The sequence below is a fragment of the Histomonas meleagridis genome, assembly GCF_020186115.1.
Source record: "Histomonas meleagridis strain 2922-C6/04-10x chromosome Unknown contig_78, whole genome shotgun sequence".
NCBI lineage: Eukaryota > Parabasalia > Tritrichomonadida > Dientamoebidae > Histomonas > Histomonas meleagridis.
This window is the reverse complement of record NW_027150916.1, coordinates 1-144,179: the sequence shown is the minus strand read 5'-3', so window position 1 is coordinate 144,179 and position 144,179 is coordinate 1. Positions and strand designations below refer to the sequence as shown.

At 28.9% G+C, this 144,179-nt stretch overlaps 38 protein-coding genes across 38 annotated transcripts in view; 21 read left to right on the top strand and 17 right to left on the bottom strand.

Annotated features, from left to right (window-relative positions):
* Positions 1–841, top strand: part of GO595_008873 (MatE family protein) — a gene marked incomplete at both ends in the record, with an annotated part of 1,503 nt that extends 662 nt beyond the window's left edge. Inside the window, one exon of the mRNA XM_067922495.1 lies at positions 1–841. This exon is cut by the window's left edge and continues 662 nt beyond it. Within this exon, the coding sequence (XP_067770955.1) occupies positions 1–841 (841 nt within the window).
* Positions 842–1,341: 500 nt separating this feature from the next.
* GO595_008872 (uncharacterized protein) lies at positions 1,342–4,978 on the top strand (the record flags this gene model as incomplete). The annotated part of the gene is made up of 2 exons (XM_067922494.1): positions 1,342–2,135; positions 3,037–4,978. The coding sequence occupies 2 exons, from the start codon at positions 1,342–1,344 to the stop codon at positions 4,976–4,978; spliced, it is 2,736 nt and encodes a 911-aa protein (XP_067770954.1).
* A 5,988-nt stretch (positions 4,979–10,966) lies between these two features.
* On the top strand, positions 10,967–11,941 carry GO595_008871 (phosphate translocator protein; the record flags this gene model as incomplete). Its single annotated transcript, XM_067922493.1, has 1 exon — positions 10,967–11,941. The coding sequence occupies one exon, from the start codon at positions 10,967–10,969 to the stop codon at positions 11,939–11,941; it is 975 nt and encodes a 324-aa protein (XP_067770953.1).
* A 431-nt stretch (positions 11,942–12,372) lies between these two features.
* GO595_008870 (Endonuclease/Exonuclease/phosphatase family protein) lies at positions 12,373–13,503 on the bottom strand (the record flags this gene model as incomplete). Its single annotated transcript, XM_067922492.1, has 1 exon — positions 12,373–13,503. The coding sequence occupies one exon, from the start codon at positions 13,501–13,503 to the stop codon at positions 12,373–12,375; it is 1,131 nt and encodes a 376-aa protein (XP_067770952.1).
* Positions 13,504–14,767: 1,264 nt separating this feature from the next.
* On the bottom strand, positions 14,768–16,123 carry GO595_008869 (AGC family protein kinase; the record flags this gene model as incomplete). The annotated part of the gene is made up of 1 exon (XM_067922491.1): positions 14,768–16,123. One exon carries the CDS (start codon positions 16,121–16,123, stop codon positions 14,768–14,770), a length of 1,356 nt encoding a protein of 451 aa, XP_067770951.1.
* A 3,365-nt stretch (positions 16,124–19,488) lies between these two features.
* On the top strand, positions 19,489–19,791 carry GO595_008868 (NifU family protein; the record flags this gene model as incomplete). The annotated part of the gene is made up of 1 exon (XM_067922490.1): positions 19,489–19,791. One exon carries the CDS (start codon positions 19,489–19,491, stop codon positions 19,789–19,791), a length of 303 nt encoding a protein of 100 aa, XP_067770950.1.
* A 1,696-nt stretch (positions 19,792–21,487) lies between these two features.
* GO595_008867 (sel1 repeat family protein) lies at positions 21,488–22,456 on the bottom strand (the record flags this gene model as incomplete). Its single annotated transcript, XM_067922488.1, has 1 exon — positions 21,488–22,456. One exon carries the CDS (start codon positions 22,454–22,456, stop codon positions 21,488–21,490), a length of 969 nt encoding a protein of 322 aa, XP_067770949.1.
* A 1,629-nt stretch (positions 22,457–24,085) lies between these two features.
* Positions 24,086–25,738, top strand: GO595_008866 (uncharacterized protein; the record flags this gene model as incomplete). The annotated part of the gene is made up of 1 exon (XM_067922487.1): positions 24,086–25,738. The coding sequence occupies one exon, from the start codon at positions 24,086–24,088 to the stop codon at positions 25,736–25,738; it is 1,653 nt and encodes a 550-aa protein (XP_067770948.1).
* An 873-nt stretch (positions 25,739–26,611) lies between these two features.
* GO595_008865 (Ig domain-containing protein) lies at positions 26,612–28,297 on the top strand (the record flags this gene model as incomplete). The annotated part of the gene is made up of 1 exon (XM_067922486.1): positions 26,612–28,297. The coding sequence occupies one exon, from the start codon at positions 26,612–26,614 to the stop codon at positions 28,295–28,297; it is 1,686 nt and encodes a 561-aa protein (XP_067770947.1).
* Positions 28,298–30,555: 2,258 nt separating this feature from the next.
* GO595_008864 (Clan SC, family S33, methylesterase-like serine peptidase) lies at positions 30,556–31,539 on the top strand (the record flags this gene model as incomplete). The annotated part of the gene is made up of 1 exon (XM_067922485.1): positions 30,556–31,539. The coding sequence occupies one exon, from the start codon at positions 30,556–30,558 to the stop codon at positions 31,537–31,539; it is 984 nt and encodes a 327-aa protein (XP_067770946.1).
* A 1,583-nt stretch (positions 31,540–33,122) lies between these two features.
* Positions 33,123–33,773, top strand: GO595_008863 (cysteine protease; the record flags this gene model as incomplete). Its single annotated transcript, XM_067922484.1, has 1 exon — positions 33,123–33,773. The coding sequence occupies one exon, from the start codon at positions 33,123–33,125 to the stop codon at positions 33,771–33,773; it is 651 nt and encodes a 216-aa protein (XP_067770945.1).
* A 2,486-nt stretch (positions 33,774–36,259) lies between these two features.
* GO595_008862 (von Willebrand factor type A domain containing protein) lies at positions 36,260–38,479 on the top strand (the record flags this gene model as incomplete). Its single annotated transcript, XM_067922483.1, has 1 exon — positions 36,260–38,479. The coding sequence occupies one exon, from the start codon at positions 36,260–36,262 to the stop codon at positions 38,477–38,479; it is 2,220 nt and encodes a 739-aa protein (XP_067770944.1).
* A 311-nt stretch (positions 38,480–38,790) lies between these two features.
* Positions 38,791–40,401, bottom strand: GO595_008861 (uncharacterized protein; the record flags this gene model as incomplete). Its single annotated transcript, XM_067922482.1, has 1 exon — positions 38,791–40,401. One exon carries the CDS (start codon positions 40,399–40,401, stop codon positions 38,791–38,793), a length of 1,611 nt encoding a protein of 536 aa, XP_067770943.1.
* Positions 40,402–49,930: 9,529 nt separating this feature from the next.
* Positions 49,931–51,016, bottom strand: GO595_008860 (GDP-L-fucose synthase; the record flags this gene model as incomplete). Its single annotated transcript, XM_067922481.1, has 1 exon — positions 49,931–51,016. One exon carries the CDS (start codon positions 51,014–51,016, stop codon positions 49,931–49,933), a length of 1,086 nt encoding a protein of 361 aa, XP_067770942.1.
* Positions 51,017–51,601: 585 nt separating this feature from the next.
* On the bottom strand, positions 51,602–52,207 carry GO595_008859 (small GTP-binding protein; the record flags this gene model as incomplete). The annotated part of the gene is made up of 1 exon (XM_067922480.1): positions 51,602–52,207. One exon carries the CDS (start codon positions 52,205–52,207, stop codon positions 51,602–51,604), a length of 606 nt encoding a protein of 201 aa, XP_067770941.1.
* A 12,571-nt stretch (positions 52,208–64,778) lies between these two features.
* On the top strand, positions 64,779–67,565 carry GO595_008858 (exportin-2; the record flags this gene model as incomplete). The annotated part of the gene is made up of 1 exon (XM_067922479.1): positions 64,779–67,565. The coding sequence occupies one exon, from the start codon at positions 64,779–64,781 to the stop codon at positions 67,563–67,565; it is 2,787 nt and encodes a 928-aa protein (XP_067770940.1).
* A 1,893-nt stretch (positions 67,566–69,458) lies between these two features.
* On the bottom strand, positions 69,459–72,780 carry GO595_008857 (uncharacterized protein; the record flags this gene model as incomplete). Its single annotated transcript, XM_067922477.1, has 2 exons — positions 69,459–69,513; positions 70,076–72,780. 2 exons carry the CDS (start codon positions 72,778–72,780, stop codon positions 69,459–69,461), a joined length of 2,760 nt encoding a protein of 919 aa, XP_067770939.1.
* A 196-nt stretch (positions 72,781–72,976) lies between these two features.
* Positions 72,977–73,915, bottom strand: GO595_008856 (signal peptide peptidase-like 3; the record flags this gene model as incomplete). Its single annotated transcript, XM_067922476.1, has 1 exon — positions 72,977–73,915. One exon carries the CDS (start codon positions 73,913–73,915, stop codon positions 72,977–72,979), a length of 939 nt encoding a protein of 312 aa, XP_067770938.1.
* Positions 73,916–74,553: 638 nt separating this feature from the next.
* Positions 74,554–75,699, top strand: GO595_008855 (serine/threonine-protein kinase 26; the record flags this gene model as incomplete). The annotated part of the gene is made up of 1 exon (XM_067922475.1): positions 74,554–75,699. One exon carries the CDS (start codon positions 74,554–74,556, stop codon positions 75,697–75,699), a length of 1,146 nt encoding a protein of 381 aa, XP_067770937.1.
* A 3,314-nt stretch (positions 75,700–79,013) lies between these two features.
* GO595_008854 (26S proteasome regulatory subunit, S6a family AAA ATpase) lies at positions 79,014–80,339 on the bottom strand (the record flags this gene model as incomplete). The annotated part of the gene is made up of 1 exon (XM_067922474.1): positions 79,014–80,339. One exon carries the CDS (start codon positions 80,337–80,339, stop codon positions 79,014–79,016), a length of 1,326 nt encoding a protein of 441 aa, XP_067770936.1.
* A 589-nt stretch (positions 80,340–80,928) lies between these two features.
* On the top strand, positions 80,929–81,654 carry GO595_008853 (uncharacterized protein; the record flags this gene model as incomplete). The annotated part of the gene is made up of 1 exon (XM_067922473.1): positions 80,929–81,654. The coding sequence occupies one exon, from the start codon at positions 80,929–80,931 to the stop codon at positions 81,652–81,654; it is 726 nt and encodes a 241-aa protein (XP_067770935.1).
* A 9,306-nt stretch (positions 81,655–90,960) lies between these two features.
* GO595_008852 (uncharacterized protein) lies at positions 90,961–91,494 on the top strand (the record flags this gene model as incomplete). The annotated part of the gene is made up of 1 exon (XM_067922472.1): positions 90,961–91,494. The coding sequence occupies one exon, from the start codon at positions 90,961–90,963 to the stop codon at positions 91,492–91,494; it is 534 nt and encodes a 177-aa protein (XP_067770934.1).
* A 534-nt stretch (positions 91,495–92,028) lies between these two features.
* Positions 92,029–97,128, top strand: GO595_008851 (uncharacterized protein; the record flags this gene model as incomplete). The annotated part of the gene is made up of 1 exon (XM_067922471.1): positions 92,029–97,128. The coding sequence occupies one exon, from the start codon at positions 92,029–92,031 to the stop codon at positions 97,126–97,128; it is 5,100 nt and encodes a 1,699-aa protein (XP_067770933.1).
* A 697-nt stretch (positions 97,129–97,825) lies between these two features.
* Positions 97,826–98,407, top strand: GO595_008850 (uncharacterized protein; the record flags this gene model as incomplete). The annotated part of the gene is made up of 1 exon (XM_067922470.1): positions 97,826–98,407. The coding sequence occupies one exon, from the start codon at positions 97,826–97,828 to the stop codon at positions 98,405–98,407; it is 582 nt and encodes a 193-aa protein (XP_067770932.1).
* A 944-nt stretch (positions 98,408–99,351) lies between these two features.
* GO595_008849 (Proteasome/cyclosome repeat family protein) lies at positions 99,352–101,928 on the bottom strand (the record flags this gene model as incomplete). The annotated part of the gene is made up of 1 exon (XM_067922469.1): positions 99,352–101,928. The coding sequence occupies one exon, from the start codon at positions 101,926–101,928 to the stop codon at positions 99,352–99,354; it is 2,577 nt and encodes an 858-aa protein (XP_067770931.1).
* Positions 101,929–102,483: 555 nt separating this feature from the next.
* Positions 102,484–102,957, bottom strand: GO595_008848 (centrin-1; the record flags this gene model as incomplete). Its single annotated transcript, XM_067922468.1, has 1 exon — positions 102,484–102,957. The coding sequence occupies one exon, from the start codon at positions 102,955–102,957 to the stop codon at positions 102,484–102,486; it is 474 nt and encodes a 157-aa protein (XP_067770930.1).
* Positions 102,958–107,589: 4,632 nt separating this feature from the next.
* On the bottom strand, positions 107,590–109,320 carry GO595_008847 (uncharacterized protein; the record flags this gene model as incomplete). Its single annotated transcript, XM_067922466.1, has 1 exon — positions 107,590–109,320. One exon carries the CDS (start codon positions 109,318–109,320, stop codon positions 107,590–107,592), a length of 1,731 nt encoding a protein of 576 aa, XP_067770929.1.
* Positions 109,321–110,056: 736 nt separating this feature from the next.
* GO595_008846 (surfactant B protein) lies at positions 110,057–111,016 on the bottom strand (the record flags this gene model as incomplete). Its single annotated transcript, XM_067922465.1, has 1 exon — positions 110,057–111,016. The coding sequence occupies one exon, from the start codon at positions 111,014–111,016 to the stop codon at positions 110,057–110,059; it is 960 nt and encodes a 319-aa protein (XP_067770928.1).
* Positions 111,017–111,513: 497 nt separating this feature from the next.
* Positions 111,514–112,908, bottom strand: GO595_008845 (class II fumarate hydratase; the record flags this gene model as incomplete). The annotated part of the gene is made up of 1 exon (XM_067922464.1): positions 111,514–112,908. The coding sequence occupies one exon, from the start codon at positions 112,906–112,908 to the stop codon at positions 111,514–111,516; it is 1,395 nt and encodes a 464-aa protein (XP_067770927.1).
* A 453-nt stretch (positions 112,909–113,361) lies between these two features.
* GO595_008844 (TPR-like protein) lies at positions 113,362–116,031 on the bottom strand (the record flags this gene model as incomplete). The annotated part of the gene is made up of 1 exon (XM_067922463.1): positions 113,362–116,031. The coding sequence occupies one exon, from the start codon at positions 116,029–116,031 to the stop codon at positions 113,362–113,364; it is 2,670 nt and encodes an 889-aa protein (XP_067770926.1).
* A 630-nt stretch (positions 116,032–116,661) lies between these two features.
* On the bottom strand, positions 116,662–117,126 carry GO595_008843 (putative 40S ribosomal protein S18; the record flags this gene model as incomplete). The annotated part of the gene is made up of 1 exon (XM_067922462.1): positions 116,662–117,126. The coding sequence occupies one exon, from the start codon at positions 117,124–117,126 to the stop codon at positions 116,662–116,664; it is 465 nt and encodes a 154-aa protein (XP_067770925.1).
* A 3,081-nt stretch (positions 117,127–120,207) lies between these two features.
* Positions 120,208–120,555, top strand: GO595_008842 (uncharacterized protein; the record flags this gene model as incomplete). Its single annotated transcript, XM_067922461.1, has 1 exon — positions 120,208–120,555. The coding sequence occupies one exon, from the start codon at positions 120,208–120,210 to the stop codon at positions 120,553–120,555; it is 348 nt and encodes a 115-aa protein (XP_067770924.1).
* A 510-nt stretch (positions 120,556–121,065) lies between these two features.
* GO595_008841 (alpha-glucosidase) lies at positions 121,066–122,730 on the top strand (the record flags this gene model as incomplete). Its single annotated transcript, XM_067922460.1, has 1 exon — positions 121,066–122,730. The coding sequence occupies one exon, from the start codon at positions 121,066–121,068 to the stop codon at positions 122,728–122,730; it is 1,665 nt and encodes a 554-aa protein (XP_067770923.1).
* Positions 122,731–127,400: 4,670 nt separating this feature from the next.
* Positions 127,401–127,679, top strand: GO595_008840 (60S ribosomal protein L37a; the record flags this gene model as incomplete). The annotated part of the gene is made up of 1 exon (XM_067922459.1): positions 127,401–127,679. One exon carries the CDS (start codon positions 127,401–127,403, stop codon positions 127,677–127,679), a length of 279 nt encoding a protein of 92 aa, XP_067770922.1.
* A 3,421-nt stretch (positions 127,680–131,100) lies between these two features.
* GO595_008839 (leucine-rich repeat domain-containing protein) lies at positions 131,101–132,105 on the top strand (the record flags this gene model as incomplete). Its single annotated transcript, XM_067922458.1, has 1 exon — positions 131,101–132,105. One exon carries the CDS (start codon positions 131,101–131,103, stop codon positions 132,103–132,105), a length of 1,005 nt encoding a protein of 334 aa, XP_067770921.1.
* A 1,300-nt stretch (positions 132,106–133,405) lies between these two features.
* Positions 133,406–133,750, bottom strand: GO595_008838 (serine/threonine protein kinase; the record flags this gene model as incomplete). The annotated part of the gene is made up of 1 exon (XM_067922457.1): positions 133,406–133,750. The coding sequence occupies one exon, from the start codon at positions 133,748–133,750 to the stop codon at positions 133,406–133,408; it is 345 nt and encodes a 114-aa protein (XP_067770920.1).
* Positions 133,751–139,387: 5,637 nt separating this feature from the next.
* On the top strand, positions 139,388–139,780 carry GO595_008837 (40S ribosomal protein S15a; the record flags this gene model as incomplete). Its single annotated transcript, XM_067922455.1, has 1 exon — positions 139,388–139,780. The coding sequence occupies one exon, from the start codon at positions 139,388–139,390 to the stop codon at positions 139,778–139,780; it is 393 nt and encodes a 130-aa protein (XP_067770919.1).
* A 1,344-nt stretch (positions 139,781–141,124) lies between these two features.
* GO595_008836 (uncharacterized protein) lies at positions 141,125–141,535 on the top strand (the record flags this gene model as incomplete). Its single annotated transcript, XM_067922454.1, has 1 exon — positions 141,125–141,535. The coding sequence occupies one exon, from the start codon at positions 141,125–141,127 to the stop codon at positions 141,533–141,535; it is 411 nt and encodes a 136-aa protein (XP_067770918.1).
* Between the last annotated feature and the right edge of the window lie 2,644 nt (positions 141,536–144,179).

Here is a 144,179-nt window from a genome sequence, read left to right as displayed (position 1 = left end):
TGGCGCAGGTTTATCTACAGTTTGCTCCGAGTTTTGTACCATGCTCGTTGTTGCCGTTTTGTTTTTCTTCAAGAAGTTCGATACCAAAATCACATTCTCGAACTTAATACATAAATTTTCACCTGAAACAAAAGATGCGCTTTCAGTAGGGTTTACTCAATTTGTTTCTCACATATGTTTTAACATTCCAAGTTTCTTTTCACGGAAATATGTAAGCATTGATGCATCTAAATCCGAATATTCATTAGTTTTGACCGCCTATAATGTTGTCCTTCGGACTTGGTCTATTCCAGGCTCATATTGTCTTGCGATGTCTGTTGGTTTTCTTCCAACTGCATCATATGCGATTGGTGCAAAACGGTATAAGCGCTATTTAAAGCTTGTTTTCTGGGCTTTGATTTTAACGTTTGCTTGGTGTGCAGTAATCGAAGTTATATTGTTAACGCTTGGAAGTTATATCGCTATTCCATTTGGAAATAATACAAAAGAGTTTCGAGATCTCGCGGAAAAGATGTTACGAATTTCGTATATGTTTGCAGTGTTAATGGGAATACCAGAAGTAACCGGAGGTATATTACTATCTACGAAAAAAACTGTTCCAGCTTTAATAGTAGCAATTTTAACACAGTTTTTACCTGTTCCAATGTTCGCAATGATATTGTTTTACACAGATAAAACTTATGATGTAGTTAGATTAATGTATATGTATGCACTTCACGATGTGTTTTCAGCAGTCGTAAGTTTGCTTTTCATGATACCGGTACTATATCAGATTAATAAGCTAGGGAAAGAAAGGAAGAATTCGTTGGTAAATGACCAGCCATTGTTGGCAAGCCAATGAGAAAACCGCCGCCGGTTTCACACAAAAAATGGGGTTTGAGTGGAGCAAACGGTTACTTTGCCAAAGTCATAAATTCTTTTGTGTTTATAATAATAAAATATTCTTTTTATAGAGCAATTTGATAATTTTTTATTTCATCATATTCTTTTTATTATTTGATGGTTGAAAGTTGACTATGAAAGATTAAGAACTGAAAATTGGATCTGAATAATTTGAACGAAATCACAAAAAAAACGAATGGAGAACATTGAATTTTCAATGTTCGATCGAACAAAGTTATTAAAAAAATTGTCAATTTTTTCGGGGGGTGCAAATTTGTCAATAGGATGTCTGATGTACCTAAATCAATTTCCTATTTGAAGGAAGCACAAAAGACTATCAAAAATTACCTTGATCTCCTTGGCATTCTTAACGAAAAATTCATAAATCCATACCAAAATAAATTTCCAGATTATCAAAGCAGTAAGTTTTGGTCAATATTTAAACGAATACCAGCTGTGATGGAAAGAACCGAATTACTTAATAAAGCAATTCAAGATCATATTGATGCTAATGATCCTCAAAAACCAATTTCAGAAATTTTTGCAGATATTCAACAATACTTCACAGTTTATTTTGATTATACCCAAAAGTACAACAAGGTTTATGAAAGCTTAAAAGATGAAAGAATCAAAAACAAAGAAAAAGATGATTTCTTTGCAGAGGCCGAAGATGAAACCAATTTCCCAGTTGAATGTCTTTTACTTACGCCCATTCAACACTTATTATTTTTATCTCCATTACTTGAATCACTTCTTGAATATTCAACCGTTAACGGTGAAGACTCTCTTGCTTTAAATAATGCGCTCTCACTTTCCAAGAGTGAAATTGCACGTATGAGCATTCTTTTCAACGAAGTAGCTGACGGTGAAGAGATGCAAAGACTTGAAAAGACGATAGACGGTTTTGACGTGGCAAAAACCGGAAGACGTTTATTTTTCAAAGGCGAAGCCACAAAATTCTCGCGAAAAACCAAAGATGTCCGTACAATTATCATTTTTAGCGATGGCCTTTTCATCGGCAAAGGAAATAAGTTCACTCGTTTTGTTCCATTAGGTGAATATAGGATCAAATCTGTGGAAGACAAAGGACCATTCCTTAATGCGGTCGACATACTGACAAAAAAGAAAAGCTTCAGAGTTAACTTTGATAACCCTAAGCTTAAGGACAGAATACTTTCTGCATTTACAGAAGCATGCAATATCTTTCGGCGAAAATGGCCACAGGCTCCAAGCAATGCGGACTTTGCTCCTGTGTGGATTCCGGATGAACTTGTACCGAAATGTATGATATGTGATTCCAAATTTACATTAATTAATAGGAGACATCACTGTCGAAATTGTGGTGATTGTATCTGTAGCTCATGCGCAAAACACAAAATAACATTGCAATTCTCGGATAAGAAGCCACAAATGGTATGTAATAAGTGCTATGAACAATTGACAGCAAAGAAGACAGAACAAGAAGAGAACAAAACAGAACAAGAATAAACGATCTAATTCTAGGCATTTGAAAATATATTTTCGTATTCAATTGTCAGGTCCAATTCAAAAAATTATATTTTCTAAAGGTAAAACTTATACGTATGAAGAGTGTACATTACCTTTATTATTTTTATTGATAAATATCTAAATTTGAATATTTTTAAATTTATGTTTTTTTTTTTTTTTTAATCTATACCAATTTTATATAGCTTGATGGTTTTAAACACCACATTAAATAATTTTTATCAAGAGACAAAATTTCATAATGTTGCTGATTTAATTTCTTATGAGACAATGTATGATATTCCAATCTATTACTACATCAGTAAATAATGCCTCTTGGATTTATAGAGAAAAATTAGGCCGAAATCATCGCTGGCTTTTTATCCAAAAAATCTGGCTGGCACTTTTTAAATTGAGTTAAACCGCCTGCCACCGGATACTCCTTTACATAAATTTCAAATGAATTGAATAGGAAAAAAAAAATAAACCAGGGATAATTACTTCTCAAAAAGTTCTATCGTCTCATTCTTCGATATTTTTCTCAACCTAAACTTATCGTCATCAATTGAAAATACAGTGGCTACGTCGACCGAATAACCAATCAAAAACCAGCATAATAACTTCAATCACGATTTTGCATCTTTTCTTAATTATTGCTCACATATTTAGGTGTACGCACGACATAGAACAAGATAAGGTTCTTCGTTATGCACCACCAACTAAACTTATTCGTGCTGATTCTAATGAAACAAAATTTCGAACAGATAATAGAAAACCAATTAGAGTACATTTTGACACGTCTCCAATAACGAGTGACTCAATTGATAGCAACAGATGTTTTGCATCAGGACAAATTAAAAATGGTCAAACTTGTCAAGCAGAAGATGTACTTACAGCAGATAAAACAAAAGTTATCTTAGAAACCATTAAAAATGTTCAGCAATACATCCATAATATTGTCAATGTAACACAATATGAAGGCGAACTTACACTTCGTGATATTACAGGTTTGACTGGTGTTAACAAAACAGTAACAGGTATTGATCTTTATCTTTTCGTTGTATCTCGACCATTTGGCTCTACCTCGTCCACTTTAGCCACAGCATCAACAATAGATGTCAATTACAAAGATGAAGATAAAGGTCGTCCAGTTGAAGGTCTTGTCACAATCAATCCAGCCAAGGTTCCAAGCCAACCACAAAACGCGAGTAGTGGTGATCGCCAATTTTTTGTCACAATTGTTCATGAACTTATGCATGTTCTAGCCTTTTCCGCCAACCATTTTAATCGCTGGGTTGACCGTGCCACTGGCCAAATGTATCCCAGCACAATAACGCAATATGTGAATTCATATGGATTAACCCAACGATTCATCAGCACACCCAAACTCACAGAATGGGTCAATGACCGCTTCCAAGTTCTTGACAAAAACTTAGCCACTTTAGGATTAGAAATTGAAGATGGCGGTGGTTCTGGTACTGCAGGATCTCATCCAAACTCGCGCTTATACTTCACTGATGCCATGCAAGGTATCACATATGGCCCCGGCTACTTCACTGGTGTCTTTTTCTACACGTTATACGACTCGGGATGGTATGATCCCAACTACACATTCATGGAAGAACTTGTTTATATGAACATGAAGTTACACAAGACATCTCCTCCAAACCAAAACGTATTAGTAATGCCTCCGAAGTTAACATTTCCAAGTGATTACTTCTGTTCATCTTCGTATCAAAACTATTGTTATTATGACTATTCAACCAAAGCGAACTGTAACATCCGAACAGAAGCAGCGGCGCGAAGTTCGACGGAAGGATTCCCCGCCGAGGGCACCAACGAGTCACTATGGATCAATCCCGACGGCGGAATGATTGGCTCCGAAGAGCTCTTAGACTATGCGCCTGTGTTAACCCCCACTTATTTGAACTGTCGCAATCCGAATGTGCCGAATGAATATCCTGACTACGCGCGCAGCTTCGAAACGTACGGCCCGAGCAGTGTCTGCGCGTACAGCACGATGATTGGCTCCATCTACGACTTGACATTGACTGCGAACCCCATCTGCGTGCAAGCGCGCTGCGGCTCCGACGGAAAGATACGTCTGATATTGAAGGACGGAGTCGAGTACTTGTGCACGCGCAAGGGAAAGAAGGTGTACCAGAAGGGAAGGCTCGGATACGTCGAATGCCCGAACGCAGACGAGGCGTGCGCGAACTTGCCGAAGACACCAATGATCGACGTGCAAAGCGTGATACCGGATAGAGGGCCGTCGGACGGAGGTAACTTCTTGTCGATCATCGGAAAGGACTTGAACACTATGCAAATCACTGAGCTGAAGTTCGGAGATATTGACATGTTGCCGTACATAGTAACAAATACCGATGACGGAATTTTGTTGAAGTTACCAAAGGATACCTTGCAAATACCAGAAAGTATAATTATGGTGCCGCAAACATTGAGCATAAAGGCCGTGGGTGAGCCAGATACACAAATTCAAAACTTTTACACATTCACAAGTAGAACATACGATAGTAACGCAGTCAGGCAGTTAAAAGTGTCGGCGGTATTAATCGTATTTGTATCATGTGCGCTATCGTTCTTGATTTGAGTAAATACATTTTATCTTTGAAGTGTTTGCGGATGTTAAATATGTATTACATTGATATGAAATATGTATTACATTGATATGAAATATGTATTACATTGATATGAAATATGTATTACATTGATATGAAATATGTATTACATTGATATGAAATATGTATTACATTGATATGAAATATGTATTACATTGATATGAAATATGTATTACATTGATATGAAATATGTATTACATTGATATGAAATATGTATTACATTGATATGAAATATGTATTACATTGATATGAAATATGTATTACATTGATATGAAATATGTATCATATTGATATTAAATATGTATTACATTGATATTAAATATGTATTGATTAATATGAATTATTTATTTATTTAAATTTTGCTGTTGCTTCTATAATAATAGTTACGATTTCTCCGTAATTTGCTTTTTTTGCTAATATTTTAGCTGTTTCAAATTCTACAAATAAACTCCAAATGTTAAAATGAATTTTTGAAATAATGAAATAAATTTTGTTTTTAGCATTTATATCAATTCCTTTTTGTTTTAATAATAATTTAACAATATCAAAACAACCTTTACTTGCTGCAAGCATTAAAGCAGTAAAAAGATTATTTTATAAACGCCAAATTTTATGATTTAATTCCTTATTAATAATTGAAACTTTAAATAAAATTTACATATATTTTGAAGATTAATATCAATACCTTCTTGTTCAAGAAGTAATTTAACTATTTCAATATGATGATTTTGAGAAGCTATCATAAGAGATGTATAAAACGATATAAAAGAATTCCAAATTTAAAATTGAAATCCAATTTTATATAAAAAAACATCAAATCCAAAAATCTAAAACTTTTAGCATTAATCTCAATTGTTTTTTGTTTTAAAAGTAATTTAACAACTTTAATATGGCCATTTTGTGATGCATACATAATTCCAGTCCAAAAAAATTTAAATTCATTCCAAAAAATTTAATGAAATTTGATATTATTTATACAAACTTTGAACAAAACAATAAAAAATTTTTGTGATTAATATCTATATCTTTCTGTACTAAAAGTATTTTAACAATTTCTTTATGCCCGTTAATACAAGCAAGTATTAATGATGTATCATATTATTTATAAAAATTCCAAATTAAATAATGAAATCCAATATAAAAGAAATTAGCTTCAAATATTATGAATTAATATTATTTTCGTTAACATTTATTCCTTTATTAAGAAATAATTTCACAATATCAATAAATCCTTGTGACGATGCAATCATAAATGATGTTAAATATAAAAAAAAGAAAACTCCAAAAATAATATAGAAATATTATAACATTAAAATTAACTTGAATTTTACAATTTATATCAATTTCTTTTTGTTCAAGAAGTAATTTGACAATTTCAATATTTCCTTTTTCACATGCAAAAATAAGAGCATTTTTAAATAATATTTATAAAATCCGATTTTAAAAATTAAACATTGGTAAATAAATATAAACTATGAAAATTACTATAAGACATTTTTTGAATTAATATCATTTAATTTTTGATTAACAAGTAATTTAATAATGTTTACATTGCCATTTTGGACAGCTAATAAAAGCGCATTCATTTTTTACACAAACAAACACCAAATATGAATTTAAAATTGTAAATCAATTAAGTTAACATTAAATAATTTTAATTAACATCTTTTACATTAATATCAATTCCTTTTTGTTCTAAAAGCTTTTTAACAATCTCAATATGATTATTTGAACATGCATACATAAAAGCGTTTCGAAATTATTTATACAAATTTTAAAAAATTTTAATAAACAATAAATTATTTAAATGAATATATTATAATTTAAATAAATATTTATATCATTAATATCGATATCTTTTCTTTCGAGAAGCATATTAACAATTTCAATATTGCCATTTATACAAGCAATCATTAATGGCGAAAAAAATATTAAAATCATATATTTTATTTAAATTTGAAATTTCAAATTATTTTCAGAAACTTTAAATGAAATAAAAAAACATTTTTTGAGTTAATATCTATGTCTTTTATCTTAAGAAGAAATTCAACAACTTTAGTTTGATTCATTTGAGTTGCTAATATCAGTGGTGTATTAAAAAACTATAAAAAATTTCAAATCATATATTTTAATATCAAATTAATCAAAGAAACTGCGAATTAAATAAAATTACATTTTTTATATTTACATTAATATTTTCATTTTCAAGAAGTAATTTAATTATATCACTTTGAGATTGATGTATTGCAATTAAAAGTGCTGAATTATAAATATTCGACAAATTCCATAAATTATTTTTAAACATAAAAATAATAGAAAAAATATATAATAAAACAAAATAACATTAGCAACATTAACATCAATATCATTACAGTTCAGAAGCAACTTAACAATTTCAATGTTACCATTATATATTGCATAATTTAATGCTGTATTAAACAATTATAATAAAATTCAAAATATTTTTTAGAATTTCAATTGAAAGAAGTATTCCCTATACATGATAAAAAAACATCTTTCGCATTAACATTAACATTTTTCTGTGAAAGAACCAATTTAACATGATCATAATTATTTTTTTCTGATTCCCAAATAAGAAGTGTTTTAAATATTTATAATAAATGCTTTGTGTTCTAATTAAACACGTGCTAATTATTTTCAAAATAAATATCATAACCATTAATATCAATTCCCTCTTGTTGAATAAGCATTTTAACTATTTCATTGTTATCATTTTGAAATGCACATGAAAGAGCTGAAAATAACACAAATAAATTTTCGAATATAATTACAAAAAACTTTACACAAAAGAAATAAACAGGAAATTAAACAAATAAAAACCAAAATTTAATATTATTCCTTTACACCCTAGAAGTAATTTGACGATTTCAACATAACCTTTTGAACATGCGATATTAAGTGGGCTAAAACAAATAAAAAAACATCACTAAAAAAATCAAGTAAACATTAAAAAAAATTAAAATAACATCAGACGAATTAATATCAACATTGCCTTGTTCTAGTATATATTTTACAAGTTCAATGTTTCCAGACATTACTGCAGAAGGAAATAAATTATTTGATAATTTAAATCCTTCCAAAGTCATAAAATATTTCATTAAATATAAATTACCATTTTTACAAATTGTTTGACATAAACATTTTATTTCCTTATTTTTGCTAAATAAATAAAATAAAATATTATAATTATCATAAATAATACATTTTTCCTCTAACGCGTTAATATTATCCAAAGTGCAAATATCATTATCAAGAATATAATGAAATATATCATTTCGATGAAATTCGATTGATGCTTCTAATGCTCCATTAAATGATGAGGAACACTGTAAACACAAATGAATGATTTCTTCATTTTCACCAGCAACTGCATATTTGCCTGTATTATTTGCATTTGCTCCATTCATAAGTAAATACTTAAAACATTTAACTGATCCAAAAAATGCTGCATAATCAATTAATGTAACATTCTTTTGATTGATAAATGAACATCTTTCATAAAGTGATGGCTCAATTCTTTGATTAAAATCGAAATTTGCTTGTGATGATATTTCTTGAAGTTTTTCGATTTCATCATTTCGAATTATCTTTGCAATTTCATTTGGATTAACTCCTTCTTTAATATATTTTTCACGAAGTTCCCAATCATTCTTTGAAAATTGTTTAAGGGAGGAAAATATATAAATTGGTTTTTCTTTATTGTGATGTCTAAAATAGTCAGATTGGATTGTTCTAATTGTATTTTTTCCAATTAACTTTTCATTAATCATAAATTCAAGAAGATAAAATGATTCTTTGGTCTGTAAATTAAGAAGAAATAATGTAAATATCTCGATTACTATATTTTTATTTTTATCAAACTCTTCTTCATTTTCATTATCAAGAAAATGACAATTAAGAAATTCAACGTTTTTCAAAATGATTTGTTCAATTGATACTTCAAATTCTTTTAAAAAATGAAAGAGAAGAATAACATTATAACATTGTTTGTAAAAAGAATAAGAAAGTCGGCATATAATAAAAACAAAAGAATATGGGTAATTTTCATCAAATAAATCAATGATTGATAGAATGCTTGAAGAAACATTATCAGGATTTAAATTAAAAATAAGTTGTTCAAGAGATGATAAGATGTTAATATTCATTTTAATTATAATATTCGTTATTTTGTAATCCAATATTTGATTCGGGTAAAGCTAAGAAATGAAAATAAAGTTCATTCTTCAGGTGTGGTGGAGGTATTTCTACTCATGAGTAGTTTCAACTTGAAACCTACTTTTTTTACCAAACATATTCAACAGTTTAAATAATATTTATGCTAACATTAATTATTTTTTGTTCAAGATATGATTTAACACTTTTATATGACCATTATCATTATGAAAAGCATATAACATAAATTCATGAATTTAAAAATAAATACAAAATTATATAAAAAACGTAAAATTTTAATAAATAAATATATTCATATTAAATGTGTTTTGTCCAATAAGTAATTACCAAATTCTCAATATCTGAATGAAGAATAAAATTTTAATCATTTTAATTTCCTTCCACATAAAGTTTAAATTTACAACAAACAATAAATTTTTTCAGGAAAATTTTAATCCCAAACATTACATGTAATTACTTTTTTTTTCACATGTAAATTTTTTTTTAATTTGAATGAACGGACATTTTTTAATAAAAATCAAAAATATATAATTTTATTTACAAGTTTTTGATACAATGTCACAATTTCACTAAAAAGATGAAACAATTGGAATCATAAGGAACAAAACCTTCACTTGGAAAACAATATTCACAAATCCCCAAATAGATGAGACAACATAAAATAATTTGCTGACCAAAGATCCGTATTTGAATGCAATTATTGTGTATCCAATTCCGACAACTCCAGTTCCCGGAATACCAATAAAAAGGAAAAAGAAGATGAATATAACAAAAAACTGCAATGTAACCAGTGCTGGATTCCGTTCGTTTTCACGCGCTGATTTGTAAAAAGGATAATATTGACAATAAAAAAGCATAAGAGGAGCCAAAAAGAGTGTGAAAAGAGACATAATAACTTCCCTCCAAGGAACTACCAAGTATGATTGAATCATTCCAGAAAAACATTGTGAAATAAAAGATATTACTAAAAATAAAGAAAAAGAACAAAATGATATATATGCAAAATGTACTGCACCAAAGTGATTTCGAGGAATCTCTTTTTGCGCATCATGATATATGATTGGGAAGAAAAAAGGAAAATTTGGTTTTTGATTACTTTGTTGACATACAGTATCCTCATGAATTAAGGACTCATGCGGAACCATTGGATCAATTTTGGCATCAAATGGATTTGGAAGTAATGCTTTCTCTTCAATATTGTATTCCATTTGGTGTTTTGCCTACAGGTTAGATGATAACTTTTTCAATGCATAACAGGTAGCAATTTTGAGAGCATTTCACTTCATTTTGAAATATCAAAATTTTAAGTAAGTTTTCAAATTTTACTAATTATAGTAGATAACTAATATTTGTATTACACACTAATATATTTGATGCTACGAGAGTGCCCCCAAGTATAAACCATCATTACAAATAAACATTTTTAATTTTCTACAATTTTCTCATAAGTTTTACAAAAGATTTCCATTGTATCATCTGTTGTTTTAAGGAAATCAGAAGTTTCAAACTTGATTTAAAATATTCATGTCTTACAGTATCTTTGTTTGATTTGGAATCGATTGTTCAATATTTTTATTAACAGATAACAATTGAATATTCAACAAAACACGTTAGCTAAAATAAAAAGAAGATGATTAGATTTGCGGTAATGCTTCCCATCAGTACAATCGGAAAGCTGGTTTTCCGCCTCCAAATTATTCAAAAGTTTACACTGCATACAAAATATGTTCAAATTTTTGGCACTTTTGTTAAACTTTAGTTTACCCATGGGATCATTCTCTGTGGTCGCATGGATTGCACTAAGTATTCTTTCTTCAACTTCTCTAATCTTACTCATGAAGCTTGTTAAAACTCGACTTACATGCAAATATACAATAACACTTTCAACATTTCATTTTTTGACAACTTGGATTGGTCTCGAAGTTTTGGCATGCATGGGTGCCATCAGGAGAACAACGTCTGTTCCTTTCTTCAAAAGAGTACTTCTAGCCTTTTTAGTTATGACATCAATTATTTCAATGAATTTCAATCTTGGAAGCAATTCCATTGGATTCTATCAAATGTCCAAATTATGTTGTATTCCATACATGCTTATATGGAACACAATTAATGGCAAAGCTAAGTATACAGCTCGTGAAGTAATTTCATTAGCTATTTTACTCTTTGGTGTTGCATTATTTTCTGTATCAGATGTTGAAGTCAATCTTATTGGCACCATATATGCAATTATTGCTGTAGTATCAACTGCCCATAATCAAATGATGACTGGTGAACTTCAAAAGGAATACAAATTGAACGGCCCTGAGCTCCAACTTGCTGTCATCCCATCGGAGTTTGCATTTGGCGTTATCTGTTCAGCATTTCTCGAAAACATCGGCGAGAACACGTTTATTTCAGCGTCATTCGACAAAACTGATGTTCTTCTTATCCTTGGCACGTGCGTATTTGCTGTTGGCGTCAACATTGCTACATTCGGACTAATCGGGAAAACATCGAGTGTTACATATCAAGTTGTTGGACATGCGAAAACAGTTCTTTTGTTAGTGTTCGGATATATCTTCTTCCCATCGAAGTGGGAATCAACAGCACAATGCGTCAGAGCAATATCGGGCATAGTAATTGCACTCATCGGTGTGTTCTATTACACAAAGGTGAAATTGGATTTGGCAAGTCAAAGCCAAATGTTAAAAGAAGAAAAACAGCCATTCTTAGAAGAGGAAAATAAAGAAAATAGAGCTTGAAATTTATAATAGTATGCGAGATAAGACATTTAATAAAACTTTTATCAGACTTATGAATTTGTTTCATTGTTTTTTTCTTTGTATGTTTCATGATACATAAAAGTAATATAACCTTCAAATCCAATTCATAGTTTTAACAAATAAATCCGAAATAAGACTATTCGTGGATATTTATATATTAAAAATAATAATATTATGTTTAGTTAGGTATCAAATGGAATTTTTTCCTTGTATTCCTTTGTTGTTTTTCGAATAGCAGAAGATTAAGTAATTTATTCAAAATCTATCAAAGAAGTATTCATACTTTTTAACATTAATAAATGCACATACAAATATATGTTAAAATGTACAGATACACTGTATATATATATGGAAACACAAAATTTTAATTTCCTCTAAAATATATTTATTCACAAACATGCAACAGTGTACTAATTATTTTCATTTGGAAATGCCCTTGTTTCGATAACAGCTCCAATCGGCATATGGCACGATGGCCACTGAGCGTTTGGTGCAGTGTAATGATACTTCAGCGCTTCGTCTTTTGATGGCAGTGTTAAGTGTCCGATTGGACTTAACATATTCGTGATGAATATATAATCGTTGACAGCAAATTCTTCGTTATCCCATTTCGTGAATTCTACATCACCATAATGTTCATCATACGCATTTCTATATGTTCTTTTAAGTGTAAATTTGTTGTTTGGATCTTTTCCATGTTTGAGTAATATGTCTTCATCAGAATTCGGTTCGAATCCAAGACTTCCACAAAAGATAACTTGGCTTTGCAGTGAGTCAATATGTTCAGCAATCATATAAACTTGAGATAATAATACTTCAGGTTCATATTTACAATTATGTAATCCTGCATTAACTAAAATATAAGATTTTGTTTGATAACGAATATAAGAGATTTGAAATACATCATCATTAGAAATAAGTTGAAGCTTTGATATGTTTTCATTTTCGGGTAAATCAGAGAATGAAACAGATACATTGTTTTCAATAACAGCTCTGGATTTTAAGTAAAAAGTGGCAACGCCTGTTCGGGGTGCTCCATATTTTCTGGGGCGGTTTGCAAAAGACGATACATAACCGTAGCCGATGGTCCTCATTTGATCTGATATAAAAGAAAGTTGTTCCTCTTCAATGTCTTGAACACACAATAAGCTGGGCTTTAGATTAGTGATATTATTAAGAAATGACTGTGCTCGATGCTCCCATTTGAGATAACGTGACGGACATTTTGGAAAATTACTTGGAATTGCATATTGCTGAGCTGTTATATTCCATGAAATAATGGAAATTGAACTTGCTGTTGTGGTCCATTTCATTTGTGGTGATTGTGCAGAAGCTTGATTGTATTTCCGAAGTTCAATCAAGGCTTGCATTTGCGTTTTATATTCAATATTATTGCCACTAAACAAAAGGGTTTTGAGTTTTAAACATTGTGAAAGTTCTGGAGGTAGAAATGTTAAACAATTGTCTCTAATATCAAGAACTTCTAAGTCTACACATAATCCAATTTCTGATGGTAACCATGTCAAGTTCAATCCATGCATATCTAAACAAATAACGTGCTTTATTACTTCAAAAGTCAAACGGGAATTTGTATTATTAGGCCAAGAAAGAAATCTTAAGTTTGTTTTCCCATTTACTTTTTCTTGCATCTTTTTCACTTCATAATCACTTGAAATTGGTGTTATAAATGTTTGATTTGTATTTCTCATTACGTTTAGCAACTTTCTAAGCAGAACGACTTTCGATGGAAGCTGTGAACTCAACTGGCCATTCAATTTCTGAGTAAATAATTTAAAAAGTGAATGATGAGACAATTGATCGTCGTGAATGCAATAGGAAAGTGTCAAGTGCGTTTTTGAGGTTTTTTGTACAATAAACGTAATTTTTGTTTTTTTTATTAAGATTTAATTTTTATAATTTTTTATTTCAAAATAATATTTGGAAAATATTTAAATTATTAATCCAGCATATGGATGCATCTAAAAATGGACATACTGAAATTGCTTCTTGAACAAAAAAGAATTCATAAAATTTTGTAGAAATTTATTATAGGAATTTGATATTATTTTAGCAGGTTTTATGTTTCAATATAATACCAGGAAATCATGAAAATTTTTTGAAATCGCATTTATGTTTGCTGTTGAATATGATCATATAGATATAGTTAAATTACAAATTACTTCTTGAACAGAGAGGAATTGATATTAATGCTAAAAATATTTATTTCATTTGATATACATTCTAATAATATGGAATTTCAAGATAATATTTGGAAATTATCCAAAATATCTAAAAAAGCGCTTATTTTATCATCTGAAAAATGTCATATAGTGATTGTCCAATTGCTTCCAGCAGAAGGAATTGATGTTAATATCAAAGATATTTACTTATGTCTCATAAAATCTGTTCTAATAATTCGATAGTACAAAATTATATTTGAAAATTATAAAATTATTTAAAATCGCACTAATGTAAGCTGAAAGAGGTAATATAAATATCTTCAAATTACTTTTTGATCAAAAAGGAAATGAATTAATTGACAAAGATATTTGTTTGTTTTATTAATAATTTGTTTATTAAAATTCTGATTTCATTATTATTTTCTAGTTTCTTCAAATTAAATATACTGCACTTAGTTATATTATCTTAAAAATTATATAGAAATCATAAAGTTACAACATCTGAAAAATCTTAAGCATTACATTTTTGTGTGATGAATTTAAAGCTAATTCTAAATAAAATTTTTTGCCTTTAATATACTTAGAATTAATAATTTCATGAAATTTTATTTATGTAATAAAGTCCTTAATCAATTACATTTGTATCTTCAGCAACACATGTAAATCCTTCGAAAGCTTCCTGTGTTTCTGTTGGTACCAAATCAGGGTCTTCTAATGACACTCCTGTTGGTTCCTGTGTAAATTCTTTATCAAAGTTTGACGTATCAGTCTGATAATAAATTGTTGGCTTCCACATTGGTTTAACTCTTTTATGTAGAACGTCATCCCAACTTATATCCTGGAAGAATGGATGTCTTTTGATTTCTTCTGCATCATCTGGTCCAGCTCCCAATCTTTTCAATGGGTTTTTCTCTAATAACTTACTGATTAAATCCACCACTTCTTTACTAAGGTAATCTGGACACTTTACAGGTTTGTTAATTATATTTTGTTGAACTCTTTCTGGGTTTCGATTAAAGAATGGTGGTTCTCCAGTAAGAAGCTCATACATGAAAACTCCAAGTTCCCACCAATCTACACTTCGAGTATATGGTTGCATACGACAAATTTCTGGTGCTAAATATATTGGCGTCCCACAAAATGTAGTTGTAGTATCTGTAAAAGTTTTCATGTTGGGTTTAGCAAAGCCAAAATCTGTAATTTTTATATGTCCATCTTCATCTATCAGAATATTCTCTGGTTTAATGTCGCGATAAATTACACCATTCTTGTGAAGATGTTCAAGTCCAAGAATGACTTCTGTAACATAAAATTTTGTGCGTCGTTCAGAAAAGCAATTCTCTTTTCGTAATCGTTCGAAAAGTTCACCACCAGGAACATAGTCTAGAACAATAAAAATCTTTGAATCTGTTTGGAATGCGTAATGTGCTGAAACTAAGAAAGGATGATTGTTTTGAATAAGAACTTGACGTTCATTAAGAATCTGATCAACATAATTGTATTGTACAAGTTTGGCTTTGCTCATTGATTTTAGAGCGTATAACTTATTGTTACGCTTGAACCTTACAAGTGAGACTTTCCCAAAATAACCACGACCTATGACTTTAATGATTTCAAAATCATTAAGAGTAACTGGAATTTTGTTTTCTTGGGATATGGTTTCATTTATGATGGCATTGATTTTGTCTACCCAGTCATTACGTTCATTTTTTGTTTTAACTTGATATGAAATTGATTGTGAGCCATTTGTTATTGTAAAACAATAAGGTCTACGATGAACTGAAAATGTTTTTATTTGGCAAAACTTATCAATTGGTATTCGAAAATTTTCTTTTCCTATTTTTTGGGAATATTCAATAAAATTGTTTTCTGAGATAACGCAATATAATCTTTTCCAGAACTTAAAAACACCACGAGGTGCATGTAAGTATCCTGAGTACTGTATGTTTTCTCCCATTTTTTGTTGTGAATTCATGTTCATCTACCTGAAACACCCAGAAAAAGTTAACTTTGAATTCAGCAGGTTTTTTTCTATTCAATTGCGGAAATTATTCATACAAAAAGTATAATTAAATGCTTTATTTCACTTTTGATGAATTCCCAGATTTCACATAATATTGGAAGATACAGATTAACAACTTATAAAATTTTAAATAACAAAGATATAAACCAGTTTTTAATCACATAAAATATCAATGAATTTGTTTTTTACAATATTAAAATGTTTTGAGTATTTTGAAATATTTTTCTCATTTAAAAAAAATTGATTAAAATAGAATAGTGCTATAATCATACAAAAGATTGATTTGTGACATGTCTAATGAAGATTTTCCATAAAAATTGATTATTGTCTCATGAATGTTATCAAGACTTCAAATTCATAAAATCCGTACGTTATATAACTTCACTTTATGCGTTTATGAAGCCGTTTATTTCTGCCCATCAACGGTTAAATCTTAAAATTTTCCAAACACCAAATGAACATCCCATCTGATAAACAAAATTTTGTTCCTGAGAATCATGATGAAGAGGAACATAATCACGAAAGTGAAGATACACCCGAAATTCAAAATTTTATTTTAGATAATCATCATGAGGAATCAGTTCATGAAAATGAACCAATAACAATATCACAAGATGCTTCAGAAAATGCTAATAAAAATAAACATAATATTGAAGAACAAAACAATGATAATGATGAAGCTAACAAAGAAAAATCAAACACCAAAGAAGAAAGTGTTAATGAAAATGAATTTATAGATACAGTAGAAAATTGTAATTCAGATGATCATGACGAAGAAGAAACAAATAATGAAAACAAGTTATCTAATGAAGAAGAAGATACTTCAAATGAGGAAGAATCGATTGATGAATATCCACTTTATGAAGAAGAGAATATACAAAATTTACAAACAATTGAACAAATTATATTTGATGTTAATGAAGAAAACCACGAGTATTCAGCAGAACGATTAACTGAAATGTTTGACGAAGCATATCCATTTTCATTTACGCTTGTAACATGTCAACTTCTTTATTCATTATTTATATCCAATTCGAAAAACACAAATTTATATTTAACATTTTTAAAAGAAGTTGAAACCAAATTACCTGCGAATCATAAAATAATTCAAATATTTTATTTATTTTTACTTAGTTTGGAATCAAAAGAATCGGATTATATCTTAGAGATGATGGTAGAAAACAAGTTAATTGAACCATATTTCACAAAAGAAAAATATATGATATATTTTTCACACCATATGAAAGAAGAAGATTTAGAACTTTTATGTAAAAATTTTTATGGATATTTTGGAAATACGCAATTTGGCAAAAAGTTTTTACATGATCTTAATAAATTAAAAGAAGATAATTGGAAATTACATAAGGAATATATTCATGATGGAGCTAATACACATGAAATTGCTTATGCACTTAGGAACGATGATATCAGTAAGTTTCAAGAAATTGCTACACAAGCAAATTTCAATTTTAATCAAACAATTGAACCATCACTCTATGAAAGATGTGATTTCATTAATAATGATGAAATTACATTAATTCAATATTGCGCATTTTTTGGCTCTATTAAATGTTTTAGATTTATGTTATTAAATGAAGTTAATTTAAAAAAAGTTGGAAAATATGTTGTTGCTGGTGGAAATCTTGAGATATTTCATCTTTGTGAACAAAATAATGTTCCTTTTGTCGATTCATATGAAGCTGCTATTGAGTTTCATCGAAATGAATTATTTTTATATTTATATGAAAATAAAATTATCACAAAATTCGATTTAAAAGAATTAGGTAATAAATGTATCGAATGTAATAATTATAAAATCCTTATATTTTTGGAAGAAAAGAAAATGAAAATAGATGAATCAATGATTATAAAAGCTGCAAAACTTGGAAATATATTTCTTGTGAAACATTTTATTAATAGAATTAAAATGCCAAAAAATATTTTAATTTATGCAAATCAATCGAAAAATATCGAATTAATAAAATATATTCTTGATAATAATGAGATTGATATAAATGCAAAAGATATATATTTGTTATATAAGATGTTTTATTTAGTATTCTTTTGTTTTTTTGTTGTTTTTGGAATTTGTTTTTATGTTTTACAACTGCTTTAATTAATGCATGCGAAAATAATAACATCGAAATTGTTAAATTACTTCTTGAAAAAGAAGAAATTGATCTGAATTCTTTGGATATTTATTAAGAAAATTTGATATATTTTTTAATGATTTGCAATTTGATTTTAAATTTTGGAATTTTTTTATATGTTTTAATACTGCTTTTATTAAAGCATGTGAAAAAGGTCATTTGGATATTGTTATTTTACTTCTTCAACAAAAAGGAATTGATATTTTTATTAGAAATGAAATATATTTTTTAATTTCATAGTTTATATTTTATATTTGGAATTTGTTTAAATTATTTTGTGACGCTTTTATGTGTGCTTGTATGAATGGAAATAATGAAATTGTACGAATACTTCTTGAAAAAGGAGATATTGATATAAATGCAGGCGATGTTTTATGGTTTTAATTGATATTTATTTATGTTATTTGTAGTCTGAATGTATTTTTTGGAATTTATTCAAAATATTTGATACAGTTCTTATGTATACATCGAAAAATGGAAATGTAGACATTGTTCAAACTCTTCTAAACCAAAAAGATATAGAAATAAATAAACAAAATGTTATTATGTTTTACTTAATGTTAATTTTGATTATTTAATGTTTTAATTATATTTTTGGAGTATTTTATAATGTTTCATATCAGCTTTAATGTTTGCTTGTGAATTCGGACATATTGAAATAGTAAAATTACTTCTTAAACAAGAAAGCATTGATGTTAACATTAAAGATATTTAATAATCTTGTAGAATGTTTGATAAAATTCATTTTTCGTTTGATTATAATATTTGGTGTTTAATACAAAATTTTCGAACTGCTCTTATTCTAGCACAAGAATATGCACAGAAAGATATTATAGAATTATTTAATGAAAAAGAATAAAAACTATTTTTTGTTATTTAATATTAAGCCGTTTTTTAAGATTAAATTGTGAATATGTACACAAGCATGAATAAAATTGTTTAACATCTTTTGAGTATTAAATTAAAAAGTTTGATCAAACAATGAAAATTGTTTAGTTCCATTCTTGAAAAACTTCGAAAAGACACATTTTATTTTCAATTTTTTTTTTCTTTAGCTTGTTGTAAACATGAACAACGAATACGAATTCGAATTACAAATTTGTAACACGATTAAAGGTGATGTGAACGTTAAATTCTTAACGGTTTTGTATCTTCGGCCAATTTTCCAAAAAAATGCTTTCATTCGTGAATAAAAGTCACAACTTATCATTTTTAAGATTTTTCGCAAAGTCAGTAAAAGATCTTGAAGATGGTATTAAAAAGGTAATTGATGAACAAATAAGACCAGTTCTTAAGATGGATGGTGGTGATATTCAGTTTGACGGAATTGACAAAGATGGTGTTGTCAGTGTTACGCTGCTTGGTCATTGCTCTGGATGCCCATCAAAACGTGTGACATTACATAATGGAATTTTACTTTGTCTTCAAGAGGAATTCCCAGAAGTCACAAACATCAAGGAAACAATGACTGAGTAGAATTTCTGGTATAATTTCTCTTAATAAAGGATGCATTTAATTATGATTTTCTAAAATCACATTAAGTTTTTTATTGGCTATAACCAATTTGCTTTCAATGATGGTTTTGTGTTTTTCCTTTCGATTCATTGGTTAGAGTTTCATATTTTTTTAATTCCTTTCATTTCATTATTTATTTTATTTTATTAACAATTTTTTGTTTTCAGTGGCACGATGGCCGAGTGGTTAAGGCGTGGGATTTGAGTCCCCATGGGTTTATCCCTCATCAGTTCGAATCTGGTTCGTGTCGTTTTTTTATTTTTTATTTCAGAAACTGGTTAGAGAGCATGTTCCAAGAATTTTTGCTTTCGAGCCGCAAAGATCTTCTTAATTTGCTTGATTCTCTTGGGGTTGGTTATTCATATGATGCTAGTAAAGAAGATTTGGCTCGTTTAGCATCAACTCATATTCAATCTTATCAAATTTCTCCAAAAAATAGACAAGGTCATTTTAAATTTATATCCTTTTGTAAGCTAATTTTTCTTGTTAGCATTTCATTGGTTTTTATATTTTCATTAATTGATTTATATCTTAAATTTCATAAAAAGCCAATATATTGTGATTCATCCACTAATAACTCAAACTGCATACGCTGTCCATCACTAGCAAAGTGTATTAACCATACTGCTTTTTGTCGCACAAATTATATTTTAATTAATAATTTATGTGTATTCAATGATACTGATATAAAAATTGTTTCTAAACTATATAGTGAATCTTTACAACTACTTAGAAAGCGTGCTGGTGATTATCATTGTGAATTAATCAATTATGATTACATGTCACTTGATGAACTTGATAATGCTTTATTCAAATCAACTAACCTACAGAACGATATATTTGAGGAAATCTTTCATAAAACGACTCTACATCTTCGAAATGATAATACGCTTTTATTCAAATTTATCAATGGCAAAGAAGTTATTGTTTCTTCTGAAGCGCAACGCGATTTCCGCTGTCGAGTTAAGCAGCAAATATATTCCCATTTAAATGAAATTGCTATTTTTACTTTTGTTTCATTAATTCTTTTTGCATTAACAATATTTATAAGGCAAAAACAACGAAATAAAATGAATGCAAAATCGTATTCGAATTTACTTTTGAGACAATTAAAGAACTCAAAGACAGCGCAACCAACAGAGAACTTGAAGAGAGAGTTGAATAATCTTTCGCATAACAGAGGAAGAAGTCTTTGGCCACATGTAGAATCATTTTTGTCGGATTCGCCGAATGTACAAAGATATAATAACGAGGGAGAAGTCGTATTTCGATATCACACATTCAAATAATGTAAGTAAAATATTATTTTAGAGTAAATGTTATAAAAATTAAATATAAACGAAATTTTATAATCCATTCATAAGTTATATAATCACAATGATCAAGAATTGTTGGAATTCTAAAATTGTTATTAATTTTATTGTAAATTATCAAAATAAGTTTATTCTTTTCGCAAGATTTATAATGTTTATTCTTTAAAATTTTATTACACAAAATATATTTATAGTTCTAGAATATTTATAGATATGTTGTAAAAATTCCAAACGATTTTTTCTTGTGTAGATAATTATATCTGTTTAATAAATACAAACAGATTAAATAAATGAATTTTGTTTTAAATTGAAATGATTATTATATTATATCAACTTTTTATTTATTACTTTCTTTTTCTTAAATGGAAGAACAATGCTACTCCAAATGCTGTCACAGCTGTGGCTGCAAAAATAGAACCAATTATCTTTTTTCTATTGAAACTTTCTAAATCAGGCAATGATGGATCGAGTTTTTTAGCTTCTTCAAATAACTCTTTTGCTCTTTGTTCATCCTTTGGTATATCATCATATCCTTTATAATATATTCGAGCCATTTCATACTTAGATAGTGCTTCGAAGTTTTCATCCTGTGATGCCTTTGTAAAGTATTCAATTGACTTTTTTGGATCTTTTGGAGGATATTTACTGTCATCAAATGGCGAATAGAGTTTCCCAAGAAGATAATCAGCATCGCGCATGTCAAATGATGATGCCTTCTCAAGACAATGCACACCATATTCACGTTGTGATTGATCATCAGTTGTCATTAAATATGAGCCAAGAAAGAAATATGCTGGTGGAAAATCATATCCATCAGAAAGCATCTTCAAAATTCCAAGAGCTTGCTCGGGATATGTATTTATTATTGCAATAGCCTGTTTTACAAGAGCTGGCGGGAAACCAACACTAATACTGTATTGAAACATTTCTTGTGCAATACGGATAACATTCTGATCATTTGTTCCTTGTTGGTCAATAATCGTTGCAAGAATAAAAGCAGATTTAGGATCTATGCCATTGTCACTGGAAATAGTGCTTACAATAATAGGCCATTCTTCTGTTATGTCCTTTTTTTGTATTTCAACGATTACTTGATGTTCTTCTTCGAGATAACGTAAATTAATATCAGAAGCTTCTCCAGGAAGGTTTCCGTGTAAAATTGGAGGCATGTCTTTTGTTGAAACATATACACTGATAGATTTATTATCATCAAATAAAGTCCCTTTGATCATATTGATGTTAAAAGTGGATGAACAATTGATTCTAACTTCTACCATTTTTTGATCTATTTGACTGATGGCCCAATCATACATTTTCCAATTTGAAGGTGGAATTCTTGTTATATTCATTTTTAATTTTGGACTTGACCAAAATAACGATTAAAACATAAAGAAAATTATTTGGGTAGCCCCATTTGTAAACCAAAATTCAATTGAATTGACGGTTATTTTATACAATTTATCAAAGCTTTACATTTTTCTCTCAATTTGGAGTTTAAAAGCTGCTGTTGTGTTAAATATATTCCATTGCTTTATAAATTTGTGAAATGACATATTAGTAAATTTAATCTGATTCAAAAGAATTTATTTTCTTTGTGTAATATATTTACTGAAGAATTTATGACTTTGATCACCTTCCATTTTTTGTAATTAACAAATTTTCTTCTTTGTGAAATTTTTATTTATTAAATTCGTTGTACATTAAGTTAATGTCCTTATATAACTCTTAAATTTTCCTTTCTATAGAAATGGTTTTTTATTCTCCTGAATTAAACCAAAATTTGGTGTCAAGTTTCATTGTTATTTATTTGAAGCAAAAAAGGTTTGATAATTCCAAATCCATCCAGTTATTAGATTAAAAAATGTTAAAAAATAGATGATATATATCCAATTTACATTAATAACCTTTTCTTATCATGAATTGTTTTAAGATTCATACTTTAAGAAGCTCAATAGTAATGATTGATAACATTTAATGATTGCTAAGTATTTAATATCTTTATTAAGTTCATTAAAAAGTAATTACTTAGTATAGATATCTATTAGCATTTTAATCAAAATAAATATGTGTAAAGTGTTTCTATATGGTTATCAAATGATTTCCGTGTAATTTTTTCGGCTAAAGCATACGAACGTATTTAAATATTTTTTGATGTTATTAAAATAGATCCTATATCATTTTTAAAATTAAAATTATTACTAGAAATTAATTTATTTAAAATGGTTTCATATGTTCAAAGGGTGAATATTTAATATTAATAGGGTGAATATTATTCATAGAAAGCATGCTATGAAATTGAAAATGGAGTTCTGGATATCAAAGACCATGGTCAATATGCGAAATCGAGAACAAAAATTATGTTATTGGAATGTGTTTGGTATCCCAATATAACTACATAATATATTAATATAATTTCGTTCTAATGGCTCAATATATGGTGAAAGTGACTTTCCTTGATATCTTGTTCATTAAATGGTAAAAAAAAAATGTTTACAAGCAGGTTGATAAGATGGATTATGATGGTGTGGGATTGCACAGAAAAGAAGAAATTATGTTCATCATAAAAGTAGAATAATTTGTTTTTCTTTAAAAACATCATGTTATTGAAATTTCGAAGATGTAAATCATCAAAATGTTAAATTTTTTAAATAATGAAAATTTATAGTAAACTATATACCACATATCATGAAATTTATGTGTTAATAATTTTTCAAAGTTATTATACATCTTCAGTAAATATATAATAAGTAAGTAATATTCGTTAATAACGAAAATTATAAAAAACTATTTGCTATTTTATTTTTTATTTGCAAGGCAATCATTTTTTCATCACTCCGTGTTATATTGTGTTTCGAATTAATTATTCATATAAATTGTGCATTATCCATTAATTCAGGATTGTGAAACTTCCTTACACAAAAAGTGGCTGTTTAACGTTCTTAATGGAACTGGATCGAATCGCTAAAATCCTTCGGTCCGACGATGCTATAATGCGAACTGATATAAAGGAATTGCTAACTGAATATCAAGCAAAAGGTGGAGATCTTCAAGAAATTTTACCAGTTTTACTAGATAAATTTCAAGGAATCCCTATATACATAGATAAGGTTGCACAACTTCTTCAATTTTCTGATATTAATCCTTCTTTAGAAATTGAAAGACATGTCAAACAATCAGTATTACAATTGTTAGTTGAATCAAAACAATCTTTAATTGATATGGATAAATATTTTTTTCGAAATGAAGCTCTCCCTAAATCCTTGGAAATAATTTTTACTAATGAAATGTGGATTTCTACTATAATTGAAATAACACAAAATTTACAGAAAAATGGGAAAGAAATTCCATTATTTATATCTTACTGTATTAACCGCATATGCAAAATTCACCCTGAAAAAATCACTGCTCTTCCATCATGTTTTATTGAATATCAGGCATATTCTGCTGTTTTACGCTCTTTACTTTCTCGTCTTCCAACGAACCCTTCTCTTAAGGAAATTTTCATTGACATTGTTTGTACAGATGACCTTACATTTGGACATGTTGCAATATTATGCCATTTTCTCAAAGATCCATCTATTGTTTTCGAAATTACCAACCGGTGTGAATCGCGAAAGCGAGATCCCAAACTGCTCAAAACTTTTATGCTTCGGATGGATCATTGTGATGATAATGCAATAGTTGTTCTTGCTGGAGGTCAAGATTTCACCTCTAAGAATGTATTGTCTCTTCAACAAGACAACAGTGAAACCTCAGAGTATTTCAAGCGTCTTGTTTTTGCTAAAATCAAGGACAAAATCCTATCGCCTCAAAGTCGAACGTTAATTCCCTCTATCGTTGACCTTATGACCTCACTTTCCCCTGGTATTGAATTTGATGAGAATACAAAAGAATATATATGTAATGCTTTTTTAGATATGAAGAAGCGTCCATGGGATTCCCAAATGCTTTCCAATGCGTGTTATGCACTTCAATCAGAATTTTGTGCCGATATATATCTTGATGAAGTTCTTAGGCAAATCTCAAGAGCAGAGTCACATACGCAATTTATTAACCAAACTAACTCAGATTTATTTCCATTTGATCAACATAAACTTACGATGCAGACATTGATTATCTGCGAAATTGCATATAATTATCCGAACAAATGTAACCAAATTGTCACATCAATAATGGGAACATTTAATAAAACGAACGAAAATATTGTCGGTGAACAATGTTGTATAATTATTAAGTATGTAATAATGCTTGGTTACGTTGTTGAAGTTCTTTTGCATTTTTCCGAAATCGGTGCAATGAAAACTGCAAATCAGCCCGCGTTTCGGCGTATTATCTTTGATTTTATATTCAATATGGAGCCGCCATATTCGAATGAGTTTTTAAGCGCTTTAGCTCAATGCTTACAGGACGAAAGAATTATAACACTCGTCGTACCTAAGGAAGCAAGAACAGTTCTAAAGGTACATAGAGATTCTATGAAATTGTTTATGGATTTAATTAAAAATGCTGATTTGGATAATAGAGATGATTTGGATATGGTAGTGTTTTATCAACAGATAAAAAGCAAGATGGAAGATTACTTGGGTTACAGATAAAATGTTTTGAATAAATAATTTTGATTAAAAATTTAATTTTTTTTCCTAAAAGCGCGTAACATTTCTGTGACTATATATGATGTAAGTGCAACCTATTTAGATAATTATTAATAACTTCAAATTATTTGTTTGAAATTTTTGAATACAACAGTATCAAAAAAATATTTAAGTGCTAACAAAATGCTTTGATTGATCTTTTATAGCTTGACTTTAAGATGATTTCAATTTTAAAAACAACAGCTATTTTGTGTTTGTTATAAATTAATTTCGAAAATCGGCCATCAACCATTCAATTTTTCCTCGTGAACACGGTGTTTTTGGGGTGGGTTTGTTCGATCAAAACTTTTTGATATAAAGCACAGTTTCGTCTGTTACAGTCTGAAATCCATTCAATTTTTTCAATTCGACGATGATTTTTTCTGTAACTGTACAACCAAAAAATTTTTCTGGCGTGTCAGATGAGGTTAATGGCATACAAAAATTGTATTGAATTCTAATTTGAAACATGCGTGTGAAAATCACTTCACACTGAGGTCGATAAAACAACAAATGCTCTGGTATTTTTTGTACTTTGCTTTCACTATAAATATTGATCTTAATGTTTGTTATAAGAGTGGCCATGTTTTACTCAACTGGACGGGATTTACAGCAAATGAAGATTTATATTATACAACATACACAAAGAAGAATGACAAATTTTGGATCCCACTTAGTTCTTTCGATTATAGCACTACGAAAAATATCAAGGTTTTGAATGTATATCCAACATTTTTAATAGCTGATTTAATTGGAATACCCAAAATTGATTTTTATTATACAGACCCCTCAACACCTTCGATGAACATGCACCAGTCTGCTTCTCTTAAAGTTTGGATGGAAGGTGGTAATTTTACATCAGGTGGTATCACATATAAATTCGATGCATTAGGCCAAAATCCTCAAACCAAAGAGCAAATTATCCATGTTACTCCCATCACAACTAGGGATTTTAATAATTTTACATTAGATCAAATGAAAAATTATGATGTAATTGTTGTCGGAATATGGGATTTTAATGGCGGTCCATTAGATTTCCCAAGTAGTGAAACAGTTCAGCGAGTTAGTGATTATATCGATCAAGGTTATGGCTTTCTTTTAGGACATGATTCCATTGGTTTCTATTATGGAAACGATAAAAGTTATGGACCTATTGCTGATAAATTTGGCATTAAACTTGGTACAGAAATTTGTTTATTTCCAACTCAATGCTCATCTGGTACACTAGAATCTAAATGGAAGCATTGGTCTCGAGAATTTAATGTCACAAAACGTGGACTCCTTACAAATTATCCATATCAAATTCCATCAGGTATCTTACCCATAAATCTTACTCATACATGTTCTAATGCAGCATTTGGTGATGTATGGATGGAAATGGGTGCAATAGATGTTCCTATATTTGAAAGTTTAGGTGACTTTTCTGAAGCAGAAGCAACAAAATGGGAAAATCTTTATGGGTACGATGAAACAAGATATGGAAATCCTCATTATTATTTAACAACATATATGAATACTGCTATGGTACAAGCAGGACATACAAATTGTATCACTACAGAATATGAAAGAAAAGTAATTGCCAATACTATATATTATTTATATCAAAAGACACCATTACAATATTCATATGATAATTCAGTTACAGAAACACCAAAATTAAATAATCCGATAATTAATAGAATAGGTAAAGAAAGATCTCTTGAAATATTCTCTGAAAACCAAAGTGAAGAAATACATTATAAAGTTGTTGGTCAAACATTTGATGGAAATACAAAATATTCTTCTGAAGATACATTATTCAATTTAGTCACTTATCCAGTAGAATATTATTATGTCATTGATAAAAGTCAATCAACAATAATTACAGAAAACATGTCAAATGTTCATAAGACAAAAGGAAATATAACTAATATCGAAAATGACCATGTTTATATACATGTTGCATCAATTGATAATTTTGGTTATATAAGTAATACAACTCATTTCTTCATGAAAGCAGATCCTACAAATACATTTACAAGATCAAATACATTTACAAACTCAAACACATTCACAAAGTCAAATACATTTAATCTTATTAATAAATCATTATATATATCTGAAACCATTACGAAGTCAATGGTTGTTGAACAAACAATTTTATCACATTCATTAATGCTTTCTGCAAATACATATGTTGCAGTAGAATCTGTTTATTACAAATATACAATTGTCGATTTATCTACTGTGATTAGTTTTTATTCACATTTCTATACATATGATAAAAATCAAAACTCAAATCAAGAAGATAATAACACAACAACTATTATTATGGTATATGTTTGTGTTGCTGTTGTAGCAATTGCTGTTATTTCAATTCTTGTTTATGTAATTAAACGCTCAAGAAATATCGCGGAAAGTAGTGATTCTAATGAAATGACAAATCAAGATTTATCATTTGCAGCAACTTTGCAAATGAGACAAGCAGAAGAAGATCCATTTGCTAAAGACTTTAGAGAAGATGAATACTTTAACAAATTGTGAATGTTTTTTTGTTTTTCAAACGGAAATAATCGAAAAATTTCAACAACTTACAGACCAAAAATGTTTTTATTAAAAGTTGTTTTCTTTATTTTTTTTTCTTAAAAATGTCAATCAGTTTAACCAGTGAATCATTTATCGTTTATTTGTGCGCAGAATAATAAACGGTCGCGTTGATGTATCATTGAAGTGAATTCACTAACGAAAAGTGGCATCTTAATCATTTGCACTCAAGTTATAAAAGGATAAAAACTCGTTCCAGTAGGAGCAAGGAAATAACAGCACCTGTAACTAGCATTTCATCATATTCTGAAAAATTTAATCAAATTCAAAATTTTCATGATTTTTATGACTTTCCAAAAATTTGGGAAGCACGAGACAACGAAATTATACCTTTGATTCTTGATAATTTTATAAATTATTTCAGTCAAAATGGGAAAGTAGATTGTTATTTTATGAAAGAACATAATTTTTTTTCAACATTATCAGATATATATGGGATTTCTGTTGAACATCGTTTAAAATCCCTATATTTAATCAATCTAATAGTTACAAAGAATCCATATTGTATCGATTATTTTCTTAATTCAGAATATCTTGATTCATTTATTAATTCATTTCTTGCTATTTTAAATGAATGGTTTCAACTTGATCCTAGCAGCAAAACATTTACCGAATTCCATTTATATATTTTCAATTTAATTTATCATTTTATATCACGTTCGTTTGAAAACATATATTTACTATACAGTGAATATCCATTATTTAACAAGATCATAGACGCTCTCCATATTTGTTATGATCAAGACATCCAAATTGAAATCAACATCGAAAAACGATTATTTTCCATTTTAGACAAATTTCTAAGCAAAAACATGAACAATGAGAAAGAAATCACCAACAACATCTTTATCATATACCAAGAAGTATTACTTAAACAACGGCCAGAGATATTTACAATAGTTTCGAGTTCGTTAGAAGACTTTATAATCAAGAAACAATACGCAAAAAGTTCATACATACTATTAAATCAATATCAATTCTTTGAACTTATCTATAAATGTATCGAAGCATTTGCTACAAGTGACATTGACATTAATTTGGAATATGGGTTTTCATTTTTAACATATGGAATGTCATTCGAAGGCTATGATGCATTAACAGAAGAACTAACGCAGAATATACATCCGCAGTTTCTATTTAATTACTTACATAACAACATACAAAATATCAATGATACATTTGTCCCTGTAATTATATTATTAAATGATTATTGCTTAGCTAAGAACGAAGTTATTAACGAACTGAATGTAGAAATGGTTAATGAAATCGTGGTGAATATATTGGATGATGGAGTTATGAACTTAAAAGAAGAAGTTATCGAATTGGTCATTAACATTTTAACATTTTCAAACTATGAATTCATAACATTGTATGTACACTATGAATTTATTGATAGAATTCTCGACTTTTTGCAAGACTCTGACAAATTTTGTGAAAATTTGTACGGTTTAATAGAAAGTTATCTTCAGAAAACTGACTTCCAAAACATTGACGATGAAAAAGTGTCGGAGTTCGTTATGGATACGATACCAAATTTTTTGAATGCCACAATTAGTGGCTCTGAAATTGTTTCGCCAAGAATTTTACAGAAATTTTACCCTAAATAGAAATATTTGCCCTTAGGTAACCGTCATGGCCTGTCAGAAAGGTACAGCCAAAAGCTAAATAAGTATGTTATATAAGTTGTGATGAGAATATACTCGTGGATATCAGAATCCTGAAGAATACTTTTCTCTGAACAACATTTTTCTATAAACTAACACATAGTAATTAATTATTTATCATAAATTGATTTACTAAATTCCAAAATCACATTCTGTCTGTTACAAGTAATCAGTCACTAAACCATTTTTTTTTAATAAACATTTTTTTGTTATTAAATTTAATGAAATCAAATTCAGTAAAAAGAAACTTCCAAATAGATAACGCACTCAGTGTTACACCATTTGAAGTTTTACGGATTCTGTTCAATGCATTCCGCAAAATTGTCTCCGAAGACGCAATTCGTTTACTGACCGTAAACCAATTCAATTTTTCAATAGAAAAGTAGCCACTTAACCACAAGCGAAGAAATGTTTTATGTTTCTTTAGCTTTGCTGATTGTTATTTTATTATTTATTATCTACAGGATTACTAGAAAAGTTAAGGTCAATGTTGAATATAATCCTAATGGAAATATAAAGCATTTGGTCGAGAAAATGACAACATTTAAAAAACCTTATAAGCCAACTTCATGGCTCATTTCTTCTCATTTCCATACTGCTTATGGTATGAGATATCGTCCACGATCTCTCATTATGGGTAGCGAAAGAAGAGAAATGTTTTTATTCTCTGATGGAGGAACATCAGCTCTCGATTATTTCGAGCCTAAAGACGCTACAAATAGTCCTTTCGTTGTTCTTGCTCATACATTAGGTGGTGGTACTCGTGAACCAGTAATCAATAATCTTGCTGAAGCCTGTAACAAAAAAGGTTGGAGAGTTGTTGTTGCTAATGGCCGTGGGTCTTCTGGTGCTCCCATTACATCAGCTCGTCTTCCGTCATGTTTAGATTGGGATGACTTGAATGAAATAATCAATCATATCAGAGAGCTTTATCATCCACCGTATATATTTTTAGCTGGATTTTCACTTGGTGCTTTACAATCCATGGAATACTCCACTAAAGATGCAGCTTTAGATATTGATGGAATTGCTGCTGTATCACATACATATGATCTTCTTAAAGGCGCATTAGTTCTTGAGAAGCCAATTCAAATGCGTCTTTATACCCCAATAATATGTCATCAACTTCATCATGCCCTTGAAAAATCAAAGCAATTTTTCGATGAGCCAGCTGCTATGAATTCCCGAACGATGCGCGAGTTTGACGATGTGTTCACCTCTAAAAAGAAGGGATTCCCCAACGGAATCGAGTACTACAAAGCGGGAAACATTTACAGCAAAATTGACAACGCAAAAGTGCCAACACTTGTACTGGGCGCTGACGATGACCCGTTCACTGTGAAGGACGCAATGCCAATAAAGGAAGCGCGCGCGAGCAAGAACGTGGCGTTCGCACATACTGCTGAGGGAGGACATGTGAGCTTCATAACAGGAAACGATGGATTGCATTCACTCATTGATGAGATGATTCCTGAATGGTTCCAAGTGATAATGGATGAAAAGAAAAAGAATGATTAAATGGTGTAAAATGCTTTTGAGATTTATTATTTAATTTATGCTTATTTTTAGATCTGAAAACAGTTTTGTTAAATTTATATAAAAAGTATATTTTCATGAAGCAAATTTGATGAAGAATATATCTACAAATATTTATATATGTTGAATCAAATGCCAAATTATAAAATCCAAAATAATTAAAGTTATTATCAAGAATTTTTATATAAAAATTCTGATGGATATCAAAAAACATTAAATAAATGAAAAAAATCTTTTAATAAAGAAAAGAATTTATCATAAAAAATTTAAACATTTAAGAATTTAAAGAAAATAAGAATGAGAAAGCTATAATAAGAAATAAGATACTTTAATAATCTTGAACGTCGTTTAAATTCTTTATTTGCTGATGCATTTGATGAAGAATTTAATAATATGATTGAACAAGATAAACCTAAAGAACAAAAAGAAGAAAAACCTAAAGAAGAAGAATTTAAGAAAGAATTAAAAAGAAACACAACAAAAGATTGTTAAAAAAGCCTGAAAATTATAAACCACAAAATTATTATAGAACTTATTCATCACAAAGATACTTTAATGGTAATGAAAAATTCGAAGAAATTCGTGAACAAACTAATGATGGAGAAAAGACTTATATTTCTAAAATTAAAAGAATTGGTAATCGTTGGGTTCAAGTTGATGAAGTTGTAGATAAAGAAGGTAAGAAAACAACTAAAGAAACTTGGCATAATGTTGGTGAAGATGAAATTGATGCATTCGAAAATGAATGGTCTTTAAGACGTGGTATTGAAGTTATTGGTAGTAAAAATGAAGAAAAACCTGCAATTAAATCAGAAAATACAGAGAAAAAGGAAGAACCTAAAGAAGAAACTAAGGAAGAACCCAAAGAAACAAAAGAACAACAATAAAAATATTAAAATAAACATGTAAATTAAATAAATTTTTTATTCTTTTTTATTAAACAATTTAATAATCATTAATAATCATTAATAATCATTAATAATCATTAATAATCATTAATAATCATTAATAATCATTAATAATCATTATGTTAATAAAGTTAAAAATATAATATTATAAAAATTAAAGTAATTTTATTAATTATTTATATAAATTTTTAAATAATTTTATTAATAATAAATAAAAATAAAACATTTATATTTAATAATTTCTATAAAAAATATAATTTCATATTAATGTAAAAATAAATTAAAAAGGAAGCAGCACCATACGTTCCCAGGAAGTCTCCCAGCCTAGTACTGATATGGCCCGCGATTGCTTAATTTCCAGGTTCGAAATGGAGCTGGATGTATCCAATCGGGTATGGCCGCTTCAATAAAATATTTGAATATCCATCCTTAAACATTTCTTAATTTATTATTTAATTTGAATTTGATTAAAACGTTTTTGCAAAATCAAAAATTTCGTTCTTCTTTGGCACTTTCAGGATAAACCATAGAAAAAGTCGGACGATAAAGATATTTTAATAATTAATTGATCGGTCATTTAATTTAAGAAAATTTCAATTGATAAATGTTTTAATTTATTATAAATGAACAATTAAGAGTTTAATTCATTTTTTAATTATGTTTGGTTATTTTACTGATCCATTTTATGATCCATTCGTGGAATATAGACCAATAAGGATTTATCATCCATTTAATGCGATGAATAGATACTTTAATAATCTTGAACGTCGTTTAAATTCTTTATTTGCTGATGCATTTGATGAAGAATTTAATAATATGATTGAACAAGATAAACCTAAAGAACAAAAAGAAGAAAAACCTAAAGAAGAAGAATTTAAGAAAGAATTAAAAGAAACACAACAAAAGATTGTTAAAAAGCCTGAAAATTATAAACCACAAAATTATTATAGAACTTATTCATCACAAAGATACTTTAATGGTAATGAAAAATTCGAAGAAATTCGTGAACAAACTAATGATGGAGAAAAGACTTATATTTCTAAAATTAAAAGAATTGGTAATCGTTGGGTTCAAGTTGATGAAGTTGTAGATAAAGAAGGTAAGAAAACAACTAAAGAAACTTGGCATAATGTTGGTGAAGATGAAATTGATGCATTCGAAAATGAATGGTCTTTAAGACGTGGTATTGAAGTTATTGGTAGTAAAAATGAAGAAAAACCTGCAATTAAATCAGAAAATACAGAGAAAAAGGAAGAACCTAAAGAAGAAACTAAGGAAGAACCCAAAGAAACAAAAGAACAACAATAAAAATATTAAAATAAACATGTAAATTAAATAAATTTTTTATTCTTTTTTATTAAACAATTTAATAATCATTAATAATCATTAATAATCATTAATAATCATTAATAATCATTATGTTAATAAAGTTAAAAATATAATATTATAAAAATTAAAGTAATTTTATTAATTATTTATATAAATTTTTAAATAATTTTATTAATAATAAATAAAATAAAACATTTATATTTAATAATTTCTATAAAAAATATAATTTCATATTAATGTAAAAATAAATTAAAAAGGAAGCAGCACCATACGTTCCCAGGAAGTCTCCCAGCCTAGTACTGATATGGCCCGCGATTGCTTAATTTCCAGGTTCGAAATGGAGCTGGATGTATCCAATCGGGTATGGCCGCTTCAATAAAATATTTGAATATTCATCCTTAAACATTTCTTAATTTATTATTTAATTAAATCGTTTTTGCAAAATTAAAAATTTCTTCTTCTGAGGCACTTTTGGAATAAACCATAGAAAAAGTCGGACGATAAAGATATTTTAATAATTAATTGATCGGTCATTTAATTTAAGAAAATTTCAATTGATAAATGTTTTAATTTATTATAAATGAACAATTAAGAGTTTAATTCATTTTTTAATTATGTTTGGTTATTTTACTGATCCATTTTATGATCCATTCGTGGAATATAGACCAATAAGGATTTATCATCCATTTAATGCGATGAATAGATACTTTAATAATCTTGAACGTCGTTTAAATTCTTTATTTGCTGATGCATTTGATGAAGAATTTAATAATATGATTGAACAAGATAAACCTAAAGAACAAAAAAGAAGAAAAAACCTAAAGAAGAAGAATTTAAGAAAGAATTAAAAGAAACACAACAAAAGATTGTTAAAAAGCCTGAAAATTATAAACCACAAAATTATTATAGAACTTATTCATCACAAAGATACTTTAATGGTAATGAAAAATTCGAAGAAATTCGTGAACAAACTAATGATGGAGAAAAGACTTATATTTCTAAAATTAAAAGAATTGGTAATCGTTGGGTTCAAGTAGATGAAGTTGTAGATAAAGAAGGTAAGAAAACAACTAAAGAAACTTGGCATAATGTTGGTGAAGATGAAATTGATGCATTTGAAAATGAATGGTCTTTAAGACGTGGTATTGAAGTTATTGGTAGTAAAAATGAAGAAAAACCTGCAATTAAATCAGAAAATACAGAGAAAAAGGAAGAACCTAAAGAAGAAACTAAGGAAGAACCCAAAGAAACAAAAGAACAACAATAAAAATATTAAAATAAACATGTAAATTAAATAAATTTTTTATTCTTTTTTATTAAACAATTTAATAATCATTAATAATCATTAATAATCATTAATAATCATTAATAATCATTATGTTAATAAAGTTAAAAATATAATATTATAAAAATTAAAGTAATTTTATTAATTATTTATATAAATTTTTAAATAATTTTATTAATAATAAATAAAATAAAACATTTATATTTAATAATTTCTATAAAAAATATAATTTCATATTAATGTAAAAATAAATTAAAAAGGAAGCAGCACCATACGTTCCCAGGAAGTCTCCCAGCCTAGTACTGATATGGCCCGCGATTGCTTAATTTCCAGGTTCGAAATGGAGCTGGATGTATCCAATCGGGTATGGCCGCTTCAATAAAATATTTGAATATTCATCCTTAAACATTTCTTAATTTATTATTTAATTAAATCGTTTTTGCAAAATTAAAAATTTCTTCTTCTGAGGCACTTTTGGAATAAACCATAGAAAAAGTCGGACGACGGTTAAAAGTGACACGTTTAAAACTTTGGCTATTACGACCATTTAAAAATTCAAAATATTAATATTATATTTTTCTAATTTTATTTAAATATATTAAACCAACAATTTTTAATTACATATCTTATTGTTATATACAACACAGATTTTATATTTTTTTTGATTCTTAGCTCTTCATTTCAATTTTTTTATTCATATGATACGCATTCATTCTTCTCGTATTGATTATTTCATTTTTTACTTCTTCTTTACTCATATGAAATAGCCTGTATAAAATATTAGTTCATCTTGTTCATTGTTTAGATTTCTTTTTGTTCATTGATTGAATGTATTTTGATTAATCAAAAGTTAATCATTCAAATGTTAATCATTTTGGTGTCACTTTAATATCCACATTGTAAAGACTCATGTTATTTCATCTCATTTATTCATTGTTTAAATCTTTTGAATTTTTTTAATTTTAACCAACACTTCTCGTCATTTAAGTAAAGCTTTACATTCGAATGTACAAACCAACATCCTCAACAAAACAATCAATTATTCAAAAAGTTTAATCAACGATTATTATTCAATCAAAAAGCCGACACAAAAAACAACTTTTTGGTACCCCATTCCACTTTTTGGACTTGACATTTTTACAAAAAGTGTGATGTGAAGTGAATGTTTGCCAAAATTTTCATGTCGTTTGGGAAATTCGTCGCATATTTTGATTCTACAAGAGATAAATTGCCAGTCAAAGGAATAACAGTAGAATGCGAGCAAAGGGGATTCATTGTAGACCTTAAATATACTCAAGTTATACAAACAAAAAGAAATATTGATGAACTCACTTATACATTTCCAACAGACAACAAAATTTGTGTATACAAAACGCATTTTGTTGTTGGTGATGAGGTCATAGAGATGAGACTTAAGCCAAAAGAACAAGCAGAAGAGATATATGAAGAAGCAAAAAATTCAGGAAAAACAGCAGCAATTAGTAAGCACATTGATTACGGATATGAATCATTCACAATTGGTCGCGTTCCAGCGAACACTGAAGTCAAAGCTATATTCAATTGTGCATTTGAAGCAAATCTTGAAGATCCAAAGACGATATTTGTTAAGTTCCCTCTTGAGCTTATTTCGCCATCTGGTTCAGTAACCAATTTATATGGAAGAGGTGATAATGATTTTTCATTCAAATTTGAATTGAATACCAAACAAACAGTTGCCATCGAAAGTGTCACCACTAATGGAAATTCTACTTACGAGAAAATCGATGATTATAGTGGAAAACTTACCTTAAATCGGATACCAAATTCTGCAATATTTATCCGAACAAAACTCACAGATAACTTTGACAGTATTGCACTTAAAACACCCAAAGCCACAGCTATCAATTTTGCTCCATCATATCAATCAAAAGAATTACAAAATCAAGAATTTGTTTTTGTAATTGATTGTAGTGGTTCAATGTCTGGCTCACGAATCAGCAAAGCGAGGGAATGCCTTGAAATATTCATTCGTTCACTTCCAGTTCAATGTATGTTCAACATTGTTCGATTTGGGTCAAGATTCGAAGAGCTATGGAAAGCGTCACAACCATATTCACAGAATTCATTTGATGAAGCAATTCGTTATGTCAAAGAAATGCAGGCTGACCTCGGCGGCACCAACATTTTGCCAGCGTTAGAATCGGTTCTTAAAAACAAACCGAAGTCAATTCGTCAAATTTTCATACTAACCGACGGCGAAGTGAACTATCCCAATCAAACATACGAACTCCTCGAAAAAAACAAAACAAATAATCGTTGCTTCACTATTGGCCTTGGTTCAGGAGCTGATGCAGGGTTTGTAGAACGAGTTGCTTCGATTACTAGTGGGAAATCAGATTTCGTATTAGAAGGAGATGACCTTTCAATGAAAGTTATTCCACAATTAAACATGTCAATGTGTTCTAGCCTAAGCAAAATTGAAGTTCATGTTGAAGGTTCACAATCATTCCAGATAACACCATTTCCAATTCCAATTGTTCCACAAGGTGGCTCAGAAACGATTTACATTGACACGGCTTCGGTTGACGATGGAATTCTAATCACTGGTAATAATGATGATGAAGATCTTGATTATGCAATTCCAACATCAGATACATGGGAAACTAATAGCGTTTATGCCCTCTTTGCTTACCAAATGATACGTCAAATGGAACTCTCCGGAAGATGTGACAAGTCCAAACTTCAACAATTATCACTTGACAGCGGAGTAATTTGCACATTGACGGCCTACGTTGGCGTTTCTCAATATCAGGAAGAAGCATTCTACCAAAATGAATGTGCATATGTACATGCTGATTCGCTTTCATATTGTGCACCAATGGCTGAAGCTAAGTGTAAAGCGAAAGGTGGCTTCTTCAGCTCTTTGTTTGGAGGATTGTTTGGCTCTTCATCATCATCAAAATCTTACAAGAAATACTCAGCTCCTGAAATTAAAGTGGGTTGTCCTCTTCCACCTCCACCACCTCCATGTGGTGCACCACCACCACGTTCAAGCGCTTCTCCGCGTTCACGCGCTTCTCCGCCTCCACCTCCACCTCCACCAGCGCCATCCGCAAGTCGTGGTTTCGACTTATCAAAGTTGCTGTCGCTACAGAACATGATGGGCTTCTGGGAGGACGCGAAAGAAGTTATCAAACTGACGAAGCTTAAGGAGGTACCAAAGGTTAACGAGGCTGATGGCGCAGAGAACCAGCAGCGTGTGATTGCAACTGTACTTGCATTGGCGTTGCTGCATCATGAGGCTATGGAAAAGAAGCCAGTTTGGCAAATGATAGAGACAAAGGCACTCCGATGGCTGAGTGGTGTAAAATCGGACGTCAAATGGAATGAAGTTGTGGAAAGAATAGCAAAGGAGCTGTAAATGATTAAACAGCTGAATTCTGATTAAAATTAATTAATTTGATGTGTGCACATCAAAGAATTCACAATGTGTGGTTGAATTTGATAATGATCTTTTAACTTAAAATGGTTATTAATATAACATAATAATGTATAAAAGGAATAGAGAAATCAGGTGAAAAAATGTTTGCAATTGATTTGAAATTTTTCTTTTTAGTGCATTTTCAATTTTTTTATGATTTTACATTTTCATGAAGAACGTTAATTTCAAAAACATTTTCTTCATTAAATGGATTTTTATCTCGCTAAATATGACTAAATATTTATAATTTTTTATTTAAATATGATATACAAAACACCTAAAATCACCACAACAATAGCCATTTTTTTGAAATCGTTTTGTGAATGAAGAATTGAATCAAATGACAATTCAACTAATTTCTTTTTTTCATCTCCTTTATACGGAACTGGTTCAACATTTTCCATTACTTTCAAGTTTCTATAGCATTTGCTTTCTATTTCATAAGGAACATTTTCTTCATTTTCATCTGGACAAACTAACATTGATATTCCTGGCTGAACCGGCACGAATTTTCTCTTACAAGTATCGACAACCTCTTCTTCAACATTTTTCTTGAGTGTTTTTTCTGGTAGGAAAACATCACTTTCAGAGGCATCACTGCTATCGTCAGATTTGATGTTAACGTCTTCCTGATCGTTTTCATTATCAATTTCAATCTCATCGCTTTCAATTGAAATTTCTCTTGTAATTTGAGAAGGTTTAGTCGCATCAACTTCTTTGGTTTGCGGTTGTTCGTTGGTTGATGGAAGTGATGGAACTGTTTGAAATGGCTTATCTTGTTTTGCAAGGGCAATTATCTCTTGGGAAGCTGCCATAAGCACATGAGAATGCTCTGATCTGACTTTCCATTTTTTACCAAATTCAAATACATATGTAACTGAATCACCATCAAGAATCACATCAATAATGCTAGAAGTGAGTTCTTGATGGCGCGGTGCCGAATCAGTTGATTTAGTAATACATATTATTGTGGGTGATATTTTTAGATACCGATTTGACGAAGGTTTCCATTTTCTTCCAATGATTTGAAAACGAACGCTATCAATGAAATAACAAATAGCGCCTTGGCTTGATGCGATTTTTATAAATTCAAGCTCTGCTTCTGTTATTGTAAATTTTGAATATTTATTTTTAAAAATTATAGCATTTGAATCAAAGTTTTCATAAGATTTCATTAAGGACTGAGCCCATGGAGGGAGAGAGCCTAATAATCCTTGTTTAGTTATTGCATCTATATTATTTCCTTTGATAATAAATTGAAGAACTGAAATTGCACATAATGTGTTATTAGCAAAAATACACATCTGCATTGTAATCGAATGCTTACATTGAAGATACAATTCATGGATTTTTTCCGGATCATTTAATCCTTGAAGATCACTAAGAGTAACACGACGAACAACATAAAGATCTTCATTAGTCCACTGTTGGTATGAAAGAGGAATTGACAATGCACATGAATGGAAATATGAAGGATCAGAAAAAAGACGATAACAAAACACATAACGTTGTGGATTATCAGTAAAATTTGATAAACTCTGTGCTGCTGATTCTTTAGTATTAATTTCAGCTTGAACTGAAGTTCCGTCAGCAAAATGAACATTTGTTTTAACTTTATTCGGAGTAAGTTGAAGACGAATTTTTTTGCTACCTGGGAAATGAGTGAGAGCATCATTTTCGTTTATACTCACAATCCTTCCATCAACCCAATCTTGAGAAAAAAAATATTGATTATCTGCAAATTGAGGTAAGTTTTTTGCTATTATTGGTCTCAATATCTTTCCGCTGACTGTTCCACTTAGCTTTAATTTTTCTCTTTTTGGTCCAGTTTCACTTGGATAGCGAATATAAACAGTTTTCATTTGGACATGTAAACGGTCACCAACTGACCCACCCCAAATATTCAAAGGCCGTAGTTAAATTCGACTTTTTGAACACGATTTCAATCAAAATCGATTAAAAGTATTACAGCCTTTTTAGCATCAGCTTAAACAATAAATTAGGCTTGAAAAACATAATGTGCACCATTATACAATATGCTAAGAAGTAAAATTATTAAATAAAACGAAACTAGTGTTGTTAATATGACTGAATTATTATTTTTGAATTTTTTAAATTTGCAAAAAATACGAATGATATTATTTATTTTGTTTATTTAACAAAAAATATTTGAAGATCCAAGTTATTAATATTTTATATTTTATTTCTGCTTGATTTTCTTTTATTTGTATTATATTCCATGTGTGTACACAATTGCTGTTTAAATGACAATTGTTCACTATTATGTGAAGACATTACAGCGTCACAGAACGCCATAATTAGTTCTTGTGTTTTTTGGTATTTTTGGAACTTTACTGACGCCAACTGTATGATACAAGAGATAGGTCCGACAGCTGGTGTAATAATTTGCACCAATTTTTCTCTTAGTTGTTTGGAGTTTGATTTCCATAATGTCATTAACAAACTCATATACTGTAATACGACAATCGGGTTATCACTATTTGCCAAATTTAAAAACAATTTTTGGATTTGTTCATATGAAAACAATTTCATTGAACTACCTATAAAACATATTAAAGAATTCATTAATTCCCATGACATAAAGAATTCTTTATTTGGTGTAATATCTAACATTGAAATCATTTTATTTATGAAAGGTATATTTTCAATGATTAAAATATTACAACGTTCAACTTTTGTGAACGGTAATAAAGTAGTCAAAATCTGTAAATAGGGTGCCCCGGAGTTCGTTATTTTCAGCGTCAAATTTGCTAATTTATTTTGATAAACATGTGTTGAAAAATTTGAAATTAAATTTGGATCACATAAAATCAATGTAATGTATTTATATATGAAAGGGAAGCTCTTAAAATCCAATTGATCCACAAACGGTAATAATTGTGAACCACATAAACATAAATTATACTTCATCAAATATTCATTTAATATTTGGAATAACAAAGAACAAAACATATCCATAAACTTGGTGAAAGAATTATCGATATATGGTTCAATTATTTCGAACACTGTTGAAATGATAAATGAGTTATTATTATATATAAAACTTAATAAGAATTGTCTTCCGTATTTAAACTTTGATATTTTATTAGCCTTCTTTAAGAAGTCTTTTCCTAGCAACAACTTAATTATCATTTTCGATGGAATCATTATTAACATTTGTATAATTTTATATTCTTCTGTTCGACATCTTAATTCGAATGATCTCCATAAATTATTTAAATGTTTTGGTAAATTATTATATATTTTAATAGTTAATTCATGTGCTTCTTTTCGTATTGATTCTATAAAAGTCATATCTTTAATATAATAATTTAAATCCAAAAGTATCGAATACAAATATAATTGTGATACATTAATACCAAATTCCGTTCTTGTTGATATTGGCTTCAATGATAAATTCGGGCGATAATACCAAAGCATTAATTTAACAAAACTATTTAAGTCATTTAATGATCGATCTTTCCTTAAGTAAGAAAACAATTCATCATTAACATAAGAAGTTGATATAATTTGTGGCATTATCATCGAAAGACGTGTGTAATATATATTATTGTTTTTGATGATTTCAAGCGCGCTAAAGATTTTCGTTGGAAATAAATAACGATGTAAAAAATCCATAACTGACATATAACTCGTGTGCGATGTTTTGTATCTTTTCTTGGGCCTTAATGATGAGTTGTCTTCAATGTTTGTGACTTGTTTTGATTCGGTTTTAACATTACTTTTCGTGGCTAATGATAACAATGGACTTTGAACATTAATACTGTTCGACATGACTTGTCGTTGATTAACTATCGGCGATTGTTTGTTGTTGATGGAAAACGATCGAATTCGTGTGTTTTGATGTGAAATCGATTTAAACGATTCTGAGTCAAATGGAAGACTTAAGAAATGGAGAAATAATGACATACCCGAATACTTGTGATAGATAAATAGATCGAGAATCTTTTGCGACATGTTCGCTTCCATTGGAATCGCGCCGTAAATTCTTAGTGGATAATTAATTAGAAGTGACCGAACATGATAACCATAATGTTTAAAGTCTAAAAGAAATTCAGATCGATTAGGTCCAACTGTTATACAGTTATCTGGCTCATATGTTTGTAAATGATTATTATTATTATTATTATTGGATAATTTGAGACGTTTGAGCCGAGAAATTTGCTCTTCAGTACAGCTAAATGTGAGCCGTTTGGTCCATGAAAAGTCATGCGTTTGGGGCTTGGCATAACGTTGTGCTTGCATTTTGTATATTGGAGATTTAGGTATGACGTCCATCTTGTATTCAAAAGATATTGGACGATTTGGAAGCTTAAGAAGAGTCCAACAAACATTTTTCCAGTTCCTATAAGCTTCTTCAAAATCTTGATATTTATCATAAAGAAATGGATATGGCTCTTGTGGGACAAGCTGAGATTGCCACTGAGAAGCTTTGACTAGTTGATGTATAAAATTTAAATTTTCGCGATTTGGATATTGAATTGGAAATAAATCTTCATCATGAAAATCATAGCCGCTTAAAATAAGTTTTAGCATTACAACATAATTCAATGATGTTGGTGACTCATTTTTAGGATTAAACCTTCTATATTGTTGAGAACCTATATTTACATGAAAAGGAGGTTGTGGAAGTCTTAGATCAGAAACAATTGTTGCTGCTGGAAATAGTCCTTTAAGCTGTTCTCTAATTTTATGTCTCCAGTGAAGACATTGTGTATGGAATTCAAGTTTTGAATTAGATTTTTCAGGAAGAGGGAAAAAATCCATTTGGGTATTCAATTCAGCTTGTTTTCCATTTTTTTCTTTTATAGGACGATAAAGCTTATCATAAATTCTTTTTTTATTATCAAGAAAAACAGGTTCAGTATTTTTGTTTTTTATTTTGATTTGTGTTTGAGCTCTCCTCAGGTTACTAGATGGGCTTGGATTTTTATTCCAAGATGTTTTCATATTATTTAGTTAAGAGTTGCAAATGCTATTTCTAATTGAACGCAGACGGTTTTGAAATACGTCGACTTTTGGATAATGTTATCAAAAATTTTATTTCAAATTTACTTTTTTAACAGTGCGAAATTGTCTTAATAAAAAAACTGAATTGAAATGAAAAATTAAAATATTTCCATGGTTTTTAAGAATCTGGGAAAAAATGTCTCTACTAAAAGTACCTTGTTTATTTTCAATATGGTTTTACGTTCTATGACATAATATTACTCGTAGAGCCAAAAATGAACTAACATCGAATTCAATAAAATTTTACCCGAACGTTGTTTTATCACCTCAGAAAAAAACATGACAATGATACAAAAAACGTTTACACATCTTCCCAAATCACAAAAATAATATTAAATATCATTTTTTATGGTCATGTCATGCAAGATTTGTGTGAAATAGTCCTTCTAGTCTAGTTCATAAGAGGTGATTTATATAACAAAACTTAAAATTATGTTATTGATCAATTGAAAAAAATGTATAGTACAACAATTGATATTAAAAAAATATTCGGGATTTTCTCAAATAAGAGGTTAATGTAATATATGTAACTTTTTTTAATTTATCTTACATTTTAATCAACAAAACTAATCTCTAAATTTGATTGATAAATTTTTCTTCTTTAAAATCATCTTGTGTGAATGGATCTTCGTCCATATTAGTTGTTGAAACATTATGAAATGTGTTTTGATTTTCAATGTTACTTTGTTCATTGTTTTCTTTCTCTTGTTCTTCACTTAAATGTTTTTTATGTTTGATCTTGATTAAAACAATAACAAGTAATGATATAATAATAATTGCAACTGCAGCAGCACAAATAGAAATTGTAATTACATTTGTATTTTTATTTGTATGAAATTCATTTGAGGATAAAATTGTCAAGAAATAAGAATAAAAACTATAATATGTCGAATAACCAATGATTGTATAATCATAATAAATGAATACTGTTTCAATATATGTATGTGATGAGTTAATATATGAAAATGTATATGAATTTGTTTGTATATTATATAATGATATTGTTTGTGTGATAGAATATCAATCTGTTAAAGTGCTCATAAATGTTAATGAAGAATTTATTACAAATGTTTTCATAAAAGTATATGTATTAGAAAATGTAAATGTCATTAATAATTGACTTTCATTAGTTAATCCTTTAACAATATGCAATGGTCCAAATGTTGAATTTGCATATGTTAATGGAGCAATTACAGTATTCGTTGAAACATTAAAAAATGAATAAATTTCAATCGTTGGTGATATTTCACTATAAATATTTAATCACTTTTAACAACATAATTAAAAACATTTTTTAATCCTTTACATTGTTTGCAACAAGATACAAACGATTTACAAAACAAATAATATATTTTATTCAAAACATTTAAATTGATAAATTCCATTTTCGACCTCAATAAACTCTATACCGATTTTTGCCTTTTCCAGGTAGTCCTCCATCAAAGCGTCTATTGTTATAGCGTTGTAATCTGCGTATTGTCTTAGTATCATCAATTTGTCAAAAGCATCTCCTTCCACTTTAATGTTTGCAATATTGCTTACATCGACCACTGCGTTATCTCCTCCGACCATTATAATAGAAACATTAATTTCATTTGATTCCCATTTTGTCTCGATTATCCATCTTAACAAATTCGCCATGTAATTCATTGCCACCACTGTTAGGAACTGTGGGCTATAATTTCCACTATTAAACCATATAAAAGTTTCTCTTGCACTTGTATGGAAAACATAAATTTCTTTATTTTCATTAGATTGTAAGTATATCTGATTTTCCACCTTTTGTATATCATTTTTCCAACCCTCCAAGTTAATTTCTTCTTGAGTAGGTGTAAAGAAGACGCTACTAAAAATGAAATAATTATTGAAGTATGAAACCGTCGTTTTGAATAGTTTACGCGGGAAAACTGTCGAACGTAAATTATTAATTTTTTTTTCTAAATTTTTAATTTTTTCTTTACATTCTTCAATTAATTCATCTTTAGTTAATATAACTAATTTTTGGTCGTTTGATATATCAATAATTTTTATATTATCTTGATAATTTTCTAAGAATGATTGAATGTTTCTTCCGATTATATATTCAGGAGATCTCCAATGTGTTATAGACCATTGATGATTTACGTATAAAATTATATTATTTTTAATAACAGCTGAAGGTAAACCAATTCTATCCAAATAGAAATGTGTATTAAAACCAGAATAAAGTGAAATATTACTTTTATCTAATAAATATCCAAAATATTTATTCGTTTTACCAAATAAATATTTCGAATATTGTTCTCGAATATTATTAATAAATAATATATCTCTTTGTAAACGCATGAAATATGATATTATAAAAGCAAAAGCAATTTCTAAAAAGACTATAAACATATGATATATAAATAAATTAGTTATAGATTCATTTGATATTTCTGTTGCAAGTTGTTGATAAGTGATTTCAATGTTATTATAATAATCGGGCATTATATAATCAATATAAAGAGAATTCATTTCGATAAGTGTTTTCCGATCTAAAAATATTAATTCATCTTCTTGAAATTGTTTTAAGCCTCGATAAATAAATGAATAAAATTGTAAATTTGAAATTTCATGAAATAAAAATGAATTATTTATATTGTCTAAAAAGAATTCTTTACAGACATCTAAGCGTTCATTAAGATAATTTATATCAAATATTTCATGCGTTTGTGAATAATATCGTAATGTTGATATGATTAAATATGTTGATGAATATGTATGTATGAAAACAGTAACAAAATGACTTGAAATACCATCAACAAAATGTTGTGTATAATGTTCTGTTGCGATAATTACAGAAGGTATTAATAATCCAAAAATAATTATCATTAATAAAATAATTATTATGAAATGACGGAAATATCCATATTTTGATTTATAACTTAAAGAAGTAATTAAATGATTTAAATCTTCATTAGTTTGTGATATATTTTTATGATTAGTTTTAGGGAATTCTTTAATGATTAAACTTAAATTTATATGAAAGAAGATATAAAACACAAAAAATAAAATAAAACATACAAGAACTTGAAATAATGAATAACAATATCCATTAACTATACCTTCTTGTGTTGATTTGATAAAACTTAATGCACTATTATTAAATAATTCAAATGATTGTATAAATGCATGGCCAATATATTGAGAAATTAAATTTATTTGATTACTTTGTGGTATATCTGAATGATTATCATAACGAATTGGTAAATATACAGTACGTAAAAATGTATAAAATATTTCATATATACAACTGATGTCTTTAAAGAATGGTACATTTTCTATCGGCTCATATATCCAACCAAAATAATGTTGAAATGATGGATATCTTATATATAATGTAAAAAGTTGTTCAATTAATTGATATGAATTTTCTTTAACAATCGAATCTTGTACTTCATTTGAATCATGATAAGTTGAATTCTTAATACCATAATTTGGTACTAATATTAAATCATTAAATGAATCCGAAATATTTAAAAATGTTTTAGTGAAATCTAAAAAGTTTAATATTAAGCTTTGTTTTGTTAATAAGATCGAAAATGAATAAAATATAAATATAATTAAAAATGCAACTTGTAAGAAATATAAGATACCAAATGTTATAATAATTTTCTTTTTATTCTTTTGAATAATTGATTTTGTAGTTTCATCTAAATTTAATTGTTTTTTCCTTTGTTTAATTTTTTGCTTTAAATCTTCATCAATATTTTCATTTAAAAATAAATGGAATTCTTCATTAGTATTATTACTACATGAAATTTTAGTCTTTAATTTAGGATATAAATCTAATATATAAAATATATGATAATTAACAAATAAAATTCTTCCTTTTTCAATGTCTTTAGCAATTTGATTATAATATTCATATGAATCTTCATCATCATGAATAATCAAAAAATATTTCGCATATAATCGAATAGCACTTGAACTATTCGGTAAATAGAAATATATATATTTAACATTATCTGATATAGAATATGCTATAGTTGCAAGTCGTTTCATGATTTTAGTTGATTCTTTTATAGAATCTGGATTAATCATTGAGAAAAATGTTTTACTAATCTTTTGATATTCAATTAATATTGATTCGACATTATTTGCATATTTCTTAAAATTATTTGGAAATGATTGACGTACTAAACCATAACTTAAGATAACTGCTTGAAATTTAATATAATTTGTATAAATCGATGACTTTTGTGAATTAATCATTGACATCATTTGACTAATTTTAGGACTTGAACAATTCGCTATAGATGCTAAGTGTAATATTGTCGATATTACCCATTTTGGTCGCTTATATATTAATACTTGTTCTACAAATGGTAAATCAAATATAGTATCTATAGCTTCTGTTAATGTTAATGATGAATATAATACAAGTTGATAATCAGAGATCTTTTTATCAACATTAAAAAAATCGGGTGTTTTATAAAATATATTAATATGTCTTTTTTCATTCCATAATAAAAAATGTCGAATTAAGAAATTCGCAAATATAAAGAGAATTAATGGAGAATAAAAAATAAAATTAATACTAAACTTATGTAATGATGTAATATCTAATATAGAAAGAATCCCATTATAAAATAATAAAACTCCAAAACTGCCAAAGACTGATGATGATGATATAGATATATAACAATGTCTTAATGAGTTAATTATTATATATAGCCCAAAAACTAATGAGAAAAAAATATTAATTGAACCTGATATCGGCTCTTGAAATAAAAAATATGAAATATTCGTGATAGCTGTTAATATTGTCGTCAATGTATGAAGTGATACTATCGGATATAATATTGTATACGCACCATGTAAATAATGCATAGATGCATGGATTAATTGTTGGAAAATATAATAAATAATAAGGATTAAAACACAATGAATAAACTCAAAAACAAACAGAAATATGACACTGGTACTGGTGCGATCAAATATTAGGTAAAAAAAGATATTGATGGTAGAATTAAGTATAATAATAGAAATAATCGGTGGTAATGATAATACAAATATCCCTATGATACATTGAAATGCACCTGTGATAAATTTACGCTTATAAACTATGTAATATCCTATAAAAAATAATATGATAGAAACTGAAGATAAAATTGAATATAATAGAATAAAACCAGTCTGAGAGCTGCGTCCAGAAAAATTGGTTCGAACATTAATGGAGGTTAAATAATATAATGCATTTTCAATTAATCCACTTGATTCTTGTGGCCTTCCACGTACAATTGGGCCATCAAATGCTATTAAATAGGTTTGTATCAAAAATATAAATTGACATATATATGTGAAGGTTTCTGTATGTGCAAATAACGGAATCGTTTTATAATACAAACGAAAAAGTCTGTCTTGCGCAGGCGTAAATTCTTTGGAGTGGATCGAAGATTCAGCTGTAAACCCATCTTTAATCAGATAAGAGGAGAAGTCTTCGGCCCGCATCCTCGGTCAGGAAATTGTTGTAATCTTCTGAAAAAGTCCAGAATTTTCATCATTTTTTATTTAGTTTTGAATGTCAGACGTTATATTGATAATAACCTTTACACCGCCACTTTTACCATCAGTTTCCTTTTCAAAATTTTGGAATATTTTCTCAAAATTTTTTGACAGCAGGTTTTGTGAAAAATAAACTCATTTAAGGGAACAAACGGTAACGTTTTTGGCTTGAGTAAACTCATTAAAAAGTCGAAATAAATCATTGAATTATAATTTTTTCTTTTATAAGCTTAGATCGTGTTGAATGGTCTAATGATTTGGAATGTGTGACCCAACAAGAACTCTCAGCAAACCACAAAATTTGGAGGCGTATTTATTTTGACAAAATAAATTGATAATTTTTGGAACTGAAAATAAAGTGTTTTTACAATGCACTCATCTTCCTTGTTTCAAGGCTATACCAGTATGCGCAGTCAGCACAAAGCGCAATGTAAAGCAATCCCCTTTCTTTCATTAAAATGACTTTTAAATTGATATTTGGTCATGCCAATTTTTGCAAATAAAGTTTCAACCTTCTCTGATTGAGTTTAAGAAACCTAACTAAAAGAAAAATCACGACAGTTGTCATCTCTTTATTTTGGCATTTGAAAATTTCTTAGTTTTTTATTAATATGAATTAAATTCACAAAAAAATATTTTTAATACATACATTACTGTTTGCGGTCATGGTTTTCAGAAATCATATTAATTAACAAATTAATCTTCAAATTGCTTTGCAAAGAAGATGAAACGTTTGGAGAAAAATCGTTTACTCTGAAAAAGTATTGACGATACATTGAATGTTCTATCGTCCAACTCAAATGAAAAAATTAAACGTAAAGAAGTTTCTCTTTAGTTTTCAGCGTACCATTTGAGCATCTTTTCGACACCTTCGTCAATTTCGATCTTGTGATGCCATCCAAGGTTATGAAGTTTGGTTACATCAGTAAGTTTTCTCATTGTTCCATCAGGTTTTTCAGGGTTGAAGTAAAGCTTTCCTTTGAATCCAACTTTTTCCTTGATCAACTCTGCAACACCAGCGATTGTGATTTCTTTTCCAGTTCCAATGTTGATGTGGCAATTTCTTATTTCCTTATCGCCAGGTTGGTAAGTATCCTTGAAGTTGACGTGTTCCATGATGTAAACACAAGCATCGGCCATTTCTTCACTCCAAAGGAACTCTCTGAGTGGTTTTCCAGTTCCCCAGATTTCAACTTGTCCATTGGTAATTCCATATTTAGAAAGTTTTTCACGGATTAAAGATTCCTCAGCATCTCCATTAACGCCTTCTACTGGGCGCTTGTTGAAATCACGACGGATTTCATTCCAATTATTATCTTCAAGTTGCTTGGCAAGATAAATCTTGCGGATAAGAGCTGGGAGAACGTGGCTACGCTCAAGATCGAAGTTATCGTTTGGACCATAGAGATTTGTTGGCATAACAGCAATGTAATTTGTTCCGTATTGGATGTTGAAACTTTCACACATCTTAAGTCCTGCAATCTTGGAGATAGCATATGGTTCGTTGGTGTACTCAAGAGGACAGGTGAGAAGATATTCTTCGCGGATTGGTTGTGGGCAATCACGTGGGTAAATGCATGTGCTTCCCAAGAAAAGAAGCTTCTTGACATTGTGGCGGAATGATTCGCCAATGACATTGACTTCAATAGCAAGATTTCTGTATACAAAATCTGCACGATAAACAAAGTTGGCTTGAATGCCTCCAACATGTGCGGCAGCAAGGAAAACATACTCTGGTTGTTCTTCATCAAAGAACTTCTTTACTGCAACAGCGTCCATTAAATCAAGTTCTTGATGTGTGCGACCAACAAGATTTGTGTAACCACGGGCAAGAAGGTTCTTCCAAATTGCGGATCCAACAAGACCACGGTGTCCTGCAACATAAATCTTGGCATTTTTGTTCTCAGGAAGGCTCATGTTCACAAGTGCCACTTTTCACTCAATTTGGTAACATTACATAACTGAAAAAGTAGAAAGCTATTTGCCACAATCAAACCGGAATTAACCTTAGTCAAATAATGATGACATCACGTCACTGCAATCGATAAGACAATTGAAAATTCATATAAAAGTGATAGTGTCATCTTATGTTCTATAATGGGCTTCATAAGCTTAAGATTATGCAACAACAAACAGAATAATGGAACAACCACAGAGAGGATATATTATACAATGAAGAAAAAATAGGGAATAGGAATTCCTATTCCTCATCACTGAAGTGATGATACAAATTCAATTTTTTTTGAGTAAAAATGTTGAAATTTACACATGCAATGACCCCATTTCGAAGCACTTCTTTTTCCCAGAATTGTTATCTTATGAAAAAATTGTTATGGTGTAAAAAGACGTTAAGACATGCACTTTTTTCTAAAAAATTTATTTTCATATTGATGTGATTTTCAGATAAAAACCCATACAGAGACAAAATTCATAAAACTCATAGCCGATGAGAGTATGAATATAATAAAATAAGATAAACGGCATTGTTGCTTTAACAATTGATTAGCAATTGGAACCCTTCTTTTCATGTGTCTTTTTAGGCTTAGGGGTTGGATCTACATTTGTTACTGTGGGAGTATTTTTGTCATGCACAATTCTTCCTACTGTTGTGAATAAATCTTCAATTCCTTCACCAGTTTTTGCACTAACTTCACTGAACATAGCATCGATGCTTTTCGCCAATTCAGCTCCTGATTCGGTTGAAATTACTCTTTCATCAACTTTATCCTTTTTATTTGCAACTAAAAATAATTGAAGACTATCGAAATTACAATTTTGTTTAAGGGACTGAATCCAATTGTTAATGTCATCAAAAGAGTCTTGGCTGTCAATAGAGTATACTAAAATAGCAACAGATGCGCCATGATAGTACATTGGTGTCATACCTCTATAACGCTCTTGGCCAGCTGTATCCCATATTTGTAGTGTAGCAATGGTGGTTTCATCATTTTTAACATTTAAAGAAAAATATGTTCCACCTAAAGTCGAGGATGACGTTTGGCTGAAAGTGCCATTGATTGCTCTTTGAAGAATACACGTCTTTCCAACGCTCGCCTGACCGACAATAACTACCTTTGCCTCTGTCGTCGATGGGCTTTCTTTGCTCATTTTGTTTGGGTAAATATTGAGTGCAAATTTGACTTTTGTAAGAAAATGTGTAATTTCTATCGGCAGTATGAAACACATAAAAAACCTTCACTTTAATAGTTATCTTCATTAAGGGAAATTAATCATAATGATTTTTTTAGTTTTTGTAACATAAGTGTTCTTCCAATAAGATAAATAGAATATTTTTCTCCATTCATAGATTTATTGAAATTAGAAAATTGCATTTCAAATAACATTTTTTCTACTTTTGAGAAAAATCTTTATGTTTTTCATTCTGAATAACATAGAGAAAATGAGAGTAACCTTTAATATTCGAACTTTTTTTGGATGCGAATAAACAAACAAACACTGTCAATTTGTTTATTTGGCTGGAAGGTTTGTAAAAAATTTACAGAATGAATAAGGATATCCAGATAATTTATGTGAATAAATCAATATCAAAAATATCTAATGTACCAGTTAAAGCAACAATTCGAAATGTAAAACAAATGGTCGCAAAAATTAATTCTATTCAATCTATTGAAAGCATTCATATTATTTTTAATGGAATAATTTTGTCTAACAAAACTACTTTATCAGAGCTTTCACAAGATACAAGAATATTGACATTATATGCTAAAGGTATTCCAAATAGATTAAAATCAATAAAGTCACAGCCAACACACAAAAGAAAAATAAAGCTTTCCAAAATTTATAATCTTACTAAGTTCATAGTTTTTACTGTTTTAATAATTGAAGCATTGCTTTTGTTTATTGGATTAGTTAATCCCAAATATTTATTACTTCCAAAGGATAATATTAAACTAACAATTTCCACTTCAGCCATTATTAAAACTTATGTTTTTCAAAGTGTAATTCTTCTTTTTTCTCTTTGGATATTTAAATTATTTACCCAAGAAAGAAAGTTAGTTTCGAAGTGTATTGTTTACTTCTTAAAACTACTGTCTCCTTTCTGGGATATGGATAAATTCAAACAAGAAAATAACATTCAAGAAAATAATAATCAACAATAATTTTAACATAAAATTTTTACGATATTCCTTGAAGCGCCTATGGGGTGCAAGGCAAGTCTGGTGTATTTTAACTTTAAAATTTCTTCTTTTTGAAATTTTTAGCTCGTCACTTAAACGGTCTTCGATTTTCGTTTCAAAGCTTCAAATCGGTGTGGCGCGTCAACAATTTCATCATAACCATGTAGAGATGCACACACAATTGCCATGTTAAATAATATGAATATTTTCCAAATGCTATTTTTAAATATAAAAATAATGAAATAAACTTTATAACTTATAAATAAATATTTCTTATATCTTCTCGTTCAAGAAGCATTTGAACTATTTTTGTATGACCATTTAATGATGGTAAAATAAGTGCTGTTTCAAATAATTTAAATAATTTCCAAATATTATTTTGAAATATGAAATTATAAAAAGAAATTTTAAATAAAACAAATAAATATTTTAAGCATTAACATCAAACCCTTCTTGTTCAAGAAGTAATTTAACTATTTCTGTATGACCATTCCAAGATGCTTCTATAAGTGCTGTATTAAATATTTTAAATAATTTCCAAATATTATTTTGAAAAATCAAATTATTAAAATAAATTTTAATTAAAATAAATAAATATCTTTAGCATTAATATCAATTTTTTCTTGTTTAAGAAGTAATTTAACGATTTCTGTATATACATTTTTTGAAGCATTTGTAAGAACTACAAATATTTTGAAAAAAATTTTTAAAATTTTTATGAAACAATAAAACACTTTAATAAAAATCCAATCAAATAAACAAATAATCTTGCTTAAATCGATAGATATATATCTATTGTTAATTAAATAGTTAGAAAGTTCTACATTTCCTGAAAAACCCGAAATTTTCAAAAAATCAATTGGAATATGATTATCGAAGCAATGATAATATTTTTATTCATCTCCATTCCTCTTTCAATCAAAAATGAAAGAATATCAAAATTACAACAAAAAATACATTTTTCTCCTAATTTTTCTAAATCATTAACCATTTCGATTTTATTCTTAGATAAATATTTAAAGATATTATTTCGATGAAATTCAATTGCAATTTCATATGTACTTTCGAATGATGAATGATTTTGTTCACACAAATGAATAATTTCTTCATTTCCATCTACATTTTTCTTGTTGAAATATCATACGAATATAATTTATAAATAATAAATATTTACAGAGATATTCATAATATTAATACTCTATTTTCAATACATATCTGGTCGGACCCTTAAAAAGTTGGTAGGTTTGAGCGCTTGGCAGAAAGGTCAAAGAAACTTTTTCAGATGTTTTCTGAGTGAAAACGATCGTCAACCGTATCAAAAAGATTATGAAAACATTTATCGTATTATTTCTATTTTTTAACATTAGCAGCTTAAAATAGCAAATATAAAATCAAAAATATAAACAATTTTTATTCATTTTCCACATTTTTAAATTTTTTAATTTGGTCCAAAAGTTCTTCTGTCAATTTATATTCCTTTTCAAATTCTCCCGCATTTCTGTACAATTTTATTGTCACAATTCTTTGGTACAAATCAAATGGCACGTTCATATTATCCAGCCATAACTTATTTAAGTTTAGGAATGTTCTTTGTCTTAAAATCTCACCGAAAATTATCAAGAACATGAAATATAACAATACAGGAATAGAATTTCCCCAATAAGTTTGGCTATCGTCAATATAATCTTTCGAGTGAAACAACACGTTGAACTCATTTTCACTTCTACCTATCAAATTCAACACCTCATTTTTATCTAAGTTAAATCTCCACAAATTATTACGATATCTCAATGAAAAATTTGTATCAAATGCTTGGTAATTAATTTCATTTGAATCCTCCACGTAAAAATAAAATGGAATTTCCAATGGCATTCTCAACGTTTCATTTGAGTACAAGTAAGAATTCAACAAATTTAATTTTTGTGAATTAGATAGTTTCAAACCATTGATATTTATCGGTGAAATTATCGAAGTTTGAATCTTATCATTAATTTTAAACTCGAAAGTAAACTTCAAATATGGCTCAATGTTCATATTCTCATTTCTCAAAGAATTTTCGAAGAACTCAATTCCATTTTCATTCAAGTTAAACTCATTCAACGAAAAAGTATTAAAAGATATAATATATATTGAGTCATGTAACAATTGTGTAGTTAATAATTCATATTGTGGGTCATTATTTAATTCGAACAATGCTTGGAATTCATCTTCAGTAATGTGTCTTGAGTTTGAATTTGAAATTATGAACAAAGGAAAATTGGAAAATCCAATTTCTAATTTTGTTGTATGCAAAGGTATTTGTGCATGATTAATATCGATATAAAACACGAAACCGAAAGAAGTTATTAATAGAACGAAAAATATTATAATTATTATGATACATATTATTGGGTTTCTTTTCTTAATTCCTTCTTTTTGTTCATTATTTTTACGGATTCTACAACAAATTATAAATTCTAATTCACGTGATAACTCTTGTATTAAGTTAAAGTTATTTAATGATACTAAAGTTTTCTTACCAGCCCATAATAATAATGAATGAAACTCTAAAAGTATTGGGAAGAATCGTAATATATAATTTGAGATTATTATATATGAATAATTTTGGATGAATGAAGGCTTTTGATATGATGTACAAATTCGACCTTTTTTACATTTATGTGCAGAAATAATATGTACAATGAAACGAATTAATATGAAAAAGATTAATGAATTAGGAAATCGTGGGAATGTCTTTAAATAAAAAAAGATTACTACTAATGTAGTTAACATATATATTAATTGTATCCAATAAAAGATAAAAATATGATCATTTAAACAACAATAATAATGTATGATCATATATAAGATATGAATTGTTAAAACAATGAAAAATGATAATGTAAATCTAAAAAATGGTAAATTTTCCCAATTAGACCAATATAAAAATAAAATGATTAATGAGATTAAATCAAAGATAAATAATAATGTATGATGATTACTTTCACATAATCCAAATTTACGCATCGATTTCTTTATCAGATGAAAAGCTGAATATTGTTGTGGTATATTCATTCCTAAATTATATTCTGATTGATCCATAATACCATAACAATAACCATCAGGGAAATCAGGTAAAATCTTTTTAAACTTTTGATAATAATATGAAGGATTAAATAAATTCGATGATCGTAACTTATTAATTACATAAAATATTGTTGCTAAATATAAAAAGATTTCAATTGCAATACTTTTTTGTGGTTCAAGTCCAATTAAACTTAATGGTGATATTAAATATTGTGACGTCATACTATTCACTTCTTGAAACTTTTCTTCCATTAATTCGACTTTAGAAGCAGCTCTTAAACATAATATAATCGATATAAACGCATAAAAGATTCGTGTGAAATTTGGAAGTTCTCGAATTTCTAATGAACAAAATCCATAAATAACAAAACATAATATTAAGACTGCAAATACATAAGGTCGTACAAATGCATAAATGATTGATATTAATAATAAAAAAGGTAATGATATTTCTCGTAAAAACATTGCGAAATATCGAATTAAATATTTAACAAAATCTTTATCATCAAAGAATTTAAAATCTACTAAATAACCTAATGATGTAAATTGGATTTTAAAAGATGGAGGTAAAGATAATAAAAATTCTTTTTCTCGATTTTCTAATTCGAAATCTTTTCCATGTTCATGACAATGTAAATATTTTCTCATTAATAATGTTAATGATTCTAATGTTAATACATTAATACCTGCTTCATCATTTATTGGTAAAGTTTCTGCTAAAAATAATATGAACTTATTTAAGATAATATATATATATTGTCGATAAAAGTTATGATACCATTTATTTGAATTTTCGGTGTTTTTATTCGATTCTTTAATAATTGATTCTGATATTTGGAAATTATTGGAATCTAATGTCGAAATTTCTTGTTTATGTCGTTGATAAATAATTTCTTGATCTAATTGATCAATAATTCGTAATTCTCGTTCACGAATATAATGATATGCCATTCTTTTGGTTTTTTCGATTGATATTTCTTCATAAATTTTAGAGCTCATAATTTTAACACATATTTTATGTAATAAAAAGATGATACACCACATATAACCTTGTTTAGAATCACCTTCAAAAGGTAAATCGAAAAATACTTTAACTCGTTCTCCTTGTGCTAATGAAATAAATATTGGCATTCTACTTAATAATTGGAAAGCTAATTTTAAATATGAATAAGAATTGATTACTATTAATGTAATATTTTTTGGTTTATCGAATAATAAATTTAAGAAAAACAAAAATGAAATTGCAATATGAAATATTAATCCATCAATCGAAGTTAATAAAGAAGAAATAATAATAATTGCTACTAATGTAATTTCATATATATAAAATGTTAAAGTTTTAATAAATGATTTAAATATATTTGGAAGATATTTATAATATTTATGATAATTAATTTTATATTGACTTAATTGGATATATAAAGTAAAGACAAAACTCGTCAAAATAGTTGTGAATAAAGAACCTGTTTGTACATCATAAATACCTAAATATTTTACCCATTGTAAATATAATTCGACTCGATAAGGTGGTAATCGATATGTTAAATCAAATGTAGGTAATCCAGGTATAATATTTTGAGGGAATCCTAAATATAATATATATTGAGCTAAAAAACAAATATTAAAAAATAATAATATACCTTTTGAATTATTATCTAAAAAGTTTTTGATCGATGTTAATAAAATTAAAATAATAAATGAAAATAATGCAAATACTGTTGTATTAAATATCATTGAAAAACTGATAAATCCAAATACAATTATAGGTAACATATAATGAAAGAAAACTCCAATCGCATAATAAATTCGTAATGATTTATATTTCTTAAAATGATTTTTCTTTTTAGAAAAACTTGTTTTTGAAGGTTTGGATATAATTATAGTTAATAATAATAATAATAACTCAAGGCCAATTGAATTAGCTTTTTTTTCAAAGTTTAAATCAGATTTACAAAAATATGTACCAAAATATGTAAGTATTCTTAATAAAAATGTTTGTTGATTATTAGGAAATACTAAATGAAATACAAATTGAATTATTATTAAAAATGTTACAAATATTAATAATGATGTTCGAACAATTGAAATATTTTTTGTTGAATAAACACCAAAAGAAAAATAAATTAATAAAATTAATTTAATAATTGATGGATAATCATTTGTTATACTTAAAAAATATGATACTATCCATGAAATATAATAATATATATTATAATATACACGTGATAATTCACATATAAATATATTATTACTAAAATCATAATTACTAAAATATTGTCGATTAAAAGCGATCGAACAAAAGAATAATAAAAATGATAAAAATAAATCATTATGTGTTTTAGAATTAGCAAAATTATTTATATCAACTACTTCTGAAGGTATTAAAACAGAAATTATATTTCTGGTTTCTTCAAAACGTGATAATAAATAAAAAGCTATCGTAAATACCACAACAAATCCATTAAAAATTACAGTCCATAATAACACAGTAAATTTCTTATGATATATACATATTAATACTATACAACCTAAAAAGAAACATAATAATGAATGTAATGAAACATCGGAAAAAAACACAACTAAAAAATCAAAAATTGGCACCAAAAAATAAAATAATATTTTCAATATTTCCGGGAAATCATTTTTCAAATATTTCTTTTGGAATGATAAAAATGTTGAAATAATAAATATTACAACTATTTGCCAAGAATAAATATGTAAAGCTTCATTAGGTAAAAATCCAGAAATATATAATGTAGGGAAACTACCAAAATAATCTCCTTCATTTAATTTACCAGAAGCATAATACATATTAATGATTAACATAACACCAGAAATGAATTTAATAATTGGAAAGAAATAATGTTTAAATTGAATAACAAATACCATAACGATAAATAATACACTTAATATTTGATATATCCAACGATTTTGATAAAACCCTAAATGAATTCCTAATACCATACAAACAATGACTAATAAATATAAAAATATTGTATAAAGTTTTGTAATAAAGAATTTAATAGTTTTTGTAATCTTTAATACTATTGTATTATGTATAATCGAATTCCCAATTTCTTCAATTTCATTAATAATTGTTAATTTCGGTATTTTTTTTATTATATTTATGTTTTGTTTTTGATATTTAATTCGTCCAACTTGTCCAATAAATGCTAATATCATATAACCTACAATTGAAAATTGATAATTTCCAATGAATTTATATATCCCAAATAATTGAATAAATGATAATATTTCTTCAACGCCATCATTTTGTGGTACTGGGAACATTCCATAAATAGTAAACACAGAAATAGCAAATGTTAATCCAAATACTAATGATAAAAATGGATAAAATCGATTTATCAAGTTCTTGAATGATGAAAAAGTCGATGAAACTATAATTAACATAACTAAAACAGAAAAATATGAAGGGAAAAATAAGGAAAAAATAAAAATCGCAAAAAATGATAACACGACTAAGATATCAGAACTTAAACATAAAATGTTTGGAACGATTTTAGTGGCGCCTTTCTTCCAACCACTACATGATAATAATTGTATCGATGAATAACATAACGCAACTGCAAATATTAACTTCGCATTCCGATATTTGGTATCAGATATGAAATAATACTTAAAAAATCCGGCTTGCCATATTTCGCCAATATAACCTGAGAATAAAAACTCAACAAGTGAATATAATAATGAATAGATTAAGACAATCCATGAAATAACTTTGTTGACAATTTCCCTACCAAAAAAAACACACGTTAAGTTGGAATAAATGTAATATAAAAATAATGGCAATATTGAAAATGATAAACTGGTCGATAATAAAAATCCAATGGAAATGACATTAACAATGTCACAGATAAATTTTAAGTATAAGTTGTCAAAAATGGTTTTGCGATATTGATTTAAGCCTTCAATCGAAGATTTTGGTATAATCCCAATTATTATGCTGTTGGAAACAATGTGTAAAAGTGATGAAACCATGGCAAATATTGAGTCCTTAGTAAGGATAGTAGGATATGATATGCCAATTATTTTGGCTGCTTCACTATCCATTGGATCTGTAGTTGATACAACTGAAAATATAAATAACACAATAGAAATTATTATTTCAATGTAAACAATAACAGTAATTTGTTTAAACGAATTGAAACGTGTAATTTGATTTGAAAATGTAACATGTAAAATTAATAAAAGTAAATATACTAAACCAACAATAGAAGTGGTTGAAAGAGCAGTACATGAAATTATGATGGGTGTTGTAAAATCTAATACAAAATGTAAATAAAATGGATGAATTGTATTAAATTTTAATGGCGCTTCTTCTGCTTTCGGCTCTTTACTGAGATCCCCTTGAGCTACGATTTCATAAAAACTTTCTGATGATTCAAAAACGCCTGAGGAAGATGAATCAGATTTCAGAAACATAGGGAATGAAAACCGTTAAAAATCCGAGTAAAGTTTATAATCACCGTATTTTTCTGAGTATATTTATCGTTACTTTAGAATAAAATTTAAATCATTTTTCATTTGATTAATCAAACATATTTCATGAAATTAATTTACTAAATTAATAAAAACAATTAAAACATACTAAATGACCTAAAAAATTCATGTAATTTTTCTTATATAGAAATAATTGATTTTTTAATTAATTTATTACACAAATGAAAAAATGTTTATTTACTTAAAATCTATTATTCCTAGTGTATTTACATCTTCCAAGATTACAAATGAACCAGAAAGCATGAAACGGCATCTGTGGTTGATCAATGACCTACTTTTGGAAGTCTTAGGCATGGGTAACAAAAATACCCAGTAAAATTTAAATTTTTAACATGGTTAGGTGTAACATTAAAACAGAAAATCTTAACGAATATATTATAAAGTTTATATTAAAAAACCATTATAAAAAGCTTTTTACAATCAAAAATCATTTTTGAAGGGGCACCCCTTCATTCAATTTTTGAATACTTTGAATATAGTGGAACTTTTTGATCGGACCGATCAGAAAGTGGCGTTTCAAAATTTTCCGAGTTGGAAAGAATAAAATGTAAAGATAGCACGATGCATACTTCGTTCAGTGCAACTTTTCCATAAATTTAATTACTTTTCTTATCATATATTAATGGAGCCAATATATGGTATTGATATTGATGAACTGATTGAAAAAATTGGCGGGGAAGATGAGAAAAAAAAGAAAATCAAAAAAAGATGAATTATAAATGCAACACAATTTCATGTCATCATTGGGAGATACATTGCATCAGCAAAGCTTGTTAAAAGGTAAAAACTATTATATAGTTAATGTCAACTTTTATGAATAATTAATATCAAATGAATGGTTTCAATATTTTATAAAATATTTTTATCATTAATATCAATTCCTTCTTGTTCAAGAAGTAATTCAACTATTTCTGTATGACCTTTTTCAGATGCACAAATAAGTGCTGTTTTAAATAATTTGAACAATTTCCAAATATTATTTTGAAACAAAAAATTATTAAAAAAAAATTTTTAAATAAAACAAATGAATATCTTTAGCATTAATATCAATTCCTTCTTGTTCAAGAAGTAATTCAACTATTTCTGTATGACCATTTAAAGATGCATTAATAAGTGCTGTATTAAATAATTTGAATAATTTCCAAATATTATTTTGAAACAAAAAATTATTAAAATAAATTTCATTTTTAGCATTAATATCAATTCCTTCTTTTTCAAGAAGTAATTTAACTATTTCTGTATGACAATTTAAAGATGCATTAATAAGTGCTGTTTCAAATAATTTAAATAATTTCCAAATATTATTTAAAAATCCAAAATTATTAAAATAAATATTAAATAAAACAAATGAATATCTTTAGCATTAATATCAATTCCTTCTTTTTCAAGAAGTAATTTAACTATTTCTTTATGACAACTTAAAGATGCATTAATAAGTGCTGTTTCAAATAATTTAAATAATTTCCAAATATTATTTTGAAATATAAAATTATTAAAATAAATTCTAAATAAAACAAATAAATATTTTTAGCATTAATATCAATTCCTTTTTGTTCAAGAAGTAATTTAACTATTTCTGTATAACCATTATTAGATGCTTTCATAAGTGCTGTTTCAAATATTTTAAATAATTTCCAAATAGTATTTTGAAATATCAAATTATTAAAATAAATATTAAATAAAACAAATGAATATCTTTAGCATTAATATCAATTCCTTTTTGTTTTAAAACGTATTCAACAAGTTCAATATTTCTTGATCCAGATGAAAATACCAAAATATTATTCGGTATTGAATGATCTTTAAGTAAATATTCAACTGAAAAAATATTTCCAATCGTTGCTGCTTCGTTAATAATATCATCATTGATTTTCATTCCTTCTTTAACTAAAAATGAAAATATTTCATAGTTATGATATGAAATACAAAGCTTTCCTAATTTTTCTAAATTATAAATTTTTTTTAATTTATTCTCATAAGTATATTTAAAGATATCATTTCGATGGAATTGAATTGCTATTTCATATGCATCTTCAAATGATGAATGATTTTGTTCACATAAATGAATAATTTCTTCATTTCCACCTGCAATTGCATATTTTCCTGTATTTTCTACTTTTGCATTGTTCAAGAGTAAATATTTGAAGCATTTAATAGATCCAAAGAATGCTGAATAATCAATTAATGAAACATTATCTTCATTAATGAATGGACATATTTCATAGAGTGATGGTTCTATATATTGATCAAAATCAAAATTTGTTTGTGATGATATTTCTTGAAGTTTTTCTGTTTCATCATTTCGAATTATTTTCGCAATTTCATTTGGATTATGTCCTTCTCTAATTAATTTCTGATGTAATTCCCAATCATTCTTTGAAAGCTCTTCATAATTTGGTAAGGCACTTACATATTCCCTTAAATGAATTGCTAATTCTTCTTTAGACATATAATGTGCAAAATAAGCACTCTGGTTGTTTTTTACAATGTTCGGTTCAAGAAAATTATGTTCAATCATAGCTTCAAGAAGATAATATGATTCATGTGTATGCTCATTATTAAGAAATTGACCAAATATATCAAATATATTGGATTTGATTTTATTACTCTCTTCAAATGTTCTTATTTCTTTTATAATATTCAAAAATAAATCTATATTATTATTTTTAATTACAAAGGAATAATATATCATTTGAATAATAATTAAATCATAAGATAAAGGATGGATTTCATCAAATTTATTGATTATTAAACCTAAAGATCTAGAGAAATTTTCTTCATTCAAACCAAAAATTGCTTGATTTATTGATAGAAGTGTTTCCCAGTCGCAACCTTCCTTTGGCCTCATGTGGAAAATATTAATAATGGATATAATTCAAATTTGAATTAAAATTTGAGAGTATAAACTAGTGAAAAAGTTGAATTTTCAAGCAAAAATTTACAAGAGACCGTTTGTTTACGATGGGTTATTTCCTTTCAATCGTTGGAGGACGTTTACTGTGATCAACAAAAACGCTTGTTAACTGGCGAATACATAAAGTTTCTATTTCCATGTTTGATCTGTATTACTGGATTTAGTATCAAATCATCATATCGTTCACTTCGTGCATGGAAAGTAAAAATTTAAGGTGAAGACTGTGATCCCACCACCACATTTCGAACAAAGGTGGTCAATCACTTAATGGTGAAGACAAGAAATTTGGTGTTACCTTGATAAGTTTATTACTACAAATAAAGTCAAGATAATTCAAAAAGGTTCTCATTGATCTAAAACTAAATTTGTTTGTATTAAGATCTTTGAATTATTTTTGGATCAACCAGAGTTGTTGGAGGCGTTTTCGTAAAATGATTAAAAGCAAATGGGGACTCACGTTGAGCTGATGTTTACATTACTTCATCCAATTTTGATTTCCGTCGCTTTCATAAGCTATCACCACACATTCTCTTTGTACAAGGAACTATGCTAACTAATCTTGGTTTGAACCAATACGAACTAACAAAAGGAAAATCTGTTGTCCAAGGATCAAACGATTTGGACTGTTATAGGTCAAATAAGTACAACAAAAGGCGAAACAGCTTTGTTTGTTGCGAGAGAATATAACTCGATAAACTACTTAAGTACATAATGAAATGGCGTTAGAAGAAAAGAAGTTGCGATTTAGGATTGCAGCATGTGATGCACATCATGGCGATGAACACTTTGATAAATGGCTTATTACTTTAGCAGCTTATCACGAGCACGTGTTGAAGAAGTAGATAAAATTAATAAAATGTAATACAATGAATAATTTAAACCAAAATAAAAAAGTACAATTGTAACACGATCTAACATAAAACAGAACCGAAATGTATGATGTTTATAGATTTTTTTACTACAATCTTCAATATGATAGTGATTCACTATGTGATAGCTTTTTGACCGTTTAAAAAATCTGCTCAACCACATCAAAAAAATGTTTGATGATTTCCCAACATTATATTCATATGTTCAAAGTGGTGAACAGGAAAAAATCAACATAGCTACAGAGCAAATTCTTCAAATGCAAGCACAACCGGGTTTTTTAGAATATCTTTTGAGATTATTAATTCAAACAGGAGATCAAGGCCCTCAATTATTTATATCAACTCAAATAATGAATAATGTTAAGACATTTTGGGAAAATGATCAACTTTACTCAAACAAACCAGAAATAAGAAATGCATTAATAAAAATTCTTATTAATGCGCCACCACTTATCATTGAAACAATAAGTAATACTATTTCATTAATTGCTCAAAGAGATTTTCCTTCTAGATGGGGTGACTTACTTCTTGAACTTGCAAATGGTCTTGAAAATGCTTCTCTCCAAAGTATTTATGCAATTACTCTTACAGCTCAAAATGTTCTTGAGAAATATAAACCATCTACTCATCTTCATTTTGAAGAAAGGAATCCAACATTAGAAGTCTGGGATGTAAGATCATTTGCCCTCATTTCTGAAATATTACCCCAAGCTCCAGCTTCCCCAGGAGTTTATAAATGTGTTGAAAATGTCATCAATATAATCAAATCATTATTTTCACAATCAATTCCCAAATTTTATGAAGATTGTTTACCTGCCTTACTAAGTGTTTTAACCAATTACATGATGATGAATTCCGAAGAATTAATACCCGTTAAAATCAAGATATGTAATCTTGTTAAAATGCTCATCGTACAATATCAACGTGAGTTTGCTGATTGGGGTAAAACTGAAGAAAATCGGAAAGAACCAGAACTAATTGAGCAACTTGTTGTAAATTGGCATTCACTTTTGATGAGCGTTTTTACGGTTATTCAATGCGGCGACGATCAACTGATCGTATCGGCTTTTGATGCGCTCAACGCTTTAGCTCGTTCACAGTCACGTGGAATCTTTCTAGAGAATAACTTACTTCAAAACCTTTGCAGCCAAATCTTAATACCTTGTATCCAACTTAATGATGAAGATTTATATAATTTTGATAATAATCCATATGATTATTTTTCACGAGATATTGAAGGCATCGATGCATCAGGCTCTAAGCGGTCCTCAGCCAATTTATTCCTTCGCACACTTTGTCGTTACTTCCGAAATGAACTTTCTGCAGCATTTATGGCCAATTGCCAAAATTTACTTCAAAGTTATCAATCAGATCCTAAGACCTATTGGATTAATTTAGACACTGCAATTTTTATTATGGCAGCATTAGCAATTAAAGTAAATCTCTATGGAATTGGCGTTAAAGAAATTGCAGAAGGATTTGATATTGTTGGGTTTGTTAATCAATTTATTCTTCCACAACTTGATCCAAGTAATCAATTATATATATTACAAACAGATGCACTTAAATTCATTGTTGATTTTCGATTAATTATCAAAGAGATAATACCAGAGATCTTTCCAATCATTGTTCAATTATTACAATCACCATCAGCTGCTGTTATATTTTATTCATCATATTGTGTTGAACAAATTTTAAAGATGAAAGACATTGATAAACCGTTGTTGTTATCAAAAATCGATATACCGTTAATCATTCAAACACTATTCAAAATATTTCGGTTTAACGATGAACTCAACATTCAAGCAGTTCGATGTTTATTACGTATCGTCTGTGGTGGGCAACAGTTCATCCAACCACATATCCCTTCAATTACCAACACATTAATTGACTACATTATGAAAATGTGTCAGCATCCAATTTATCCAGAATTTACACATCAAATTTTTGAAATATTTGCTGCTTCAATAACTAAAGCTAATGTAAATGTACAAGTTATTGAACAACAAATACTTCAAATGTGTACATTTATATTACAAAATAATGTAATTGATTATACACCATATGCATTTCAATTAATCGGAGTATATTTATTAGGAAATCCAGACGAAGTAAATCAATTTTATGTTGAACAATATACAAACTTTATAGCTCCACAAATATGGCAGCCACAAGGTAATATTCCTGCATTAACTTATTTGATGAGAGCTTATTGCATCAAATTACCTCAATTAATATGCCAAAGTATGCCCCAAATACTGTTAATATGTCAACAATTATTACAAATGTCTTTATCAAATGTAAATGCATTCTCCATATTCACTTATATCTTTAGATATCTTCAACCTGAAATTACTTTACCTTATTTACAGCAAGTTATAGCTTTAATAGTACCACAAATTGGTAATGAACAATTAATTAAATACAGGCAGTCATTTGCTGTTTTGATGGCAAACTTTGCCAACTTTTTGGGCCCGATCAATTTAATTCAAAATATTAACGATGAAATCATTGACATATGGACCAAGTGTATACCGTTTACGCAATACAGAAAAAATACTGAAATTGTCATAGCCGGCGTTTTGAAAACTTTACTCGAGGCATCAAACTTAACGGCCGAAGCTTGGACGGCACTTTTTGTGGCGCTGATAGATTTACATGAAATGCCATACAATGAAAATTCGAGAAAAGAAGAAATAAGCGAAATGCACGAAGAAGAGAAAAGCGCTATGGAATTCGACGTGACATTTAGTAAGTTGGAATGCGCAGAATTACCAATGTTTGATAATTATCCCGAATTGCATACTGTGGATTTGGGTGCTTTCATTGTTACTCAACTTGCGGCATTTAGTCAACAGCATCCCGGAGTGTTGATGCAGGCAGTGGCCCATTTGAAGCCAATATATCAACAACATTTTGTCAAATATCAAGAAAAGTACCAAGTTCAATTCTATTAAAAATCATTTTTTAAGCTCAAATTGTTTTTGTTTTGTGATTCACTATAACCAATGAAAATGTGCGAAATTTCGTTTACAGATCTGGAAACACTTTATCCACAAGTGTAAGTGAATAAAAAAACATTTCAACAAAAAAATATTCGTAACTATGCTGCCATGAAAAACATGTTGACGAATGAAAAAACTGTAAACTTACACCTCAAAATAATATATTCGTATATTAATAGAGAACATATTAATATATTTTTGATAAATTTTTTTGTTTACATTTGTTATTTTCGCAAACTTCACTTAGGAGAACGTTAAAGCAAAAAGAATTTTTTAATTGATTTTTATTTTGTTTGGGACAGAAGATAGGTGAAAAATATGAACAAAAAAATTATTATCAAACTATATAAATTTTTTTTTTTTGTTTTCATGTTTAGTTATTCCACATGTACATTATTCTTTTATAGAGCATTACCTAAGTATTACATTGCAAAAACATTATTATGGATAAAAATTAGATCTAAGTACATATTGTTATTTATTCAACATTTCTTTTGCTTTATTTTTTACACTTACTATGTAAGCGAAATACTTCTTCATACTATGTTTTTCTTCATTTAAATTATTAATAAAATGCCCAAAATATTTTATAGTTTTTGGTGACAGTACAACAACTTCGTCTTCATTTTCATTAACTGGCTTTAATAAATAATGAACACCCGGAGGATATAAACTCTTTGATATCTTTTGCTTACTTTTAGGTAATTTTATTCTCATTTTATACCCAAATAAATCGATTTTTATTTTGCTGCAATTCAATGCTTTATTTTTGATTTTGCGAATTTTCGTTGACGTCTCAGCAGAAAAGATGGAATCAAGTGATAGCGCATTATGCACAGATAAAAATGGCACTGGGTCTCCATAGTTACAAAACGTTTTGCAATATTTTGTGGATTCAGCGCATAAATTCTTACTAAAGATCGCTGGAGGAGCCCAACAAATACATCGTGTATGAATTTGTGGATAATCACTTAAAAACATCTTGCCTAATATTGCTGCAACACCTGCTCCAAGACTATGGCCTGTGATTATTAATTTGCGATTATGATTTTTAATGGAAAGATCTGAAACTAATTTTGATATTTGGTTATAAATAATAAGAGCCGAGTTATATACGCCAACATGAACATATCCATCAAATGCTGACTTTGGAGAACAATTAACATCAGTTAAAAAATTATCAAAACAATATGTGCCACGACATGCAATAAAAATTGTGTCTAAAACATCACTATTGGTAACAAAATATGGGACTTCTGATTTAGAATCATTTAAAGAATCAAAAATTAAAGGACCTGCTTTACTTGGCATATTTCGTTCTTCTGCTTTGTGGTAAACACATCTCGATAGAGTTGCTGTTAATTTCATTAATTTAAGTTCGATCATATCTGTTAAACTTATTTCATCTGCTGGTTCTTCTGGTGGTAAAATACCTTGGCAAATTTTTCGAATCAATGGTGCAAGTGATAATTTTTTATTATTTTTTTGTTCAGTTGGAGCTTGTTGAGGAGTTTCCATCAGATTCCAACGGGTTTGCTTGGAACCCTTTGAAATAACCTCTGAAATCCATTCAATTCCAAAAAATCCGGTGGAGTAAACCATTTAAATAAAAATTAACCCCCGTGTTTGGGGGGTGCAAAGCTTCATTAATTCAATTATTCAATAGCTATCTCAATTTTTCTGTGCGCGAAAAAACGACACTTTTTGATAAATGATTCGTTTTTAGATAATATTAGCCTGATTTTCGTCATAACAGTTAAACCGCCTGACCAAGTATTCCGGGTTGTTCAAAATTTTTAATTCGCCTTTCCTCAAAAAAAGCAAATGAGCCTTGCCCATTTGGTATCAAAGATCTCTGCCCACAGAGGCACATTGCACAGCATCTGCCCAAGATGAAAACCTTAGTCAACTAAATTTTATAAAATTTGATTGAGTCGTGTTGTGCTTTCCGTTTTTCGGATCTAGTTTCCATATAATTATTTTTATGATTTCATATGAAAGTAAAATAACACAAAAATAATTCAATTTTTAATTTATAAAAAAACCATTTCTATAATTATTGCAACCCAAAGAATGGAGTTATATTTTGTATTTGCAGCAAATGACCCATTCTTTGTATCATTCTTTGGTAGTCAGCGACAGGTACATCTTCATCACCCGGATCTCTTAACACCAGCAACAATTGTTGCTGTGCGTTTTGTTGATTTCCTTGTGACAATTGAATTACCAAATTATTTAACAGCACTGCGCACGCAATTGCTATTTCATCTGGTAAATTTATATTTTCCCATTCGTTTTGTTTCATTGCCAAAGTCTGTGCAAGAACGCGTACAATTTCATTACAATAATTTCCCATTATTTGGGGGAACTCACTGCAGACGAAATTCAATGAAAAATAAATATTTTCCGCTTCGCTTTGTGTATTTACACTTGGTAATATTAATAACATTTTCGGCAAATACTTTTGCACATCAAAGTTAACTCCTAAAACTTTTCTCCATAATGTGAACAATAATGAAACAGTAAATTCTAAAGTAATTGCGAATGTAAGTTGTGCATCATATTCAGTCGATAAAACTTCATCAATATATCCAAAAATTTGTGGCAAATAACGTTGAAGTAATTCAGGTTCATGTTCAGCGACTTCACGTACAGAAGCAATTGGATAAGGATAAGTATAAAAGTCACAAATTTTTAAGCTTTCTACAAATGTTTGTACTAAGAATTTCTTCATTAAGTTTGGTATTGCTTGATAAGAAATACTATAATATGAAGATAAAACACTTATTATGTTTGTCTTTTCAAATTCACTACATTTCGAAAAGATTTCATTTGTGAGTTTCCAAAAGTCATCAATTGGAAATATCTGTGGGTAATTATATGCTATTATTCGTAATAATTCATATAGCGAATCACCAAAGTCATAATTATAATTTGTGAATTTTTGATAATCTTCTTGACAACTTAGATCACGTCTCATTCCTTGAAAAGCACATTCTAGTAAACTATCAATGATTTCTTTCGAAAGTGGTAATGATTTTTTGATTATAATTTTAGAAAAGATAGTAAAACATAATGAAACTATTTTCGTTGATAATGTATCTTGGATTTGTTTTATCATTAATATTAAAAATTGTTGACTTTCTTCTGGGATTAAACAATTTAATGAAGCCGCACATTTAATTGCTGGTAATTGGAATTCATCTGATTCATTCTTTATCATTTTATTAAGATCTTCTTTTAATATATTAATAACACCTCTTATTGATTCTGGTATTATTTTAATCACAGAATTTAAGAAGTTTAATGTGAAAACATATGTATCTTCTATTATATTATTTTGTTCATTTTTATCTTCATCATCTTCAAATGATGGCTCACTACTAAGTATGGAATGTACTACACTTAAAGCATTGCCTAAATATGGTATTATTTCTTGTACTTTAGCTCTTATTATTTGTTCAAGTGCCATCATTCCACTTGATATTAATATATTATCTTCCGATGTAATACATTGCATACATATGTTAATTGATGATATAATTGTTTCAGTTGTTTGTGGGACATAACGAATTAAAAAGCCTAAACATTCAATTGCACTTGCTTTAATATTAACTTCTTCTGGTTGATTTGCTTGCGCTGCTATAACAATAGTTTGAAGCATTTCGTTCGAGACAATAGAAATCTCTTCTTTACAAGATTTAGTTAATGCCGTGAAACAATCAATTACTCGACTTTGTAATATAACTGGATATATTTGTAAGACTTGACATAACGAAGTAAATATTGGTACAATAAGTTTCGGAGTTTCTGTGATAGATATAATTTCAAGTAAATTATGTAATGAAACAAGTGCTTTAGATATAAGATTAGGATGTGGAACCTTTAAAATATTAAATGTGATCGTTAAAAATGTTTCTAAAATATTATAATATGCATCATTCAAACGTTCAAAAAGTTTTGAAAAAACTTCATAACCTGCTTCTTGAACTGTATGATTGTTGGTTTGAATACATGAAAAAGAAAATTGTATAAATGTATTAATTTGATGATGTATCATCTCGGGAACACATCCAATTAAGACAATAAGTGTTTCGGCGTAAACGGTTATCGAATTAACCGTTGTCAAATTTTCCGATTTTGACATGACGCAATTGTAAAGTTGCTTTTGCTTGGCAACGCCTGCAAGAACTTCAATGGTGTCTATGGCAATGTTCATGTTTTCTTGATCATCAATACAAACATCATCTATGTAAGCATCAGTCGCTATTTTAAAAACACAATCAATTATTCCATCAACAAGATTATCTGTAGTAATTGTTTCAACAGCGAGCATTGAATTTACAGGACCAAGAAGTAGACATCGGATGTTGATATCAATACTAGGCTGAATTGCAATTTGAAGATATTGTTTGATTATTTCATCTAAATTGGGGAATTCATATTCGCTCTCAGCAATTTGCTTGAAAATATCAATTAGATAATAGGAGGTGTTGCTATTGTTTGATATTAGTTGTATGAAAATTTGGAATAATGACACATAAAGTACATCAAGACCTTCTATGATTTCTGGTGCAAAGTTGAACATCTTAGAAATGACATCCGAAACAGATTTGATTATTTCTTCGTTTTGAATTGTTAATGCTTTTTGACATAAATTTATGAAAAATCCCCAAACTGATCCAACTACTTCATGGCTAGCGCGGTCCAAGAAAACTGAGGCCATTTGAAGAGAAGCGTTGAAGTGAAACTCGGATTGCGTTTGACTGAATTGTTCTAATAATTGGAAATATTCTGGCCAATTCACTGCTTCAACACTCATAATAGCACCAGCTGCTGAAAGAATATTTTGAAACAAATACATGTTATCGGTTGTAGATAAATATTGAATAAAAGTTTGTTTAATTGTTTCACCTTGATCATTTGATTGATAATGTTCCCAACGCCCTATATTCGATACCATTGTCTTCATCGCGATTGCGCATGATAAGCGAATTGGCGTTTCATTAGTTTGTGAAAATAGTTGGAATAATGCAAATAATGTTTCTGGAACATCATATAAAACCATTAATTGATTTGAAGCACTGTCAATTAGCTCTTGATTAGCACACTGAGGATTGCATAAAATTGAGTATAATGAATTGAGCTGCTGAACAAGCTCTTGCATTTACTCGACCTCAGGTCAAAAAGTGGCTATTTTTAAACCAATTTTTTTGTTGAACGTCACAACAATTATCATGTGTTAGGGTAAATATCATTTGCTTATATAAGTTAAAGTTGCCTTTTATCACAATGATTTTTTTTAAGAAAAATGATTATTGTCAAATTGATTTAAAAAATCATTTTCTGTAAACAACAAATATTTACTCAGTAATGTATTCATCGTATTTTTTGTGATAGTTATCATTGTTTTCGTCAAGCAATTGATCATTAATTTCTTCATATTGACTTCGATTTGTTGAGACTTCTGTACTTGGATTTGTCCCATTTTTCCACATGTCTTTTAAGGCTCCTTTACAAGCAGCAATTGAAACCGTTGGTATTAATACAGATGGAAATATCCATAAAAGTGCTGGTTGCCCATGATTCATCACTGAAACCATGATCCAACTCAATGCAACACCTAAAATATAACATCCGAACGAAACTTCAAAATAACGAGTATCTTTTTTCTGATCATATCGTAAAAAGAAATCAAGAACAATACCCGGAATAACAACATCTCCAGCTCCAATTAATGCATTATGATCTCCACGAGGGGCTGCAAATGCTGCTGGAATGTGTGATGAAGCACTAGTGGCTGCTTCGACCATAACACTTTCACCAAAAACAAGAGGAGAGAGGAAAACCCACCAAACATCGTATATAATAAAACATATAGCAACTAGAAGACAAATCTTAAATGATGTGATTTTGATGAACGTAATCCCTGCAACACAAATACAAAATGTGATAAGATTTGTAACAAGCCAGTGTTCTGTAAAGAACCAAATTAATGCGGTTCCTGCAGAAAATGCAACTGTGATAATAATATTTGTAATTTTATGTGGAATTAGAGACCAAAACCAATCCCAAACAGTGAAAGCGGTGGCAACAAAACTTGAAAAAATAAGAATTATTTTCAAAAAAAGTAAAATTGAATCAATAAAGAAATAAAGAACAACTAAAATTACAGAACTTATAACAAGCATTGCAACAATAACTTTCCATGTTACTTCAGATTGTTCTCCTGGACTTGTTTTAATTAAATCAGGTCTGCTTTGCTGATATTGTGGTTCAAAAATATTTCCCGATGAACTCATGCACCCATAAAGAATAGTGGCTGATGATATAAGTAGCAGAATTACAGAGGTAAAATCGATTGTCTGTATGAAAACACCGAACAAAAACATCTGTCCGGTTTCAGGTAGAAAAAGTGACGAATGTGATGTGATGTGATTGTTAATCTCAGAAAATTGTATGATGCTTGATCTGTCATGTTCTCAAAATAAATCTTCATTTCAATTCCTCTCGAATTGGTTTATCCCAATATTGAGACTATTTCAGATTAGAAATTTGTAAATAACTTTCATATTACTAGGAGTTGTTCTTAATATTTTAATTTTTATATAATTTTATATATAATTAGAATCATATTGATTCAAAATTGAAATTAGAATCAAATTAAATAAAAAAAGCGAAACTAAATTAAATAAAGACTTCATTGGTAATTTAAAGTATATTTAAATCATCAAGCAAGAAACAATAAAAATGATAAATAAGTTTGGATCAAAAAATATTGAATCAATATATTTTCTAAAGAACTTATTGACTACTTACTAATGAGTTTGGAATTTTAACAAAATATTTTTATGTTTACAAAAAGAATTCTCAGCAATGGAAAAATTTTTTTTCTGCAATCGAATTATTTGACCGTTAATAACCGTATCAATTTCATTCAATGTCTTCAAACAATGGTATTTCTGCAAGCGACTATGTTCGTCAAGGCATTATTGGTCGTGGTAACTTTGGTGTTGTTTTCAAAGCAATTTGCAAGAAAACCAATGAAATTGTAGCTATCAAAGAAATTGATCTTGAGGAAAGCGATGATGATTTAATTGAAATCCAACGAGAGATAGACATGCTTCGTTCCTGTGAATCCGAGTATGTTGTTCATTATTATGGTTGCACACTTGTTGGTACAAAATTATGGATTGTAATGGAAATGATGGGTGGTGGATCAGTTCGTGAGCTTATTCAGATCAAGGTCATGCCTGAACCACAAATAGCTATAGTTATTTCCCAAGTTCTTCGAGCACTTGATTTTCTTCATCGCCGTCGAAAAGTTCATCGAGACATCAAAGCTGCCAACATTCTTCTTAACAACAACGGTGATGTTAAACTTGCAGATTTTGGTGTTGCTGCTTCACTTGAATCTCGAAATAAAGCCTTCACATTTGTAGGCACGCCATTTTGGATGGCACCCGAGGTTATTATGGAGAGTGGTTATGATGAGAAGTGTGATATTTGGTCTCTTGGTATAACAGCCATTGAAATGGCCACTGGACTTCCACCATATGCCAATATTCCAGCACAACGAGTATTAATGCTTATTCCACAAAATCCCCCGCCCACATTAGAGGGAGATTTTTCGCCTCAGTTCAAAGATTTTGTCTCCAAATGCCTCACGAAAGACCCAAAAATTCGGCCAAGCGCCAGTGCACTTTTGGGGCACCCCTTTGTGAAAAGTGCCAAACACAAAGATTTACTTGTTGAGTATATTGAGCAAGTAAAGCCATATTCTTCGTTGAGTGATGACGAGACAGTGTCATATGATGAAGAAGAGGAAGAAGAAGAGGAAGATGATTTTTGGGTATTTGATACAGTACATGTACAAACGAAACCTAAAGAACATCAAAATAACACAAATATGTACCTGGAGGCGTTGGAGTCCGCGATTTTGAGTACTTCGAGAGATCAGAGATTTGCTCATGTGAATGAACCGTTAACAAAATTGGGCGGATTGTTTGTGTTGTGTGACTCAAGATGCCCAGGATTCGCAGAGGCCTTTGTGAAAGCACTAGTCGAGCAACAGAAAATGAATTGATGTTGTTTGTTTGTGTAATTCTCAGTAAAATTCATATGTAAAAACGAATTTAAAAATAAATGTATCGATTACATTAAATTAAATGAATGAAATTATTGATTTTGCTGTTTGTTTTTAAGTAAATATGTTTAATTATCACAAACATCACAAAAGCTATAGCTGGTGCTTTTACTCAAAATATAGTAAACAAAGAAAATAAAAAATTAAATCTTTACTTTATTTATAAATTTTTATCAAAAAAAAATTCGCATTATGCTATTTGAATTAGGAATCATTCAAATCATAAAATTATGTTTCTTATTCATTTGTAAAAAAAAATTATGTTATAATTAATGAGAAATTAAATCCATTGGTCAACATCATTGCGGGCAGCTTTATTCAAATTCTTACTAACATGCATTGATTGACTTCCATCAGAAGAAGTTAAGTAATTTGATTTCAAATCTGATGATTTTTTATTTGATTTTTTGTAGTGTACCAAAAAAATTATTATTCCCATAATTAGAAGAACAAATGCAATTGATCCACATACTAATCCAATTATAACATTTCTGGAAAGTCCATTATTAGTTTCGACGTCTAATGGTAACAATGTGTAAAAATCAGAATAAAAAGATAAATAATTTTCGTAATGAACAAGAGAATATTCATAAAAAAGAAGTTCTGTTCTTATGTAAGTTGATAAGGAATTAATAAAAGTAAATGAAACTGTAATTGATGAAAATGTTTTTATAAGTGTTATAGTTTGCTTAATTGAAATAGAAAATGTTATTACGAAAGAATGTGTTAAAGAAAGATCTAAAGGAAATGACATCGAAAAAGTATTCGATTGTATGAATGCATTTGATTCTTTAATATTTGATTGGGTAAATGAATTTGATTGAGTGAAATTGTTTGACTGTGTTAATGTGATAGATGAAATTTGTTTGCACCCATTAACAGCTGTTTGAGACACTTGCAAATTTCCAAAAGTTGTTTGACTATACGAACTTGTCACCAAAACGGAAGTTTCAAGATTGGAAAAAGAATTTGATTTTACTTCTGGTGTTGCATTTCCATAAAAATATATGCATTTAAGATTATTACAATTAGCAAAAGCATAATCTTCAATTTTTTGTAAATTTTCCCAAAATGTTATTGACTCTAGTGAAGAACATGAACAAAATGCTGAATTTCCAATTGTTTTTACACTTGAACCAATACTAACGGATGTTAAATTTGAACAATATTGAAAAGCTGAATTAGAAATTCTTTTTATCTTGTTCCCAATTTTAGCCTTTTTAAGAAGAGAACAATTAAAACATATATTAGAGCCTATTGAAGAAACTGAGTCAGGAATTGTTATATTCATTAAAGAAGATGAACAGAACGCATAATTATTTATAAAAGTAACATTATTTCCAATAATAACAGTTTCAAGATAATGGCATTCAAAAAATGAATAACTTCCAATTGTATTAATTTGTGATGGAACTTTAAATAATTTGTTTTTATTTCCTGAAGGATAAAGAAGAAGTGAAACATTTCTGTAATATAAAACTCCATCATTTTCATAATTGGAATAAATTTTATTTTCTTTAGACACTTTAATAAATTGGAGATTTGAGCATTCAGAAAAAGCACTTACATTGACATTAGAAACTGATTTGGGAATAGTAATATTTTTTAATGAAGAGCATAAAAAAAATGCTCCTTCTGGAATAGACTCTACATTTTCTCCATTAAAAATGACTGCAGATAAACTGGTACATGAAGAAAAAATGCTCTTTCCGATCGTTTGAACAGATTTTGGTAATATAATTTCTTTTAATTTAGAGCAATAACTAAATGCTTCATCAGAAATTGTTGTTACATTTTCACCAATATTTACCTCTTCCAAGTTTGAGCATTTACTAAATGCTTTCTCTTTAATTGTTAATATTGAATTTCCAATTTTAGCAGATTTCAGTAAGCCCCAATTACAAAAAGCTTCATACGGAATTGAATCAACACCTTCTTGTATAACGACGTATAAAGTTTTCTCTTTATACGCACCAGAAAAATCAATATCATAATTTATGTATAAAGTTTTTGAAGATTCATTAAATTCTTTAAATAAAGAATGTATAAAAAATATGGTAAAAAGGAATAAATTTACCCCTTGATTTTGTGACTTTTTCCTTTGAACACCATCACACAAATATTTTTCATACGAAAAACTTTTACGAATGAAAATAAAAAATGCAATTATCCAAATGAATTTCAAAGTAAAATTACATATGTTCAAGTAAGTATGATGAAAATTAAAGATTATAAAATGAGGGCAGTTAAAAAGAAATTTTTCAGAAATGCTATTGGAAGGTAATTTAGTTAATTTGATAATTGAAAAAGATATTCGGATATGATCAAAAATCTCGGTGGGTATTTTGCATTCATCAATTGAGATAAAACTGAAACAACTAATGTGCGCTAGTAGTGTTATTAATATCAAAATATGACTATTTGCTAGAAAGAACAATGAAATTTTTGGAGATGAAATTTACTATTTTAATTAAAAAGTTTACTTCTTTTGAATTCTGCTGGCATCTGGAAAAAAGTTTACAACGTTGAATTTTTTTTGAACTGAACTGTAGCTCAAGATAAATCACAGTTTGAACTGTGAAATAGGAAACCAGATGAATTTCTGTACAACTTACTTAATACTTAGAATTTATAATTAACTGACGAAAGAAAATGATTTTTATACTTCTAAGATAAAGAACTTGGTGGAAATTTTAAAGATATTCACGTTCGTATTTTTTATGTACAAAACTTCCATGTAATTTGTAAACTGTTCAATATTTTCTGAGTCTGAACGTTCAGACAAAGAACGGTTTTGTTAATATGAAAATTCTGAGACTTTTAATCGGTATATGAATCACTTCACTTATTTGATTTATAGCATTCATCACGAGTTTGATTCGAATTTATCAAAATATTTTCATATATCTAATTTGATGGTTTAAATTTGTTATTTTTTCCCCTAAAAAAACGATATGTGTGTGTAAAAATGGAATTGAAATGAAAAGAGAATTATCATATGAATAAGGATTAGAGAAGGCAAAAAAAATTAATGCATTTAAATTTGAAGCAAGTACACTTACAGGCGAAGGTGTTGACAACGTGTATGAAAGCATCGTAAAAACATCAATAAGTAAAGCAACCAATTTAAATGATTTAGATATGTTAAAAGTCTTCAAATTTATACACAATAATAAACAAAAAGAGATAACATTTCGAAAAAATAATTTTGTTGAAACAGCAGTTTACTCACCAAATAAAAAATTATTTCTATTTTAAGCGAAGTAGTCAAGCACGGCCTTTTTCTTCGCCTGTACTTGTGCGATTCCTTCCACGTAATCATTATGCAAAATTTCGTCAGCGTTTCTTCTTAATGCCACCATTCCTGCCTCAACGCAGACAGCCTTTAGCATAGCGCCATTAAAATCTTCTGTTGATCTTGCCAACTCTCTAAAGTTTACTTTAGAGACTCCTTCCTTACAAGTTTTCATTTTTCTTGAATGGATTTCCAAAATTTGTACTCTTGCGTCCTCATTTGGCAGAGGCAATTCGATTTTCCGGTCGAGCCTACCAGACCTCATCAACGCAGGATCCAATGTATCAGGTCGATTGGTTGCACAGATAACTTTAACGTTGTCCAACGATGAAAAACCGTCGAGTTGATTCAAAAGTTCCAACATCGTGCGCTGCACCTCGCGCTCTCCTTGTAGGCTGTTTCCTGAGGTACGCTTGGACCCGATAGCATCAATTTCATCAATGAATATTATTGATGGAGCTTTGCTTCGTGCTAATTCAAACGCATTTCGAACTAACCGCGATCCTTCTCCAACAAACATTTGAACAAGTTGGGGGCCTGCTAAACGTAGAAATGTGGATTGGGTTGATGCTGCACATGCTCGTGCTAACATTGTTTTGCCTGTACCAGGTGGCCCATATAATAAAACTCCTTTTGGTGGTTGTATACCAAGTTTTTGTATTCGTTCTTTTGATGGTGATATAAGTGGTAATACTACGGCTTCTTTCAGTTCTTGAATTTGTTTTTCTAATCCACCAACTTGATCATACGTTTCAGTGGGCTTGGAATCTACTTCCATGGCTTTGACACGTGAATCAAAATGTTGAGGAAGTTTCTCGAAAATTAAATATGAATCTTTGGAAAGTCCAACCATATCAGATGGTTGAAGGTCAGAAGCATCAACAAGACCTGGCACTGGAAGAAAAACAGTTTCACGTGTGGTTGTCTTAACAACTGCGGATTTGGCTTCACTACCTCGATAAACACTGTCAGGGGATTCATCGGAATCAAGAGATAGAATTTCTACAACATGTGCAACAAGAAATGGAAGGGTACGGTTAAGACGTATTTTTTCGGTGTTAGAGCGAATATCTTCTTCCATATGGGTCTTTTGATTTTGATATTGTCGAAGCATGTTACGAAGCGCAGCGATTTGGTTATTTAACGCCACGGTTTGACGTTCAATCTCTTGATCTGGCTTTTGCCCCATTTCTTTGATAAGATCGTCGTCCATTGGTTTGGTTAAATTGACTTTGTTTGTTTGAACTATTATGGGGTAGAACAATGAAAAACCACCATCAAACATTGTTTAAAGTAACAGTCTACGCTAAAAGCATAACAGCAAATACAGAAAGTTATGTTTTTGATTAAAGATGATTTGTTTACAATGATCTTGAATTTATTCATTATTTTTTTTTTAAAGAAACTTAGTTTCAGCATTCAACTTTTCTTTTTTATTATTGTCCGCAAATAAACAAAAAAAATTACATAGATCCTATGTAAGTCAAATGAGAATTAAAATTAAAAAAAAATAAACATTTTTTTAAAAGGAAATTAGAAAAAACAAAGACTATGAAACAGTTGTATGAAGTTTATTTATAATATAAATGCGTTTGGTACTAATTAATATTAGGGAATTCTATGATGTTAGTTGATAAATTTGTGGCTCAGAAACAGTTTGCTCACCATATTTTCAGATGTCCCAAACTAATATCTCTTCACCGCATAAAAATACATACTTAATGAGGCTTAGCAACCCAACAAAAAATGAATACGACCATGGCGGTTATAAAATCACGTTTATTTTAACGTTCATTTCAAAAAATTGACAAAGATAGTCAAATTTTTGACTTGCTTTTAATTTTAAACGTACTTTATGATTTTCTGATCTTTTCATGAATCTTGATTCTACAATCTGTTCTATAGCTGCTTTAAAGCAACGAATAGAAGAACTTGAAAGCGAAAAATTAGAATTGGATAATGAGTTAACTGAATATCAAAGTCAAATCCTTGAACTCAAAAAAGATGTCCTGAATCAAGAAATATTATCAAAAGCGACAAAGAATGCACTTAACATGATAAAGGAATCAAAAGCAATTCGCTCCCAAATTGAAGCTGAAAGGGAACTTAATGCACAATTGAAAAATGAATTAAAAACCGCAGAAGAAACTTTGTATAAACTTAAAAACAACCCAGTCACAGTTGAAAAAGATGATAAAGACGCTTTACGTGTAATTCAAAACATCAATGAATATCAAAAATTAACAGCGCAGATACTCAAAGATTATTTTCCGTCCACATTTTTCAAATCAACTTTAACACCAAATGAGAATACAAGTCGATATGATATTGATTTACTTCCAACTGATCAACGAAAAATTGTAAAACGTCTTCGTGAACTCCCTTCGAATTACCCTCAACAAAGCAATCAAGTCAAACATGCGATTCTACAAGGAATGGTGTTTACTCTTCAAATAGCAGATGATTTAATTCAAAGTATATGCTCTCTTAAGAGCCAACAGTCCTACTCCATGACACCTGCGTCTATAGAAACCCAGATCATACCTTTAACATATCAACTTAAAGTAATTTTTAACGAATTGAAACGTTTTTCTTTCTGAGACGGGTTCCAAGAATCTCTAAATTGTGTTTAAATAAAGTAAAAAGCGTATTTTTTGTTCTAATTATGGTTTTATGCATAGCAAAAGTTTGTTACGGATTTTGTTTCTGAAATAACAGTTAACTGCTTTTTTAGTTTCAAAAATTTTGTTTGTTTCAGAATTTTCAACAAGACATTTTAATTTGAATCAAAGTATTTTGACATTGGAACATGGAAGAATCGTCAGATGACATAGAAGACTATATTGATTATCAAGTTGAATGGGAGGACAGAAGTAATTGTGCTTGCAACATAGCATATTTTCCAGTTGGTGGGTTTTACATTATAAATCATTGGCGTAAAAAATTTTTGCGTCCAATTCTTTCAAACATAGCTTTTATCATTATATTTGCAGACTTAGTATTTGATCTTTATTATTCACTTAATTTTAAAGAGTATATAATTTCGCTAGTGTTTTGTTCACTTGCATTTTTAGCGACAGCTGTTTCATATTGGCTAATTATTGTTATAGGTCCGGGATATGTACCATATAACTGGAAGTTAACACATAAAAAGCGATTTACATGGAAAGAAAGGATGAATTATATCACAATATACGACCAACAAGTTCAATGTGCCAGAATGTCCGAAAGGCCAGCAAGGTCATCTTTTTCCTTGGATGCAAGAAGGTTTGTTCTTCGAGCAGATCATCTATGCATTTGGACAAATTCATGGATCGGATTTAAAAACCATCGTTACTTCATTTTATTTACACTCTGGTTTGTTATTTATAGCTGTCTTTGGTTTGCTTGCAGATATAACTGGTATCTTTTAATTCCACAACTTCATTGGTATTATCTTATATCAGCTGCTTGTGCAATCGTTCTTATAACAGCTGCTAGTTATTCATTTTATTACTTGGTTAAGTCGTTGATAAATCTAAAAAATAACATCACGGGAATCGAAAAGTACAATCGAAGGAACGTTAAAATGTACGATAAAGGCTGTATGAACAACTTTGAAGAAATCTTTGGAACAAGGAAGTGCATCATATGCTGGTGTAACCCTTTTTGTCCAGTTCCACGTGTCCATGATGGTTTTTATAATTCATATTAAATTTTGTTAATGTTTTTTATTTGTTTCTAATTTTTGAGGGAACTGTGTTCGAATTTAAAGACAAGGTCTAAGTGAAGTGAAAAACTGACACTATAAACATAAATTTTCAGCATCTGTTCCATACAATTCTAAAAAAAATATAAACATAATAATATACATTGTAGGTTAATCTTAAATATTATGTATCATGAAAATATATCAATTTTTTGAAAAAATATTTCATCATTATTTTTTTCACATTAATAATTAATTAAAGAAATAAAATGAATCATTAATTTTCAATAACGGAAATGGAATTAATTATCGAGACATTGCTAAAATAAAGAAATTCAGAAAAATATTATGAAAATTATTTGGTATATATCACAAGATTGGGCGTTAATTTAAAATATATATATATAGATCTATATTTAAAGATTCTCTCACATCATAACAAGAAACAATATGAATATAAAATGCTTTAATTTAATATTTTTTCATAAATACTTTCACTTAATCAATAAATTTTACTTATTCATTAAAAGCAAACTTACAAAAATCTTGCTCCAAAAAGAAATGCTGGATTTGCTTCAGCAAATTTCGGTTTCGGTGCACCCCAACCACCAAATACTTGATGTGCTTGTTTTGTTTCTGATGCCAAAAGTTTTTCATCGTATATAATATCATTTTGCTTCTTAAGTAATTCCACAATATTTTTACAATTTTCATTACCTCCTTGATTTGAGTTTGCGAGCATAATTGCTGATTCACCGTTATTATTTACTTCATTTATTTTTATATCTTTTTGTTGAAGAAGTAATTCTACGATTTCAAAACAACCATTTTGCGCAGCGCCCATTAAAGAATTCATAAATAATTTTCATAAATTCCGAAGTTTTTATATAAATTTTAAAAAATTATAATAATTATTATTCTTATGATTTATATCGATTTCTTTATGATCGAGTAATAATTTAACGATTTCCAAATGATTATTAAAACATGCTAACATAAAAGCAGTACCAAAATAATTAATTAAATTCCAAATTTTATCTATAAATTCCATTTTTTATTAATAAACATATAATACTTATAATAAATACCATGAATGTCCAGATCAATTCCTTCATGTTCAAGTAATAGTTTAACTATATCTGTTCTTCCTTCTGAACAAGCAGTCATTAATGGTGTAAAATATATATATATTTAATTCCAAATATTGTTTTGATATAGAAATATTTTGAATCAATAATATAATGAAATAAATAAACAGATTTCACATTAACATTAACATCTTTTTTATCAAGAATTAACTTAAAGATTTCGAATTGATTCTTTTTAACTTCTTCAAAATTTGCTTTATTGTTAACAAATCAATAAAATAAATCTTAACACGTGTAAATAAATTTGGCTTATTATTATCATTTCCTTGAGAATATTTCATATCGAAATGACATTGATCAGTTTTAGATGCACAATGAGAATTCATAAAAATTATAAATAAATCAATTAACAAATAAAAAAACTCTAAATTATCAAAATTAATTCTAAACTCACAAAATGAACTTCGAAAAATTAAAGTAAACCAATTTGTTTTGATTTGGATTATAAAATGTATTATTATGTTTGTATAAAGACATTTTATGAAGTACAGTTTCAAATGATTGAATGAAATTCCAAATATTATTTCGAAATATTAAAAAGGCGGAACAAATCGTATTCAGAAGATTAACATCAATTCCTTTATGATCAAGAAGTAATTTAACAATTTCAACAAAACCTGCAATCGTTGCATACATTAAAGGTGAACCGAATGAATTAAATATATTTCACGAAATTTATCAATGAAATATTAAACTTAAGAAATGAATATCAACAAAATTAACATCAATTTCTTTATGTTCAAGTAATAATTTAACAATATCAATGTAGTTATTACGTACAGCAAAAGTTAAAGCTGTTTCAAATAAATTAAATTGTTTCCAAATAAAATTTAAAAACATAAAATTAATAAAATAAATTTTAAAACATATTATTAAATAGTTTTAGCATTAATATCAATATCTTTTTGTTCAAGAAGTAATTTAACAATATCAACACTGCCTTTCCATGTTGCAAAAATAAATGGGGTTTCAAAAAATGGAAACAATTTTTAAAAATATTTTAATATTATATTTATTACATTTGTTAATATCAATTCCCTCAACATTAAGAAGAAGTTTCACAAGATCAACATTACCACTATTACATGCATAAAACAATGGCGTTAAAAAAACAATAGACAAATTCCAAAGTTTGGAGTAAAACATTGAATTTATAAAACAAATATCGAACAAAAAAATGAAACATTTGCAATATTTATATCAATACCTTTACATTCAAGAAGTAATTTGCATATTTTTATATAATTATTTTCAAATGCAAATGTTAATGCAGTTTTTCCTCTAGTATTTTGTTGTGAAATATCAATTCCTTTATGTTGAAGAAGTAATTTAACTATTTTTGTATGACCATTTGAAGATGCTAAAATTAGCGCTGTATAAAATATTTGAAATAATTTCCAAATATTATTTTGAAATATCAAATTATTATAATATATATTATTTTTAGCATTAACATCAATTCCTTCTTGTTCAAGAAGTAATTTAACTATATCTGTATTACCTTTATAAGATGCAAACATAATTGCTGTTTTAAATATTTTTAATAAATTCCAATAATTATTTTAAAATATTAAAATATTCAAATAAATAATATCTTTAGCATTAATATCAATTCCCTTTTGCTCAAGAAGCATTTTCACGTTTTCAATGTTATTTAAAGCACAAGCACAAAATAAAGGGGTTTTATAAAAGCACAAGAAACTCTACTAAATATTCTCAACAAACATTAAAAAAACAAAAACAAATATCATAAATATTAACATTAATAGCTTTCCTCGATAAAACATATTTCACAAGTTCACTATTATTTGAAGAAACAGCATAAGCTATTGCATTATTTGGTAATGCTTTTCCTTCATAAAGATATCTTACAATGAATAAGTTACCACTTGCAAAAACTTCTTCAACGAATTGAGCATCATAAATATTAATTCCTTCATTTTCGATGAACAAAAAGATATCAAAGTTATCATATTGTATACATTTCGAACCCATATAATTTATTATTTTTATTTTCTTTTCTTCTTCACTTTCATTATTTCTCATTTGGTTCTGAGAAAATGTTATTGGATTTTGGAAGTTAAAATAACGCAGACATTTTCTTATAAACATAGTTCTTTCCTGATTATAATCGCATTTGAATAATTTATTTTCATATAGATAATAAAAGATATCATTTCGATGGAACTTAATTGCTGCTTTATAAGCGTTTCCAAATGTTACACCATTTTGTTCACATAAATGAATGATTTCAATGTTTCCACCTGCTACTGCATATTTACCAACATTTTCAATATAAGCACCATTAACTAACAAATATTTAAAACATTTAATCGACCCATAAAATGCTGCATATTGGATTAATGTAACAGGATGTTCATCACAACTAAAACATTTGGTGAATTTCTCATAAATTGATACTGGTAATGGCTCATCAATATCAATTTTATTGTTTGATATTATTTCTTGAAGTTGTTCAGCATCATCATTACGTATAGCTTTTGTGACTTCAGAAGGATTTCCTTCGTTCATGTTCTTTTTATGTTCTTCAAAATTACTTCCTTTTTGTTGACGAATGATTTCAATAGCTTTCTGTTCCCCAAAGGAGGGTTGTGCTTTTTGAGCTTGATTTTCAATTGATGAAATTTGTTCTTTTGTTAATAAATGAACAAAGTATATCTTGTTTTCTGGGTGATCAATAAATTGATCAGGTCTTATTAAATTATTTTCAACTAATTTAACTAATATAAAATTGGACTCTCTAATACCCACTGAAAGTAAATAACTTTTAAATAGTGAAAATATTTGTGGACTTTCTTTGAGAATTTCTTCTTCCTTTTTTTCAATAAATTGTAAATATTGTATATAGATATTTATATCTTTACGCTGTGATAGATATGATGAATAAATATTTCTTATTAGAACCAGATTAAATGAAATTGGAAAATTAGTATCAAATAAATCCATGGTTAATTGAACAGTCAATTCAATGTTTTCTTGATTTAAATCAAAAAGTAAATTACTAATATCTTGAAGATATTTGATTTCTTCTTTGGGATTTCTTGTTGTCATTTTGTTGTCCATTGCCTGAAAAAAACGTTAAAAAAGTGCCTTGGCATGGATTGCATAGCTTCTATCAGAGTAGTGTAAACGAAATTAATTCATATTTTTCTCTGAATGGAAATTAATAAATTCATTTTAGATATATAAAATATCTCTTTATATATGTAGAGATTAATATTATCATTATCTAATATTGCAATGCCTTAATTAATATTTCGGAAATGAGGGAAAATCAATTCATTATGAAATTTTCTCAAATGAATATAGTTTCTCATGAAAATATCATTTTCAATTTGAATTTTGAAAATATTAAAAAAATCAACAAAATCAATTGATGAATTTGATAAAAAATATGATTGGGAATTTCATAAACAATTAATTAAAAAAGGAGTAAATCCTAATGAAATTACAATAATAATTCGAAATTATGAAATAGAAAAACTTCAAGAAATATCATCACAAAATGATTTTAAATTTTTGGATCAATTATATGTTTTAGATATTTAATTATGAATGGTGTTAAAGTCGGCAAATATTCATTTGCAGGTGGAAATGAAGTAATAATTCATTTATGTGAAAATAATAATGGATCATTTTATGAAGCAGCAATTGAATTTCATTGAAATGATATCTTTAAACACCTTTATGAAAATAAAATTGTTAAAACGATAAATTTAGATTACTTATATAAGTAATGTATTGTCAATAATTCATTTAATTGTGTAGGAAGGATTGAATTTAGATTCTTTCATATATGAATTATCATTGACTGGAATTTATATCTAATAAAATGTTTTCTTGAAAAATATAAACTACTAAATGATATTTATTTCATGAGCAAGTCCAGGAAATATTGAACTTGTTGAATATTTTCTTAAATTTGAACAAACTGATATCAATGTTAGAAAAGTTTCTATAAAAAATTGGGAATTTGTTGATATGTCATTATATTTAATATGAGTATTTGGCTATTTTTTATGTTTTTTGATATTTATTTGAAAAATTTTATACCCTTATATAATATTTGGAAATAATTTATATTATTTAATACATCAGTTATTAAAGCATTTAAAAATGCTCAAATAGAAATAGTTAAATTGCTTCTTGAACAAAAAGGAATTAATGTTAGCTGGAGGGTCAAAAAACCAACATTTGTATAAATTTTAAAAATGCGATAAAATAGATATCATTGAGATCAGTAAATTTTTCAGAGGTACTAAAACTCAAAATCATGCAATATTTTTTCAACGATAATTATATGTTAATAATGGCATCGGTAGGAGATTACAAAAATATTTTTGTTATGAAATTTTGACTGTTAAATCTTTCCAAATTCGATATGATTTCGACCATACTTTTTTGGGAATTTTGTGATATTTCCTATATAGTAATATTGTATGTTAGATATGTTTATTTTCTAAATAATTATCTTGTATTATTTTTATTAAAATTTAGAAAGTGTGGAACTCAATTTAAAAAAAAAAATTAATTGAAAAATTGTTATTCGAAAACTTAACTTTGGTTTATATGATGAGATAAAAAGATTTTATATTTGTTGACTATAAGTTTTTACTGTTTATTGTTTTTTTCTTTATCATTGAATAATTTAACTATTTCTTCGTAACCTTTAATTGTTGCAATCATGAGTGGAGTTAATAATAATTTGCATGAATATCAAATATCAGTTTGAAACATAAAATTGATTAAATTAACACTAAATATAATAAATTGATAGTATAAGTATGAATTACTATTCCCTCTTGTTCAAGTAATAGTTTAACAATTTCAGTTTTTCCACATTCACATGCAACTAAAAGAGCTGTTTGAAGAAAAATGAATAAAATCCAAATATCATTTTGAAAAGTCATTTTTTACAATTAAATATTATATACTTTAAATATATATCTTTAGCATTAATATCAATTCCTTTTTGTTTAAGGAGCAATTTTATAATGTCAATATGACCATATCTAGTTGCCAGCATTAAAGCTGTCCATAATAATTTATAAAAATTCCAAAACTTATTTTTAAGCATTAAATTATTCTATTAAATATTGAACAAAATTTTAAAATATCTTTGTTATTAATATCAATGTCCTTTTGCTCAAGAAGTAATTTGACAACATCAGTACATCCATTAAGTGATGCATTCATTAAAGCTGTTTTAAATTCTTTGAATAATTTCCATTAACAATTTTAAAATATAAAGTTATTAAAATATATTTTGTTCAAAACGAATAAACATCGCTAATATTTATATCAATTCCTTCTTGTTCAAGAAGCAATTTTACAATTTCTATATGACCATTTTTTGTAGCAATTATAAGTGCAGTTTGAAATAATATAAAGAATTTCCAAATATTACTTAAAAACTTCACATGAGTAAAATTAAAACTTTTTTCATTTATATTAATACACTTTAGATCGATGACATATTTAACGAGTTCAACATTTCCTGACAATGAAGAAAAAATTAAAATATCTTTCGGAACAGGTTTCTTATTAAGGAAATATTTAACAAGAAATATATTTCCAATATTAGCTGCTAAATTAATAAATGATTCTTCAATATCCATACCTTCTTTTTCCAAAAAATAAAGAATTTGATAATTGTTACATTTAATACAAATTTTTCCCAGTTTGTTTATATTGTCAATTTTAGACATTTTATTCTCGTAAAGATAATGAAAGATATCATTTCGATGAAACAAAATTGCAGTTTCAATAGTTCCTTCGAAAGATAAATGATATTGTTCACAAAGATGAAACATTTCTATGTTACCACCTGCAACAGCAAATATTCCTGAATTATAACTTGCTCCGTTTAGTAACAAAAATTTAAAACATTTAATTGATCCAAAAAATGCTGCATAATCAATTAACGAAACTTTTTCTTGATTAATAAATGAACATCTTTCATAAATTGAAGGACAAATTATTTGATTAAAATTAAAATCATTTTGTGATGATATTTCTTGAAGTTTTTCTATTTCGTCATTTCGAATTATTTTTGCTATTTCATTCGGATTAACTCCTTCTTTAATTAATTGCTTATGAAGTTCCCAATTATTCTTTGATAGTTCTTTTATATTATCAAAGAAATCTCTACTATGGTAGTATCTAGCTAATCGAAAATCTTCAAATTCTTCATTACTTAGAAAATGTGAAAAATAAAAAGATTTATGTTTTTTGCTTTTTATAACTTGAGATGTGATTAATTTATATTCATACAACTTTTCAAGAAGAAAATTAGATTCTTGAGAATCAGAGCAAAGAAGAATTGTTGTAAATATATGAATTAGCTTGAAATCATTTTTATTGATTTTTTCTTTTTCTTCAATTTCCTGGAGAAAATGAATACAAATATCGAATTCATTCACGTTTGAACTAAAGCTTAAAAGAAATAATTGACTTAGAACAGTATTGAATGAATATACTAAATTATCATCAAATAAATTCATAATCGATTCAATTGATGAATTAAAATTATCTTTATTTAAGCCAAAAACAATTTGTTCCATCAGTAGTAAGATATCATCAGTGATATTTTGAAATGACGCCTTCATGACGGATGAAGGAGGACGATAAAATTACATTCAAATTTCAAAGTCATATTTTATGAAGAAAAAAGTGAATTTCTAATGACCGAATAGATTCTTGATACCTCAAGAAATTTCTTTAGACATTATTCATGAATATCAATATTGATACTTACATGTGTAATTAAGCACTCAGTGTTGGTTGTCTCATTTTTAAATTTTTACATATATGATTAGCATTTGAAAACATCGCTTTTTTTCTTCTTGTTTAAATTTTATAGAGCAAAAGTCGATTTTTTTTTTGCTTTTTTATGAAGAAAAACAAAAGAAATTTCACCAACAGTTAGTTTTACTTTAAGTCAAGTAGCTTCACATCACACTGTTTTCTGTTCACCGGGAAACTTTTTGAAAGGCAATCTTTTCCGGAAAAGATTTGTGAAATGACTCCGGTGGAACTCATTATATTAAATGTCATTAGAAAAACCTTTACTCGCTGATGCTGCTGTAGACATAGATGCTACTTCTCAAGTTGAACAACAAAATGAAAATGTTCCAAATCCATTTAGAAATGAATCACCACATGATGAAATGAATTTGATCACACTAGACAATGAAAATGAAGAAGAAACAAATGTTTCTCTTCAAGATGATGAATCGTTGTCAATTTTGGATGATTTAATCACAAGTGAAAATAATGTCAATAATTCTGTTTCAGACAACAAAGAAACTCAATGCGAAAAACAAAATGAACAAAAAGATAAAAATGAAGAAAAATCATCACGAGCCGAATCTTTCAAAAAATGTATTTACAAAAGCGTTGAGTTTGCTGACATCATCACAACAAAAGCTGTTGCAAAATTGAGTATTGTTTTTTCACCAGTTTTTGATTTTCTTTTTAAGAATATTGATCTTCTTTCATGGAAGGTTGATGATGCTACAATCAAAGTTAACAATTATATTTGGGGAAGAAAGGAAAGAAAACAACATTTAAAGGTTGAGTAAAAAATTACATGAAAAATAAATATTTGCAAAAAAAAAATAATCTATTTGAATAAAAGGTAACCTGCAAAAAACGGGTTGAGCGGCTTTGGTTTGCAACTTTATATTAAGAGTGCATGCAAGGAAATTTGTTTGGAAACAATTTATATTTTTGCCACTTTTTGTCCAATAAGAAAAAATAAGCGCAAAAAACAACAAATGATTACTTCATCAACTAAATTCGATATTACTAAATACATGCATTCAGGTGCATCACAAGATGGAACACTATGTGCTAGTATGGTTGTTTTTTCGCAACTAAATCCAAGAGTAAATCAATACCAACAAATCGGACAATTACCTCTTGTAATTAGTCGGAAATCCGCAAACTTAATGATTCTTGTCCTTGGTCCACAGAAGAAAATTCTGACCTATGTACAAGTAACACAATCAATTAATTGGATTATTCAATCAAGTGTTTATTGCACATTTATTGATCAAAATAATGTCAGGTGTTTGGCTAGATTTAATACTGCTGAGGATGCTCAGTTTTTCACAATGATTGCTCTTTCCAAAAAAATCAACATCGGAATTAACAGTTATTGTATTGATCAAGGAAAAAACGATTTACAAATTTGTAGTGATAATGAAAATATTTTAGTAAAAGTTAGAGTTTATGATCTAACATTACAAGCAGTTCATGAGGCAATCGACAAAATTGATAACTGTTATATTGAAGATTCTATAACATTTCCCAATACAAAAATGAATGGGGTCTATGTAGCCCAAATTTCTCAGTCAATATTTGCTATAATGGAAATAGTTGGAAAGCAAATGAAGGAAAAAAAGAAAAGCGGACTCTTTGGCTTCTTCGGTGTTGAAGAAGAAAATGATAATAGCGAAAGTGAAAGTGATTTATTCGGCTTTAATAGAAAAGAAAGAAATTCATCAGAAAATAGTTCAGAAGAAGAGGAAAATAACTTATTTGGATTTCATAAAAAAGTATCCAGAAAAATAGAGGAAGAAGAGGAAGAAGAAAATAGTGAAAGCGAAAGTAGTTTTAGAGGTAAACAGAAAAGAGTATATAGAAAAATAGAGGAAGAAGAAGAAAATAGTGAAAGCGAAAGTAGTTTAAGAGGTAAACAGAAAAGAGTATATCAAAGAATGGAAGAAGAGGAAGAAGAAGAAAACAGCCAAAGCGAAAACAATTTAAGAAGTAATCAGAAAAGAGTATATAGAAAAATAGAGGAAGAAGAGGAAGAAGAAGAAAATCTTGAAGAGGAAAATGAAAGAAGTAAAGAAGAAAATATGGAGGAAATCGAAGAGGAAAATGAGAATAAAGAGGAAGAAAATGAAGACGAAAATGATGATAAAGAAGATGATATTGAAGAAGATAAAGGTGAACATAGTGATGTTATAGAACATCAAGACAACGAAGAAGAAATTGAAGACAAAAAAGAAGAAAATAAAGAAATAGAAAAAGAGAAAGAAGAAACTTCAGAAGAAGATAAAGAAGAAGTTGAAGAAGAATATATGGAAGATAAAAATGAAATAAAAGAAAAAGAAACCAAAGAAGAAATTATCGAAGAAACGGAAGAGGAAGAAGTTAAAGAAGAAGAAAAGGAAGGTAAAAAAGATAAAGAAGAAGACAAAGAAGAAATTAAGGAAGAAATCCTAGAAAGAGTTAAAAAAGAGGAAGTTAAGAAAGATGAAAAAGAAAATATAAAAGAAGAAACACAAGAAGAGGAAGATAAAGAAGAAACTAAAGAAAAAATTAAAGAAGATAAAGAAGGGGATGTTAAAGAGGAAGAAACTCAAGAAGAAGAAATTAAGGAAGATAAAGATGAATCTTCAAAAGTAGAAACTGAGGGAAATGAAGAAGAAATCAAAGAACATAAAGAAAGAAATCCAGAAGAAGTTAAAGAGGAAGAAATTAAAGATAAAGAAGAAATATCAGAGGGTGAAATTAAAGAAGATAAAGAAAGAACTACAGAAGAAGAAATTGAAGAAGAAGAAACTAAAGAAGAGGAAACTAAAGAAAATAACAAAAAAATTAAAGAAAAAACTATAGAAGAAGTTAATGAAGATAAAAAAGAAAATAAAGAAGGAACACCAGAAAAAATTGAAGAAGAAGTTAAAGAAGAGGAAACTAAAGAAGATAAAGAAGAAACTAAAGAAGAAGTTAAAGAAGAAGAAGAAATTAAAGAAGAGGAAACTATCGAAGACAAAAAAGAAGAAACTAAAGAAGGAACACCAGAAGAAGTTGAAGAAGAAGTTAAAGAAGAGGAAACTAAAGAAGATAAAGAAGAAACTAAAGAAGAAGTTAAAGAAGAAGAAGAAACTAAAGAAGAAGTTAAAGAAGAAGAAGAAATTAAAGAAGAGGAAACTAAAGAAAGAACACCAGAAGAAGTGAAAGAAGAAGAGGAAACTAAAGAAGTTAAAGAAGAAGTTAAAGAAGAAGAAGAAACTAAAGAAGATAAAGAAGAAGTCAAAGAAGAAGAAATTAGAGAAGAGGAAACTAAAGAAGATGAAGAAGAAACTAACGAAGAAATTAAAGAAGAAGAAGAAACTAAAGAAGATAAAGAAGAAGAAGAAACTAAAGAAGAGGTTAAAGAAGAAGAAAAAGAAGAAACTAAAGAAGAATTTAAAGAAGAAGAAGAAATTAAAGAAGATAAAGAAGAGGTTAAAGAAGAAGAAACTAAAGAAGAAGTTAAAGAAGAAGAAGAAACTAAAGAAGATAAAGAAGAAGAAGAAATTAAAGAAGAGGAAACTAAAGAAAGAACACCAGAAGAAGTGAAAGAAGAAGAGGAAACTAAAGAAGATAAAGAAAATGAAATTGAAGAAGAAGAAATTAAAGAAGATAAAGAAGAGGTTAAAGAAGAAGAAACTAAAGAAGAAGTTAAAGAAGAAGAAGAAACTAAAGAAGTTAAAGAAGAAGAAGAAATTAAAGAAGAGGAAACTAAAGAAAGAACACCAGAAGAAGTGAAAGAAGAAGAGGAAACTAAAGAAGTTAAAGAAGAAGTTAAAGAAGAAGAAGAAATTAAAGAAGATAAAGAAGAAGTCAAAGAAGAAGAAATTAGAGAAGAGGAAACTAAAGAAGATGAAGAAGAAACTAAAGAAGAAGTTAAAGAAGAAGAAGAAATTAAAGAAGAGGAAACTAAAGAAAGAACACCAGAAGAAGTGAAAGAAGAAGAGGAAACTAAAGAAGATAAAGAAGAAGTCAAAGAAGAAGAAATTAGAGAAAAGGAAACTAAAGAAGAGGTTAAAGAAGAAGAAGTTAAAGAAGAAGAAGAAACTAAAGAAGAATTTAAAGAAGAAGAAGAAGTTAAAGAAGAAGATAAAGAAGAGGAAACTAAAGAAAGAACACCAGAAGAAGTGAAAGAAGAAGAAGAAATTAAAGAAGAAACTAAAGAAAAAGCACAAAAAGAAGTGAAAGAAGAAGAAACTAAAGAAAAAACACCAGAAGAAATGAAAGAAGAAGAAGAAATTAAAGAAGATGAAACCAAAGAAAATAAAGAAAGAACGCCAGAAAAAGAAGAAGAAGTCAAAGAAGAAATTAAAGAAAATAAAGAAAAAGAAATTAAAGAAGAAGAAATTGAAGAAGAAGATAAAGAAGAGGAAACTAAAGAAAGAACACCAGAAGAAGAAACTCGGGAAGAAATTATCAAAGAAGAGGAAACTGGAGAAAAGGAAGTTAAAGAAGATAAAGAAGCAAGAAAAGAAGAAGAAAATAAGGAAGAGGAAAATAAAGAAGAAATTAAAGAAAATAAAGAAAGAACACAAGAAGAAGTTGAAGAAGAAGAAACTAAAGAAGAAAGTAAAAATAAAGAAGATGAAGTCAAGGAAGATAGAGAAGAAGAAAGAACTCCAGAAGAAGATGAAGAAGTTAAGGAAAATATAAAAGAAGAAGAAACTCTAGAAGAAAATAAAAATAAACAAGAAGAAATAAAAGAAAACGAAATTAAAAATAAATCTGATGAAGAAGAAGAAAAATCACCACCAAAAGAAAGTTCTGATGAAAAAACCAAAGATCAATCAGAATCGTCTAAAGAAAACTCCGAAGCCGAAGCAAAAGGTAAATCTGAGCGGTCTAAAGAAAACTCCGAAGCCAATGAAGATAAATCTGAATCATCTAAAGAAAGTTCTGATGAAGAAACCAAAGATCAATCAGAATCGTCTAAAGAAAACTCCGAAGCCGAAGCAAAAGGTAAATCTGAATCGTCTAAAGAAAGTTCTGATGAAGAAACCAAAGATCAATCAGAATCGTCTAAAGAAAACTCCGAAGCCAATAAAGATAAATCTGAATCATCTAAAGAAAGTTCTGATGAAGAAACCAAATACAAATCAGAATCGTCTAAAGAAAACTCCGAAGCCGAAGCAAAAGGTAAATCTGAATCATCCAACGGAAGTTCTGATGATAAATTCATCCAAATTCTGAGTGATGATGAAATTGGCACAAAAAAAACAACAAAACGTCGGAAGCCCGCTCCAAAGCATGACGACACCTCCGATGACTTCAGCGATCTCTTTGCCAAGCCAAAGAAGAAGAAGCAGCGAATATCACTTTTCGACGCAGATTTGACAGATTCGTCAACAGATGCATTTGATTTTGACTTCACCAAACCTGCTAAGACTAAGTCTAAGAAACGTATCACGTTATTTGATGATATAATACCCTCGACAAAGCCCAAAAAGTCCAAAAAGAAATCGAAATCAAAATCCCGAAAGTCACTTTTTGATAGTATTGACGATAGCGCACCACCAGTCAAATCCACTGAATTACCTAAAGAAGAATTGAAAGCCGAAATCGGTTCTTCCGTAGAAAAAGTTCATAAGGATCTTGGCACTTTTGCCTATGTTGATAAAGCACAAAAGTTTACATCTGCTTCTGAACTTAGGCAATCAATGCGCTCACGATTTGCGCAACTTGAATCCCTTATCAAGTCCATTACTATTCAAGAGTGTAAAACTACACAACTTGATTTACCAAATATTGTACTCAAAGAAAGTATTCATAAATTAGTAAATGACATTAAATCCAAAGATGCGCGACTTAAACAAATGCAAATTCTTATCGATTTCCTTGACGAAACTACAACATCGACATTTGAAAAAGATGAAATTCTAAAAGAGCAGAAAAAGCGTCGAATGGAAATCAAAACAGAAGAAACGCGAACAGAATCCGCAATTTCGGAACTTGTCGAAGTGCAAAAAGTTGTAAATTCGCTCGAGCAAGAACTTTCTGATATTTCCATATCATTGCAACAATCGGAGAATGAACTTCGCGCGAAACACGAAGCGGAAATGTACCGAGAAGCGTCTGAAAGCATCGAAGAGCAAAAGCCGATCGAGCAGAAAATGATCGAAGCGAAGAATCGGAAAGTTAACATCGAAATAAAACTGATGCCATTACTTGACGAAAACAAGAAAATGAAAGAAAACGTCGACACGAAATCGCTTAAAGAAATTGAAGAACTGAAAAGTAACGCACCGAAAATGCTGAAGGAAGTCGTGCTCGAGATGAAGGAGGGACTGGAGGCGATGCTGGAAAGCGCGTTCAACCCATTGAGGGAATACGACGGAGATATGGTGGCAACGGCGGTGAAAAACGCGTTGAAGAAACAAGGAATGTTATGTATGCAAAAGAGGAAAGTGTAAATAATTAGTTTGGTTTGTGGATTTTTGTGAAATATTATTGATATGTTTAAAATAGTAAAAAGGATAATTTATGTTTTATAGGAGAATATTAAAATATGAGAAAATAGTAAAATAATTTTACTATTAATCCAAATTGCGCGCTCAATAGCGCAATATATGGTTTTTGATATATGAAATATAATATTTTGTGTAGTTGAGATGTTTAAATATTTATGTTTACATATTAATGGATGGTATTGCAAGAATTACATAATATATAAATGTTATATCTATATCTCATATTATATTTTTCAGTAAATATTTTTTGCAATATTTTGTGAGTTATAATATGATTCATTGATGTTTTTTATAATTATGTATTAAAAAATTAAATTATAGATCATAAAACGAAAAACATTTTTTCCCATCAAGATAATCGTTTTTTGTCTTCTCTTTATGTCTAAAGTATCATTTGTAATAAGAACTTTCTTGATATATCGTTAAGAATTAGTGATTCGCTTGCAAACTTTATTGGAAATCGAATTTAATGGCCGAGTAAATTCAACCACCACAATTGAGAGTCCGGATTGTTATTCAGCGGTTAAATTCAAATTTAATTTTGTAATTTAAAATCTCATCTCAAATTGAATAAAATCAGAAAGAAACGATCATTTTTAAGTTAATCCTTCCAGAATCGAAGTTTACCCAGAAAGCAAAAATGGATGACGAATTAAAAATCAAGATCCAATGGCTTCCTGGTGCGATTCTCCCCGTTGTCACGCATGGGTCATCTACAGCAGCAGAACTTGCCGACCTTTTGCAATTTTCATGCTTTGACCATGAAAGAGTGTATCTATTTCATAATGGATCAATCCTTAATCCTTCTGATACTTTGTCAAGTCAAGGTATAAAAAAGGGTGATGTAGTAGAATGTAAAATTGTAGGTCAAATAGAGAAGTTTGAAGAATTATTCCCTAAAGAGAACCAATCTATCGCAAGGGAAATGGCTCGTGTTTTAGATATGAGAACAGATAAAATATATGAAAGAAAAGAAATGAGTAGACGCGAAAGGAATTCGTCATGTTCTGATGATGATGATGATGATTCATATCAATTTTTAATGATGGAAGGTAGTGACCTAACGACTTCGAATGATATTTCCACAGATCCACTACCTATAATATGGCAGAATAATGAATATGATGATATACCATATATACCAGAAAATAATATTAGGAATGGAGGAACACAAAGGAACTCTGATCCAAGGAATGAGCCAGAAAAAGTTTTTACGCAATGAATAAAACTTGTTTTTGTTCTCTAATATTTTTTTTTTGAAAATCTTTGCTGGTCAACCCGATGTCACTCTTAACAGATATTCTGTAGAAGATCTGGCCGGATTGCAATTCAAAATTAACAGGCTCACAATATTCAAAAGCTAAAAAAAAATTAACCGTTGTAACATATTGAAATATCACATAAATTTGAAAGAACGTCCAGATTTAAAGCGTTGTTTTCACTTAATGTGAGATGACCTAACCGTAAATGTTTCAATGTGTTTCATTCAAATCTGTATGAGAATTTGTATATTATGGAGGGTTTTCTATATTACAACCGATATCAGACCTCAGAAAAAGTAGATTACGCATATATTTCTGATTTTAGAAAATTAGAAATTGCAAATACTGATATAAAAAAGAAAAAAGCATTTTTGATCCATATATTAATAAAGAAAATACCATTATCAATACAGCAATATTCATAATCTTTTTAAGCACGAATTTGGAAGTTCTCGATCGAATTTTTAAACAAATAAATAATAACAATATTGATAATAATGCTATTGTACATATAATGAATGATCACAATTAAGTGTACAAAACAAAAACCGAGTCAATTTCTATACATTTTACAAATTGCATACTATTTCCGCATATTTGAACAATATTATTATACATATGAATAGAAATAAATATCATATATCAAATCAATAAAAATTATTTTCAAATTGTTCATTTTCTTTATCCATCAATAATATCCCAAAATTCCAATACATATTTATCCCAACTTAATCCATTAACCCAACGCCAACGTAACAAACAGCAAAATGTGTCAGAAAGTTCATTTCGAACTCGTTTTCCATCTGCGGCACTTTTTGTGCAATGTAATTTCCATTCAATTTCAGTTCGCTTTTGATTTGACGTAAAAAATAATTTACAGAAAAAGTGAAACTTTTTCAAACTTTTATTGTTCTTCTTCAGTACCCTTCAGCATTATCACTCCGTGGTGCACCTTATTCACAATTGGCACGTATTGGAAGTTGAATTCCAAGTTAATTGAAGGCAATTGGTTCAAAGTCACTCTTGACAAGTTTGGTAATTCTTGGAATTCCATTTCCTCTTCTTCTTCTTCTTTCTTCTTCTTCTTCAATTGTTCCTCTTCTTCTTTCTTCTTCTTTTCTTCTTCGCTTTCTTCATTTTCGTTCTTATCTGATATTGACAACTTCTTCTTATCAGCGAGTGTTACGACTGGTTTTTCTTCATTAAATGTCGGCGGGTTTGCGTATAGCGAAGGCTTTCCAGAGCAGAAGTAAGTCCAATCAGCAATTTCCAAGTTCTTATCGACGCCGATGATCGCTGTTGGCTGGAAGGACAATGTCAACATCAACGACAAAGGATGCCAATAAAAGTAGTTCGTGAACATCGCCAATCCGACTGTAGCAGTGATATTATTTTCTCCGTCGAGTGTGTTACATGATATAATAACATTTCTATTCGATGCGTTCATTATACCATATGCCATATTGACTCCGAACAATTCGACTTCGCTCGTACGTTTTGTAAGTTTCTTACGAAGGAATTCTCGGAATTCTTTGCAGTATGGTATTAATGTATCACTTTGTTGTTGTAAGACCATAGCCATTGCTATTATTGCACTTTGGCGAACGAATTTATCTAAGTCAGTTAACAATGGCTTCAATATATTAATAGCTTCTTTCATGCCTGTTCCTGCGCATGATATACCTAATGCTAATGCTGCGCCATTACGGACTGATGGGTTATAACTTTTGGCTAACAAGTCAATCATTTCTGGTACGCGCTTAGGATTCTTTGATAAGACAAACCCAATGCCAATGATTGAAGCTCTTCGAACATCACTATTAACATCACTCACTGCTAAATGTAATAATCGTTGTAATGCTATGTTTGATGAAGTGCCAACATAAGCTAATGATGTTACCCATGCTGCACTTTCACGTAATAATGGAATTCGTGATGATAAAAGTTGTTGAACAAGTGCTTCACTTGAGTCTTGTAAGCCATACATCATAAATGCTAAGCCCATAGCTCCACCTCGTGTTATCTTTTCATGTGGTGTATTCTCAATGAAGTTATATAAGTTTAATAATTCTTCTGATTCACCACGGCCTAACATAATTAATCCTAATGCATAACCTGCTGCTTCGCCTGCTATGGGATCTTCTTGATGAAGAATTTCATTTAATAATGTATAATATTCATTGTCTTGTGAACCCATAGCTACTAATCCTAAGCCAAGTGCTCCTCCATGTTTAACTACAAATGATGAAGTACTTCGTATGTTCTCTGTAATTACATCAACAATCTTCTTATCCCATAAATAATTCGCATAAATTAACCCTAATGCATATAAAGCTCCTCCTAACGAATGATTTGCGACACCTCTCCGTAAATATGATCCTAAGATTTGAAGGGCACTGTCAAGGCGACCGTTATGTATCGTGCCGATAGCGGCTATCGTCGTGAATTCCGCCCAATCTGACTCAGTGCCAAAGAACCATTCGACGTTTTTACGGAAGAAATCATCATCGCCTGTGCCAGCAAACATATATGCATATGATAATATCGTGGATGTGTGTATTAATTTGGTGGTTTGATCAGTGGATTCTTTGATACCTTCAATTATTTGTATTGTATCTTTGTTACTGTTCTTGAAAAGAAATTGAAGATAAAGGTCCAGAAGCTTCTTACGTTGAAGGATATCACGAATATCAGTCATCTCGGGTGGAAGTTTGTTGATAATTTCAGATCTGAACTTTTGTGATGCATTGTCAGCAAGTTCAAAGGCTATCTGATAGGCTATGAGGAGATTGTCGGTCGACTCTGACTGTTTAAGTGTTTGAATAAGAAGTGCTGTTGATTCGGGATCGTGTAATGATAAATGTAATTGACTTAAAATTAGCTTGTCGCAGTTGTTTGTGGCAAATTCTACAAACAGACGTAAAAGTGTGGAACGGTATTCGGTATTGGCAACACGTTCGTTGGTTAGTGTGATTGCTTCATTAACAAGAGATGGCGAATTATGAAGAGCTTCTTTGACTGATTCTAAGGATCGTGTTTCAATTGCAATACATAAAGCTTGGCCATATTTTTGGGTTGAAATAAGATGCTTAAGAACATTATCAACAATGGATGATAATGATTTTTGTGCTTCTTTTCCATTGTTAACAATATCAACACATTCGCCAATTGCATAGGATATAAGTTTTTGTGTGTAAGTATCATTATTTGAAGGATCTAATAAGGATGGTGAAATCATTGCAAATTCAACAGCTTTTGAAAGATCATTCTTAAAATAATAAACACGTGATGCAAGTTCAGCTGCTAAATAACGATCTTTGAATGATTCATCAAGTGCTAGTTTTTCAATTGTTTGGATTTCTTCGGCAATTTGTGGCCATTCAGATGAAACGACTTTGAGTAACTCACGAAGTCCATGTGCTTGAAACGCTTCATCGGATTCTTCAAGAAATGCTAAGAGTCCTTGTGCAGTTCCCCACATTCTAAAAATGTCACTTTTTTATAATAGGTCGGACGCAAAATAACGATATGAATAAAGTTTTCAAAAAGTTGATAATCACAAAATGACTTCAGCAAATATCATTCCAATGATTAGAATAAATAATATAGCACCTATCGGTCAAAACTATGCCGATAATATTCAGGTTGCTTATGATGCAATGAAAATTGATCGTGTACAAAAAAGATATGATGATATTTATTCAAAAATTGAGTCTCAACTTGATATTGCTAAACAAGCAAATGAAATACTAGGAACAGAAAGTATGAACTCGTTCTCATTACAAATTAAAAAGATTACTGATTTTTGTGAAACTCAATACCAAAAAAGAATCTTTATTGAACCTAAAGATCCGCAAAACAATGAAAGCTCAAATCCAACAGATGGAGCAAACAATGAAACAACTTCTTAAAGGATGATGTTAACAACAAATTAGTACATTTCCTTTTTACAAGCTCAACACAGGCTTTGCATACATATATAAAAAGTTTTTTATTCGCAAAAATCTTTTTTTTTTTTCTATTTTAATAAACATTGTCAAAAAATAGCTCCATCTTTGATTAAATCAATAAATTCTTCAAGAGATATTGTTCCATCACCTGTTTTATCTGCTTCAGCAATAATTTCAAGAATTTCTTGATCTGTTATTTGTTCTCCCATAGATGTTAAAACTTCTTTAAGATTCTTAAATGTAATTTTCCCTGTATTGTCAACATCAAAAATTTTAAATGCTTCTTCCAATTCTTTATGTGCATCACGATATGGTAATTGAGACTGAATTATTTGTAGAAACTCATTAAAAGTTATGGAACCAGGATTTTTAAGGTCAGTTTCTGAAAGAATTTTTCGAATATTTTCTTTTGAAATATCAAATCCTAATGTCATCAAGGCAATTTTAAGTTCTTTTTGATCCATTTTCCCGGTGCCTGTAGTATCAAATAAATCAAAAGCATCTTTAGCTTCCTTTTTTTGTTGCTCTGTTAATTCTTTTTCATTCTTTTGTTGTTCCATATGAAATTAACGTATTTTCATTTTTAAACGTCCTTCAATTTCACTGTACAAAATAATACATAAAAGTTTTATGGTAAAACAGATACTAATTTAGTATCAGGTATTAACAAATATTAATATTCTCAAAAAAAAGTCAAATTTCATCAAAAATAGATACAGTAAAAGACATATTTATGGAAAAGAAAATTCTATTGAAGATGATATACATAAAATAAATTCTGTTTTTTCTTCTGATTCAACTTTATTTTCTGTTTGATTTTTATCTTCATTTATATTTTCAAAACCGAATTTTATATAACCAAAATGTACTGCGACCGCAATTCCAACTATAACAATAAACAATATAATGTAACTCCATTTAAACAATGGGTGAAATATAATATTTGAATTTCCATTAAATTCAAAAGTCAAATATATACCTGTTAAAGAAATAGTTGGAATTAATATTTTTGGCACAATAAAACTAATTGCAAATGATAGCACTATAAATCCAATATAAAACTTTGTGCTTGAAGCCATATTTTTATAAAGAATTGCTTTCTCAGTAATGTTTTTAAATTGATCTATTATATTCCCAACAGTTTTTTGTAACTCAAGAATTGTGATCGATTCATTATTAATTCTATTTTGAACATTCATAAGTTTGCTTTTAATATCGCGCGTTGTTTCATCAAGGCTTTTTCGAGCTTCAGTTAGAAATTCTGTTGAAAGAGATACTGCCTTATAAACACTTAGTAATTTATGTAGATTTTCTGATGTGATTTCTTCATTGGCTGCATGATAACAAATTGTATCCATATTTGTAAAAATTGTGGCAAAAATTTGATAGTTCTGATTGTCAAGCTCTTGGATAAATTGGTCATCTGTATGATAAACAGGTAATTGATTTCCTCTTTTATCTCGATTTTGTTCACATATCATAATTGCAACAGCTAGAGTTTTGCGTTTGGAAGCATCAAGACTTTTGCAAAAGCTGGAGAGTTTAGGACCAAGATTTGTATAACATTGATCAACTTTTTTTCTTGTGGATTCAGCAATGAAAGCTGCTTTTTCATCTTCATCTATTGTGGATGTAGGTCTATTGGATGTGATTGATATGAAATAAGACGCGTTTATTGATGAACTAGCGAATGAAAGCAAGAATAAAAACATTTTACAGATTTATGAACGTTTAAAATTTTTAATCTGAGGAACGATAGCTTCAAACCGAACACAGTTTCACAATATTTCTGTTTAAAATCATCGTATAATAAATTCAATTTTGAATTAAATTGAAACTTCTCTCACAGATTAATCTTAAAAAAACCAATGTTTTCTCTATGGATATCAAAGCGATCGTAAAGGTTGCAAATCATTAAGAAACATTAACGCTGTTAACACTGATTCTTTCAAAGTAATAAGTCATTCGTTTCAAAAGTCGAAGTGAAAAGTTCAAATAATTTTGACTTTTTTGATGAAGGCTTCTTGAAGATTGATCTTTCAATTTGAAGGCCCCGAGTTTTCACTACTTTACAATCCATTAAAAAGTCGTAATATTCCTCATATAAAAATATGAATTTCTTGTTACTAAAATGATTTTGAACTTTATACAATGATTCTATTTTTCTACATTATAATGTAGGGATATATATTTATTTATATTAAAATTTTTAAGAGAAATTCGATCCAGACAAATTATTATAGATCTTTTTGGTCACAACAAGCACACTTAAAATATGGATTTGAATGATGAAGTCTTGAAAAATCATTAAGAAAAATGAATTTTTATGATTTCAATCTACAATTTTCGACCGTTTATTTATCAATAATACATGTGTTATTTGGATTAAAACTTTTAACGTTAAAAGTTCGAGTAGCGTTTTAATATTCTGGATAAAATTATGTTTCGTTTTCTATGGTTTTTAAAGTATAAGAAAAGTGTTATATTCTAAATTCTTTTTAACTCAAATTCAAAACACAACAATTCAAACTTTTACAAAATTACTACAGAATTTAGTTGGAAAATATTGAAATTTAATTTTTTTCTTTTGAATTTTGTGGCCTTTTTCCGCAAAAAAATTTGTAAAACATTACAAGAACTTTAAAACACATATTTTTCTTCACATTTAAGAAATGATATTTGCTTATATTTGCCTCATAGTTTCTAATGATAAGATTGATCTTAATGTGTATTTAAATAATGAAGGAAATGTTAATTTGAATTGGGGATTAGATACATCAGATCAAAATTATTTTTATATTGTTTATAGATCATCTGATGATGAAAAAAATTGGGAACCAATTAGTTCTTATGATTACAAGACAACACAAACCTTAAAAGTTCTTAATGTTTATCCTATTGGAACACATGAATACCCAATTCCAGATGTTAATTTTAGATTTAATGATGGAACTTCAATTACAACTAAATTATCAGCTATTTTAAAATTATGGATTGAAGGAGGTAGTTTTGAACTTGATTCACATACATATAAATATGATCCAATTGGATTTAATTCGGAAACAAACCAACAAGCAATTCATGTTACACTTATCTCAAGCTTGGAATTTGAAAGTTTTTCTTTAGATAAAATGAAAGAATATGATATAATAGTTTTTGGTATATGGAATACTTATGGAGGAGAAGTTCCATATCTTCAAACAATTGAAAAAACGACCAAATATCTTGAATTAGGTTATGGGGTTTTACTTACACATGGATTGATTGGGATTCATCAAAGAGAAACAAAAGAATCTGGATTTTCAATAATTTATGATAGATTCGGAATTATGCCTGGAATATTACCAAAAGACATTAAAGTAAGTGGATCATTTTTAGATGGTAGTGATTTATGGGTTAATTTTTATGGGAAAAATGTTAAGGCTCAAAGAAGTTTATTTACAGATTATCCAAATACTTTAGATATGAGTGAGATGTCATTTGATATTCAGCTTACGCATGGATTACAAAACATTGCATTTGGTGATGTTTGGGCTGAACTTAACAATGAATCAAGTATCGAAAAAAATCATGAAAAATATGAAAATATTAAGAAAATAAATTGGGAAATTCCAGGAAAAGGATTAAGAACGGGAAACCCACTTTTCTATTTAACAACGCTAAATAATACAGCTGTTATTAACTTAGGTTATAGTAATTTTAAAGCAGAATTAAACGAAATAAAAATATTGACAAATACACTATATTATTTGTATCAGAGAACAAATGAGCAAAAGTCATTAGATAAGTCACTTATATATAAAACACAACCTCAAACACCTTCTGCTAGTAAATCAGATAATGATTTAATCAAGTTAAATATCGAAAATCATGCAAAATCTTTTTATTATAAGGTTATCGGCACTACAAATAATGGAATAAAAATATCATCAAAAAATGTTAAACTTGATGTTGATATCAATGTTGAAAAATATTTATATATCATTAATGATTCCCCAATTGGAACTGAAATTTATTCGGAAACACAAGAAAACGTACAACAAACAAAAGAAGGTTTGATTAAAGATCTTAAAAAAGGAGAATATATTCATGTAGCAACAGTTAACCAATATGGAATTATAAGTAAAACAATTTCTTATAAAATCTCAGATTTAAGTTTTGAAGACCAACCAAAAGAAACAGAAGAAAAAGAAGAACCAGAAGTCCAATCAAGTACAAATACAGACATAAAAGAACAAACATCAGAGAGTACTAAAAAAGATAAATCACAGAAAGATGATGACAAAAATAACGAAGAAACAAATTTACCTTTAATTTTAGGAATTGTACTTGGAATTTTCGCAATAATAATTATTACTTCAGGCATTATCTATGTAGTAATACGCAAACGTAATGCAGTAGTAAACGCTGAAGAAATCTCATCAATATAAGTAACTTTAAATGAGTTAGATTTACCAACTCTGTAGGGAAATAAAAAGCAAAAATTCTTAAATAAATCCTACGTATAATATTTTATTATTATTTGTTATTATATTTTACATATTACATGAAAATCAATAAAACCTTCACTAACATGAAGTGATTATAATCCTGATTTTTATTGATTATTTGTTTATTCGATTTAAATAATAAAAAGAAGGAATGCAAATGAAATAGATTTAATGAGTCTCAAAGTTGAACTTATTTCTATCTAAATCTTCATCCAGACCGAATTTTTAAATACATTTCACATGAAAAAGATGCAACTCGTTCACATGAGGGATCCCACAAAAATTATGCATTCTAATCAATTAAATCGAACGTAGAAGATAACCTTTGACTATAAAGAGTCCAAGCTTGGACAACGTGATGTGAAAAAGTGCTGATTTAACGTCTTCAACACAAATTTTTTTTTTGCCCGTTTATTAAACGGTCAAGAAGACTCTTCTTCAATCTGCTAAATAAACACAGAATTTTTCAATAAAGCAACCATTTTCACTCTTTGATAGACACTGAATATATGAAACAGGCACATGTCTCATCAATTTACTTTTGTTTGAAATCTTCGTCCTAAAGTTATGTAAATTTGTATGAAATTAACGTTTTCTGCACAAATTTTGACAAAGTCTGTTCTCAAAGTTTGATGTCAAATGCAACGACAAAAACAATTTAAATTTCTTTATTTTACAACGTATCGTGACAAATATTTGAATTCAATACTCATCTGTGATTTTGAGAGCTTTCTTTGATGTGTTGAGATGCTTCATTATCAATTCAGCAGTTTTCGTTGGATCATATTTACAATCATCGGTCTTCTGCTTGAATTCGCCGACCATTATCTTCATGACAGAGTTAATTTCTTCCAATGAATCATTCTTTGATTTGACAATATTCGGACGAGCTCTTCTCTGCACCAATGATGGAGGCTCTTTCAGAGTTAGAATTGCCTCAAAACCTTTTTCCTCTTCTTGATTGTCTTCATCATCTACGTCAACTTGGATTTGTTCACATTGTGCAAGACGTTGTTGTGATGTGCGCGGCATCTTTTTCTTCTTGAGGCTTAATAACATCTTTTTGACCTCAGCCGGAATGTTTTCTTTATCAATATGAAGATTCTTTAATTCGGATTCTGGCGTTGAAATTGCAGTTAAATGATTACTGGAAACAAGACCATTATAGAGTTTTACAAGCTCAGCTGCACTTGATACTTGAATGCCATCAATATCAATTTCTTGTAAAGCATCAGTCTCATTGACGAATTTGAGGATTGGCTCAATTCCAACATCTTTTATACCGGAATTACCAAGATGAAGCGAAATCAAGTTAGGTGAACCAGTAAGTTCCTGAATGAAATTGATGAGTTCCGATGGGATTTGATTTCCAATATCAGATTGAAGGTTAATACCTTCTAAAGTAGAAGTTTTAATATAATTTGATATAAATTTAAGAGATATTTCAGGGGAATTAGTTGGTTTAATTGTACGACCAATATCAAGGAATTTCAAATTAGTTTGATTGAGACAAAAAGTAAGTAGAGAACGAACATCTTCAGGTGTAAGTTCATTCCCACTCCATGAAAGTTCGAATATGTTTGGATGTAAATTACCAATACTATTAATTGGATCAAGGAATTGTTGAGTAGTTGCACCATGAATATCAGAGGCATAAAAGAACAATGGCGTTGTCCTTGGTGCTGACAAAAGACTTTCCACCAAAGATTTAAATGTCTTCACATCAAAGTTTGATTGACTCACATCAAGCAACGTAACGGTCGGCGGAAATGTGATGTGACATTTCGGTTGATTGAATTGAACTCCCAAAAGTGAAATGTGTCTTGGCGCTCTTGCCTTAGAAAGGATTGTTTGGAGTAATGTAACTCCTTCAATGTCCAACCTACTTAATGTTATTGAATGAAGGACACGAAGTTTACTTAACATTGATTCGAATTCAATGAATGGAAATTCATTTACTTGAAGTTGATCAAGTTCAATTGCTTGTAACTTCATAAAACATGGAAGTGTTTGTATGGCACTAAATATGGAGACAAGATCTTCTTGGATTAGGTTACATTGAGAAATTCTGAAAATTTTAATTCTTCCTTGGAATTCTTTTAGAGCTTCTGTAAACGCGACAATTACTTGTGGCCTTACATTGACAAAGGAAACATTACTTATGGCAGTGTCTCCTTGTGTTTTTAGATGGAAATCTGTATTAATAGAATCTTTATAATTTTGAATTGTGATCTTAGAAAGTGCAAAGGAACGTTCGAATAATGTAGAAATAAATAACCCAAGATGCTCTGGGGCAAAACCTGATACTTCAAGTGATTTAAGATCGGCATCCCATGAGATGGAATGAGCAACTGCTTGAATTATATTGTTATGCTTAAAAGATGAATCAATTTTAAAGGTACCGCTATGTGAGTGATCCCATGAGCGATACATTCTAACAGTTGAAAGAGGAAATTTGGTATTGTAATAATGTGCAAAAACTATAACACGCGTTTGAAATAAAGATGAAGGACGGCTGCGAAATCCAGAGTGAACTTTAAGTGCACCTGGTGGCGTAGATTCAATTCGGAGTGTTGTATGATTAGGAACATTATATGTACACATTGCTTGTTGATAAATAAGTAATTGACCTATTTTAAGAGCATCATCTGATTTGAATACAAAGTTATTTTTCCCAAACGTTAAATTTAGAATATTTGGTTCAATATATGAAATTTTTTGAAGAGATATAATAGAAAATGTTTTTGCCATCTGAAGTTTGTTGAATCCTTTTACTCGGAAAATATATGTAGCACCATTTGTTATGATAATAGTTCTTGGTGCATTTCCACCATTAAGATGGAGTTTGGTTACATCTTGAGCAACATATATTTTTTCTGTATCACCCCACAAAAATTCGCGAAATTTCTCTGTTTGAACATGTACGAGGTTTGTTTTCAGTGTCATTTTCTCTATTGAACGTTACATAATTCAAAAAGTTGTAATTCAATGATTTACATCGCAGTAATCATTTTTTGTTCCAACAATAAAACACATTTTTCTCATCAATAAATTCTCGAATTTCATCGAAAACCAAATCCAATTCGCTTAATTACTTCCAATCGACAACTTAAACCAAAAATTGCAAATTCAAATTTCATAAAAAAAATAAATTAGAGATAAGTATCCTTTAGCAAAGACCTAATTTGCTGCAGACACCAGAGCTAGAGAGACCGCTTCCGAGCCAACTGATGATTTTTGGAAGGTAATTGTTAACGATTGTCCTGCAGATGCTTTGAGCAATAGTTGGAACCTTTGAGCAAAGGTTAGCTGCGAGGCTAGCGATTTGTGATGTAACGCTTGTGTCCTTCATTATTGTTGAGATTCCAGAAACGATTGTTGTGCAAACAGAGCAAGCGACTCCGTTGTCTAAGCCTTCTGGGATTGGGATGTAATATATTTCGTCTTCTTCTTCTTCGACATCGAAATCGAGGAAATCGATTGAGTTCGACTTGCAGTATCCGAGCTTAGTGCAGATTGATGATGATGAGAGTTTGCTGCTGAGCCAGCTCATGATTGGGCCGACTGATACTGAGACGATTGTCTTGCAGAGAGCAGCGCCAACTCCACCGCTGATTAAACCGCATGCAGCTGTAGCGGCGGCCTTAACGATTGATTGGACAAGGCTGTTACCCATAGCAGCGGAGACGAAGCCGACTGCCTTCTTGCAGATAGCGCAGTTGTCTGCGTTGGAAAGGCCTAATGGGAGTTCGATTTCAGTAACATAATCATCTTCTTCCATTTCGAGGTATAATTCGAGGTATGCATCATCATTATCGACATCGTTTGAGCTGCAGATATTGAGTTTGGTGCAAACTTCTAAGTTTGTGAGACCTGTTGAGAGATAGTTCATGATGTTTGGAATGTATTCGACAATCTTGTTGCATAATGTACGGCCGATTGATGGGAAACGAGCGCAGATCTTTTCGCCGTATTCTTGAACCTTTGATTGTGATGTTGTGCTGACTAAGACTGATGCGATGCCTGAGACAAGGTGCTTGCAAATGGAGCATCCAATTCCGTTTTCGAGGCCTTGTGGGATTTCAATGTCAATTGCGCATAAAGCGTTAATTAACAAAAGAGAAAACATTTTTAGTTGTGATGTGTTTGGGTTTTGACGTCTTTTGAATCCGATTTGCCGGCATTTGCCACGCACCAATTAAATAAGTTTCAATGTCCTCAATTTTGTATACAACGATTATTTTCAATTTAAATCACTTTCACTAAATTATCGGAACTGTACAAATGTGATTTTTTCCCACCCAAAGCAATATTTTAAGTAAACATTCGTCACATGAATTTCAAGATTTAAAACCAAATTTTGTTATTACTGTAAATAAGCATAAAAACGAGTTCAAAAGAAGATTTATTATATTTGGCTGCACTTCAACGATTTTTTACAACTGAGTAAACCAATCAAATCGCAATTTTAACCGTGAAGAGAAATTTCAAAATTTTGAATTTTCAATACAATTGTAAATGCCAATCAAATTTCAGAGAAAATAAAATTGTCTTTTGTGCAAAAACTTAAAATCAGATTTAAATGAATAATTTATGAACATTTTTTTAATGTTTACTCTTACTTATTTAGCTGTTTCCAATCATCTTCGATGGTACGACCCATTCGTCAAATTGTTCATTTGTTAATCCACCAAATGTAGTAGCAGATTCTCTTAATGACAAGTTATTCTTTTCGGCGTGGATAGCGATTTTAGAAGCCTTATCATATCCGATGTGTGGTGCTAAGGCAGTTGCAAGCATCAAAGACCTTTCCATTAATTTTGCGATATTTTCTTTGTTTGCAATAATGCCTTCGACGCAATGTAATCTAAATGATACACAGCAGTCAGTCAGCAAACGTACGGATTGCATGAATGCATCGATAATGACTGGTTTGTAGACATTCAATTCGAAATTACCAGATGCGCCTGCAAATGATATCGTGGTGTCGTTACCAAATACACGTGTTGCAGCCATTGTTACTGCTTCACATTGTGTTGGATTGACCTTACCAGGCATAATTGAACTTCCGGGCTCATTAGCTGGTAATGTGATTTCGCCTAAGCCTGAACGTGGACCAGATGCAAGCCAACGGATATCATTAGCAATTTTGAACAATGCTGCTGCTAATGTCTTCATTGCGGAATGAACACCAATCATGGCTTCATGTCCTGCAAGTGCTGCAAACTTGTTCGGTGCTGAACGGAATGGAATTTCGGTATGTTTGGCAAGTTCATCGGCCATTCTTGTTGCAAATTCTGGATGTGCATTAAGACCAGTACCAACAGCTGTACCACCAATGGCAAGGTCATAGATGCCATTAAGTGAATGCTTGATCATTTCCATGGAGATATTAAGTTGTTCAGTATAGCCAGAAAATTCTTGGCCAAGTGTCATTGGTGTGGCATCTTGAAGATGTGTACGTCCGATTTTAATGATGTCCTTGAACTCAACTGACTTAGCTTTAAAGGCATCACGAAGATCAAGAATTGCTGGAAGAAGCTTGTTTTCAAGTGCAATAGCTGCTGCAATATGCATTGCTGTTGGGAATGTATCATTGGAGGATTGGCCTTTGTTAACATCATCATTTGGATGGACTAATCTATTTGGACCAACTTCACCACCAAGACGTTCTGATGCAATGTTGGCAATAACTTCGTTGACGTTCATGTTAGTTTGTGTTCCAGAACCAGTTTGCCAAACACTAAGTGGGAATTCTTTATCATGTAAACCATTAAGAATTTCATCGGCAGCTGTTACAATAGCATTGCATTTATCGCCATCAAGTCTTCCAAGTTTGTTATTAACAATTGCTGCTGCACGCTTAACTCTTGCAAGAGCATAAACTATTTCAAGAGGCATCTTTTCAGTGGAGATCTTGAAGTTTTGGAATGATCTTTGTGTTTGTGCTCCCCAAAGATGTTTGCTAGGAACATTAATTGGTCCAAAGCTATCATATTCAACTCTAAATTCGGAATCCATAAATGAAAAGTGAACTGTTTTGTGTTAAAATTTTGAGTGATCATTCGGCCCATTAAAAAAACAAAAATATCTCGATGAATTATTGGTAAAAATCAATTTTTAAAGCAAAAATCTTTTTAAAATCATTTATACATAAGAAATATAATATTTAATTATATGTTTTATTTATAAATATTATCTGTGGTCGTTAAACGTCTATTTTTTTATGACCAAAGCGTTCAGAAAAATTTCAATAAGATCAAAAACCATAGAATTGGTTGAAAGTAATTCCAATCGGCTGTATTCAATTTTCTATTAAAGTCTATCTTCTTTATCGGTTGTGAAGTGATAGCGAAGAATAAAAAGACCAAAGTCAAATTTTGTGATAAAATTTGTGAAATGTAGAAAAAGTTGGAAAACTGCTCAATCAAATTTAACATCAAATCTAAATTAAATTATTTGTTATTTTTTTAATTAAGGATGTTCTATATCATCAGGGATTTGTTTTCGAGGTGAGTATTGTTCCATTTGTTTTCTATTTTGTTCCATTTTAATCTTTTCATCTTCTTTAGCCTTCTTTAACAATTCATTTAATCTTGGTAAAATTTCTTCTTCAATAGGTTCAATCTTATCATTTAAACTTGCATTATTAGCCCCACCTTGCATATTCCTAAACTTCTTGAAAATATTAAGAGCATAAGTCATTTGTCCTTTCCATTTCTTTACAGTATTTGCCTTTAATTGTTTTACATTTGCTAATGCTCTAGGAGAAGATTGTGAAAGAACAACTTTATGTAAAGAAGACGCCAATAAATACCAATGATTTTGAATTTCAGGTCTTAACATACATAAAGTCTCTGAAATTTCGAGACATTTTTCGAAATCTTTTTTCCCTTTTGAAGCATAATAACTTTGGAAAAGTAAATTCACGTCAGTCTTATCGAAGAATTTCTTATTTGCATCTTCGAATTGACCCAAAGCAGAAGAATAATTCTCTTCAGTCATATAAGCATGACCCAAATTCTCGAATGAACTTGATGAATCATCTCTATATTCCTTAATTAAGAACAATGATTCTTTAGCATCCTTTGTATGCCCGAGTAATAACCAACAAATTGCTAAACCATTAGCAGCTGCTACGCAATTATGATTTGATTTTAACGCATTAATGAAATGTTTTTTAGCGTTATCAATTCTTTTCTTTCTTTCGATTGGGTCATCTTTACTTTGTGCAGCCTCCAAAAAATAATTACCAATTGATACAGTTGCATATAATGAACCATCACCTTCTCCAGCGATTTCTTGAGCCTTTTGCATGTTCGATTGAGCTTCTTGTAATTGTTTTGAACGTGCATTAACTTCTGCAAGTTGAATCCACGCTTGAATATTTTTCGAATCGATTTCACGGACAACTGTTTCCAATAAGTTCTTCGCTTCTTTGTTAATAATATTTGGACGTGTATCTCTAACTACTAAAGAAGCAAGTTGTAATAATGGCTCTGCGAAACTTGGGAAATCTTTATGTAATTGTTTATATATTTCACGCGCTTCAGAAAACATTAATAATTGTTCATAACATAATCCAATGTTATATTTCAATAATGGTTGAGTTTGATCATTACATTTACGAAATATTTCTAACGCTTCATTATATTTTTCACGTTGATATTTCGATATTCCATGATACATGAATATATTATCAGGTGGGACTTGTTCAATCGAATTATATATATTTATTGCCTTTTCAAAGTTAACTTCGGCTTTATCAAACATTAACTTCTTTAATGAGATCCATCCAAATGTAATATATACCTTTAATAACTCTTCATTCTTAATAGGCCTTTTACTTGCTTCAGCACAAGTTATAGCTGCTTCCAAATATTTAATCGCATCTCTTTGATAACGTTGTTGTTGATTTTTATCCTTTTGATATAACTCTGCATTAACAAGTCCTAATGCTGCATTAACTTCAAAGACGTCATGATATTCACGTACTGATTTTTCTAAATATTCTAATGCGACTTTAGGTTCACCATTAGCAGCTGCAAATAATCCCAAGAAATAAAGTGCTGCATTATGTTTGGGATTAAATTTGATCGCTTGTAGAAATGCTTCTTCTGCTCCTTTAAGTTTACCTGTTGCATGACGTGATCGCCCTAAATGATAAAATGCTTCAGCTTGAACTGCTTTACTATTTCCGGGCGTACTAATTATCTTCTTGAATATCGGTGGGATTTTCTTATATTGCCCTGAGATAAAGCGAATTTCGGCCTTTAATAATAACGCTGGCGCAAAATCTGGTCGTTGTTTTAATACATTGTTCACATTCTGAACAGCACGAAGAGTTCCTTCTTGTGTTAAAGAGTTAAGTTCTATAAATCCAATGCCAATTAACGCATATGGATTATCGGGAAACTTATGTAATAAGGCACTGAATGCTGCTTCGGCGTCGTCGTTCTTCTTTTGGGCTACGAGACATTGTGCAAGCGCAAGTCGGATTTGTGGTATCGCGCCACGATTTTTAAGAAATATCTTCTTGAAGATTTGAAACGCTTCGTCATATGACCCAAGCTGATAATAGACAAAGCCTAAGCCGATGTTGGTAAGAACAGAGAGGTCATATTGCGCATATTTCTTATCAATAGATCGATCTAATTCATCAGATATCCACGTGAAATGGCTTTTGGCCATTTCGATGTCCTTTCGGTCGTGTTGCTGCTTCAGGATATGGCTGTAAGCCTTGGCAATTAACATTAATGGGGATCGTGGCTCTAATGAACCAGCTTCTTCGATATGCGAATTTGCTCGGTCAAGATTCTCTTCAATGTCGATTCCTCTTGCGACTTTTTGGAGGTAAAAAAGGGCAAGATGGGATGGAAGAATGTTATATATTTGTATCTTTTGATTTTTAGTAAGTTCGCTATAAACTGTCTTAAGGACATCTTCGAACATGTCCTCGTAGCCAGTGTGTAATAGAGCCATCGCAAGGAAATCAATGGTTGTAACAGTAGAATCTTCCGCATTTTCAATAATGTAATCACTAAGTTCTTTGGCTTTGCTTTCGTCGGAAATGACATTACAGATTTCTTCAAACGTCATTTCTTTGATTTCCCCATCGAACCTGACTGAGAATATTTGGTTCATGATATTTTGGGGCAGCCGACCGATTGGAAAAGTGTCATTTGCATGGTCACTTTTTGGGGACGAACCCACCGAAAAAAATCCGTTATAAATCTAATAAACGATAGGAAAACGGGTGACCGTTTGTTAACATCAGCACTTTTTGGCGGTTGTGGCCAAAAAGCGACGGTTGGTGGTTTGGTGGCTTCAAGCAAAATGGGTAACAAAAGTTTTGCTTCAGCCACCAGAAAAGAGTTGGAAACAATTGAAACAAGATAGAAATGAAACTCTAGCTGTAGTTATACGGTTGGTTCTTTGGAATAATTCCAGAAGCTTTTGTAAATGGAACAAAGCAAATGGACTGAGTCAATGACCAAAGATACAAAATAAAGTACGACATAACGGTTTGTTAGAAATTTCTAAACGGTAAAATGTTTACGCGATTTATTTGTTTGTCGTTACATCATCTGCAAACGGACATTTAAATTCAGAGTGTTGTTGATGTGGTTCTGCTGAATTTCGTATAATTAATTTATAAATTTGAGATCTGTCGGACAGTGATGAACGAAGAAAATTGTTGCGATGTTTTGAGAGTAACAAAATAGAGATAACATTTGGATTCAAATCATGAAAAAAAGTGAAATATAAATGAGTTTACTTCTTACGTTCAACACCAACTGCAACACCACGGCGGCCTGTTGATTTAGTGCATTGACCACGAACCTTAAGGCCAAGGCTATGACGAATACCGCGCTTCATCCTCATCTTCTTCATGCGTTCAATTTCATTACGGTGATTAGATGAAAGATCAGTAGATGCCCATTGGAGGTTCTTTCCTGTTGCACGATCATTTCGACGGTTAAGCATCCAAACTGGAATGCCATTTTCAACTGGGTTTTGGATGATTGCAACAATACGTTCTTCTTCTTGTGATGTGAGTGTACCAGCGCGTTTGAGTGGATCAAGACCAGCACGACGTGCAACTGCATGAGCAAATCTGCGGCCAAGACCAGCAATAGCTGTAAGTGCCAAGTAAAGTGGCTTGCGACCATCGACGTTTGTTGAGAGCATACGGACCATATCACGAAAAGCTGAAGGATCTGTAACTTCGAGAGGCATGATACCAAAGGTCGGCCAAACCGCCCCAGAATGTAAAAAGTGACAATAGTCCAGGGTACCCCAAATCCAACCGTTTAAAGTGGTGAATGAGTACGATAGATTTTTTCAACAATTGTTGCATTGAATACAACAAATCAAAAAAAGAATAAAGTTTGTGTGTTTATTATAAGTTTATAAATTAAACAATTGTGCTGTGAATAACTAGACAAGGCACAGAGGGACTAAAATTAGTAAATGGTTGTTGATTCAGAATGTCCATCTCGAATTTTAAGAATTGAACAGTGAGCGATTGCTTGTACAATCGCTAGAAACAAGAAGATTCTCAGCTGAAGCACCAGCAAGCATTCTCTGAAATCCATTATTTGAACGAGTTCTAATTTGGCGACAAATAGGGACAAACAAAAATAAAAATATCTCACAAAATTCATATATCATTAGAACCAAATTAGAAACTTCTCATTAATTTTATTCATTGGTAATTATATATAAATCGTGTCTTGTTTATCAAATTATTACATGTACTTTTTTATTAAAATGATTAGGGTCAAAAAATAAAACTGATGTCGCCGGTGTGTTTTCGAGATTAGAGTTGACAAAGCTCCAGCAAACGAAAGTTACAACATTCTCACCAATTCGAACTTTACTTTCCGAGCACTACAAATCGACTGGCTTCAAAAAGAAGTTTTAACCATTCAATCAAATTTTATATCAGCATCTAATATATCTTCATTTTTTGCATTCTGATTATTTTAAAAATTATACTCTCGATTTATTTAAAATTGGAAACAAAATTCTATCTGATTTAGTGATTTTTCAATTAATAAGAAAATTGACTTATCTGAACTATTAATACTATATATTAAACTCGACTTGCGATTTCCACCCTTCCTATATATCGATCATCCTACGATCTTGATATCATGAATATATAATATATATACATAGTTGCATCTATGATTAATAAAAAACTAAGAATAATATCATGATTAGCACGAGATAAATTTATTCTTTCATTCCAAAAAGTGCCAAAAATCGACTTTTGCATGGTTTACATTGAACGATAACAACAAATGACGATAGGAGTGAATTTGAATGACGGTAAATATTATCAAAATTTTACCCTTTATTCGATAAGATACGTTGTTTGTTTCTTCTATTGTAATTTCTCAACAGCCAACTTAAATGATTGTTAGGTTGTTAAGAAATAGAAATATTGAAATTTTATCATAAAATCGTGATTTGTTATTTATTCCAAAATTTTATATGAAATCTTGAATTTATGAATTCAATGAAAAAATGATTGATATCATAATTTTCGTGATACCTTAATGATGTACTTATTTAACCTGTTAATAATTTATAATCAATAAAATAGTTTCTGTGTAAGTACATATTCTTGAAATATCTTGAAACAAACGATACATTTTTTTCTGAAAAAACGATTCTAGATCATTGGTATTATTTGATTGAGAAAAAAATAAATCCAACTTTGATAAATTATGAGTTATGCTTTTATATATATCCTAATTTTTAAATTCTTCTTCTTTATATTTTAAAAAATATCATTAATTTAGATATTTAAAATTGAAGAAATATAAAATAAGTTGTATAAACTATTATATAATTATAATATAATAATTATAAATTTTTCATGAATAGCTCTTATATAAAGTTTCATATGGAAATTATATTTATTATCTTTTTGTAAATTTATTATTTTGCATCATTTTGAAATATTTAAAAATTAATTCAAGTACTATTGTACTTCGGGAATACTTGTAATTAATAAATCACAAAAAACAATTGAATCTGCTGGTGATACTTAGGTACCTTTTATAATTTCAAAAATAAAGACCCTCGATAATAAATTAATAATAAGTGGTATTCGTGAAGGCGAATTTCATTTACAGGTATCAGGAATCAGCTTTTGTTAAAAAAGAAATATTTGGGGAATATATTAGATTAGTAATATTTTTATATATTGATGAATTAAGAAAAAATAATGATTTTAGGAACGAGAAAGCTGTTATTTTATGTGATAATTGTTCATCACATATCGGTGAGGGTATAATATTAATCAAATTTCATGCGTTGATAATAATATGTTAAAACAAGGTGAATTTAGTAAATGTTTATTTCAATATTTAAATATTTTCTTTTTTATCCTTGTGAATCTTTTAATTTTATTATGTCGTCACATTTATGATGTTGAATTTGGTCTACAAATAATCGAATAATTTCTGTATTTTTCTTTTATGATGTTATCATAAGCGCTGTTTTATATGTTTATAAGTAATTCCAAATGTTTATATGAAATGTCATATTTTTTTAAAATATTTTAAATAAAACAAAGAAATATTTTTAACATCGATATCAATATTCTCTTGTTCAAGAAGTAATTTAACTATTTCTGTATAATCTTTTTCAGATGCTTTAATAAGTACTGTTCCAAATAATTTAAATGATTTCCAAATATTATTATAAAATTAAAAATTATTAAAATTTATTTTAAATAAAACAAATAAATATTTTTAGCATTAATATCAATTCCTTTTTGTTCAAGAAGTAATTTAAATATTTCTTTGTAACCATTTCGAGATGCATAAATAAGTGCTGTTATAAATAATTTAAATAATTTCCAAATATTATTTTGAAATATAAAATTATTAAAATAAATTTTAAATAAAACAAATAAATATCTTTAGCATTAACATCAATTCCTTTTTGTAAGAGAAGAACTTTTGTAACTTCAGAATGACCTTGGCGTGTTGCCCAGTGAAGTGCTGTTTCATTAATTTTATTTTAATTCCAAAAAAATATATAAGAGGTTCTAAGAGTAAAAAATAATTTATTACCACTTACAATTGGCGGGTTTTTGAAATTGAGAGTCTTTGTTCAGATAGAATGAGCAATAGCTCAATTGCAAGCGAAACAGCAGAATATATGGTCAAAAAAGGTGTATCAAATCACCTTCAATCTCGCTATCAAGAAGAATTGTCAAAAGCCATTAATAGTTCAAATTCATTTTTTTTTTCAAAGATGAAATCCAAATGCAAAATTAGAAATAATAAATCCTGGGATATGGCATACAGACTTGTGGCTTCCTTCCTTAGAGATTATCAAATGACATCAACAATAAATACAGTTCAATTAGAATTAGGCAACAAACTTGACTTCCTTAATTTAGAATTGGAAAACTCGGAAATGCCATTCGATTTCTTTTCAGAAATTATCCAAAGCGTGCCAGTACCAACAACTTTTCAAGAAAGAGTACAAGAATTTTCAGAAAATCAATCTATTTCCACTGAACAAATTGAAGATGACACACCCAAAGAAATAATACCTCACAAGAAAACAGTTAAAGATATATTCCCTGATGTTGACTCAAGTGATGATCAATTTCCTTTTTCTTCTGATAATTCGTTTTAGACTATTTTATTCTAGATATTCGCAGCTCTTCTATGCATGTTTGCCGCTTCATTTTTACTCATAACAACAACTTAATTTATACTAATAAACCTTGTTTTTCAATGAACAATTTTCCTTACATAATCTATGCAAAAACACCCAAAGGCATTTTGTTTTTGGCTTGAGTTGTATAACATTGCCAAATTTTTCATGTATTGTAATTCTTCCAATGATAAATTAATTTTGGAAGAATCGAATTTCTTTTGGTTAAATGATTTAACGTCATACAACAAACAAGTAATTATTTGGTAATTTAATTCTTTTTAAACATTTCGTATCATTTTATCATTAAAAAAGAATCATTTCTATCAATACACAGAAAAATAAATAGCTATTCAAAAGAAAATTAAAAAAGCTTTAATTATACAATTTTTACACGTAAAAGGAGGAAGAAAATGTAAAAGAACGAAATAAATTTCCTAACAAAATTCAGAGACTTTTGAATTTTGTGAGTATCATCCCTTCACTTTTATGCAAAAGGCTTGGTGGAAAGAAGCTGTTGTTTACCAAATTTATCCAAGAAGTTTTATGGACTCAAACGGTGATGGAATTGGCGATTTGAAAGGAATTACTTCAAAACTTGATTATCTAAAAAATCTTGGTATTGATGTTGTCTGGCTATCTCCTTGTTATAAATCTCCAAATGATGACAATGGATATGACATATCTGATTACAGGGATATAATGACCGATTTTGGAACTTTTGCAGATTGGGAAGAAATGATTTCTGAAATGCATAAAAGAGGAATTAAACTAGTAATGGACCTTGTAGTTAATCACACCTCTGACGAGCATCCATGGTTCATTGAATCTCGAAGTTCACGAGATTCACCAAAACGTGATTATTACATTTGGCGTCCAGGACATGATGGAAAGCCTCCAAACAACTGGACTTCTTTTTTTAGCGGCCCTGCATGGGAATATGATGAACATACTGAAGAATATTATCTACATTTATTTACAAAAAAGCAGCCAGATTTAAATTGGGAGAACCCTACAGTTCGCGAGGAGGTATATTCAATCGTCAAATTCTGGCTTGATCATGGTGTTGATGGTTTTCGTATGGATGTCATTTCATTAATATCCAAAGTTGAAGGACTTCCTGATGGCCATGACACCAAATCCCTTCTTGTTGGTTCTGAGAACTATGCGCATGGTCCACGTGTTCATGAGTTTCTCAATGAAATGAATTCACGTGTTCTTAGCAAATACGACATCATGACAGTTGGTGAAACTGCATTTGTCACACCAGAAGAAGCCGTCAAGTACACCGATCCAGATCGTCATGAGTTAAACATGGTGTTCCAATTCGAGTTGATGGGAATTGACAACGAAAACGATAAATGGTTTATCAAAAAGTGGAAGCTAAGTGACTTAAAGGCAGTTCAAACCAAATGGCAGACTGCTCTTAATGGCAAGTGCTGGAATAGTCTTTATTTAAGTAACCATGATCAACCTCGCTGTGTTTCAAGATTTGGAAATGATTCGCCAGAATTCCGAAAGATTAGTGCAAAAATGCTTGCAACAATGAACCATACTCTACAAGGAACTCCATACATATACCAAGGAGAAGAACTTGGTATGACTAATGTTTTATTTGATGACATCAATGATTACAAAGATGTAGAAATTCATAACTTCTGGAAAGAATACGTATTAACAGGCAAAATGGATAAGGATAAAGTCATGGAAGCTATCCATTACATGGGTAGAGACAATGCTAGGACACCAATGCAATGGGACGATTCAAATAATGCAGGATTTACAACTGGTACTCCATGGATAAAAGTTAACCCGAATTACAAAGAGATTAATGCAAAGGAATCTCTTTCTGACAAAGATTCAATTTTTTATTATTATCAAAAATTAATACAATTGCGACATAAGTATGACATATTTGTATATGGTGACTACACTGCTTATTACCCAGATGATGAGAACTTATATGTATACACCAGGTGTTTCGAAGGACATATCTTATTTGTTGCATTAAACTTTAGAAATGGAACATTTGACTTGGAGATTCCAGAAGGTGTTGATTTGACTGGTGCTGTTCTTCTAATATCTAATTATCCAAATGGAGATAACATCCCCAATAAGCTCAGACCTTATGAAGCTGTTGTTTACTATAAGTAAATGTTCCATATTTATCTTTTTAACACTGTATAGATGATTAATCTTCTTTCGATGTTTATGATTCGATTTTGCGAAACTATATTTTAAAATTGAATTAACTATGTGAATTTTTTGTGAATATAAAATATGAAACCGTTATTTCAAGGTGATTTGTAAATTAATGAATTATCTCATCGTTCAGATAAATTAATGAAATCATTTCCCAGACAAACTAATTATTATACACCTTTAGCTGTTTCTTTTCATTGCTGGGAAGATCAATGTTGTCCTATGCTCGAATTTTCACAATTTATTTCAGTCAAGCCACACCGAAGTTTAATTCCAAAAAGTTCAGTTTGGAGCAGTCCACATATAACATCTGTTATTTTTGCTGGGTCTACCACTGGAACCATTGTAGCTTATCAAGTTTTATCACAAAATCAAGAATTAATTGATGTATTACCAATTTGTTTAATTTGTGGACATTCAACAGAAATCACATCTTTTACCGAAGTTGATTCCAAAATTCATGATCAATGTGTTGCATCACTTTCATATGATGGTACATTATCAATAATCTCTGTTGAAGATTTTACTATTATTTCACATCACCCCACATTATTTTCTGAATCTTCTCAACACTTAGCGTTTCATAAAGAATATCATCGTTTAATGATTGCATCTCAATCATATGGCACCCTTGAAATTGCCGATATCCAAGAAAACTCATTATTATATCGTATAACAGGTTTTCCCTCTATCATTACATCACTTTCTAGTAACAAAGAGCTCATCTGTGTTTCCTGTGCCGATGGCTCATTATCGATATTTTCATTTTTTGAGGATAAACCCACATGCATAGGGACTTATAGCACAGATATTTCTGATTCTTATCCATTTTATAGCTCCAAGATCTCACCAGATCGAAAACATATTTTAACATTATCATCCAACAAATGGATTGTTTCCAATTCCACATCCATATTATATGAACAACACATCCAAAAGCCGGATGATTCATATGTCTTATTTGAATGGGTTTCCAACAACACATTTTTCATTTCCACGTTAAGTGGCCGTGTTGAATTATATGGCGTTGATTCAACATCTGAAGCGTCGACTGTTTTTCGACGACTTAAGTCACGCAAAGGTATATTTCAAGTTTCGACTATTAATGGGAAATATTTCATTGAGTCACAACCAGTATCAGAACAAGACACTACACATACTATCACAGAACCGGATAAAAACAAAAAATTACCAACATTAAAACTATCCACAGATTGTTCTAGTGACATGTTTAAGTCACAATTCCATGTAACACCTGAAGAATTCATTGTAACATCTCCAGGTAAATCAATATTAATATTCCAAACCAAAAATAATATTCAATATGTATATAACTTATCGAAATATTTCAAATCGAAATATCGTTGTCGATGTGCAATTGGAGATCCAATTATACATGAAGCACGAATTGGAATTAATAATGAAATTTATATTGATAATTTTAATAATAAAATTGGAGAACATAAAGATGCAAATATATTATTTGCACCACCAAAAATTAATATATTTTTCTCATTCTCAAGAAATGGTTCAATTAAAGCATGGTCAATAGTATCGAAAACATTACGAACGACTTTTTATGATTTATCAGAACCTATTAATAAGGTCCAATGGTTAGAATCGAAAGAATTAATGTTAGTTATAGGGTCAATATCATCATTTACTATTATTGATCCTAAGAATTTATTTCCTTTAATTACATGTACTAATTTAAATTCGCCAATAATTGATATCATTTTTAAAGATTCATTATTTCATGTTCGTTGTCAATTATCAACAATTTATACGTATAATATGAATGGTGATTTAGTATCTAAAAGAAAATCAATGGTTATTAAGAAACTTGGTAAAACTCAAGATTTACAACCTAAATTACAAAGCGCAAGTGTACCAAATATTTCAGGCAAAACAATTGATTTAAAGAAACCAATTTTCTCGAAAGTTCTTCAATTGATTATCCCGAATTGTCAAACGTTTGTTATAGTTTTTGATATTATCAAATTTTTTAATTCATTTGAATCATTTGATAATTTACCATTACGAACAGATCCATCATTTTTAGCGTTAAAACTATTATGGAAATGTCATATTGGTAAAGGGAAAGTTGATTTATGTGATGACATTGGGATCTTAAATTCATTTAATTATGCTATAGCTGGTGATAATTTCACTGTCACATTACCAATCAAACTTAAAAGTAATAAACGATATCAAAGTAATATGTTACGAAGTATTGGTACATTACAAACGATTCCAGAACAATTAAAATTCACAAAGAAAGTTACAATGAGTAAAATAATATTAGATAATAAAATCCAAGAAAAAGATGAAATCACAACAGAAATTGCGTTTTCATTTTCACCTTATTTGACTGCTATTCATGGAGTAGCAGCCACAGCAATTGGTAAATGTTTTGTTAATGTTAAAAATGATGAAAGTTTACCACTTGTATTAATGTTATCACAAGTTGCTACATCACAAAAATTATTAGACTCAGTTAAACCTTCGATGTATGTCTTAGCAAGTTGGATCGATTCACCTTATGAATATTTACGTTCTGCTACAATTGATGTATTACAAAACGAATTTACAAAGATTAATAATGAACAAAGTTCTGAAATCATTAAATCGATTCATGAGAAATTCGCTAATTTTAATATAACATTACCATTTGTTTTCATGCATTGTAAAAGATATAAAATCGATCCAATATTTGCCATTGAATGCACGCATCATTTATTTCCTTATATTCTTGAAAACAATGATGCGATTCTTTTATTATTAGAAGGGTTTCGAATCTTTTCTGAATATATTAAAGACTTAAAACTATTTTTCCTTAATTTGATAAACGCGAAGAATATTTCCATTAATAAAACAATTCGATTTGCTTTGATTCGTCCACTCGAATTCTTCGAAGCAATTATCACTACAAATAAATATTTGACATTCATCGAGTTATTAATGGAAAGATGGAAACCAACTGAAAGAGATTTATTAATTGCTTTCATTAAAAATATTATAGTGGCGAAAGTTATGAATATACCTATCGATTATATTACTATATTTAAAATTATTACATCGAAAATGCATTTCATAAGTTTCTGTCAACGTTTTATAGCTTTCGGGAATACGGAAGGTGAAATAATTATAATATCATTCGATACAGGAGCTGTCTTATGGAGACAAAGAGTTTATTTAAATCAAATCGATTTCGTGTCAATTTCTCCTTCAGCAAATAGTTTCATATTCGCGTCGTTAACTGATAAAGTGTTAACTTGGGCAGAACAAGTTAAAGATAAAAAATCGAATAATATAAACTTCGAATTAATAGGGTCGCAAGAAATTAAATTTATCATCATACCATCGGCATTCGTTTGGAAAAATGAAAATAAAATTGTGTTGTTTAATAACAATGAAAAAATTTTCGAGGCGAATAAACCAAATACTTCTTTTTTAAGAAGATTAAAATTTGGTTAAAAAGTGGTGTATCGTTGCGGTGGGGCGCCCCAGAAATTTTAATGGTTTAAGAGAAAAGTGTAGAAAGAGATGTAGACAAAAGTGCATACTTCTCGATTTCAGAGTCTATCAAAAAGTTGCGGTTTTGTTCGATGAGTGTATCGTCGCATTCTATCCGGGAAATGTTCTTGATGATGCTTTTGGATTCTTGTTTAAATATTTTTATAAGGTGTATAATGGATTTTTTGTCTTCTAGTGATAAAGAATTAAAGTCATGTGGATACTTAATAAATTCTGTAATTAAATGATTTATGTCTTCATGTACAATAAAATTGTTATTTAATATACACCTATGAATAGTTACACGTAGGCGTTCTTGATATGGAAATGGTAATGGGGTTAGTCGAGAAAATTCTGATATTAAAACTTGATAATCAGAAAGAGTTGATTCTAAAAAATTCAAAGTGAGTTCAATGGAATTGTTGTTGTCTATTTGATGCCTTATGTCTGCAATTTGATTTAATAAGTATTCTTTTTTCTTTAGTTCAATTTCTAAATCATTATTATTTTTTTTAATTACCATACTCATTTTTTCTATTGGGGTAGATAGTTTTTTAAAGGCAGCTTCATTTATTTTGTGGAATTCTTTGAGTTTTAGATTATGAATAATATCCTTTTTTCTTTTTACCAGTTTTTTTCTTTCCTTTTCGAGGTCAATAACATGTTGCTGTAAAGAAGCTATTGTTTTCAAAGTATAAAGAGTTTGAATGCTTGGATTCATTTATAAAACTTCTTTGAAAAGTAAACGTTTCACAATAAATCAAGAACAAAATAATTTATAAATTATTTGTGGTTGGTAATAAAGGCATTTAGATCAATCAATAAAAAATTTTAATTTATCATAATTCTAATTTTTGATTAATTTCTTATATTTTTAAACAAAGTAATGTACTGCTTAATTGAACAAATTGATCAAGTGAGATGCCATATTTACTTAACTAAATATATATGTTTGCATATTTTTGGAGAGATTTTGTAAAAATTTATTGAACGATAAATTTTTGAATGCTTTTTGATGCGAAATACACAGAATTATCTATCGTTTCATTTTGGGAATAAACGGTTTCTGCTTGACAATATTTGACGGTTTTGGTCCCTTTTCGAAAATGGCTCGCAGAACCAAGAAGGTAGGAATTGTCGGAAAATATGGTGTTCGCTACGGTGCATCTCTCCGTAAGACTATTAAAAAGATTGAAATATCACAACGCAAGAAGTATCCATGCCCATTCTGCGGAAAGACATCAGTTAGAAGAACAGTTGTTGGCATTTGGAAATGCCAAAAGTGTGGTAAAGCAACAACAGGTGGTGCTTACATTCCATCTACTCCAGCAGCTCTCACAGCTCGTGCAGCCATCAAGCGTCTCCGCGAAGCTCAAGCAAAGTAAATCAATGACTATATATACTTTTCTAACTTTTATTCTAGTGTTGCAATTTTGTAAATATCTTTCTCATTAATATCAATTCCATTTTATTCGAAAATATTTTTAATAATTTCAACGCGACCTTTTCATCAATGACGAATTTTTTGTTAATATAATTGATTAATTTGGATATTTCCATATGAAAATGGATATTTTATTAAAATTTGATATTACTATACATCAAAACATTAAAATAAACATATCACTAGTTTTAGAGAAAATATCTCATTAATTAGCCCATAAGATTTTTTCATTGTCCGACTAGAGAACCATTTTAGCGTTGAATAATGACTTGGTTTTGGATAATATTGACCTGTTTTTCATCATAACCGTTAGACTGGTATTTGTTTTAAAAATGGGAAATAATCAGACACAAATCATTAAAGAACCCATTGAAATATTACATAAAATAGAAGAAACTATATTTGAAATGAATGAATCAAATATTTCTGAATCAATTGTTAACTTTTAATAATCATCAATTCCCATATACATTAAAGCTAATTATTTGTCATTTGGCTTGTTGTTTTTTCATATCAAAAAATCAAAATGTTGTAATAATTTTAGAATTTTTCAAAATGTTTCAAATAAAAGAGCAATCTCATGAGGAAAATAATAAGCCACTGGCTATACAGAAAATACAAATGGTATTATTAAAAAGGAATTGATATTAATGCTGATGATATTTATTTGTTTTATTTAATATTTATTATAATAATTACATATTTTAAAATAAAATTTGGAAATTATTTTAAATATTTTATACAGCACTTATGTATGTATCTTCAAAAGGTCGAATAGAAATAGTTAAATTTCTTCTTGAACAAGAAGGAATTGATATTAATGCTAAAAATTTATAGCTTGTCCTTAAGCCCACAAGAAAACTTTTGATCATTGAGGTGTATATTGCATAATAATATAATATTATGTCTATTGTATTTAAAAGCATGGTTTTATTATGTTTTCATAGAATGATTTTTTTTTTTTTTTTTTTTTTTGATATCAATTCAATAGTTTACTCGTCTAAGTATGAAATGATCGACTTCTATCAAACATAGGATTATTTTTTGAGTTAGAAACCTTAATTTCTATTAAAAATATGCTCCGATTCGGGAACAGCGATTCTTATGGTTGAAAAGACAGCCATAATGAGGTCATATATTCGCATACGGAAGTACTTTTTTCGCTTCGCTCAAAAAGTCGAAATTGTTGCCTCATTCAAAAAGTAGGTATCGTCGGGGTTTATTATCGGTATTTCCCCGATACCACTTTTTGGAAAGTTCTGTCACTTTTGATGATACACACTTTTTGAATCGGTATTTTACTAAGGTAGTCAAAACCGCTTTATACCTCTGATGCAACAAAAATTCGAATAAAGTTTAGTCAATTTACAAACCTTTTTTATGTATCCATAACTTTCTCTATTCAATTATTACCAAACTAAAACAAGAATATCTTGCAAAACAAAATAGATCTCACGAAATAGGTAGAACTTGAAAAATCTCATTTTTTTTGTTTTTTATCATATATCGATATCATACAAAAAATCATAATTTTGGAGCCGTAATGAACGGAGCATTGACCAAGCGATCAGAAACGATAGACTACTATCTCCCATGTCATATCCAAGCAGAACAACAATTTTGAAGTACTTTGTCAAACTACATCATTTTGTTTTAAGAGCACCAAGAATTCAAGTTTTTATTCTTCTCATTTTTACAAGTAAAATAGTTTTCACCTTCGTTTTTAATAAACATTTACATTTCCAGCAACAAAATCAAACTGAAAACCAATGTAACTTTGCGTCTACTACTGCAAGTTCTTTTTCACCATTTATTCATCTTTTTAACAGCAAAAATTTCAACACATTTGATGATAAACAATCTGCTAACATTTTGATAAAATCAAAAGAAATATGTTACCAAACATATCTTATTGATCTTACGCGATCAAAAAACATATTATTATTAACACAAACAAAAAAAGAAATTTTCATTTTTTGGCAAAAATTCATAAATTCTTTAAATTTTTCTTATTAAATGAAAGTAATTTTTCATTTTTTAGAAATGATAACATTTATATAGTTTCATTTATTGTGTTTTTGATTAAATTTCACTTATCGAAAACTTTTTTGCGACATACAAACATTAATTTGTTTTTAGTGTTTTTTGTTTTATTTTTCACAAAATGTTTCTCAACTTTTGATAATTCAACTAAAACACTTTCTATTTCCAATTCAACAGATTATGATAACATAGCACTATATAAAAATGAAACAATTCATCTTATTATTGGAGGTTACATCACTGGAATTGCAGATAATTGTTTTTCAGAGTGGAATAAATTGGAAAGTATCAAAATGAATGAATCAATCACTGTAATTGGAAATTTTGCATTTACATCATGTTCTAATTTGAGAATAGTTTTAATTGGAGAAAATGTAACAACAATTGGAACTTCTGCATTTTATAATTGCAGATCATTATTAAATATTACAATTCCAAACAAAGTAACAGAAATTGGAAATTCTGTATTTTCATCATGTTCTAATTTGAGAATAGTTTTTATTGGAGAAAATGTTGAAAGAATTGGAACTTCTGCATTTTCATATTGCACATCATTATTAAATATTACAATTCCAAACAAAGTAACAGAAATTGGAAATTATGTATTTTTATCATGTTCTAATTTGAGAATAGTTTTAATTGGAGAAAATGTTGAAAGAATTGGAACTTCTGCATTTTATAATTGCAGATCATTATTAAATATTACAATTCCAAACAAAGTAACAGAAATTGGAAATTCTGTATTTTCATCATGTTCTAATTTGAGAATAGTTTTTAATGGAGAAAATGTTGAAAGAATTGGAACTTCTGCATTTTCATATTGCACATCATTATTAAATATTACAATTCCAAACAAAGTAACAGAAATTGGAAATTATGTATTTTTATCATGTTCTAATTTGAGAATAGTTTTAATTGGAGAAAATGTTGAAAGAATTGGAACTTCTGCATTTTCATATTGCACATCATTATTAAATATTACAATTCCAAACAAAGTAACAGAAATTGGAAATTCTGTATTTTCATCATGTTCTAATTTGAGAATAGTTTTTAATGGAGAAAATGTTGAAAGAATTGGAACTTCTGCATTTTCATATTGCACATCATTATTAAATATTACAATTCCAAACAAAGTAACAGAAATTGGAAATTCTGTATTTTCATCATGTTCTAATTTGAGAATAGTTTTTAATGGAGAAAATGTTGAAAGAATTGGAACTTCTGCATTTTCATATTGCACATCATTAGTAAATATTACAATTCCCAATAAAGTAACAGAAATTGGAAATTCTGCATTTGAATTTTGTTCCAAACTTCAAATGATTAAAGTTTCCAGCGAAAACGCAAATTATTCCAATTATAACGAAGATGGGATTTTATATAACATAAACGTCACTAAAATTATTTGTTATCCATGCGGGAAAACAAACGAAACATATACATTCCCAACAAATGTCACTGTAATTGATATGAATGCATTCTCTAATTGTATCTCATTGAGGAACATCGAAATTCCATGCAATATAATATCAGTTGGCGACAAAGCATTTTCATCATGCTTCAATCTCACATGTATATTTTATTATGGCGAAACAGTACCAACGAATACATCGAATGTATTTGATAATAATAATTTAATCAGAAGTGTCATGACAATCGATTCATATAACGGCCAAACATTCTGCGGTATAAATGTCAGTAAAGGAACAGTCATTGATGAATGTCTCCCACCAACGCAATCGTTCACACAATCAAACACATACTCCAACACATTTACGAATACATTTACTCAGTCGAATGTATTCACAAAGTCGAATACGTTCACTAAGTCGAATACGTTCACGAAGTCGAATACATTATTACCTTCGAATATAACGCTGATACTTTCGCTTACGAATTCATATTCCATCACTGAAACTGTTACAATTTCTGGTACATATTCTTATTCATATGTTTTGACTTTAATTGGAGTTAGTAGCACATACGTCAGAACAGATTTAATTTATTATGAATATATTGTGACTCGTTATTCGAAGTTATATAGTTTTTATTCGAATTTCTTCACAATTATCGACATCATAAATCCTGTGGGAAATGGTATTTCTCAAAAGGCTTTGATAGGTATTATCTGTGGCGCAATAATTGCAGTTTTGTTGATTATGGGAATTGTAATATTTCTTGTGAAGAAATCAAAGAAAAGTAACAGCGTATCAACAGCATTAAAATTAGAAACTAAAAATTCAACTGGAAGCGATATGAGATCAGATGAAGTAAATCAGGAATATAATGAACTCGTGTTGGAAGATCAGGACCAATGGATATAAAAATGATATATAAATAATTTCTTTAAAAAGAAAGAGCTTTTGTGAATATTAAACATTAATAAATGAATTCAAGAAATAATTTTGTTTTTATGTAATTTGTATGTTTATAATTAACATTTAACTTCTTTAGTCATTTCTTGAATTTTTTAGTTGATTTCGTTCATATGTTTTGAACTTGATGTTACTGAATATTTTTTTTTCACTCTTAAACTAGTTGCATTACTATTTTTATTGCTTATAACAACCCAAATAACAATTCATGGGAATATCAAAACAATTTAAATCATTATATTAGCTAAAATCGTTGGGCATTGTATAATTTTCATGAACAAAATATATGTATTCATTAGCAAATGAAAGTAAATATGGATAAGTAAAATTATAAATACTTAGTGATTGCGCATGTAATATTAAAACATTAATGTGTATTTATTGAAAAATATTGAACTACTTGCAATGATATATTTGATCTTGTGAATATGTTGGACTGATTAAATGAATTAGATCTCGTATTCGCGTGTGAATGCATTTGATCTGAAAAAGTATTTGAATTAGAAAATGAATTTGATTGGGTGAAAGTTTGAGTTGACCAAGTAATGCATCCTCCAACAGTTGTTTCTTTTGTAACATTAAAAGGACCAAATGTTGTATCATTATAAAGGTATAATGACATAACATTTATTGATTCAATACATGTAAAAGCTGGTGATGAAATGTTTGGTTCTGATTTACCATGATAATAAATACATCTAAGCTGTCCACAGATATTAAATGTATCATCATTAATGCTTTTGACATTTTCTCCACTAATAATTGTTTCTAAATTTGTAAATGATAGAAATTATATAATTAAGTACAAGCCTTAACTGAATGAATTGCATTTTAATATCTTAAGATCCAAAAATCGGGGAAATGAATATTATGTTAATAAGTTTATCATATATCGGTTCAATATATCAATTCTTCGACCAGAAAATCAAAACCTTTTCTAACACATTTACACAATTTCATTTCGAAATAAAAAATAATTAAAAGAATGAGTTTTTTATTAAAAAAATTTTTTTTTTTTTTTTTTTTTTTTACCAATACATTAATTGGTTTTTATATTTTTTTTATATTAATTTATTTATTTTAAAGCAAAGACTCAAGTGCACTGATTACTTCATCAGCGTTTGGTCTTTTGCTTGAATCCTTATCAGTCATTTTGCTGATAAGTGATTTTAAGTTTTCGTCAGTATTTATGTTCGCTTCGCCGTTGTTCTTAAGTTGTTTTATAGTTATCATTTTCGACATTTGAGTATTAAATGACCAAAAACTTCGAGAAAATGATTCCAAGGCTATTAATATCAACTTTAGGACTCAGCTTTTCCTTTTTTTCATGTTCCGGAGAAGCATAAAGTGGCGTCGAACTTTTTATGGCATCGTCATTTATGAACGTATTAAATGATGAGATACCAAAGTCAATGATCTTTGGAAGACCATCGTTTCCAATAACAATATTGGAGGGCTTTAAGTCACGATGAATGATATTGTTATCATGGAGATATTTAAGGCCCTTAGAAATATGAATACATTTTTGAAGTTTGTCATAAAATGAATCTTTTTCACATGACTCAGTGATATTTAAGGTTGAACATAACTCCATTTGAATATATAATGATACATTGTCCTTTTGTGGATTGTGTTCAAACCAGATGTCATAACATTTGATAACATTGGGATGTGAAATTTGTGATAATATCAAGATTTCATTAAAAATATTATCAAAAATAATATTTTTAATGAGTTTTATAGCATAGCTTTTCCCAGAAGAATTGTTAATAACTGAGAAAAAAGTTCCATCCATTTCGTTTCCAATTTCGCTTTGAATTGTAAACTCTGTTCGAAATCGTGAAGATAAACTCAAATTCAAATCGTATTTATGTAATAGTTGAATTTTATCTTTTGCACTTAATGTTAGATCTGTTAAATTTTTGTAAAGTTTCGAATAAGCTACTGAATTTTTAACATCTCCTGTTTGATTCATCAGGCCAGGGTTTGTTAAATTTCCCGTAGACATCAAAAAAAAATATGAATCGATGCCACGAATAACGGAAATTCAAAACTTTGCTAAACGGTCGTTTGCAAGTGGATCATAACCGTTTATTTGTGTAAAAGTGATACATTTATCAAAAAGTGAATATTAAATCGTTTACTTATGTAAACTAAACGAACCCTATCAATTCTTTAGTTTTTTAGAATGGGTTCAGTCGTTGTTTTGTATTCAAATATTCCGCAATTAAAACAAAAATATCTTCTAAAGCAATGCACGTTCCGAATAGCAAAGCAGCAAGCAAAGACAAAATTTTTTATTCATTATTATATTTCGATATCTAAAAAAAATTTACATATTTGGAACCAGCAAATTGTCAATTTCAGTTACTATACCCAAGGAACCTGAAACTGCCGACCGCAACTCTTTATGTCATTTCAAACCAAACGAACATTTTGAAACACACGGATAAAACATCATATCTTGATACAAGGATATCGCTTCCCCATATTTTCTTCTTTGTTATCACTCTAATTAAAACTATTTTCAATATTATTTGTAATTATCATTTAAATTTTCAATATCAACTACACCAAATCAAAAAAGGGCAGATCCTACCGCCTCTTAGGAGCATGCTTTTGTCATTTAGTCATACTAATTCCTCCAAAAAATTCAACAGCTTGATTTATGATTATCATCAATCTTTAAATTTTCATAACAAATTATATTTCTCTTTAATTTTTTTAACAAATTGCTCTTTTAATTTCAACCAAACATATTGCCATTCATTTCCTTTTCATTATCAACAAGCAAACCATAAAAATTTCAAATCTCAAATATTTGATTTTATTTTTAATATTATTTCAAAAGTAAACAATTTTTGTATCTTTAAAATCAACGTCATTTATTTGATTTTGTCTTTTATCTTTTTGTTTTTATATAATTTTTGTTCAATTAAATCTTTTTTACTAAATCAATACCACAAAAAACATCGAAATGAAAATTTTTGTTTGATTTTTATTTTTATATTATTCACAAAATGTTTCTCAACTTTTGATAATTCACTAAAACACTTTCTATTTCCAATTCAACAGATTATGATAATAGAACACTATATAAAAATGAAACAATTCATCTTATTATTGGAGGTTACATCACTGGAATTGCAGATAATTGTTTTTCAGAGTGGAATAAATTGGAAAGTATCAAAATGAATGAATCAATCACTGTAATTGGAAATTCTGTATTTTCATCATGTTCTAATTTGAGAATAGTTTTAATTGGAGAAAATGTAACAACAATTGGAACTTCTGCATTTTATAATTGCAGATCATTATTAAATATTACAATTCCAAACAAAGTAACAGAAATTGGAAATTCTGTATTTTCATCATGTTCTAATTTGAGAATAGTTTTTAATGGAGAAAATGTTGAAAGAATTGGAACTTCTGCATTTTCATATTGCACATCATTATTAAATATTACAATTCCAAACAAAGTAACAGAAATTGGAAATTCTGTATTTTCATCATGTTCTAATTTGAGAATAGTTTTTAATGGAGAAAATGTTGAAAGAATTGGAACTTCTGCATTTTATAATTGCAGATCATTATTAAATATTACAATTCCAAACAAAGTAACAGAAATTGGAAATTCTGTATTTTCATCATGTTCTAATTTGAGAATAGTTTTTAATGGAGAAAATGTTGAAAGAATTGGAACTTCTGCATTTTATAATTGCAGATCATTATTAAATATTACAATTCCAAACAAAGTAACAGAAATTGGAAATTCTGTATTTTCATCATGTTCTAATTTGAGAATAGTTTTTAATGGAGAAAATGTTGAAAGAATTGGAACTTCTGCATTTTCATATTGCACATCATTATTAAATATTACAATTCCAAACAAAGTAACAGAAATTGGAAATTCTGTATTTTCATCATGTTCTAATTTGAGAATAGTTTTTATTGGAGAAAATGTTGAAAGAATTGGAACTTCTGCATTTTATAATTGCAGATCATTATTAAATATTACAATTCCAAACAAAGTAACAGAAATTGGAAATTCTGTATTTTCATCATGTTCTAATTTGAGAATAGTTTTTAATGGAGAAAATGTTGAAAGAATTGGAACTTCTGCATTTTATAATTGCAGATCATTATTAAATATTACAATTCCAAACAAAGTAACAGAAATTGGAAATTCTGCATTTTATTCATGTTCTAATTTGAGAATAGTTTTTAATGGAGAAAATGTTGAAAGAATTGGAACTTCTGCATTTTATAATTGCAGATCATTATTAAATATTACAATTCCAAACAAAGTAACAGAAATTGGAAATTCTGTATTTTCATCATGTTCTAATTTGAGAATAGTTTTTAATGGAGAAAATGTTGAAAGAATTGGAACTTCTGCATTTTATAATTGCAGATCATTATTAAATATTACAATTCCAAACAAAGTAACAGAAATTGGAAATTCTGCATTTTATTCATGTTCTAATTTGAGAATAGTTTTAATTGGAGAAAATGTTGAAAGAATTGGAACTTCTGCATTTTATAATTGCAGATCATTATTAAATATTACAATTCCAAACAAAGTAACAGAAATTGGAAATTCTGTATTTTCATCATGTTCTAATTTGAGAATAGTTTTAATTGGAGAAAATGTTGAAAGAATTGGAACTTCTGCATTTTATAATTGCACATCATTATTAAATATTACAATTCCAAACAAAGTAACAGAAATTGGAAATTCTGCATTTTATTCATGTTCTAATTTGAGAATAGTTTTTATTGGAGAAAATGTAACAACAATTGGAACTTCTGCATTTTATAATTGCAGATCATTATTAAATATTACAATTCCAAAAAAAGTAACAGAAATTGGAAATTCTGCATTTTATTCATGTTCTAATTTGAGAATAGTTTTTATTGGAGAAAATGTTGAAAGAATTGGAACTTCTGCATTTTATAATTGCACATCATTATTAAATATTACAATTCCAAACAAAGTAACAGAAATTGGAAATTATGTTTTTGCATTATGTACGAGTATCGAAACGATTTCTATTGGAGAAAATGTAAGTGCAATTGAAACTAACGCATTTAGTTCATGTACAAAACTTAAGTTCATTAATGTTTCGAATGAAAATTTATATTTTGCTAATTATCAAAATGATGGAATTTTATATGATAAACAAATCAATAGAATCAAAATTTATCCATCAGGAAATTTAAATGTTAAATTTGAAGTTCCATTTTCAGTAAAAGAAATTGGAAGTTATTCATTTGTTTCATGTATTAATTTAGAAACGATTTATATTGGTGAAAATGTTACTTCAATTGAATCAAATGCATTTTCATCATGCGATAAACTCAAATGCATTTATTACTTTGGCGAAACCGATCCGACAAATTCATCAAATATATTTATAGATGTAGCAGCAGAAATTGTCATGACAACAAATTCATATAATGGATCAACATTTGGTGGATTAAATGTGGCTAAAGGAACAATAATAAATGAATGCGCCTTATTAACAAATACATTTCCTAAGTCAAATACATATACTAAATCTAATGCATTTACGAATTCATATGAAATTTCATTTGTTGTTTCGAATTCATTTACTTTTTCATATTCGAATGGTATAACATTAACGAATACAATAACACTAACACAATCATTATCTATTACGCAAACAATAAGTATTTATAAATCGACTTATTCGAATTCATTTTCTGTTTCTATTTTTAATTCTGTATTAACTTACGTTTTGAGTGAATTTATTTATTACGAATATACTGTTGTTGTATATTCGACTTATTACATATATTATAGTAATTTCTTTACTATTATATATCAAAATGAAAATATTAAAGATGATAATAAAAACACAATAATAATTATAAGTGTTTGCGTTGCAGTTGTCGTAATTGTAATAATTGCAATACTTATCGTATTTTTGGTTCGAATTCATAATAAAAAGCAAATAAGTAATGAACAAGAAGCAAAAAGTTTCGAAGAAAATGAAAATGAAAAAGAAAATACATTTGCATTGGGAACATCAACGAATAATATTGATGAAGATCCATTTGCTGATGATTTCAAAGAAGAAAAATTCATTAATCATATTTAACATAAAAACATTTGCTTAATTAAGTAAAAAAATCGGTGAAACTTAAATTTACTAGTTGAATGGTGTTTTTATCATGAGAGTTATCTGTCCAGCTGGTAGACAGCAAAGAAATGAAGCTCAAATTGTATGCATATACGGCCAAACAAAGCCTTGTCAATCCAAACATGATTAACCATTTATGTATTCAATTGGATGTTTGAATACTTTACATGGAAATTGAAAAATTTTTTCCTTAAAAAAACAACTCATCAAATGTTGCGTTTTAAGAAACATTATGTGAAAAAAAAATTGTAATATAAATCAGATGTCATAATACATTTAGATAGTACATTTGTAAGAACATCATCTATGTTTGACGGATATTCATAACCTAATATATATGCATGTGAGACGATTACAGTTTTGAAATGATAACAAATGATTGAACCTTATCTCTAATGATGTATGCTATATCATGTAATAAAGTTTTAACTATGATGTGTGTAGAAATCGAATCAATCGAATTCACTCATTTCTAATGAACCAAATCCAATTAAAGATTTTACATTGAATAACAATTTTAAAAGAGAACTTCTACATAGTGATGAGGTTTTTCTTGGTTAAAAAAGTGTTTATATAAATTTTTATATGTCAATTTATTTTCAAGAAATAATAATTTACTTTCCAGACTTTGACCTTCTAGTGCTCATCTTTGATTGTGTCTGTTCTATTATAAAATCAGGTCTATCTATTTTGATTCCTTCTTCATTCAAAGCAGATTTTAATTGTGATAATCGTAAAACATCACCTGCCTCACCATCTTGAATTCCTGTGTAAAAGTGTGCGTTAGCGATTATAATTTCAAGTTTTTTTTTCAAAGCAGCTTTTATTAATGAGATAGCCTCAGGATCATCACATTGAAATCCAGTTGATGTCAATATTATTTTTATTGCTTCATCTATGTCTGAGTCATCAACAGTATGTGTTTCATTTTGATTTAAGTTCATTTGATTAATGGTTTAAAGTTTTGTTTGCCAATTGAAACAAACTTTCTGAAATCTCAGTAAACTTTTTCTGCGTTTATTTGTTCAATATAACGGTTGCTGCGGTTTTGGTCGCCCTTTCTTATGGTTAGAACTTCAGTTCTTGCAGATGCACTCAAAGCAATAACAAATGCTGAACGTCAAGGAAAGCGTCAAGTTCTCGTTCGTCCATGCAGCAAAGTTATCATTCAATTTCTCAAAGTTATGATGAAGCGTGGATACATTGGCGAATTTGAAGTTATTGATGATCACCGTTCTGGTAAAATTATCATTAACCTTTTAGGTCGTCTTAACAAATGTGTTGCTATTTGCCCACGTTTCGATGTTCAATTAACTGAATTAGAAAATTGGCAATCAAAACTCCTTCCATCACGTCAATTTGGATATGTAGTTCTCACAACATCACATGGGATCTTAGATCATGAAGAAGCCCGTAAAAAGAATGCTGGTGGTAAAATCCTCGGTATGTTCTTCTGAATAAACAACATTTAAAATAGATTTTCTGATTTGTTTAATGCGTTACTCAAGTTTCACTGGTTAACATAAATACAAATATGCTTCAGTTATTATGATTACTCCAAAAGAAAAAAAATTACAAAATTGGATAAAATTTAAAACATATGACTCTATATTTTTTTAATTTCTTATTGATATACATTAATAAGTTTGGTTTTCTGGATTTTTAGTAAATATCGATGCTGAAGTGATAAAATTTCAAATATGAGAAATAGGTTGAGTGTAAGTTGGCCAAAATTGTTGAAGCAAAATCATTGATAATTTAATTATTTTATATCAAAAATGTTCTCGAGAAATTAGATTATGGATCATTGCATTTTTTTTATTTTGTGTAACATTTAATCGTTTATTATCCAAACCGTCACGAGCAAAATTTGAAAATAACGTCCGTCAATGTCAGGGACATTTAAATATCTTACAAAAAGTGTAGAAGGTAAACTTGTAGTTTTCCTTTGGAAAAGTTGTTCAAAAAAAACCGAAAATACTTTTTTGATGAAAAATTGATCGATGAGATATTTTTCATAATATAGTCAACTGATTATGATTTACTCAAGGGGAAATTTATCAGACCTCTGAAAACATTGAAATATTTTTGTCTCGAGGGCTGATCTTGTATTTGATATCACTTCCATGAATATTTAGTTTCAAGTAAAAAAAAAAAAATACAACCGTAAAACAACAGCATTATGATATGTTATGTTAAAATGCAAATTGTAAGTATTAAAAGCTTTTAATGATTTTCTGAGATTTAAGAAGCTGTAACATTATCTGAACAAAAATGAACTTTATATTGAGCAATGCACATATATAATATCGAATGATATTAATATGTCATCATAAATCTTTGTGTTTAACGAAAAATAGACATGGTTTCCCACAGAATCAAATTTCATATGAAAATTTCTGCGGTGTTTTAAATTTTAAATGTCACACACTACAATTAATTGAAATACCGCTACAACAATACTTTTTAATAGAAAGCTGCAGAAAACTCATTTGAATACAATAACTCCCACACACTTTTCAATGCTGTTGTTTCAATGTTATGAAATCGTTTCAAACATAAAAAACGTTCACAAAATCAGTCGATTGATCACCAGAATGGAAACAAGCAAGACTCCGGCTCCCAAAAAGACATATATTCGGCGCAAACGCTGCCTGAATAAATCAATAGAACAAATAAAAAACACAATACTTTACGTCGCACATAGTACAGGACGTTTTCTACGAGAAGATGAATTAATGAATGTTGCGAAAACAAGGGCACAAGAAATCGAAGCTGCATGTTGGTCCCCTCGGATTAAAATGACTGATGCAGAATATTCGCATATGGTGCTCATGAAAACATATCAGATTTGTAATCTTATTATAGCTCAGAACAGATTGCCTGCTATGACAAGAAGCACCCACCCTGTTGTTCCTACATCAGTCATGCCTGAGCCGCCACCTCCAAAGTTTATGGTACAACCAAGAAACTTTTCTACACAAATGCAAGAATGTATGATTACTAATCGGTGCCCAAATGCAAATGTTTTTTATTTAAGACCATATGGTCCACAAAGTTTTTCCGATTCACAGGATTTTTTATTACAAACATTTCAAATTCCACAACACTGCGATGAAGAACAACATGAGGAGCCATTCTTATTCTTAAATAATATGAGGTCTACACAAGAAAAACATGATATTTCACAATCTATTTATTGGGATAAATGAATAGTTTGTATCAAAAAAAATAATGTAAGCTCAACCTCGTTGAACTAACACTTGTCTTGTTTGGTAAAATTTTTCGATGGTTAATCTAATTTTTTTTTCCTTTTCGGATTAAACAAAAATTACTCATTTTTGAACTATAATTGGAATTATTAAAGTAAAGACGTGGAAATTTTTTTGTTCAATGAGACATTTATTATATAATAAGTCCTGTATACAAATCTATGGGAAAAATTAGAACTAAGATCGATAAAAGAAAGCATTTCCAACAGTTCTCATGTATGCAAGAAACAAAATGATCATAAGAATACTTGGCCAAATTAGTCTTAATGAAAATTTATTTTGGCATACTGTATCAGCACTTTGAATAATAACAGGGAGTAAGGTTTTGAACCCAAAGTAACAGAGTAAAATCCCAGAGAAGAAATAAATTATTCCTTTATTCATTTTGTCCATTTTTCTGTCGTTTAGTACTAAATATTCAGTTGATTAACGTCCTCTTGCTGAAAAAAATGAATTCTTATTTATGCAATATATTTGATGGTTGTGATGGATATTTCAAACCCTTGGTAAATCGCACAAACGTAAATGTTAAGCATAAAAGAAACAGGATTTTAATCAATGATATTTTTTCGATTTTTGTGAATTTCTTTATTTCAATGCATAAAAAGAAAATCAAGAACCTTCGTAGCTCAACGGTTAGAGCATAGGACTTTTAATCCTGGGGTTGCGGGTTCGAATCCCGTCGAAGGTGAATTTTTTTTGTTTTTTGATGGAGAGTTCTATTTTTGCTGAGAATTCGCCTTTAGCTCCGTTACAGGGAGAGGAATCGAATGATATACTTTTCTCATAATTCGAATTTTCATCAGATAGATTATTTGGAAATTCAAAACTTCAGACGAACAATTTTACAGGAATAGAGGATCATACCTCTAGATTACGATCAACAAGAAACGAATCTTTAATTACGAATAATTATGAAGATATTTATATTTTAAAGTTCGACCATGTACTACAAGATAAGATTAATATATGGGATATTAATGAAAATTATTATAGAGATAACAAAGAAATTATTACAGATCGAACATTACAAAACTTTTTACAAAATTATATAATTAATAAAGATTTTCCCAACAAAGAAGAAATTAAAAGAACTATTATCAAAGCAATCAAGAAACAAATACCAAAGCCTAACATTTGGTTACAGCAAAATTTATTAATTTATAATTTTTTAAATTTCCCAATTTCTCAATTATTCAAATTAAATGAGTTTCGTGAAATTCCATTACTCGAACCATTTTGTTGTTCATTAGTTCCAGAATGTAATTTTTTCACAAAAGATTTTCAAATACCATCAAAACATTTATCAGAAGAACATGATATTGACCCTAATCAAGAATTACTCTTTCACGAAAGAATCATACAAAGATTATTGACTAAAAACAAATATATTATAAAATCAAAAAATTATAAAAGATTCTGTCCGTTTCCAAATTGTTATAAAATTATTTCTAACAATTTTGAATTAATCAACCATATAAATCAAGACCACAGTTCAGAAATAATTATAAATTCTTTACAAACCGTCGGGTTATTTTGGACGTTAATCTTTTCATGGACAAAAACTTACGGAAAATTACCGACAGCATTAAATTTATTAAAAACACAAGTTGATTTTGGAATATTCAATAATATTAATCCAGATGCTTGGAGAGAAATTTATTTAATTAATGAACATTATGAAAACAAAGATTTTACTGAAATTGATTTACCATATTGGATATTAATCATCGAACAAAATAACATCAATATTGAGATCCCGAATATATGTTCTTATCGAGGTTTAATTTTACCACCAGATACTTTTCGAATTATAAATAAAAACATTATCAATCAGACCTGACACATTACAATTCTTAAATAACAAAATTAGACCAAATAAAAACATTTCTCATGTTACACAAGTTAAACAATATCCAATTAATGTTCCTAATTTCTCTATTACACAGAAAAACATAAATTGTGATTTACCAGTAGTAAAAGTTAAAGAAAAAATTATTGATATTCCAGACTTCAAAATCAATAATGAAGAAATTAATGTCGTTATACCTTATTACAATAAAGAAGACAAGTTAATTACAATTCCTAATTTTAAAATTAATAAAGAAAATTATTTAATACCAATTCCTAAATTTAAGAAAAAATTGGTACCTATTAAAATATCAGAGTATGAGAAACAAACAGAAAATTTTATAATTCCAATACCTAATTATCAACAAGAAGATTTCAAAATAGACATACCGAATTACCAACAAAATTTACAAAATTATACAATACCAATACCTTAATACAACCAAGAAAACTTTTTAGTTAATATTCCAAATTATCAAAATCAAATACAAAACATTAATATTCCAATACCAAACTATCAAAATCAAGTACAAAATATTAATATTCCTATTCCGTATTACAATGAAGGAATTGTATACCATTTAATATTCCACAGATTAAAGTTAATGAACAAATTATAGAAATACCAAAAATTAAATTTGTAGAAAAAGATATCAATTTTTCAATACCAAACTATAGTTTACCCAATATTAATATTAATATAAATCTAAATAATAACGAAACTCAAAACCAA